General features: G+C 45.6%; 2 long non-coding RNA genes across 3 annotated transcripts; both read left to right on the top strand.

Annotated features, from left to right (window-relative positions):
• The first annotated feature begins 19,045 nt into the window (after positions 1-19,045).
• Positions 19,046-93,692, top strand: LOC144373886 (uncharacterized). 2 transcript variants are annotated; one of them, XR_013433454.1, is made up of 6 exons: positions 19,046-19,322; positions 62,890-62,984; positions 65,515-65,588; positions 66,119-66,321; positions 66,446-66,499; positions 93,309-93,692. It is a non-coding gene; the product is annotated as an uncharacterized LOC144373886 (long non-coding RNA). The 2 variants fall into 2 exon arrangements; XR_013433455.1 differs by lacking the exons at positions 65,515-65,588; positions 66,119-66,321; positions 66,446-66,499 and having other exon boundaries at positions 19,092-19,322.
• On the top strand, positions 52,045-56,751 carry LOC144373864 (uncharacterized). Its single transcript, XR_013433402.1, has 2 exons — positions 52,045-55,544; positions 56,091-56,751. It is a non-coding gene; the product is annotated as an uncharacterized LOC144373864 (long non-coding RNA).
• Positions 93,693-144,179: the final 50,487 nt, after the last annotated feature.

Here is a 144,179-nt window from a genome sequence, read left to right on the forward strand (position 1 = left end):
GACTTCCCCACCTGGTGAACTCCTACCATCCTTCAGTGCCCCATTCACCATCACCTCCTCTAGGAAGCTTCAGGTCTGCATGGGGGGGGGCTCACACAGGCTTTCCTCTGCTTCCAGAGGGTATTAGTTTACTAGGACTGTTGTAACTAGGTACCACAAACACGGTGGCCTACACGACAATTCAGGTGTTGGCCTCCCAAGTCTCTGGGGTTACGGGTGTGGGTCACCAAGCCCAGCCTGACTCTACCTGTCTTTAAAAGGAGTAGGTCATTTCTCTGTTTCTCTGGCTATAAGACCTACAATGTACTCTCTTCTTCTGTCTTTGTAACTGTCAGGTATGGGCGACAGTGAGGATGCCAGAGAGAGTGATATGCTTTGAGCTCAGATTGTCCCCATGAGGTGTGAAGGGGCCTGCGAGGCCCATAGGCCCCAGTGTCTCTCTCCGGGGCAGCTGGGAGAGCCCCCTCCCCTCCACCTCTTGTCCTCAGGAGAGCAGCCTGTTAAAAGAGCAGGTCCCTCTCTGTCACTGGCTCCCACCTCTTGTGTTTGACCCTGTTGTGTCCTGTTTTGTCTGGGGCAGTGCCAGGATTAACCAGGCCTCAGGCTGCAAGCGCCCCACTGAGCCACACCCCAGGCCTCCAGCTTCTTTCTGGAGCCCAAACAAGCCCTTTCCCACTGAGGCTCTGGGTCCCTTTTGTCCTTCAGGCTGGAATGTTCTCTGCACAGAGGGCACACCCCTCCCCAGCAGGATGGATGCATGAATTCTGTTTAGACCCGCCATGAGTCATGTGCCTATTGGAGTGCATCCATGTGCAAGAATTCTCACCTGCCTCCCCTGGAGCTCACAGTCTGTGGGACAGAGAATTTCTCAGCCCTGATGCTCAGAGGAGGTGTCATTCAGGGACACTGAGTTGCAGGGCAGGAAGTGGCTGAGTTGGGTTCCGAACCCAGGCTGCTTGCTTGGAAAACGTGAGAAGCCGCTAGAAACAAAATGCCCCAGGGATTCCACGTGTGCAGAACACGCATGCGCGTACACACACACACACACACACACACACACACACACACACACACACATGAAGGCACAGGATGGAGGAGCTGGCTGCTGCCCATCCTTTTCCCAAGAAGGGAGCTTTTAGCCACCCTTCCCCCAGCCCTGGGCCTGCAGATGCCCTCCCTCCAGACAGGCCACCTCCCAGGGACTAAGGACAGGCTCCTTCCTCCCCAGGCTGGGGTCCCAGCGCCCCTTGCCATTCTCATCTTCCTAGATCCTCGCCCAACCTTGTTCTCCCCTCCAAGCAGGACTTGAAACCCCAGCCTGGCCCTTCAGACTTCTCCTGACACATGTGGAAACACACAGGATGTAACTTGGGAACAGCTGGAAAAAGTAAGCAATCTGTAACAATCGTGTAAGCAGAAGGGCCTGCAGAGGCCTCTGAAAGGGTGCGGGAGCAGGGGGTTAGGACAGACTTTAAACTTCAAAAGAGTTTGGTCCACTGAAGAGCCCAACCAGAACTTGGAAAACCTCAGAAGAGAAAACTGAGAAACTACCAAAGACCATCAGAGAATGCCCTTGAGCACCCTGCCGGTGGGCGGAAAATTCCAATGTAATATTCAATGCCAGCTCTCCCAAAATTAATGTGTGATTTCAGCGTACTCTCAGCCAAAACCCCAAGATAATTTTGCATAGAATTTGACGAGCTGCTTCACATGAAAGGGAAAAAGCACAATCAAGACAATTCTGAAAAAAAAATTGAAACAACGAAGGAGCTATATTCCATATGCAAATATTTATAAAGCAATGGTAAATGAGAGCTGCTGTAGGTTAGGAACAGGTACCAAACTGGAATAGACCAGAAGCCAGAGACAACCCTGCACATATATAGGAATTAGTGTAAGATAGAGGAAGCACTTCGTGAGTGGAGAAATGAACCATTTAATAAATGGTGTTGGGAGATCCATTTGAGAAAAACTGAATTTAGATGGAATTCCTTCCTACTGTGTACATCAGGAAGTTCTCTATGCATTAGAAACCTAAACAGACTAAAATTATAAATGTATTAGATAAAATATAACAATCTGTTTATAACTTTGGATTAGCAAAGCCACCTATTTTTAGCATTTATTGTTACTGTAATTGGACACACAATACCTGTATTTCTTTTTCTTTTTTTAAATAAAATACCTTTATTTTTAATTTTTTTATTTTTATATGGTGCTGAGAATTGAACCCGGGCCTTGCACATGCTAGGCGAGTGCTCCACCCCTGAGCCACAACCCCAGTTCCCCTTTATTTCTTTCATGTGGTGCTGAGGATGGAACCCAGAGCCTCACATGAGCTAGGCAAGCGCTGTACCACTGAGTCACAACCTCATACCAGCAAAGCCACCTTTTAAAAACCACAAAAAGAAAAACATAAAGAAGATAAACACATTTGGCAATACCAAAATTTCGTTCTTTTATAAACCAAGGTACCATGGGGCACGGGATGCAGCTCAGCGGTAGAGCGCCTGCCTAGCATGCTGAAGGTGCTGGATTCAACCCCCAGAATCACCAATAAAGAAAGAAAAAGAGAAATCCAGAAATAAATGAGAAATAAAAAATTTTCCCCTATCCTCTGACCACCATTCACAAAGGAGGGCAGCTTAAAATGGGAATACTCCTCAAGAAATGGGCTGGGAGAGGGCCAATTACAGTCTCCAAAACACAGGTACAGACAGGGAGGTGGACCCGGGGTGTGGCTCAGTTCTAGAATGCTTGCCTAGCATTCTGGAAGAACGCAAGTTCAAAGCCAGCCTCAGCAATTTAGCACTAAACAACTCAGTAAGACCCTGTCTCTAATAAAATACAAAACAGGACTGGGGATGTGGCTCAGTGGTCGAGTGCCCCTGAGTTCAATCCCTAGTACCCAAAAGAAAAAAAAATTAAACTTAATAATAATTTAATTATTTACATGCTCATTTAAATGTGTTCCATATACATGTGTTCAATTTTTTATGATTCTAAACAGACTGATTTTTCAGAAATTCTTTTTAATTTTAAATTATCTTTACATCTGGAATCAAGTGAAACATATTTTAAATACTGGACTTAGTTTTCTTCCATCCTATGGGGCTTCATGAAGCAAGAAGTTAATCTAGTTAAAATAAGTAAATAGTAAAAAATAGTAAAAAGAGTAGTTTGCTGGTCTGGCACAGTGTCACAAGCCTATTATCCCAGCAATTTGGGAGGCTGAGGCAGGAGGATAGCAGGTTCAAGGCCAGCCTGGGCAAGTTAGTGAGACCCTGTCTCAAAATAAAAAATAAAAAGAGGGCTGGGGATGTGGCTCAAGCGGTAGCACGCTCCCCTGGCATGGGTGCGGCCCGGGTTCGATCCTCAACACCACATACAAACAAAGATGTTGTGTCCACCGAAAAACTAAAAAATAAATATTAAAAAAAAGACTCAGGTGGCACAAAGCCTGTGTCATTTATTTTAATAAATAAATTATAAATAAAAAGAGCTGGGTATGTGGCTCAGTGGTAAAGCACTGCTGGGATCCATCTACAGTACACATTTTTAAAAAATAGTATGTTTTTTAGTAATTTTTCTTTTTTAAGCAGGGAATGAACCCACGGTTTCATGCATGCCAGGCAAGCACTGTTCCACAAAACAACATCCACATCCCTCTTATTAAATTTTTGATTGCACAAAAAAGATAAGGATTAAAACTTGTCATGTGGGGCTAGAATTGTGTCTCAGAGCGCCCGTTTTGCACCCGGCAGGACCCGGGTTCGATTCTCAGCACCACATAAAATAAATAAATAAATAAATAAATAAAGGCATTGTGTTGTGTCCATCTTAAAAAAAAAAAAAAAAAAACTTGTCATGCCATTGAAATGGACTCTTTGGGAATTCAAGTTTTGTCTTCTTTCTATCCTGATTCCTACAAAGATACTATATCAGCTTAATTTTTGTTTGAGTATAGTATGGGTTACTACATTTTGATTTTCAGTCTAGTGTGTTAGGGCCTAGAGCATAAATTAGTCCAAAAGAGCCACCACTTAAAACTGTTATCTGACCCACTTTTATTTGTATGGAGGATTTAACTCAGAGGCCCTTTACCACTGAGCTTTATCCCCAGTCCTTTTTATTTTTTATTTTTAAACAAGGTCTTAACACATTGCTGTGGTCTTGCTAAATTCAAGTGTTGAGGCCGGCCTCCAACCTGCAATCCTCCTGCTTCACCCTCCCTAGTTTCTAGGATTACAGGCATGTACCACCATGCCTGACTGTTATCTAACATTCTTTAAAATGTCACTGTTCCTTAGACGATGCTTTTTTTAGGATAAAGGGCCCTGGTGCTGTCTGGGGCTCAGCGTTGCCTGGGAAATGCCCCTGTAGGAAGAACCCTGACACTGAAAGACTCTAGGTGATGGCAGCCATGATGATAGGGATCCATGCTTTGACCCCCATTTCTTGATCCCAAATCTCCTTTCACCCTCTGCGGCTTCAGACATGAAAAATCGGCCTTCCGAGGGCTGGTGGTCAAAGCTGCTCTCTGGCTTCAGGCCCCAGCTCATATTTGTTAACAATCTTCTTAAGCAAGTTTGCTGAGCAGATCCCCTGGAAATAACCTTTACCTTGTCTCCTCTCCACCCACACCAGGCCCTGCCTGTCAGGAGCACACTGAGAGTCCCTATCAGCGCAGCTGCATTCGCTCAGTGAGCATCTGCTGAGGCCCAGGCACCTGGATTTCGGCACCTGCCGTGTTCCCAGAGCTGGGGCCAGAGGTGGTTAAAACCGGCTCAGGAACTAGGACAGAAAAAAGAAAAGCCTAGGGTCAGGCAGGAGGCCCTAGTGGACCTAGGAAGTCATCTCAACCTGGTAAGTGACCCACCCTCTCCAGGCAAGGCTGCGGGAAGGAGAGGAGCCCCGGGCAAGAAAGGCCTGGCATATTCTGGAGCTACTTTTGTCCCTGGGTGGTGCATTGAGAGGTGACAGGTCTCTCTGCAAAGCCTCAGAGGCCATGGGAAAGGGCTCGGATTTGTTCCAAGAGTAACAGAAACACATAGAGGGATTGGAGGCTTCTCAGCAGGAAGTGTGGGATCCAGTTGTTAAGATCCACCTGGCGCCTGGTTTTGTTTAATGGATTTTTGTAGAACTGGGACCAAAGCCCAGGGCCTCGCAGGGCTGGGTGAGCACTCTTCATCTGTACCTCCTAGACACCGCCCCAGCCCCACCAGTTCTTTGAGGCCAAGATGGGACTTTGGCTTAGATTAGGACTTGGGATGTTCCAGGTGTCCAGGGCCGTAGGACACACCTGAGCTGGGCCGTGTAGATCTGGAACCGTTGCTCAGTGTTCCTGGCTCGGGAATTTGAGAGGCACATCAGGAACAACGTCTCTGCTCCCACGAGTAGGACCTCCCCTCAGGAGGTCTCTTTTTGGTATGAGGTGAACCCAGGGGTGCTTTATGACTGAGCTGCATCCCCAGTCCTTTTTTATTTATTTATTTTTTGAGACAGGGTTTTGCTAAGTTGCTAAGGCTGACCTCCAACCTGTGTTCCTCCTGCCTCAGCCTCCTGAGTGGCTGGTATGTACCTCAGCGCCCTCTGGTCCTCTTCTGTATGTGGCCTGATGCCCACCAGGGCCTCCTTCTCAGCCTGGTGATCTCAGGAGGGCTGAGCTTCCTACATGACAGTGGCTCTCAAGGGGCAGGAAGCCCAGCCTGCCAGGTGTGTTAGGCTCCTCACCATGGCCCAGGTTGACATCCTCCTGCGTATTCTATTCCTCGGAGCAGGGCTGTAGCTCAGTGGTAAAGTGCCCGGCTCAGTCCCTTATACCAGGCTCAACCTCTTATATCAGGCTCAAAATTAAAAGATAAAAGGAGGGATGAGTGTGGTGGCACACGCCTGTAATCCCAGTGACCCAGGAGGCCGACACAGGAGTATCTCAAGTTCAAGGACAGCCTCAGCAATTAGTCAGACCCAGTCTCCCAATAAAAGCAAAAGGGCTAGGGGTGTGGCTCAGTGGTAGAGACTCCCTGGGTTCAATCCCCAGTACCAAAAAAGAAAAAAAAATTAATATCCTGTGGATACTAGGGGACTGCTGAAAATCTTCCTGCCCGTCCCACCCAGAGCTCTTAGTCTGGGTCTCACTGGGCACATGGCTTCTCTTGTGAACACCAGTGTCTCTGAGCTAAGAATGACCAGTCGGTCCAGTCTGGCATGGAGATTTGAAAACTGTATGGAAAGTACTTGGCACGTGCTAGGAGCTCACTGGGTCACTGGGTCATCAGGAGCCTGACTCTCCATCCTCTCCAAGGCTGGGAACACCCCAGGACACATCTGTAGTCAATTTCTCTGAAGAAGCCCAGGGTTCAAAGCAATCTGGGTGACCCGAGTGCAGAGTCCAGGACTCTGCCCCCAGTCCAGGAGGACTTCTAACTCTGGGCCCAGGGACCCTGCTGCCTTGCCACCCAAGGCTAAGGGTGCTCTTACAGAATGCAAGCTCATTGCTGATCATTGGAGGCCAGTCCCTCCCTCCCCCACTCACTTCCAATGGTTTGAAATACTCAGACTCGACCTGCACCACCTTGTGGGCCAGCAGGGGGAGGTGCTGGAGATGGATCCCGCCCTCCTGCATGCTAGGCAGGTCTGGACCTGAGCTACACCTGCAGCCCAGAGCCCTCCTCTGCTATTTGCTGGTTCTATTCTAATTTGTCTGTGTCAATGTTGGTTTCCGTTTGAAGGGCTGGGGCTCAGATCCAAGGCCTCACGCCTGCTGGGTGGAAACTCTGCCCCTAGGCCACACCCTGGTCCTAGTTTCCATTTCCAGGCTGAACAATGCAAGCTCCTTGGTATTTGCTCTCTTCTGCTTTTATTTATTTTTAAACTGGGGGGGGGGGCTGGAATGACCCCAGGGTCTTGCTAGTGGAGCTACATCTGTCTGCTGTTTTTCCTGTTTTCCAGTAGTGAATATCTGCCCGTTCGTTCTGTTGGGACCTGCTTGGGACCGGACACACTGGGCAGTGCCTGGGGCTGGGCCGGGCCTGGGCTTGGCTGCTGGTTCTGTGAAAAATGAAGGATCGCAGGGCTGGTGTGAGGCAGTGGGAGCCGGGACGGCAGCGCCAATCCGTCCTTGGTTATACATAGCTGTCCAGCAGAAGGTTATGTCATTGACTAATCAGGAGTGAGATGGGACACAGATGGGCCTATCCACGGCAGAAAGCACATCTTCTCACTATTAGAAGTGCTCTAGTCTGATGTGGCACACGCCTGTAATCCCAGCCACTCAGGAGGCTGAGGCAGGAGGATCTCAAGTTCGAGGCTAGCCTCAGCAACTTGGTGAGTCCCTGTCTCAAAAATATAAAAGTAAAAAGGATTGGGGATGTGGCTTAATGGTAAAGCACCCCAGGATTTAGTCCTCAATACGTCTCCAAAAAGAAAAAAGAATTGAAATGTTCTAGGGAATCAGCACATGGGCTCTGGAGATGGAAGTCCTGGGTTCAGAAGTCCTGGGTTCAGGTCTTGCCTCTGCCCTCATTTACTGCATAACTGCTAATGGCTGTTCTGACTGGAATGGATTTGTTGGAGAGGGAAGCTTCAGAAAAAAATGCAGTTGAAGTGGTAAATCACAGTCCCTGTAACCTTCAAAATAAATTGTCGCCATTACGGGAGAGGTTTTCCCCTTTGGGTGAATAGGGTACACAGAATGGAGTAAACCTGAACTTAACACTCATATTAAGTGGTAATGGGAATGCACAAACTTGCAGATTTTTTCCAACAAATGTAAATTGTGAACCAAGTGATCGGCATCCTCAAAATCAGAATGCCACATTCTCTTGAGTGTCCTGCTGGAGGAACATGTGGTCCCAAATTGTAGTTTATATTAAGTTCAAATTCAGGATCCAGGGAGTGGCCACATTTTAATTCTAAAACACAAGGAGACGAACTGATTTTTATGAGTGTAGGCAAATGACTATTTGAGGCAGTCTACATGTTTGAGAGTGGATGGATGAGTGGTGGCTGGATGCAGGAGTCTAGCGGTCGGTCAAAACCAAAGCTTGCAGAGGGAGACTTGAAAGGGTTGAGTGAAGAGGAAGACCCTTGGGTTTCCTGGATCTCTGCAAAGCCTCTTGTGGAGGTCATGGGTTTCCTCTTTGGGGTGTTCCTCTGCTCAAAGCACCTGGAGAGTGCAGAGCCCCCTGGCCACTCTCCAGTCTGCATTAGGCAACATCAATCAAAACCCTAATGTCCACCTCAGCAAGACGCAGGGCTCTAGTGTCAGATGTCATATCAGCTGTGGTCAGCCTCTGAACAGAAGGAAAAGAAGCCACCAACAGCACACACCTGTCACCCAGGGCAGCTGATGGCCAGGGTGGCCCAGGCATGGTCACATCCCAGATGTGACGTCCACCCCAGGATGAGGCGTGGCTTTCTGCAAGAGTCACAGAAGCAGTCCTGCAGGAGGGCTTACCTCTGGGGCTTGCTGGGCTCAGAGAAGGTGCCTCCAAAACAGTGGGGTTTGGGGTGTGTCGGGCTCATTACCTAGGAGAAAGCTGGTGGCTTCTGCCCACCCAAGCACCGGGAGCCCCCGGAGTTCCCTGATCTATGCGAAGAGGAGGCTGCAAATGGGATTGGGGCCTCCTCCACACCCACCTTGAAATCCCCTTATCTATCTCAGGAAAGAAGGCTGGAGGTCGCTGCCCCTGTACAGATGTCCCTAACAAGATAGCGTTTGTCCCTGGGGCTCATTCAGATTGTAAAGAGGATGCAGCCCAGTGGTCAGACCTACTGGGTTCCATCCCCAGCACATGTACACACACACACACACACACACACAATTCTGGATCTATTCATTACCCAAATAATCATTTATATGACCTCAAAATTGCCAACATTCTACATTCTCTTCCTGCTATATAGAAAAAGTGACATATAAGTTTGGCAGGCACAGGGGTACATGCCAGTAATCCCAGAATCATGGGAGGCTGAGGCAGGAGGATCGTGAGTTCAAAGCCAATCTCAGCAAAAGCAAGGCACTAAGCCACTCAGTGAGACCCTGTCTCTAAATAAAATACAAAATAGGGCTGGGGATGGGGCCCGGCAGTTGAGTGCCCCTGAGTTTAATCCTCAGTACTAAAAAAAAAAAAGCTAGCAGTTTTTCAACAAGGCCTGATGGTACACGCCTGAAGAGGCTGAGGCAGAAGCATCACAAGTTCATGGCCAGTTTTAGTAATTTAGCAAGACTCTGCCTCAAAATAAATAAAAAAGGGCTGGAGATGTGGCTCAGTGGTAGATCACCCCTAGTTTCAATCCCTGGTACTGAAATATATATATATATAGATAGATAGATAGATAGATAGATAGATAGATATAGATAGATATAGATATAGATCTATATCTATATCTATATATTATAGATAGATAGATAGATAGATAGATAGAGCAGTTTTTTTTTGATCACCCAGTAAATGGGTCAGAGCAACACATCCAAATGAAGAATACAATATCTTTCAAGTGCAGAGGTGCCCAATGGCACCATGCTGCTTTCTTGGACATAGGGGTACCAGATGGAGCAACTGTAGAAGGGTATCTCAGCATACCCACACTGCTGGACCCCTAGATATTTTGCTGAGGTAGAAGGCTCTGAATTCCAGCTGGACTTCCTCCCCCTACCTTTCACATGCACATGGATCACCGAGTGTAGGACAGTCACCACTTCAGCGTGATGACGTCCATGTAATGGGCCAGGTGGTACCTCATGGAAGAGGAAGGTCATCGAGATCTCTGTGAACTAAGTTGGGACGTTGATCTAGAGAATTGATACACTCCTAAGGCAGGACAATGAAGGTGTCTTGCTGTCCTTTCCAGATCTAAGAAAGTCCCTTGTGATGGCCATGATGGACAGGGAAGGGGAAGGAAGGCAAGTTGCAGATCAGTAGCTGCGTGCCAGAATTGGGGATTGGAGTGTGTCATTTGATGGTGTGGGATGGAGGTGAGCATGTCACATGGTGGCTTACGATGGGTGTGAGTGTGTCACATGATGGTTTGGGACCGTGGGACCAGATCATGACACCGTATCTAGATGGTGGCTGCAATAGAGTCACTGAACTTATAATAACCCACACTCATCCCCCTGAGCCTTCTGCACAGACCAAACAGATGGGGGGGATGGGATGTGGTGGGAATCACCACTCCTGCATCTTTCAAGTCCTGATGGTGACAGTGACCTCTGAAATCCCTCTGGAAATGCAGTGTGCTTTTGGTTTATGAATTTTTAAGGTAGAGGTGTCCTAGTGGCTTGAGTAAGGCACTGGGTTCAATCCTCAGCACCACATAAAAATAAATAAAACAAAGGTATTGTGTCCATCTACAATTAAAAACTTTTTTAAAAGAAGATTTCATAGAGTACAGGTCTGGTAGTAATGAATTCTCTCAGCTTTTGTTAATCTGAAGAAGTCTTTGTTTGACCACATTTTTAGAAATTTATGTATGATAATATTGACTTTTTGTATGTACAGTTTAATGAGATTTGAGACATGTATAGAATCATGTAACCACAATCAGGATACAGAAAAATTGTGCTTTCATTTTAAAGAATCCTTATTTTAAAATAATTATAGTGTGCATGTATGAACATGTAACAGTGAATCCCACTATTATGTATGATTATAACGCACCAATAAACAAATTTAAAAAAAATAAAATAATTATAGACTCACAGGAAGTTGCAGAAACTTGCATAAAGATTCCTATGTACCCTTTACCTATCCTGCATAAATATAGCCAATGTCAAAACCGGATATAATCACCTCAAAAAACTGTACCAGTATAATACTGTTAAGCAGAATACAGACATTATTCAGATGTCAATAGTTTTTGTATGCATTCTTTTTTTTAATAGCCTTATAGTAAGGTTTTTGTTTTATTTATTTATTTGTTTTGTTAAGTACTAGGAATTGAACCCAGGAACACTTAACCACTGAGCAACATCCCCAGCCCTTTTTTCATTTTTTATTTTGAGACAGGGTCTTGCTAAGTGGCTTAGGGACCTGTTAAATTGCTGAGGCTGGCTTTGAACTTTTGATCCTCCTACCTCAGCCTCTCATGACACTGGGATTACATGCATGATCCACCATGCCCAGCAATGGATGCATTACGATTTTTGTTGTTGTTGTTGGTTGGTTTGTTTTTGTACCAGGGTTTGGATTGAACCAAGGGGCGTTTAACCACTGAGTCATATCCCCAACCTTTTTTATGTTTCATGTTGAGACAGGGTCTCGCTAAATTGCTTAAGGCCTCAATAAATTGCCAAGGCTGGCTTTGAACTTGCAATCCTCCTGCCTCAACTTCCCAAATTGCTGTGAACACAGGTGTTCGCCACAGTGCCTGGTCAGGCTCAAATGATCCTCCTGCCTCAATCCTCTGATTGGCTAGAACTACAGGAATGTGTCATTATGCCCCACCAGTTTAAATTTTCAGACTGTTTCTGCACCTGTAAGATGAAGCTAATAATGGCCATGTCATAGCTCATGTGAGGTAATGGTTATAAGGGCTTTTCTTTTGGCACAGTGGCTTGTGCCTGTAATCCCAGTAACTCAGGAGGCTGAGGCAGAAGGATCACTTGTTCAAAGCCAGCCTGGGCAACTTATAGAGACCCTGACTCAAAAAAAGAGGGGTGTTCTGGTGATGCAGGCCAGTGGTAGAGCACCCCTGGGTTCATTCCCCAGTTGTGCGCACGCGCGCGTGCACACACACAGACTCACACACACACACATAATTTAGAGTACTTTGTGGCATATCGAGCTTACTAAGTATCAGGTTTTTCCTTTGCTTCATTTTAATCCATTCATTCATTTAACAAATATTGAGAAGCTACATGTCTAGGAATTGTGCCTGGTACTAGGAGTGCCCCATTGAGTGAGATTGAGTGAGATGGGGTTCTTGTTAACTACAATAAAGGCAGTCATTGCATAAGTAACTGCAAGTCCAAAGAGCACTCTGGGAGTGGCATTGCAGGGGAATATAAAAGTGTGTTCTTGGGCTGGGGGTGCAGCTCAGGGTAGAGTACTTGCCTAGCAAAGGTCAGGCCGAGGTTCAAAACAATGCATCTCTGAGGCAGTCGTATTTCAGCTTCACAAACAGGAACTTAGCAATTTTCCAGGTACAGGGTAGGGAATTGGCTAGGTGTGGGGCTGTGTGTGTAAAGGCTGACTTAGGAAGTGGCTCGGACAGACACAAGCAATTGGAAGAAGATGAGGAGGCTGAAGATCAGAGAGAGACAGGGTGGAGGCAGGGAGAGAGAGAGGTGGGGACGACCATTGACTGTGTCCTGCAGGCCATAAGGAGGATGGACTTCATCCTAAGAAAATGGACTCTAGAGAGAGTGTAGGGGCTGAGGATATAGCTGGTTGGTAAAGCACTTGCCTTGCATGCACTAGGCCGTGAGTTCAATCCCCAGCACCACCATCACCAAAAAAAAAAATCCACTATGGGGAGTATAAGCAGGGAGTGGAGTGAATAGCGTGGTTCATTTTGGGTTATCTGGCTGGTTATGCAGAGAACAGACTGGAGGAGGCTGGAATGGAGTCAGGGAGGCCAGTCAGGAAGCTGAGAAAAAAGGAGAGTGTGGCACGTCCATCCAGGACAGCAAGGAGCCTACACTTGGACCTAAGCACCAGTTCTATTTCCTTCCAGAGAACTAGAGCAAACACCTGGTTCCAAAGAGGGCTTGGGCTTGTTCATTAGTGAGGTCTGATGCAGTTTAAGATATTACCACCAGGTGGCACAAGAACCCAAAGAGACGCTTAGAATCAGCAGAATCCTTGGGGGAACTGAGTCCTGGGAGGCAAAGACAGCCAGGAGGGGGTCCCCTTCCTTTGCCCAGTCAGATGGCTGACTCTCGAAAGCAGGAAGGAAACTGGAAGGAATCCTGAACTGTGTGTCCGAAAATGTGAGTTCAAGTCCTTCCTCCACAGCTTCCTGTCTTAGGCGAATTATTTTACCCCTGGAGCCCTCAACATCTGCAAGAAGGCAGCTAATTATCCTTGGCAGTGGATTTAGAGAGAGGTCCTGAGTTTAATTTCCCCCTTCGACTGCATACTGACTCTATAATTTGGGTCAAGCGGTGTCACCTCTCGGATAAACAGTTTGCATCTATGTTAAATGCATTTTTTTTGTGTGTGTGTGTGTGTGCCAGGGATTGGACCCAAGAGCACTTTTACTATTGAGCCACATCCCCAGCCTTTTTGTATTTTATTTAGAGAAAGAGTCTGCTAAGTTGCTTAGGGCCTTGCTAAGTTGCTAAGACTGGCTTTGAACTCCTGATCCCTTTGCCTCAGCCTCCTGAGCTGCTGGGATTATAGGCATGCACCACCACTCCTGGCTTCAATGGGAATTTTAACCTATCCCTTGCGTGGGTGCAAATTTTAAATGAGATGCTGTCTGCATGTAGTTAATGCAGGGCTGACAGATAATAATTGTTCAATACATGTGTATTATTATAGAAATTTAACTCATATTTATTAAGTATTTCATGAATTTCTAGGCCTGGGTCTATGCTACTATCCTCTGCCAATAATTCTGTTGGGGCAGAAGAGAGGAAGAATCTTTCTTTTCTGAGCCTCAGTTTCTCCAACAGAGACACAGGGAGTAAGATGGGATTGGATACTCAGTAGGAGCCTTTCCAGCCCTGATATTCCAGGCTTTTCTTCTCCCTCACTCACTCCTTCCTTTTCTTTTCTTCCATTTATCCATCATTTATTCATTCCTTCAACAAATATTTATTGACAATCTACTATATTCTGGGTGCAGGAACCAAAACAGACCCACATTAAAATGGTTGGGCATCAATGGGAGCCAGTCCATTGGAAAAATGCTGGTTCAAAAAGCTTTGTGCTTCCTTCCAGCCATCAATCCTTGCGAGTTATTTTGTGTTTGGAATAGGAAAAAATCATGCCAAGAGTTTATTTCCGTGCCTCTCTGTGTGATTATGTACACACACAGGAGCGCACAGATTCATTTATATAGAACATTTGCAGCCCATTGTCATGGGAACCATTCTTTTTATCAGTGTCTCTGGGCATGAGGGCTGCCTGTGAGTAGAGGAACTTTTATGGAACACCCCCTGCATGCACTTTTGTTTGGTGTGAGATCCTGCTGCGAGAGCTGCCTCCAGAGCCAGTGTGGGCCCTTTTGATCATTGCTGCCCGTTTCCCTTATTGATCTTGTCAGATATGAGTGAATTTGACTGAGGGAACCGAATGTCTAACTCAGTGACTAGTGGTCAAGATCCTCTGGGACATTTGCCAACTTGGTGGGACACAGAGGTCAGAGTTTGAGGGTTTTTTTTTTTTTTTTTTTTTTGTGTGTGTGTGTTTTGAAACCTCCAATTTGAGACTGTTGAAGGATTTGGGAAAGACTTGGATGAAAAGACAGAAAGCAGCCAGGGAATGTATTTTCAGAAACAACAGCTGCAGCAGCCACTTTTGAAATCAGTGGGCAGTGCCAGAGCCAGGAAGGGGCAGAGCGCCAGCCCAGAAGGTGGGGCAGGAAACCACTCTCCCCTGAGCCTCCACTCTGGGGGGGCCTGGCTCCTTTGTCAGGGCTTTGCATGTGGGATCCTCTGTAATCCTCAAATCAGCTCTGTGAGAGGGACATTGTCATTCCTAGTGGAAAACTGGGATCTGGAGGGTAAAGGAGCCAGTAAGTGGTGGAACAGATTCAGACCTACTTTGAGTCTGACCTCAAAGTCCACTGTCCTGGTCCATTTTCTATTGCTGCAACTGAGTGTCACCAACTGGGTAATTTATAAGAAAAATAAATGTATTTCTTATAGTCCAAGAGCCTGGCATCGGCATCTGGTGAGGGCCTCCTGCTGCAGGAGAACATGGCGGAGTGCCTTACACAGTAAGGCAGAGCAAGCAGGCTAACTCCGGTCTCTGTTCCTCTTTTAATAAAGCCACAACTGCCATCCTAGGGGCCCCAACCTTGTGACCTCATCTAATTCTAATCACTGCAAGACAAAGGATCTCCATCTATTGATCTCCACCTCTAATTACCATTATCAAGATTTCTGGAGATGAAATTTCCAGAACATTGGAGGCTTATTTAAACCATGGTACCCAGTACACTGAGCCACCTCTGCAGTCAGGTTTCTCCTCACCTCCAGGCCAGGAGTGGAGTGAGGGTCAGCCAGGAATGGTAATCCAGAGATTCTAGTCCTTGCAGACCTCAAGTCATGGTGGCAGGTCCTGTCACGGGGCAGCTATGAGGCTGACCAGACCAAGTATAGCAGGAGACTTCTTGAACACAAGAGCTGGCTTGCATTCTGGTTTCTTGAGAGCTTCCTATCTATCGGGAGCTCTGATTTATTTTGGTGCTGGGGATGGAACCCAGAGCCTCCTGCAGTCTAAGCACACACTCTACCACTGACCTTCACCCCCAACGGGTGCTTTCCACTTTTTCATTTATAAAGTCTTAGGAGATCAAGGCTGGTATCATCATGACTACACTACAGATAGAAGCTGAAGTTCAGATCACACGGCTAGTAAGCTGAGATGGGAACCCAAGTAACCTAGCTCCGAGGTCGGGACTCTTAACTGCTGTGCCCTTCTGGCCCATGATTTAGAGCTCTGTGCTGCTACCACAGAGCCGTGTGGCATTTCCCCTCCCCAAAGAGCTTCAGCTGTATGAGAGATAAGGAAGAGCTGAAGATGGAGGGGGATCCCCATTTATTGACAGTCTCCTGTGTGTCCAGAACTGTGCTGGATCTTTCCACCTTGCAACTTCCTGGGAACATTGGAACTATCATCATGTCCTATGCACAGAGGAGAGGAATTGAGGTCCAGAGGGTGAAGCAATTCAACTAAGGTCTCGATCAGTCTGGGAGCCCCATCCTGACTGCCCTGAGCAGAGGCCAGTTGGTCTGAAGCCGGTGCCCTCCCCTGCCAGCCTCTTCATGGACTCCTCCTTGTGTCTTCCTGACTATGTCCTCTCAGCCAAGCTAGTGCCAGTCCCTGGACAGTTCAGTGATTTCCCCAGGAGCCCTTGACTGTAGTTTCATTTAAGTTATGAAAACAAAGCAAAATTAAAATCTCTTCTCTGTCTCACTCTGTCTGCACGCCTTGGGATGCCCAGGTTGGCCAGGAGATGACTGACTTGGCACACATGTGGCATCGGTTAAAAAAAAATCAGCCAACCAAAAGGGAGGCCTTGAGGACCCACTGTGTGCTAGACAGTCCCGAGCACCTATTCCGTACAGGGTAACAGAGGCCGAGCAGAGTTAGAATGACACCAATATCAGCTGTCACCATGTACTGACCATTAAGCCTCTTTGCAAATTCTTGGGCTATTCCTTTTGAATCCTGGTGAGTGTTAAGGCTGGGAAAGCTATAAACTGGACCCCAACCAGAGCACAGGCTAGGTCACCTCAGAGGGTCCCACTCTGAGTGGTCTGACCTATCAGAACCCTTGGTCCTGGTGATTGACCAAAGAACTGACACATGTCTCAATGAGAGCCAATGAGTCTTGGATTGGGGAATGTGGTTGAAACTATTGGGAACAATGAATCCCTATTTCTGTTGGAGGTGCTGAGGCAGTAGGATGTGAGCCTGGTATTGCTGGCAGCCACCTTGTCATCATGAGGCAAGAACTGCCAAAAACAGGCCAGGAGAAAAGGAAACTGTTCTGAGAGATGGAGCGAAGGATATTGAATCCTAATGGCGTCGTCTGAGCTCCTCAAGGAGCCATGCCTAAAGCTAGCTTTCCCCTGTACTTTGTAGTTATATAGGCAAAAGAGTTCTTTGTTTTTGGTTGGCCAGATTAAATTGGCTTTTCTTCCAATTTGAGCCCTGATGCTCTCAATCGCTGTGACCAGAGGCTGGAGTAGCTCTCCATCTCTAGGAGTCTAACCAGGGAAACATGTTCTCCCAACCACAATCACCATGTGTCGGTCAGAGAGGGCATGAATGTTGAGCAGAAGCAGGAGGCCAGCAGATGATAATCCCTTCAGAATAGCTGTGCCTCCTGGAACAAATCACTTTTCCTCTCTGAATACTGATTTTCCCACCCGCAGTGTGGACGTGGGTGGCCATGGGATATTACGGGAATCATAACATCTGTAATATAGAATTGTCAGAATTACTAAGAAAATGCCGCAAAGCACCTACCAAATGAAAAATGTCTGGCACACATTAAATGCTCAACGCTTACTACAGCTGGTGTTCCCAGAGAGCTTGGGGGAGATGACCTGTGAGGACCCCAAGGAGACAGAGGTAAGCATTGGAGTTGGCAGCAAACTTCAAGTGCTTCCCCTTGAGCCGCGTAAGACCAGGGGCTGCGTCTCCCAGGGCAGCCTGGGGGATGGAAGAGACTTGGCTTGGTGTTGGGAGGCCCTGGTTCTGCTTCCAGCCCAGTGAGTGGCTTGGGTGGCCCTCTGCTCTTCACCTTGCTCCCTACCTGTGGCACTCTACACGCCTCCTGGCCGTCCTCCCTGTGTCCTTCCCTCTACAGTGAAGAATTCTGAGCACTGTCAAACAAAGGGGGCCAGTGCTGCAGAGAGTTATTTGCTCAGAGCCCCTCCCCGCCCTGCGGGTCCTCATACCAGCTGCCCAGGACTCTGCACCTAGCTCTTCTCTCCCTGGTATTCCCAGGGTCACTCTGAGCTAGTTCCTGGACAAGGGTCCAGCCAACTGCTTCTACTGTTCCCTCCCAGTGGTAGGTTCTCTTTTCTCCTCAGTCCACTGTCATCCTTAGCCAGTTCAACCCTTCGTCCCCTGTGGGGAGTAGGCAAGACTTCCCAGGTCTTTCCTTGGGAGCTCACAAACTCTTAGTCATGCTTCAAAACCCAAGTCCCAATTCCTCCAGGCTGCCTTTGCTTTCTTTAACAGGTACTCATCATGCCAGCTCCACATTAGGTCCTTAACACAAACATTTGAGCCCTGATGCTCTCTGACTGAGCAATCGCTGTGACCAGAGGCTGGAGTAGCTCTCCATCTCTAGGAGAGGATGGTGAAACAGACACAATAAATGCTCAATGCTTTCACGGCACACACAGTGTTTTTCTCCCTTTGTCTCACAAATTGGGCCACACACAAAGTTGTAGCAAATCCTAACCACATCCCTCTCCTGTGCGCACATACACACATGCACAAGAGACACCAAAAAAAAAAAAAAAACCCACAGGGATTTGCTCTCTTCTTGATTATAAAAGAGACACAAAGTCTCTTTCCACTACACCCTCGTGCATACACAACATAATGCAAATGTACAAATTACACATCATAAAAACATACAGAGCGGCATATTTTCTGTTTTATTTTTCCTGCTTCACCCGCACCTCCACAATATACATGTAGAGACAGTTTCTCTGCTGAATCTACCAATGCACCCACCTGGAGATCCCGCGCTCCTCTCTGCTTCCCTCCCACACCCACTCGTCCCTCTCTCTCTCTCCCTCTCTCTCTCTCTCTCCCTCTCTCTCTCTCTCTCCCTCTCTCTCTCTCTCTCTCTCTCTCTCTCCCCCCTCTCTCTCTCTCTCTCTCTCTCTCACACACACACACACACACACACACACACACACACACGTGCAGTAACAATCCCCAAATATAGCCATCTTTCCTTCACACATAAACACACAGGCATGCAGAATCCATCCCTTCCCCCTTCTCTCTCTCTCTCTCTCTCTCTCTCTCTCTCTCTCTCTCTCACACACACACACACACACACACACACACACACACACACACACGCACACGCACACACACACGCAGCTGCAGAGCCCTGGGTCATACTCCAGTGCAGGCGCCAGGCAGGAGACAAAGGTCGCCAAGACTCCCGTGCCCCGGGCGGGACACCACACAGCCTCTCCCCGACTCCTCCTGCCCTCAAAGCCAGTCTCGGCGGGTCTGGACTCTGAACCCGAAGCCCGAGGCTGGAGCCCGCGCTGGCCCCTCAGAGGTCCCCAGGCAGCCCTGGCCTGGAGCTCCCAGCGCGCCAAGGGTTAAGGGGTTCGCGGGTGGGGGGGCGGGAGGGGCAGTCCGCCTCCGCGTGTGATTGGCTGCGCCGCTCGGGCCCCGGGCTCCTGCGCCCCGCCATTGGCTCGCGGCGGGCCCCGCCTTCCCGGGAGTGTGCGCCAGAGCTGCGCGCTTGCCAGCGGGGAGCCAGGCGCTCGGCCTGGCCAGCCAGCCGCGCCCTCTGAGCTGCGCAGCGCGCTGGGAGCCAGAGCCCGAGTCGGAGCCCGAGCCGCCAGCCCGAGCCGCCAGCCGGAGCAGCCAGCCGGAAGCCGCGAGCCGGGAGCCGGAGCCGGAGCCGGGCCGAAGCCGAGCACGCGCGCTGTGGTGAGTGAGGCCTGCGCTCTGTTCGGGTCCAGCCTCAACGATCTCCGCCGGCCACCGCGGATGGCACCCGGACCCGCCCGACTCGCGGGGCCTGGGCGCCCGCTGCAGTGCAGCCCCCACTTGGCCCTCGGTAGCGTGGAGCCAAGGGGCGCCCGGGCAGGGCTAGGCTCGCCCCGGTCCCCACGCCCCGCGCTGGCTTCATGGCCTGAGGCCGGTGGCGCGGAGCTTGGTTCTGGGCAGCTGGCCCGGGCTGGGTGGGGAGGACTCGCGGTGGCCGGTTCAGCTTGGGGACCGTTGGTGCGGTCTGATTTGGGGCATCCGGAAGTCCTTTCACCCTGCTTGGCGTGCAGACCCTTGGCAGCGCGCTGGGTAGGGTTTGAGGGTGGTGGTGATTCCGAGGCTCTGAATCCACCTGGACCTGAGTGTCCGGAAAGCTGGGGGGTTCTGGGGCTCCATTGGGAAGTGGTGTGTGGCTGCACCGTGAGCATTCGCAGGGCTAGACTGGGACACTCCGAGACTGCTGATCCCACTGTGGCATAAGGGTTGGTGATTGTGGAGGTTTTTGGATCCTCTAAGTATAGAATCATGTTGTTGGCAAATAATGATAGTTTGAGTTCTTCTTTTCCCATTTGCATCCCTTTAATTTCCAATTAGATAGGCAAAAGAAATTCAAGGGATCTATTTACTTCTTTTCAACTCAGTTTTGTTTGAAGTCAAGTCGGGAAATTCTTCACTGAGAGTCTGTGACTGTGGAGGGGCCTGAGAATTTAGAGACAGAAGAGATCGGCTCTGCTCTCAGAATGCTGAATAAGGAGTAGGGAATACCAGAAACCACTCTGATTTAGTATGTGACAAGAAGAGGGCGCACATGGGCTGGGGAAGAGAGAGGAGAGTGCCTGCTCTGAGGGCTGTGAAGTGTGAAAGAGGGCAGAAGGGAAGGGAACCAAGAAGACCTCTAGGAGGCGGAAAGCCAAGATGCAATCAGGAGTGATTCTGGCAGACCTGGGGGGCCCGGAGCACATGTGAAAAGCCAGAAGTTTGAGACACCTTGGTACATTTTCAGAGCTGCCAGGTAATCCCATGTGGATCAAGGGTGGGGTTGGAGAAGGGAGCCTGGCAGGGAGAGGAGGAGAAACAGCTCTGAGTGCCAGGGGAGGTAAGCTCCAGGCAGGTCTAGAAGGGCTGCTTGGGCCAGAGGGACTTGACATGAAGGTGACAGGGGTTTGTCTATGAGTTTACAAAATTCCTTCCACCTGAGGGATTGGAAATTGGAAGAAAACCCAGATGCACAGAGAGTCTTCAACCTCAGTTGGTCAAAATTGTTTAGTTAGAGGAACCAAGGTCCCCTGTTTCCATAAGAAACATAGATACACTTGGCTGGATTCAAGAGGACATTAATGATGGACTGGGACTCCAAGCCACACTTGCTGAGTATGCGTGGTCAGAAGGTAGCTATTTCTCCACTCCTTCTTTAGGGTGGATTCTTGGAAGGGTTAACAAAATGGAAAAAGAAGCAGAGCTTTGGCTGTGTGGTATGTGAAAAGATCTTGTGAAAGAAAGCAGCCAGAAACTTGCAGGTAGAGAGCAGAGGGAGAAAAAATATGCAGAGTAACAATGGATTATAGCAAAAATGAGAACCCAAGTTAGAGAGGATGTGTATGACTCACTCTTGAACCAGGAACGAAGCAGAGGGGAGCTTGGTGGCTGCCTACTGGCAAGAAAGGTGCAGGGTAATGTCAAAAATCTGCATTTCATTCATTTCTGTATCCTTACTCTTTCTTCTGGAATAACTATCCTGAAGAAAGCTATAGCCATACCATTTGGACCCGCCAAAACTTGTTGTGTGCAAACACAGTATCGTGGAAAAGCAGGTGGAGAGTTTTACAGATTCATTCTTCAGCAGCAATTGTCTAATTAATATTGTCACCACATGGCCCAGTTCCCCTGTCAGGGGCAGGCAAGTGTTAGCAGTGCATGCTTGGGTGCGTGTGTGTGTGTAAAGGTTGTTGATAAATCAGCATCTTTTCCACATGAACAAGCCTGCCTCTCCAGCTGGCATCTTAATTCTAGGGCTCAGGAAATTCAGTTCGAGAACAATAGAACTTACTGCCTGTAAGTCGAAGACTGAGAAACTCCTGGGCTCCATGTGGCAGGAATGGCCATGCTGACATCTCTGGTGATGGATCTGCATTAGGAATTTTATGATTGCTGCCCTGCATAGGAAGCGATGGTGAAGGCACGTTCTCTTCCAGTAATGGATTTTACTGGACAGTTCTCATTCAGGGCAAACTGGACAGAGGTGGTTTGAAGGTGACTCTCTGGTCCCCCAATAATACGTGTTCCTTTATTGTGCAAATGACACGATGATTTAGAAAGGAAATTTCTTCAGTGCTTTCCAAAGTGTTTTCTCATGTCAGTTAATCCTAGAGTCCTGAGAGGTCTCTATTGTCCTCTTCATGTAGAGATGAGGCAACTGGGGCTCAGGGACAGTCTTACCCCAAAGCTAAATGTCTTGCCCAAAAGCTAGAGAAGCATTAATGGATATAGGCAGGATGACTAGAACCCACTTTATATGCTCTTCTGCATGTTCATCTGCTTTCTTGTTCATTCACGCTGGCATTTATTCATTCAACATTTATTGAACACTTACTATTTTCCTAGCATTGAGTTAGGTTGCAGGGATACAAAGATTAAAAAGAAAATACTTTGAGTTCTTTGAATAGAGGACTATTAACAGAGGAAGGTGGTCAATTATTAGCTCATCTTTTGAAATCCTGATTGGTATTATTTACATTTAAATCCAAATAAGCCATATTAGGAGCCCGTGAGTCTTCCAGACAATTCTCCAATCCCTAAAGAGATTGTATTCTCATGTATTCATCTACACACTTTTGGGTGTTCAATTATCTGCCATGAGTCAATATTTGCTTCAGTTCAATAGTAATTACTTCCTGGATGAATGCATTTTCTCTCTCTTGGTTCCTGAAAAGAAACTCCTAAAATGTTTTTTATGCATTGATATAGATAATTTTTCAGCCCAAGCCATCTTCACCAAGGTTATTTCTCACTCCTTGTGTCCTAATCTTCTTGGAAAAAGATGATTTAATTCCCAAAGTCCATAAACTCAACTCGATTGAAGAAAATAATCAGTTCTTTTGGTCCCCTCTGCAATTAGTTTGTCTTTCATATCATACAGGGCCTTGGATTGCAGGTATGTCTACGTGTCCTATCACTTGGTGAGCTCTGTGTGATGAATCATGGGGTCTTCATCACCACACCCTAGCACATTTCATGATGTGATAAAGGTGCTCAATAAGTACTGATCAGTTGGGGTCCCAGATTGCCAGAGTTCATCTCTTCAAATGACTCTTTCGCAGGCACACTGTGACTCATCCCTGCGCCTCTACTGCAAGAAGTTCTCTCTTCAAAGTGAGTCTGCCCACCATCTCCCGACCTGAAGGGTCTTTTCTGCAACCCACACTCTGTTACAAAGCATTAACTTAACTCTCCTATTTCACTTAACCATTCTTGGGTTGTTCAGACCTCTTGGTGAATCAAAGATTCCTAGCACTAGTGAAGTTGGAGTGTCTGTGACCAGCACATCACAATAACTCACCAGCTGCATCTGAGAGTTCTGTGTCTCCCAGAGGCTGTTTTTGTGACCATTGGGTATTTCATCAAGACAACAGTCAGAAACAGGAAAGAACCCTGATTCCCTGAAGACAGTCAGAGAGCAAGCAGGATGTGGACTATTGTGTTCATGTCAGGCGTGGTTGGGGTTAGGAATCCAGGGCAGGTGCTACCTGGGAATGGAGGATGGAGAGGGATTTGATTTGGTTTTTCTAGATCAGGAATTTATGGGGATGCTCTGAAGGCAAAATTATAGTTATTTTGAACTCTCAATGGGTTTTACTTTGATATATGGACATGCCAACTCAGCCTCTTGCCCTCTATGAATATACAAATCTAGACACTGGGCGCTTATTTGGGGAAATTGTCATTTGTTCTGTAAGGACTTCTCTTTGGAAAAGGCTGCCACTGAAGTTCAGGGAGCTTACTAGGATAGAATGCCCTTTTCCCTAAATTTACTAGAATCAATATGTAACTTAGGCTAAGGAGAAGCTGGTTTAAGAAATCCAAGTTTGTTACAACCTTTGGAAGGTGTATGCCTGTTCTTATTGCCTGGTCACTCAGAGCAGGGCTGCAGTGCTTAGGTAATGGTTACCTGGACATGGTCTTCTCTTTTCCAAGGACTTTTGTTATGTTAGAATAATTCACTTCAGCCATCACCCTTCTGTTTCCTCATCTGTAAAGAGGAAGCAATGGTTTCTGAATAGTTATATACCTTCAGGGACTGGGTAGCTAACATTACTGGGATAAGCTGATAATTGAGTGTTAATAAGGTGTAAGCTGACAATGAGGAGGATTGGAGGACCCAGGACCTACAAAAAAGCTTCTAAATGCAACACTTTTGAAGCCATTAATTTGCAACCTCTGTTCTAAAGCATTTGATCTTCTCCTTGGAAGAAAGGTAACATGCAAATCTAAATTATTATTATTTCCCATCAGTGACCCAGTTAATATCATCATCATTATTTTAAATGTTTCTTATGGATAGAGTTCCATACTATTTGATGAAGAATAAAAACAAAAAAAATTTTAATATGATTCCAATTTTTGAAGATTTAGATACTTGGCCTAATTGCATAGACAGATGTCCATTCATCCATCCTTCCATCCATCCATCAAAAAAATATTTACCGAATACTCACTGTGTGCCTAATCTAGGACTATAAACCCCCACAGAGTTTACAGCAGTGAGCAAAACCATAGGGTTCCTGCTGTTGCAAAGTGGCATTTATTAAATATAAGCCAAGCCCCGTGAAAGTACCCAGGGAATACAGTGAAGGCTATGACCTGCCCGTTGGGTGTTTGTGGCAGTTGTAATGGAAGCCTATGGCAGGAAACAATAGATTATTCACCTAGGAAAGTTCAAGGTTGGCTTTCTAGATGAGGCAATGTTATTGTGGATCTCTGGATTTTGACAGGCAGGGTGGCTTGGACTGAGTAGTAGAGGTGGGCTTAGGGAAGAAGAGCTACGAGTCAACCAGAGGTGGAAAAGGTGGGGAAAGGCTGAGGGTAACTAAGGACACGAGGGCTGAGATCCACCATTCATGGACCGTCATACTGCCATTTTAAGGAGCTGGGGTTGTCATCAAGGCGCCATGGAAGAGTTGGGGCAGGAGAATGACATGATCGGACTCCTGAAGCAGCTTTCCCCCACCTGAAGGCTCTCTCTATCCCCACCCTCACTTTTCCTTTTTGCCTTAATGGACAAGAGTCCTGACATCTTAACTTCTTGCCCACATATTGTGAGTTCAGCTGCTTTATGGGAACTGTTGACCTTCCAATTTAGGATGCTTCTATTAGATTTTTTCATCAAATTTTCTCTCTTACTTGAATTTCCTGAATTTTCCTCCTTGGATAAACCTCTTACCTATGAACAAATTTAGTTTCCTCTCTTAAATTTTATTTTTTTTAAATTTTTTTTAAAGAGAGAGTGAGAGAGGAGAGAGAGAGAGAGAGAAATTTTTTTTAATATTTATTTTTTAGTTCTCGGCGGACACAACATCTTTGTTGGTATGTGGTGCTGAGAATCGAACCTGGGCCGCACGCATGCCAGGCGAGCGCGCTACCGCTTGAGCCACATCCCCAGCCCCCTGTCTCTTAAATTTTAAATGGAAAAGTTTCTCCTAGCTAAATACATAGTAAGTACTGAAGTGAACAATCCTAATTATGACCATTGGTGTTCTTTTGAGCTATTGTCTTACGTTGTTCTTTCTTATTCACTTCACAGCCATCTTCTACTCTCTCCCCATCACTGATTCTAAAGCCTTTGAAAATCTGCATCGGCCTTTCTTGGCTGTTGTCGTTTATCCTAGCTGGGTACCTAATGCTGAGTTCACAAAATCTGACTATTCCAATAACGCAAGAGAATGGTGAAGCAGGCAACCAAACACACAGAAGTACCTTTTCAAAATCCGGGAATGGCTCTGACCTTAGGGGTCCATGGAAAGAGAGAGAGAGCAAGCCACTGGAATTCTTTATTTTTATGTAGGGTACACACAAGGGGAGGGTCCATGGAATATTCTATACCAAAAAGGGCAAAGGGGTAGGATTACAAAAGAACAGGTGAGTGTAACTCAACCCCATCGGGTGACGCCTACTCCTGGAGCCACACCTCATTATCCGAAGGGAGGGAGGTAAAGCCCAAGTTATTGTGGGGCACAGTAATTGTTCAGTATCTCTTGCTCAGGACTTATGGGCATGTATTTCCAGAGCAGCTCCCAACACCTGGTTAGCAGGATCTACTCTCTTCTGATTGCCATGGGCTATGGTCTGTTCTCAGCAATCCTTTCTTAGGCTTCTCTGATCTCTTTTTATTTTTTTTGTGCATTATAATTGTACATAATAGTGGGATTCATTATGCTATATTCACATATACACAAAATTTGATCCATCTCATTCCCCAGTACTTTTCCTTTCCCTTCCCGTCTTCTGATCTGCTTGCTCTCATTATCTGTCTTATAATTTATAACAATCATAATTATCATTGTTATTATTATATTGTCTAATCTTTTGAGTGCTTGATTTGGGAGATTTTCTTAGTCTCCAGGTTCGGCTAAACTAGGTGTGTCCTAGGGTGCCCCTGGGCACCTTAATCTAGTTTTTCCTAATGTGTTTGGTTGGAATGTGCCACAGGTTTCCCCTACTCCTCAAATCCCAGGTCTGCTCCTCACTCATGTTAGAGTCTCAGTTTTCCTAGAATGGCCAATACCTGGGGCTACCCACAATTGTAGTCATTAGCCAAAAAAGGCTGTTGGGCATTTGGGATGTGACTTTTCTGAACTGAGATGCACCATAAGTGTAAAGTATATATGAATTTCAAGGATTTAGTATAAAAATGTAAAACTTCTCATTAATAATTTTATATTAATTGCATGTTAAAAAATGCTTGGGTTTTGGATATACTGGGTTAACTAAAACATACTATCAAAATTAGCTTATTTGTATCTTTTTACCTTTATGAGGGGACCTTTAGAACATTTTAATGTTACATGTGTGGCTTCCATTATATTTCTCTGGGAGGTGCTGGTTGACCACTTTGCTGGTAAGAATAGGCTTGAAACCTCAGTTATTGAAGTGAGTTGAGTTGTTGATGCCCTTTTTTATGAGCCTCCATTCCTAATTTTGGTGACAAACCTGCTCTTGGTTCTCTTCCTGCCTCTTGACCTCTTTTTGTCTGGCCTTGTCTTCTCCCTCCTGCCGAATGTTGATCACTGGGATTGTGCCTCTACTCAGCCCCTAGGTATGCAGCACAGTGAGGCTGAGGCTGAATAAACTCACAAAGCCACATGGATTTTTTTTTCAAAAAAGCAAATGAATGAAATTAAAACAGCAAAAAGAAGGGGAAGGAAGAGGCACCTAGCCTGTGGCCAGTGTTAGGTGGCGAGGTGACCTTTCCAAGAAGGCTTTTGGAGGCGAGACACATGGTACAGCAGGCACAGTCCTCCTCCGTCCCCTTCCAGAAAGGCTCCTGTGAAATGGAGAGCAGTATTTTAAGTGCATTGAAGGTTGTGGATTTAAAACTAAGAGACCTTGAAATCCAGAAGTGTTTGCTTTCGTAACCACCAGCACTGCCTCTCCGGATGGGGAATGACTGTGCAGGAGAGCTGGCAGGGAGGCCCAGGCCAGCAGGGCAGGCTCTGGAAGGAGCCCGTGTCAGGCTGCTGCTGCTTCAGCCCTGTCCCTAAGAAGCTGCTGCCAGGAGTCCTTTTAGCTCAGGGCTGGACCAAGCCTTCTCAGCCTGAAGTGTAGTTCAGTGTCCTGGCTTGACATGGTCACATTCAGGAAACCTGAATTCTCTTACCCTCCCTCAGCTGGTCCTGGGGCCTTGAGTAGGTCCCTGTTCTCTTTGTGCTGTGGCTTAGAAACCTTTCCTACTGGCTTCTCAGAGCTTGTGAGCATGGTACTGATGACATGAAAAAGAATCTTTCTCTAGAAAAATGCAGAGGCCCGGGGGAGGGGTATTATCAGGAAGCTGGAAAATATTCAATCAAAATATTCAATCAACTCTCCCTGCCCCATTCAATGGTGGGCGTTGTTGGCAAATAATGACAGTAATGACTATTGTGTATGGGACATACCTATTTCGGTTAACTTGCTGTTTAGATATACCTGTGAGCTAGACTTTGATGTCAGCACCATACTAATAAGAAAGCTGATGCACAAATGGCCCTACAGGTAAGGAGAATCGATGGGATTTGAACCCTTGTGCATCTCTGGCTCTTTTCACTGTTATACACAATACTCTGAAAGCCCAGAGGCCCCCCGGCTACCCATTCAGTTTTCATTCACCAGTTTACCTTTTCCAGCCTGATTTGTTTGGCTAGGAACTATCATGATTTGGTAGACAGATGGTAAATGGTCATCCTTAACACCTGATTATTAATTGATCTCATCACTTTCTGGAAAAGTGAACGGCATGGGGCAGTTCAGCCCATTTCAGCACAGTTAAAGGACGTGCTCAAGGTCACCCAAGAAGTGACTGGTCAGACGGAGCATCTGGATTCTGAGCCATGACTGATGACAGGAGCTGTCCCTTCCTTCTGAGCTGTGACATTGAAGGAGTTGTGCCTTCCCTCTGAGGAGATTTGGAATTCAGTCACCACCAGACACAGACAAGGTCCAGAACAGAGGATCTGGCTCTTCCTGGGCTGCCCTTGAGGCTGGGGGCAGGGCTCGTCTGCTGGCAGGCCTCCCTCTCTAGTGAGTGCCATCTGGGCCTGCCAGTGTCTTGGTGTGGCGGCGGCTTCCTGTTCTCCTATGCTGGCATCCCTTGGCACAGCTCTCTCCAAGGACTGATGACCCATCCCTCAGGATTGTGGTGACCCAGAAGACACATGAAGTCCTTCTGAGGGACAGCAACAGCCTCTCATATACCTTGAAGATCACTTGGAAGCAGGTGACTCATCATGCCCTCTGCCTCCAGGTGAGACCACACTTTGGGGTCCCAGAGAGTGTGTGGGGGGAGGGGTAGTGTGTTACTGTTCCTGGTGGTCTGTGTGAAGATAGCTTCACCTAGGACTCACGGGGAGGGTGGCAGTCCTTCTTGACATCAACCCAACACGAAGGAGGAGACTGAAAGAGAAAATAGGAATTCCCCACTCAGGCATCTCTCAGAAACTTGTGGGTCGTGCCTTCCTCCTGTGGCTGGTCAGGCAGGTATCATGTACTGATCAAGTACCAGGGGCTGTGGCAGTGGCCAGAAGGGGGATGAGTTGGGGGCAACATGTCACCTGGGCTGAGGACATGTACAGGAACATGTACAGGCTGGTCAAGATCAAGGCTGGGTGGGAAACCATCTGTAGAAGATCTTTCATTTTGCAGATGGAGAGCCTGGAGATTCCAGGTGGTGAACCACCTGGGTGACCTTCCACAGGCCAGCAAGTAAAATCAATGAAAGGCACAAATATTGAATGACCATCTGCTGTGGGCAGATCAAGGTCCTCCAGTTCCAAGACACAGTTCCTCCCTTCAAGGAACTTACTGTTAATTTGAGAAGGAGATTTGGAGCCTATGTGAGAAAGCACATGAACTATTCCCCAGTTAAGTTACCAGTGGTGTCAATCTGTTTATCCTCGGCAAGACAAGCTAACTCACCCTGTTTATAGGCAGTGCACCTGAAATCAGATAAGGCAGGCTCCCACACACAGCAGCAACGACTCCTGTATCCAGATCTTTACCTTTGTTCCTTCCTTCTAGAATGTTCTCCTGCCCAGTCTTGGTGTGATTGACTCTGTCATGGAGGTCTCAGTTTAAATGTCACTTCCTCAGAGGGACATCCTAATGGTTCCTCTTCTCCCCTCTCACTCTCTAACACATCACACTGGTTGATTCTCTTATCTTTGACTAGAATCTTAGTTCTTTGTGCAATTGTTTATTTTCTGTCTTTTCCCCTGGAATAGGAATCCCATAAGAAAAAGGATCCCATCTGTTTATTCTCTAGTGTGTCCTGGCATCCAGAACAGTACCTGGCACATATTAGGTGCTTCATAAATGTCTGTTGAGTGAATAGTGAAGGAAGGGAGTTTGGGGGGATGGTGGCCTATAAGCTGGAACTTCAAGCATGGCTAAGACACCAAAGGAAAGAGAAAACAGGAGCAAATTGGTCCATGTGAAATAGACAGGATGCATGTGTGAACATGCTTGGGGAGGAGCGGGCCTGAGGAAGACACAGTTAGGAAGCTGGTTATGAAGCTGCGAACATCAGGCTGTGTGATCTCTCCCCCGTGGACAATGGGGTCCATGGGAGGCAGGTGAGGAGGAAAGGTGCGTGGTCATTTAGCAGCAGCATGCAGGCGATCAAGGATGGAAGAGAAATCAGGGATCCCTGCAGCATGGGATGTCCTAAGAAAAGGAAGTCTTTGTGTCTGTGTGCTCCCAAGTGCCAGGTGGCCTGGACGCCTAGCCAGAGCCCTCTGCTTGGAAGCTGTGTCTCCCTGCTATGGTGTCAGTTGTCATGCCCTAGCAGAGGGAGGCCTTGTGGATGGGCTGGCACAACACCCTCTGTGCTGTCAGAGAGTGACTCAGATCCCCTCCTGGCACTAGCCTGCTCAGGTAGTGCAAGCTGTTCCTTTGGCTCCTGGAGATTGAGCTGATTCTTTCTTTTCCCCAGGACTGAGACCAGGGAGGAAGGGTGCTGGTGTCTGTTTCCACCCCCTCCCCTTCTCCCAGCACATGGGTGGGAGAGGAGGAAGTGGAGCTGCAGTGCTGAGCTCTGGATTCAGTCTCTGCAATCCCTCCAGGCTGTACCCGGCTCTGCTCAGCATACACGCAGCAGGACAGCAGGCCGGCTGGACAAATGACCAGGTGATGTGGTACTTGAATGGAAGGCTTTCCTGAAAAGTTACCGTCAAAAACTGGGTCAGGTGGACAAGTGCTGAGGGAATATTGGCAATGACCACCTGTGAGTAACGAATGTCATGACCCAAGATTGCTCCACACAGAGGGGACTTGAGACAGAATGTTTAGACACAATCCTGTTGCTCAAAACATTTGCATACCCTTAGTGTCAACCATTCCTTACAATGTCCTAGGAACAAAGTGGCATTATTTTTTTTAATTTTTTTTATTTTGAAGCTTAAAGAGGTTAAGTCAATTGCTGAAGGACATGAACATATTGAATGGCAGAGTTGAAACCTAACTTGAGTCTTTGAGTTATAGGAGTTCTAATAAACCATACACTTGTGCCAGTGTTTCTGGGCTCTTAGACTTGGCATGTTTGAAGCCTTCTTTGGAGTGGTGCAGGCTCACAAGGAGAATCATGGAGCCCCAGCCACTGTCAACACCTTCAAAGGAGTAACATACAGGTGACTGAACATCGGGGAGCCCCCAAGGCTCACCAACTGATCAGAGTATTTCCCATTTATTCTGTCCCTCAGCTTTTTTGGACTGTACTTAACCTAGCATATTATTTTAAGATGAGTCATATGAAATCATCATTTTTGTTGATCAAAATTGTCTCATGTTGACAATATTTTACAACTCACCCTAATATATCAAAACTACTAAATAAATATGAGTTATCTGACTTGAGAGGATGGAGAAGGTTTGGGGGTTCGTATTTTCACAACAGACTTAAGTTCCTCAGTCTACATTGGGACTATCATGCCATAGTGTCATTGGGGGATTAGTTAGGTATCCTGTGTGAAAGAGCTTAGTTAGTTCCGTCCCTGAGGTTGTCCTTGGACACACACCCTGCTTTCCCACAAGAGGCCTACAGCCCCGCGGACAGCACAGACATACCAGTCTTGGCCCTGGAGTCTAAGGGCTGGACAAGCCCAATAACTAAGAGCATGGCCACATAATCAAAGGGCCCTGGCTGGGACCTCAGTTCTGACATTTACCTGTTCTGTGACCTTGGACAAGTAGGACAGGAATCATAACATACCTACCTAATGGAATTATGAAAATTAAGTAAGATAATGAAGGCAGAGGAATTAAAATGGTAGAAGGTGTTCAATTTTAGTTGAAACTATTACTGTTATGATTATCATCAATATTCTACGTCTCAGATGAGAGGGAGCCCATGAGGACTCAGCACAAAATGGTGGCTTCTGCTGCTTACCACCTCAGGGTCAGGTCACAGCTTCTACAATGACATCATCTGTGATCATCAAGCTTAGGGACAATTGAAGACAGGCCCCAAGACAAGGCCTCAAATCCTCCACAATCACAAGGAAGATTCGGAAGCTTCTAGGGAAGCTATGCTCTGTGGCTAGGTCTCTCCTCTTGGGGAGGAACCCTTGTAAGAATCTGGAGGTTGACAGAAAGCCAGAAGAATGATCCTCAACCACCCAAGTACCTACTGTCCAACTCCTCTGGGTTAAGTGAGGCTTCCTAGGAGATTGCTCAGGAAAGGGAAAGTTCAGTGGACACAGCTTCATCATCTCTAATGAGATGAAAAGCTCTGTAACAATTTGAGGGAATTCAGTTTATACACTTCCACCCTCACTTCTGATGCCAAAATCAAGTTCAGGGGTCCCCAAGACCTCCATTAGTTTCAATCATTTGCTAAAATAATTCACAAGACAGCAGTTCTACTCCTGACTAGAGTTTGTTGCAGGGAAAGGAAACAGATTGAAATCAGCCAGGGGCAGAGGAATATAGTGTGGAGTTCACGAAGAGTCCCGAATGTGGAGCTTCTGAGTGTTTTTTTTCCCCTGGGGTTAGGTCAACGTTTCTTTCCTAACATCAGTGTGTGGCAGTAGTACCCATGGAATACTGGCAGAGAGGGAAACTTACTCCAACCTTGGTGTCCAGAATTTTTATTGGAGCTCCATTATTTCAGCACAGGTGACTTTCATGTCACTCATCTAAGTCTCTAGCCCCCCAGAGTGTGAGTTGATACCATGTGACTCCAAAGCCTTTACTTGACCTCACATTGATGAATGGCATTGTTACTCTCTGCCTGGCCCAGGGGCCCCAGGCAAATTCCCAGGGCTTATAAATTTCCAAGGACCTACAGGTAAAATCAGACCTCTTTGGGGAAAGATTAAATTCTACGCTATACAGGCTCTGTGTTGGCTCTGGGGAAACTGAGATAATGAGATACTGCCCATCCTGGGAAGCCCAGTCTACGGGGACAGACAATCATGTAACCAGTACAAGTCTTTTGGTGTGCTATGTGAGTGTAGTGTTGCCCACAACCACCAGAGGGAGCTACAGTGAGGTTCTTCCCTCAAGATCAGGCTTGGTCTGTGAGCTCTGCAGTCATCACCTGGAGTCATGGGAACCAGGCTGACCTGATTAGTAAAGTTTGTATGTGGGGGTGAGACCCTCAAAACATTTCTAGAAGGGAAATTCTTGACTGTTATTGACATGCTTATCAGTTCCATTGGCCCAGGAGATCTCTGCATACAGCCTACCTCACTCACTGACTTGGAGGGTTGAGTGAGTGGATGGGTGGGTAGGACATCTGAGCCTTGTGGAAAAATCAGGAAGCTCAAATATCAGTAATGATTGAGACTCTAGTAAGGCTGAGTAAAAGTAAATGTGTGTGGACAGGAAACGAAGTGTGTGGACATGATTCTGTAAACCATCAGAGACCAGGCTTTGCCCACCTGCCATTGCTGGCCCTCCCTGTCCTAATGATTATAGCTGCAGCACGGGATTCCCCTGCCATCAGCAAGAGGACACCAAAGTTCTTCCTTTGCTTCCAGTTTTTCAGTTTCTTCCCTGGCTCCATCTGGTGTGGGGATGGAGAAATGTCCCTGGATGCTCTTTGGCCCCGATTCCCACCTCCTCCAGCCACACCTTATCACTTCAGTTACTGCTCAATTAATCTCTATTAGGGGATTAAATCACTGATTGGGTTAAGACTCTGATAACCCAGTCATTTCTCCTTTGAACCTTCTTGTACTGTCTTACACATGAGTTTTGTGGGGGACACCACATCTAAACCATAACAGGGTGCTGGGAATTTAAAGTAACAAAGACAAGATCATGGTGTTTGATGAACTTACAATCCAGTGGTGGAGAGAAGCATGTAAATAAGTCACCAAACAGGGAAGGGACTGAAGCTATCTAGGGGGAATGAACACTTGTATCTTCTACAAAGAGTGATGATTAGGGAAGGGTTCCCAGGGAAAGAGATGTTTCAAGCTGGCCTAAAAGCACACTGGAGTCCTGCAGATAGAGAAGAGAAGGAAGTTGTTCTATGCAATGGCAGCCACACAGACAAAGACAAAGAGGTGTGAGAATGCAAAGTATGTTCATTGAGGACACAGATGAGCCGAGGCCACCTCCCACTGCTGCACCAGCTGTGCACTGCCCAACTGCAGGGGAGGACAGTAAGGCAGGACTGGGATATGAATGATGCAGCCCAGAGTCAGGCAACATGGTGGCCTGAGAGAAGGGTGGGATAGGAGTGTAGTGACAAATCATCAGAAATTCCACATCCATTTCATTTGTTGCCATAATCATCAATGTGCAATTGCTCAGCAAACACTGACTAAACGACCGTTGGGAATTTGGGGGTTTACCTTACTTCTGCCATTTTTAACTTCTTCACACACAAGGAAGAAGGACCTATTGAGGACCGTCTAGCAGAAGGTCAGCACTCTTCAAACCTGAGAGACACCACTCACCCACATTTCAGTGCCAGGTGGATTAGTCAGTGGAACTGAGCCAGCCCCCTGGCTCATCTTCATGCATGGCCAGTTCAACACTCTTATCCTATAAATTAGGAACTGAGAGTCCAAATAAGACTCCCTCAAAATCAACAGCTGGTTAGTTCTAGAGCCTGAACTAGGACCTACGTCTCTCAACTTAGATCTCAGTACTCTTTGCACTAAAAGGATAAAGAGTAGTAATTGAGGACTATGTATTTATTCTTCCAAGAAGGGAGGGTTGTGCCTATACCAGCCATCTAAGTAACTCCAGTTGCTATGGATAGGTAACTTTGAAATTGTGGAGTCAAGAAAAATTCAGGTCTGACCCTCATCACAACCCAATGTGAGGCTGTGGAGCATGGGGGTATAGCAGTTACACAGGGGAGTGGGGGCTCTGTCTTGTGATAGGAAGGATGGAGAACAGACACCCACACTTAGGTGCTTCACCTGGGAGGACTCACATCATTGCTGCTCCCGTCCCAGTGGCGACAACAACCATAGAGTGCACTTAGAAGCCAGGGGGCTGAGAAAAGCTGTTTAGCTTCATACCAGGAAGTTGAGACGGGCTCAGTGAGCATCCAACCAACCCATGCCACAGTTAACGTAGGGCAAGTCCACGTCGTGGCTGTTATTCCAATGAGAGCACCCTAACAGCAGTCAACTGAATGCCTACCTGGTGTCTACCCCAGAGCCATCACTTCCTTCCCCTGGGCCTTCCCCATGGGCCATTGCACAGGTAGGAACTGAGACCCAGAGACCTGTCCAGGGTCTTAGCCAACCATGCAGCTCCAGAACCTAGGAGGTCTAGACTCCAAGAAGCACCTGCGGGTAGCGGAAGGTGTTGACAGCAGCACACCTTGGCACTAGTTATTGGCAGTGGCAGATGATGGCAGACAGGCCTCTGGGGAGGAGAAGGGACAGGAGAGGGGGAGAGTCCCAGCTGTCTTTTCTCTGTTGCTCCCCTGCCTGCCAGTCACGCTTTCCTCTGACTCTGTCATGGAATTGTTTATTTTTATTGGCATAAGCACCACCACTCAGAATATTTGCTTGCAAGGAGAGAGCAGCAGGGACGGATTCTGGAGCCCGGGGGTGAGTGGGCCTGTGTGTGTGCTGCCTCAGGTATGCATCTGCTCTTTGGTTTAAGCTTAGCTTTCTCCAAGGTGGAGAACACAAACCAGTGCTTCTTTCCACCTCCAGGCGCTGTGGATCTCCAGCTGGAGAAGGTACGATGGGAAAGAGATTCGAACATTCAGCTTCTCCCCCAGGTCCAGGCTCCTAAGGCCCCTGAAACAACCTGATGCCTTCACGCCCTTCCCTGGTGTCAGGTTGGGCTCTCCTGGGGTTGCTCTATCCCCACAGCAAATCTCCCAAAGTTCTTTCATGTCACCACCATATCCTCCAAACATTCCTATAGTATGTCTGCCTCTTCATCAATCTACCTTTAGTGTTTCTAAAGGTGGAGGGGGAGGGAACCGCTGAGCCACATCCCCAGCCCTATTTTGAATTTTATTCAGAAACGGTCTCTGAGTTGCTTAGTGCCTTGCTTTTGTTGAGGCTGGCTTTAAACTGGTGATCCTCCTGCCTCAGCCTCCCAAGCCACTGGGATTAATGGGCATGTGCCACCACGCTCAGCTACATTTAGTGTTTCTGTAGGTGACATGAACTCCTAGCTATGGAGGTTTTGATTCAAATCAGAAAACTATAGCTACACGGCTGGGATTGACTCAATCAATCAACCCACTGTTTATAAAGTTAATGCCTCTTTAGAAATCACATTAGTTCCTGGGATTCCCCAACCCCTTAACTTTAAGCATTTTTAAACTAGTATCCTTGATTTAGGTTGTTGAACTACAGATAGGCAGGCAGGCAGGGAGGAAGGCAGATAGATTGACGGATGATTTTTTGAGAAAAAAATAATAAATTTCATGAGCTCCTTGGTGAGAGCTAAATGGCACAGTGTGGGGGAGCGTCGTGCTAATTGCTTTCATTTATCTTATTATCTCATTTAATCTTCATAGTATGATGTGGTCACTTACTATAAGAAAGGCATCTCATTAGACACTGCAAGGGTCAAAGTGATTTAAAAATGTTTCTGTCCCTCCTGGAGCTCAGACTGGTGGCCATCATGGTTTACCACCATTAAAGTCACTACCATTAGTAGCAACATTGCAGGATGGTCCTCATGATTGGCTGAGTTCACGTTTATGCCAGTACACAAAGTACTTGGCAGACATCGTCTCATTTATTTCTCTACCACATCTAAGGGACAGGCATTATTACTGTTAAACCCATTTTATGGTCAAATAACTCAAGTCTCAGAGAGATTAAGTCACCTGCTGAGGCACCACACTTGTAAGGAATGAGCTCAGGAGTAATAATAACTGGCACAAAGAATGCAAACAGAGGCCAGAACCCTGGAAAGGGCTACACCAGAGTCACGAATGAAGTTCCCAGGAAGGCAAAGTGTCATTCTTGTGGAAGAGCCTGGGAGAGTTATCTGGATGAGTCTGAAGTTGAGCTGGTCCCTAAAACTATATCAAGGCCCCCACAGGTAGAATCAGGAGGGAGGAACTCTGGAGAATGTGACTTCATGAAGGTGAAGACTCTGCTTGAGATGGAACCGTAAGCAGCCCACCTGGGCTGTGGGAGGAACACATTCATGTTTCCCCTCACTGATCTTGTCGGCTCTTTTAGGTAGGGTTTCCTCAAAGATATTCATGTTATTATAAAGAGCAGAGTTATTTCTTCCCATTTTGCTGATGGGAATTATTAAGCCCTGCTCAGAATTGGTAAGGTCTAGAGAAAACTCCCAGGCATGGAGCCCAGGGCCCACAGAACTTATCCACATGTCCTCAGAGGGCTCTGCCTGCAACAAACTGGAGAACCCTGGAGCAGCCTGGGTCTGCTCACTCCCTGGAGGGAGGGGAGAAGGGGGCATGTCCAGGAAAAGATTCCAGAGCTTTCTCCTGCCAGCTTACTTTCCATCCACCCTCCATTTCTCCTTGAGCGGTTGGCTCCTCCATATGACACAGAATCTTCATATTGTAATCTCAAGTGCACTTGAACCACTGTTCTAGATTCCCAAGTGTCTTCTCTGAAAGCAGGTATAGGACCAGATGTGGAGATGCAAGGTCCTGGCGTCCTGTCCCTCACCTTTTCTACAAACCGACTTTGATTCTCTGACGGCTCTGTGCCTGGTTGTGTGCCTAGGACCAGCCTCCTGCCATCCTACAGCAAAGCGGCTCAGGGATCCTCTCTGAATATAACCAGAAGTGAGCCATGAAACAGCCAGTGACTCACTGTCATTAAGCAGATGAAGTGTTATTGAAGTAGTGAGGCACTGAGGATGAAGCAAGCATAATTTAGCAGAAATTATTTGTAGGTAAGATGGAGGGCAGGCCACAGGGAGGCCTACCTGGCTGGTGGGAATATGAGGCTGTTGGAACAGGCTGACAGGGCGGTAGAGGTATCTTCTCCAGTGACCATTTATGACCAGGACAGACAGACTTGTCAGGTTATAGGAAGTGAGGGTGGTAAATCCAGAAGGCATATTCTTCATGGTCAGGTGTCTTGGGGACAGTATTCTGGGCTTCTAGGGACATACCCTCAGGTCTCACTGGGCACCCAGTCACTGGGGATCTTGTTCAAATGCAGACTGTAGTTCAGATACTCTGTGAGGCCTAAGGTTGCAGAATTGTGTCTAACCAACCCTCAGGAATGGTGGTGGCTACTTCTGGGCTGAAGGCTATACATGGGGAATGAGGTGACAGGGAGGCCTCCACAGGGTTCCCTCAGAAGCAGGAAGGTTTACTTCTCAGGTGTCACTTTTCAAATTTGTATTTCACACAAATATCCTGAGATGTCTCTCTGGGAGTGGAAGAGGTGAGGACCAGGCCTGGAAGTGTAGATTCTGCCTGTGTGAGGGGATTCCAGGGCTGCCTAAGGGCTTGGTTCAACAGATGAGCCCTGGTTACCAGCCATTCCCCAGCAGGAAGCCTCTGACTGCTGATCAGTCATGGCTGTCCATCAGGAGTCAGGTTGACCTCAACTCCAGAGGACCCAAGGCATGACCTCATGGAGTGGGGCCAGGGGCAAATAGTTCTTGTTTTACTTCCTGGGGACATGAATTTCCTGCTTCACTTACAAAGGTCAATGGGGTCTGGGAAGAGCTGGTATTCAGAACTCATGAGAAATTAGATTACAGAGCTTGTCAATAACTCTCCTTTGGAGACATCCAAGAGGTATGTTCCTGATAGCCCCCAAGACATCTGTTCTCATAGATATCATTCATCTGCAGCCAGCAGACAAGTGAGCCAAGGAAGTACATGTGTCAAGTGCTTGGCGGCAGGGTGAAGATCACTCCTGGGGCCATCTTGTTTATTTCTAACACTCATCACAAAGCTAGCCCCCTTCAGCTGAGGAAAAGAGTAAATTTCACCCCAGCTGGGTCTGTTTGTCAACCAGTGCCAAATCATGAGGGCCCAAACAACAAAACACCCAGAAAATGGAAAGGGCCTACACCATTGATTTCCAACCCATTTCTCAGTGTGGGGGGCTGGAAAGTTATTCTGGGAAGATGGCACTCAGGATGAAGGGCTGGGAATTGGTCACTGACCTGGCTCCTTGAAATCCTCTTACAGTCCATATGCTTCTCTGGGCCAAACCATGTGCCCTGCAATAGTGATCTAGCAACCTCCACGGACCCTTGACAGCCTCTGCTTATGGACTCCCATGCTCTGTGGTGTTCCCCCATGCCCTGGACTGGTGGTTCTCAACCTGGTGGATTTCTCAAGGTCTACAGACATCTTTGACTGTCACAGCTGGGGCAGGCGTGGTTGGCATCTAGTGGGCTTTGGCCAGAGATCCTGACCAATATCCTACACTGCACAGGACAGCCCCTACAAGAAAGGAAGATCCAGCAAATGCTGGAGAAAGCCTGCTCTAGGCAAATACTCAGGGGTCTGGAGCTGTCCTGGGAGAGCCAGATAGGCAGGAAGCCAGGATGAGATTTATTGGAGTCCTTGCCTTAGGGCGAGACACGCTGGCTTCATTCTTCCCCTTAAATCCAAGATGCTCCACACCAGGCTCTCTCAGCCACCTGTCTCTGTTATTTGCCTTTCAAGTTATCATCAGGTCTTTCTTCCCACATCTACATGTTTTTCTTTTTGACGGGTACCAGTGATTGAAATCAGGGGCACTTGACCACTGAACCACACCCCCAGCCCTATTTTGAATTTTATTTAGAGACAGGGTCTCACTGAGTTACTTAGTGTCTTGCTTTTGCTGAGGCTGGCTTTGAATGTGCCATCCTCCTGCCTTAGCCTCCTGAGCTGCTGGGATTACTGGCATGCACCACCACACCAGGCTCAAGATGGTTTTAAAATGTGGATATGATACAGCAGGAGAAGCAGGGGAAAGCCAGGGTCTTCCTTGTGATACTTTCCATACTCACTGAAGATAGCAATAATCACAAGTAGAGAGAGAGTCAGGATTGAAACTAAACAGAACCAGTTAGATCTTGACTGCATGTAGGTAAATCATCTGCTCATCTATCTACATGCTGGGTCTTGGATTAAGGTCTGAGTCAGAGAATGTTGAGTGAGGATGAGGGTGGCAGTGCGGGTGGGTGGGCTCACAGTGAGTGTGCCTCACTGGATATTATGGGCACCATGGTGGATGCACGTGTTCATGGCTGGGTGTGCAAGACCAATCAGTCAAATGAATTTGATTCCCAGAGCCTACACAAGTGCTTTGAAGATTAGTCTTATTTTGTTTTTCATTCATCTTAGTCTGCATTAGAAATAAACATGCTGGCATTACATAAACACTATGCTTTTATTCATTTATTTTTCTTATCTGAGACAGGCAAAAATAAGGTTTTACATGATGTAGATAAAGGTATAGGTCTAAGTAAGAGTAAATATATCTATTTATCATGACTGAAAGTTGTGCTGTTGCTGTAGGCCAATCTATTCACTATGATTGATCATCTTGTTAGTCACTGAGCTTCTTACCAGCCAAGATAAAACAGGAAAGAGGATAAAAGTTACATAACAAAAATGTTCATAGCTGTCTTTGAATAACAAAGTGGACAATTTTCTCAACCATAATTTTACAGCACATGCAGAACTAACTTTGTCACACAACAAATCTCTATTAAAGCTGAAGTCTAGCATTAAGACACAGTTTAGGGTGACAGTTCTGTGAAGCTCCTGAAGGGCCCTTGGTTTTAACATTCACTTGGAGAGGGCATCATAACATCCAGAGGAGTACATATGTCCCTGTTCCTTATGTTCTCTTCCCTAAGTACAATTTCTTTGGCTAGGTTTTTCAGCAGGAGTTCTTTAACAAATCATCTAAGATAATACTTCCATACAAGGGCCCAGATGCTGGTCTTCGATATCATAAGCAGATGGATAGCTTGAGAGAAGTGCTCATTCATGCTTTGTGTCTATATGTACATTTCTTTATTTACTCATTTATTTTTCCCATTTGTTCTTTTTCCATCCACCCATTTGTAAAAACCTCTCCTAATTTGGGGAAGCAGAATGAGAGGACGTAGTCGTTGACAAATTACTTATTTAGAAGAGTTTAGATGTCTGCCAGTTAGAGTCTTCCATCCTCCATCCCCATAAATGTCTGTGTCCAAACCTGGAGGTGAGTGCACGGGCCTCATTATTCAGCAGGAAAGCTGTCAGTGACACAGGGGCAGGTGAGGTGTGGGAAAGAAATCAGAAAGGCCACCTAGGGTGTGCCCAGGTAGCTAAATGGGTTTACAAACTGAGAGCCATGCTGCAAAAAAAAAAAAAAGGTGTATGGAGCCCCTTTCATAAAGGACCACAACCCACCCCTTGTTTATCCTCAGTTACCCATTCGTATTCGTGACCATGCCTGTTTGCACAATCAGTTCTATGGGCACAAGTCAATTTATTTTTGTTTTTGGCACCATGCTTTTCAGTTGCCAAGAAACACGTCAGTTGCTTAATGGCTCATCTAATCCACCCTGTTGATACTTTGCCATATGATCTATTTCTTTGTCCTTGGTTAAATCAGTCACATGATTAGATTAGGTCTGCAATTCTGCTCTTACTGTCTTTTGCACAGTTTCACACACATCCACACACACACACACACACACACACACACATTCACTCACATGGATATAGCTTTGGGGGCCCCAAAACTTTAGAAGGACAGAAAACTGATCTACAGAAATAAAAAAGATCCTATTTATCCTGTGGTGTTATTATGAGAGTTAGGGATAGTGTAGGTGAAGATCTTGAAGTTGAGTGTGTCCTGCTTGAGGTGGTTTTTGTCATTCATAATTCCAGAATATCAGAATAAGTTATAGTCATAAAATATGTGAGAAACAAAATCAAGTCAAATTTGGACTGTCCTCAAGACAATTTGTTTGAAAAACTGCATGTCCAAACGATGTTCTCTTTGACATTTAAACTGGTGAATAGTGGAAAAATATCCCAAGTTTCCCCAGGGAGGCTTCTCATGTAAGTGGTCCATGCAGGTGTGTGGGGAAGGGGTTCTACCTGTTGTTCCTGGCTCTGCTGGACCAGGGAAGGTTGTTAAGAGCAGAAAGACTGGATCCTGTGGCTTCAGCCACACAGGAGAGGGACAGAGGAGGAAGATTCTGACTCCCTACCCCAGATCTGACTATCTGGTCCCCAAGCCTTGTGGGAGGATCCATTCTGCCTTCAGTGTGTTGGGGGTAGATTACATCTGGCAGAATTTCCTGTTGTTGAGTAGAGAAAAACTTGGAGAAGCAAACAAACAAAATTGTTCCTTGAGCATTGTAAGCCCCTACAGTTTTTTAAGGCAGAGGACATTTTGATGAATTGTCAGATAACCACGGACATATAGATGGCAATGCTTGGCTGAGATTGTGATTCAATGGTAAAGTGCTTGCCTTGCATGTGTGAGGCACTGGATTTGATCCTCAGCACCACATATAAATGAATTAAATAAAGGTATTATGTCCACCTACAATTAAAAATATTTTTTTTAAAAAAAAGATGCATAGACCTAAACTCAAGAAAGAAGGTGTTGGCAGCAGAGTTGCAAGAAAACCACCTTCTCAATCCCAGGAATTTGAAAACTCAAGGGGGCAAATCCAGATGAGGGCAGGTGACAAAACTGCACCAGGAGGGAGAGTGGCTCCTAGAATCACAGCCCCACTACAGTCCTAAGACAGAACTGCCATCCATCCGCTCCATGTTTGCCAAGTCACAGCGTGCAACCAAAACCTCAGAGTGATAGAAAAGAACTGAGGTGCTCAAATTCCTCCCATTCCTGCTCTTATTCAGAACATCACAAAACAGAAGACAGAGAACCAAGATATCTAGCACCCAGTCCCCTGGGCCCATTCTGCTTTTAAGTCTGGGTTTTCAATGATTAATGACTCACAAATTAGAAATGACAAACAATAAAGGATAGGAAAATGTTACACTGTCTTCCAGTTCTTCTAGAATGCTAAAAGGCAGTCCCCTTAGTAGGCTCTAATTAAGTATAATTAACTGCTTACTGTGTGTCAGGTGGTCTGATGGGCACGTCCAAATCATAGAGAAGCACCATGTCCCCAGCTCCTCTAGGGGACTCAGTCCAGTGGGGAAGTCAGAGGGTATGGAGAAATCTTCTGCAGTGCCAGGCCGTGATTGTCAGTGTGAGACGATGGACCAACCAGCCAGACTCAGCAGGCCCCTGCACCTGGAATAAAGGAGTTGGGAATCTGTCTTCTCCTGTTTCATTGCAATGATTTCAGTAGGAGAAATCTCAACTGGATGTGCAATGCTTCCAGACATTAATGGCTTTTTAGGCATCAAGAGAGATGCAAGTGGGGAGGGGACATTCTTTCCCTCTTGAATCTTTGATCCAAGGGACCTGTATGTATCAGGGAGGAAGGGCTGTGATGCTTTTTGCTCCAGGGACTTCATGTTCATGACACTAGATAGCTCTGTGAATGGGGCATATGCACCTTACACTCATGCACATGGAGTAAAAGCTGGGGTGCTGCCCACACCTGCCTCCTATGGGACCCCTGCCCTACTCTGTCCCCTAGCCAGTGGTATCTCTAACGTGAAAGGGCCTTCCTGGGCATTGCCCATGCTTGTTATGATGAGAATCTTTTCCTGATGACCTGTGGATGTGCTTAGCCTTGACATGGCCTCTGCTTTTCTTGTGATAATTGTACACAGCTCAGCCTCCTCTCTAGGGATAAGCCACTGTTCCAAGATTGCTTTGTAGCTCATCATTCCTTCCTCTCTCTGTGACCCTCCTATACCTTTCCACACCTCATGTGGAAAAATAAAAATCTTCTTCCTTAAATCTCCCTGAGTGTGGAAGCATTGTTATTTAAAGGAATGAGTTCCAACTATGGGGACAGATAAGCATCTGTTTAAGGTAAGGCTTGATCACTTGCCAGTTGTGTCATTCTGGGTAGATAACTTGACCTCTCTGAGTTTTTATCTTTTCTTCAGTAAAATGGGATTGATGTGAACATTACAGGGTGACATGGCCAAAGCACCATGGCATATCGTAGGGGGCTGTAACCTTTAATACACTCCCACCTTCAGTTTTTGGTACACATGTAGCTTGAACTAACATAAAGTAAATCTTGTTCATCAGTTGCCATTTTATGCATGTGTCTTGTGAGCCAGCACTTGGCTGATCACTGAATCCTCCTGTTTTTGTGAGGTAGCTATTATTTTCATCATTTTCTAGATCAAATAACTGAGGTTGGGGATGAGGAATGTGGACAGGGTTCTCTGAGGAGTCTTCCAGCCCTCCATCATCTCTCACATCTGCTCTGGGATTATTTGCTTATCTCACGACATCTGGTCTATCATATATATGTCCTCAGCACCAGCAGGCAGTGTGGGTTGGGGGTTGGGGCTCAGCACATGGCCCCCTCCTCCAGGGGCTTGCAGTCTAGTTGGTGGAAAGGGAAAGGGAGAGAGAAAGAACTGCATGCACTTGGTTGAGGGCAGGGACTGTGCTTTTCTATTTCTGCAGGAGCCTCCTGTCCTCAGCATCCAGCCCAGGGCTGTGCCTGGCAAGCTACTCATGCCAGTCACCTCTACGGACAGTAGAAGGCAGCAAAGACTTGCAGAGAAGGAAATTATTCCAGGGCAGCACTGGGTCCTTGCTCCTTGAGGTGGGATGTGTAGCTCTAGCTGGGGCCCTTCCAGAATGCTCATTGCATGGCTGGTCTACCTGTCAATGAGGGCTATTTCTCTAGGTACAGATCTTTAAGTTATGACAAATGCAGAAAAGTGAAAAGTCACAACCCTGGCTCTCAGGAGCCCAGAGTCCAGGAAAACCACAAATGTCAGGAAGAAACTTTATAAAGCTTTACAAAGCTCCAGGAATTAAAGGAAATGGGCCAAAAGTCCAGGGAGAACCTAAAGGAGCCTTTTCAAAATTAGGGGCATGATGGATAGAAGGGAGAACGAAGAGGGGCTGGCCTGAGGGCAAAGCTGATACCTGACTATATTTGCAAGGGCCTGGTAGGTCTGTTAAGTGACCTAGAGGAATCTAGTACAGAAGGAAGTGAGGGTTGGAAGGGCTGTCACATGGGCTCTGGGCCTGAATTTGAGTCCTGACAGTTAGTAATGGCTGCCCAGCCATGGATACAGCTCAGCTACTGTCTCCTGTCCTTGGCAGTGAGATACCTATCATGAGGGTCGTAGTGAGAAAGGGAGTCTGCTTCAGGACAACACCTGCCATTGCTGGAGCTGGGGATCTGGTCAGGTTTGTTTTTTCTCTCCCGTGGCCTGACCCCGTTCTATGAAGAAGTATGTAGATTTCTTCTGGAGAAAAAAAAAACACAATAAGCTAACTTTATATTCCTTTCCTTTATTGAAAAAATCAAAACAATTCTTTTCAAGTGGGCACCTCACATTTCTCATGGTAAACTGAGGCTCAGAGAAGCCCATCAACTTGCTCCCATCCCACGTCCACCAGAAGTTGAGCCTCTGGAGGCTGAAATGCAGCGGGAGACCCGGGGTTTGCCCCTGAATATGCCTGAGAAGCACCTGCACTCCGTGAGGGCAGCGTCTCTGGACCCGCCCAGAGGAAGTCAGGTGGAACAGGGCCTGGATGGGGGCTGGCACTTCAAGGTGCTGGAATTCTCCAGGTCTTCTGACACAGGTGGCCCGAGTCCATGCTGAGATCCTTGGCCCTAAACCCCACAGGCTCCTTTCCCTCTCATGACACAGAGCATCCTTCACAATGCTGTCTTTATCTGCCCTGTTTAAGCCTCTGACCCAGATGCAGCCTAGGGACACTCTGCTCTGGCCACTACACTGTGCTAGACTGTCCACTAGACAGTCATTGCCGTGGGCAGCCCATAGAGGCCTGAGCACATGAACATCCTGCAGAGCGAGAGATGACCACTTGGAGGGCTGGAAACGATCCAGGTGTCCTGGGCCTTGCCCTTCTCTTCTCTCCCTCCCCTGGGGCGGGGTGCATGAGGCCATGCTGAGCCCGTGTCCCCTGCTGCCCTGGAACTTCTCTGCTGAGTCTGACTTTCTCTGTGCTTTCAGCTCTGGGGCCCTAATCTCCCTTCCTCTCCTTTGGGTTTCCCAGTCTCTTCCCCCCGGAGCTCTCTCACTCTCCCAACATCCTGTCTGATCTCACCCCACTGAGCTCCCCAGCATCCCGCCTGCCAGAATGGAGCTGGGAGGCAGTGACTAATGAGCTTGGAGGTGAGTCATCCGCTAAATATAAAATCCCACTCACGTCCCTGGATGCAAAAGATTCCAAGCTCTGCATCCTTCCCCCAACTCCATCCTTCCTCAGGGGGCTGAGAGTTTACTCGCGAACAGAAAATAGATAAATACCACGGAGCAGCGACAGCAGCAGCATCCTTGCCCTTCAGCTCTCCCCCTTGCTGGTCTCCCGAGGCAGCAAATTCCCCAGTCCCTCGTTTCTCCAGCTGTCCTGGGAGAAAGCAGCTAATGGAGGAAGACAGTGACCCCTAAGCCCTGCAGAGTAAGTAAGGAGGCGAGATTCATCTTCAGGATCTCCCCTTCTCCCCTTCTTGATCAGGTGACCCCCAAACTGCCCATTCTCCTGTGGAGGGAACCAACCCTTTAAACATGCTTATATAAGCAGGCACCAGGCAGCACTTGAACATGGATGGTGGAATGATGGGTTTCAGGTGCGTACCCTACTCGTGGACAGGTGTCTCTTTTAGTATCACTGATTCCTCCCACATAGCTGGCGTCTTTATGGGGGCCGACTGCTGGGGTCTTTTGTTTCACTTGGAGTTTGGATCCTTTATATGCATGTGTAGATACATTCCCTACACCTACCCCTATGTTCACACCTACCTGGACATCCCATGTCTATGCCCACACGCACATCTACACCAGCCTGTGTGTATTTAATAGTTGGCATTTACCGTGTCACAATGTCATGGTGTCCTGAACTGGATTCACACCTTACATGGATTGTGTCTGTCCACTTCCTGCATCTTGTTAGATAGACTCTATCACTATCCTCAATTTATAGAAAGCCAAATTTCAGAAAGGTAAAATCAATTGTCCAAAAGTTTACTGAGAACCAGGATTTGAACCAGGGCTATATACTTTACCTCCAGGCTAAACTAGTAGCCTTCAAATGTTTTGTGATGCAGATCCATTGACGCAGAGGGCACACACCTGTGTACATGTGAGTGAATATACACGTGTGTCCATGTGCCCACATGGGCATACATGTGAAACACATGCTTTGGGAAATAACACTTATCCTGCCTTCTAATTTCATCTACCTCATTCTATTCTATTCTATTCTATTCTACTCTGTCTTTTCCATTCTGTTTTCATTTTATTTTAAAGATTTTGGTGCCCACCAGTGGAAAACACGGGAAAAATCATACCTAAACTGTACTAATCACTCCATTGGACAGTACATGGAGAGCAGATTTCTATCCTAGGATTTGGAACTAACTTCCTCTGATGGCTTTAGGCAAGTATCTTCACTTCTCTGGGCTTTGTCTTCCTAAAATCTGTTTATAATGGAGTTTTACTATGTGACCCTGGAGGCTGGGCTTATACCTTCCTGCAACAGTTATAAGTCCTTTGCTTCCATGAGTGATACTCTGAAGGTCTCTCTCTGGGGAAGACATAGGTCAATTGACTTCCCCCAGCCTCGTGCTTCATGAGTATATATCTGCACACACATGTGATGCAGGAGACAAACAGTGGCGGAGGGTCTGGACCGTCTTCACTCTTCCTTCCACAGCGCCCTCAATCATTTCATGCAGAACAGAAAGGCAATACATTTTCCATCTTTTAGGGATTTGCTCTGATGTGGAATGGCACATTTTATCATATAAAATGTTAATTTGATTCCTCTCCCCATCTTTTTATTTGTCTGCTTCTTTATGTCCTTCCATTCTCATGCTTTTTGGAAGGAAGAGGAAAGACCACTTCAGTGGAGGTCAGGAGGTAGAGGTGGCAGTAAAGGGAGACAGAAAAGGAAAGATGGGAATTGACAGGTCAGAAGAGTGTGTCTGAGGAGAGCAGGATTATGCTCCCGTCTCTTCTCCGCCTCGGAGTCCTGTGTGAACTTGAGCCTGGCCCCTGCCCTGTCTGGGTGTGCATGGGATATGAGGGAATTAAACAAGGCCTCCTCCCACCTGAACATTCTAGGGTGAGGAGGGTTATGCACCTGAGGCAGGGAGGAGAGAGAACAAGACCTTGGGTGAGCTCACACAATGGCCACTCTAAGAAATCCCTGAGGATGAGACTCACTTAAGTTTTCATGACTCAAGGAACCTGCCATTCTCTCCTTGGATACATTCAAAGTGTGCTTGTCAAGTGTTGATGAGTTTCAGACTTCCAAAGTAGCCTATCATAGTTGGGGTCATTTTGTGGACAACTTACATACCAGTGCTAAATGTCATAGAATCACTTGAGCAGGTCACCCATGGGCATTTCCTATTGCTATAGATGAGGCTCCTTAGGAGAAATGGTTTGCTTAGGTCTGGAGATTGGTTGGACCTCTTTCTCTCTGACTTTGGGGTGAAGAAGTGTAGAGCTTGTATGCTTCATCAAAACTCCATGCATCCCAGGTACACTCTGGGCCAGGCAAATAAGTTTCACCTCTAGAACTTGGTTGTATTGGTCAGCTTTTCATTGCCAGAATAAAATACCTGAGGAAGGATTATTTTATAAAGAAGAGAGGTTTACTAAGTCCACAGTTTTAGAGTTGAAAGTCCAAGCAGCACAAAGCAGACTCTGGTGAAGTCCCCTTGGCAGGCCATGGGAGCATATGTGGGGTGGGAGCAGGGGAGGATCACATCTCAAAACGAGCCAGACAGAGGTAGGATGGGGGTCATGCTCAGCTTTTATAACAATCCTCTCACAAGTACTAATCAGACAGTGAGTACATCCATAAGAAATTAATTAAAAACAAACTATGGGTAAATGGCAGAAAGATCAATATAGGGAAGGGAGCCAGGGGTGGAGAGAGGGAAGGAAAAGAAGAGGTACTGGGGTTGGAATTAGAACAAGATATATCCCATGCTTTTGTAATCATGTCAAAATGGATTCTATTGTCATGTATAATTAAAAAGAATCAATGGGGGAAAACAAAGTAATCAGAATTCCATGGGAGATCCCTTAATCACTTTTGATCCTGGACCTCCCACCAGACCCCTCCCAATACTGTCACCTGGGGTCTGAGTTTTCAACACAGGAGCCCTTGGAGGAACAACATCCACCTCTCAGCCCTGGCTCTCCACAGCACAGCCCCAGGGCCGCCTGCTGAGGCAGCTGATGCCCAGCACCAGGGGCGCCATCCACAGAGCCCCTGGGAAGATGCCCAGGTTCTGCTGTGAGCTCCCTTCCCCTGTCTGGAACCCCTCTCATGGTATCAGGCCTGGTGCTCTTTGCCCTCCATGACCTCTGGGGTAGACAGAGTTCTGGTGGCAGTGGTCTGGAGCTTCGGGTCACAAAGTGTTTTAGTCAGGTTTTTTTTTTTCCTGCTGTGACTAAAAGATCCTGACCAGAACAATTGTAGAGGAGGAAAAGTTTACTTGGAGGCTCACTGTTATAGAGGTCTCAGTCCATAGATACCAGGTTCCATTCCATTTGGGGCTCCAGGCGAGGCTGACCACCAAGGCACAAGAGAGGGCAGAGGAAGGCAGCTCCCATGATGACCAGGAAGCAGAGAGAGCAAGGTCTCCACTCTCCAGATACAAATATATACCAAAGCCACGCCCTCCAATTTCCACCTCCTCTAGACACCCCTGCCTTCCTCTAGTTCCCACTCGGTAAATCCCACCAGGGGATTAACACACTGACTGGGTTAAGGCTCTCACAACCCCGTAATTTCCCTCTGAACCCTCTCACACTGCCTCGCCTGGGAGCCTTTGGGGGACCCCTCACACCCAAGCCATAACACACAGGAAGCAGAGTACCTATCATCTGTGTCCAGCCCCATCAGAAGCCACCTGAAGCTTAGTTTTCTAATTGGCTACTGATTTCATATGCTGAAGGGCTTTCAAGGGGTCACCCTGATGGCTCTACCCTGTTCCCATCTGCATTCTTTTCCCCTCTTCCCCACATCAGGGGCTGGCACTGCTTCTGTCAGGGTCAGAGAATCCTCTGGCAAGAGAAGGAGGATCACAGATCATCACACTTGGGAGCAACAACAGCCTGCACCTGTGGAGGTTCCTGAGCGCTGCTGTGTCGGGGGCACCCACTACGTGTCAGCAACTTTTGGGAGACACCTCCCATCCGAGCCATTACACAAAGGAAAATTTTATGTTAAAGTTTAAAATGAAAACCCATCCTTAAAATGCAGTAACCTCTGTCTCAGGAGCAAGACCTGGATCCGAGAAGTGGGATACCTGTGTGCTCCTGAACATCTGATCCGTGATGACCTGATCTTCCCTTTTCCAGTTAATTAGGGAGAATAGGGCTGGGAGCTGCTGACCTCTGTGATCAGGAGGACACTTGAAGACCTCTGAGAGCCTTAGAGAAGGAGAATCAGCTGAAGAAAGCTTTCCTGCAGGTGCAGTAGGAGAAGCAGTGGTGCTGGCTTGAGCAGGCAGGGGTCCAAGCACATGCTTCAGATAAAGAAATCCATGTTTTCTTATCCAGGAGAGATGCCTGTCGGTTAATGGGGCAGGAGGACACGGTCCCTTGCCACCTGTCCCTTCCCCGTGTGAGCCCACAGGAAGGGAACTGGCACAGGGAGATGGAGCCCCATCACCACCTCGTCACTTGGAAACATAAACCTGGCCCTAAGAAAGTGAGGACTCTGTGGCTCCAGGTGCCCTGTCACTTTCTCCGACCAGGAGCTCATGGTGGACATGGGAGACTTTTCCTCAGACAGCCTCGTCCCAATATTGAGGTCACTCATACCTACCAAGTGGAAAGAACGTGTCCCAGCATGACCCTCACTCTCACCTAACCTGTGTGCTGCTGCTCTTCCCATCCGGGGGCCCAACTACCCATGCCCCTGGCCTCACCCCTGCCTAGCATGGGGCCAGCGCTCGGCTGATTCTGTTTTTTTCCTGGAATCAAAATGAGTAGGGGTTGAGGAGGAAAGAAGAAAAAAGGAAAATACTTAGCATTTGTTCTATGAAAACTCATGTTCACCGGGTGCAGTGCTGCACTCCTGTAATCCCAGAGGCTCAGGAGGCTGAGGATCATGAGTTCAAAGCCAGACTCAGCAAAAGTGAGGTGCTAAGCAACTCAGTGAGACCTTGTCTCTAAATAAAATACAAAATAGGGGGGCTGGGGTTGTGGCTCAGTGATAGAGCACTCACCTAGAATGTGTGAGGCCCTGGGTTCAGTCCTCAGCACCACATAAAAATAAATAAATAAAGATATTATGCCCAACTACAACTAAAAAATAAATATTAAAAAAAATTTAAAAAATTTAAAAAAATACAAAATAGGGCTGGGGATGTGGTTTAGTGGTCAAGTGCCCCTGAGTTCAATCCCTAGTACCCTGCGCCTCCCCACTGCAAAAAACAAAACAAAACAAAACAAAAAAAACCCACCACCAAAAAGCCCTCATGTTCTATCAAAATCCTTGAAAAAAAACCTCAGAATTTACACCCTTCTTTTTTTAGGCCCACAGTTTGGTTTTCTTTATGTCTCTAACCTTTTCATTCGAGGCCTGAGTGGAGCAGGCTAATTGGCATCTTGAAGACCGGGTGAAGGGTAGTGGAAGTGACTGCCTTCCACCGTACACAGGAGGAACCAGAGTAAGAAACAGAGAAGTCCTGAGCATGTCTAGTGCCCCTGGGACTCAGAAGATGGACAGCATGTGTTCTCCTCCATTGCTTGACCCCCAGTAAAAAAAAAGTCACTAGATTTTATTGCTTGTGAGTGGTCAGCCCTGGGCAGTGCACTTTACCTGACCACTCCTGTTTCCTTGACTTTCCTTATTTCCTTGATTAAGTTGCCCACCTCTGCTGACTGTCTATGAGAATTACATGAGATTTGAGGGATGTTTAGCAGTGAACCAGGATCTCCCCTGGGGGTTCCACTACCTTCCCCCAGACCACCAGAGATTGCTCATTTCCAAAGCCTTGGTCTCCTCTTGATTGGCAGTCCTACGTGGAGCAGGGCAGAAACTGTGAAACCAGCCTACCCTGTGCTGGAGGCCTGGCTTGGTCCCATGTCAGCTGTGAGACTCTGGACTAGTTTCCTAACCAGTCTGACCCTCAGTTTCCTGATGTGAAAATTTGGACTAATGATTCTCACCTCCCAGAGGTGCCTGGAGGATCAGCTGAGATGGGACAAGGATTCACATACCAGCTCAGCTTGGTCCTGGCCCCGCCTATCCTGACCCCTACCCACTCATGGGCCCCCAAAGGGGTCCTTTTCCTTCTGTTCCACTGCTCAGGCCTGTTGCTACTCCTTGGCAATTTTCTAGTAAGGAATCCTTGCCTCTTTCACTTTGGGGAGTGAAATGGAGGAAGCAGATACCAAGCCTATCTTCCCCAAAGGTGACATGACTTGGGATCCCCACTGCAGGGGCAGCAGAGAAAGGGAGCCCACTCTAGTTTCACCCTTTGCACTCAGCATGAGCATACAGGACTTTCATTTTATGCCCTTTCTGCACCTCGTACCTCTATGGTGACCTGTGAGGTAGACAGATCCTGACAGAGCCATTTAGTATTCTGTTCTGCCCAGACACCCAAGGTGACTTTGTAGGCGGCGCCAAACCAACTGGTGTTGTCTGAACACATGACACATCTGCCCCCTAGTGACCATAGAGGGAAAGGCATTGGCTGCTCCCAGCTAAGCTTGCTGAACGCCCAGTACAAATCCAAGGTAAGACAATAAATAGAGTCATCACCTGGATTCATTCAATCAGCAAGCTTTACTGGAGTGTCTACCAAGTATGTGTGGTTCTAGGTAGTGGGATCATGTGGATGATCATGCCAGGCAACAAGGAATGGTCTCAGCAAGATGGTGATGATGCCTTTGAAGCACTCTTTCCATCACTGAAACATGAATTTGAACAACCATCCAGACACAGAAATTCCTTCACAAGAGCTAAGAATCCAGGTGAGGGATTACAAGGCCTGGATAGGAAGAGACACATTAAAGAGGAAGGGAAGGTGGATTCACATTATCCCTGTAACCTCTCCATAGTTTGTGCCATTCACTATGAAGAGAGGTGCCCTGCGTGGGGGTTAAGGAGAGCCCCAGTCAGTCTCAGTGCTGGACAGTTCCTGCTGATCTAGCCTCAGAAGTTTTACAGAAGGGCTGAGTGGATATTTAAAAAACAGGATCCAACAGTATGATTCCTACAAGAGACTCACTTCAGTCTTGAGGATACACAACTGGCTGAAAGGGAAGAAATGGAAAAGGATATTCCACGAAATAGTAACCAAAAGAGAACAGAAGTGAGTGCACTTACATCAGAGAAAACAGATTTTAAGACAAAAACTGTTGCAAGAGAAAAAAAAGTCATTATAGAATGATAAAGTCATAAATATATGTGCCCAACATTGGAGTCACTAAATATATAAAGAATATATTAGCAGAATAGAAGAAAGAGATAGATAGCAATGCAATAATAATAGGAGACTTCAACTCTCCAGTTTCAATAATGGATAGAATATCCAGACAGAAAATCAATAAAGAAAGCATGGAGTTAACATTATAGATCAAATGGACCTAGCAGACTCAGAGCGTTCTATTCAACCACAGCAGAACACATATTCTTTTCTAGTGCACACAGAACATTCTCCAGGATAGATCATATATGAGACCACAAAACAATTCTTAACCCATTTAGGAAGATTGAAATCCTATCAAGTATTTTTTCCAACCACATTGGAATGAAACTAGAAGTCAATAATGGCAGAAAAGTTAAAGTCCACAAACGTGGAAATCAAAAGATGTCCTTCTGGACTACCAGTGGGGCAAAGAAGAAATCAAAAGGAGGTCTGGGGGTGTGGATCAGGGGTGGTGCTTGCCTAGTGAGGACCAGGTTTGATTCTAAGCGCTGCACATCCAAAAAAAAAAAATAGGTAAATAATTTAAAAAGGGAAATCAAAAGGGGAATAAAAATGACATTTTAAGACAAATAAAATAAAAACAGAACACACCAAAACTTATGAGATGCAACAAAAGCATCACTAACAAGCAACTTAATCATACACCTACAGAAACAAGGAAAAAGAGAAAAACCCAGCCCTCAGTTAGCCGAGGGAAGGAAATAATAAATATCAGAAAAGAGATCATTGAAAAAAGTAGAAAACAATGAGAAAGAACAATGAAGCTACGATTTGGTTGTTTGAAAAGATAAAGGAAGTAGACGAACCTTTACCTAGCCCAAGAATAAAAGGGAGAAGACCTGAGTAAATAAAATACTTAGGAATAAATTTAACCAAGGAAGTGAAGGATCTGTATACTGAAAATTATTATAAAACACAAATGGGAAAGTGTCCTTTGTCATTGGAAGTAATAATACTGTGAAAAATGTCTCCATCACCCAAAGTGATCTACAGACCCAATGGGATTGCATCAAACTAAAAAAAATTCTGCACAGAAAAAAATAAATAAATAAACAATAAAACAAAATTTAAAAAAAAACAACCAACAGAGTGAAAGAGACAACCTGAAAAATAAAGGAAAATATTTCTAAAGCGGACGTTTAATAATGGATTAGTATCTAAAATATAAAACGAATTGAACAACTCAATAGTAAGAAAACATAATCTGATTAAAAATTGAGCACAGAACCTTATTATATATTTCTCAAAAGAAGACCTACAGTAGCCAAGAGATCAATGAACAACAACAACAAAACAGTCAACATCACTAATCATCAGAGATCTGCAAATCAAAACCACATGAGTTATCACCTCCCATCTACGAGAATGACCATCATCAAAGACAGAAACTAACAGAAATTGGAGTGGACACAGAGAGAAGGGAACCCTTGGGTTCTGTTGGTGGGAATGCAAATTGGTACAACTATCATGGAGAACACTATGGAGTCTCTTCAAAAGATTAAAGCCAGAACTATCATATGATCCAACAATCCAATTTTGGGTAATAGCCAAAGGAAATGATGACAAAGAGAGATGTCCACTCCTATGTCCTTTGCAGCTTTATTCATATTAGTGAAGATATGGAATCAACCGAATATCCATCAATAGATGAAAGGATTAAGAAAGTGTTGTGTACATGGTGTGTGTGTGTGTGTGTGTGTGTGTGTGTGTGTGTGTGTACATACAATGGAATATTTTTCAGTCTTAAGGGACATACTGACACTCTATACAACATGGATGGACTTTGAGGACATTTGCTAAGTGAAATAAGCCAGGTATTAAAGGGTAAGCACCATGTGGTTCCAGCTAGGTGAAGTACCTGGAGTCATCAAGCTCATAGAGCAGAAAGCAGAATGGTGGGAGGCTGGGGGAGGAGGACACAGAGGATTGCGTTTTAATGGGTACTTTTAGGGAGGGAGAGAAAGTTCTGGTGCTAAGCAGCCCTGGCTTGACCATTGGAAGAAGATGGCCATACAGCTCAGAAGGACCCTGTGATGCTACTCGCCCTATAGCCCTGGCAGAGGTCCTCTGTGAATCTGGGTTTTCTGGGTTGTCCTAGGCAACCTGACTAAGCCCCTAGGATCCCTGGGCCACATGCACCCATGTGCCCACCCAGCTTGCCCTCCTCAGACATGTGTAGATAGTGTTATCCACCAAAGCAACTGGGACCTCGGTGAAGATGAGATCCTCACACCTCTTCTGTACGTACCCAACAGATCTCAGCAGTAAGCCTGCTGTTGCCTCTACATACAGGTGACACACGAGAAGACAGCTACTCAGTGCTCCGAAACTTTGTCCTCTTGGTTGGTAGGTGTGGAGTCAACAAATGCTTCCCTGATGCAAGACAGCCTGGAGCCTAGAGCAGGTCACCTGTTCTAGACGCTTCCTTTCATCGGTAGAGAACGGAGGCCCTGAACAGGATCTCCCCAGGACTGCTGGGTATGTGAGTGACAAACCTGGGGCCAAGTCCTTCTGACCCACGCTCCCTTCACACCATGGGCCTGCTCCTGTCCCACCAGCCAGGGTTGTAGGGACCCAAGTCCACAGACGACCCCAAACTTTGTTCTTGATGCTGAGCTCCTTTCTTCCCCAGATTGGTCTTTAGAAATACTCAAAATTGATAAAGTGACTTTATTGGTAGTTTTCCTTCTGTTCCCAATTCAGTTCAATAAACAGCCAAATAAAATAAGAATAAATAAAATAAATAGGCAGAAGAAAATCATAATAATCAGAACATTTCTCAACGGTAAAGTTTCAGTGATGGAAGAAGTGAGTCATGTTCTAGAGAATTCTGCCAGCGAGTATTTTCCCTCACTCTTCAGATGGAGCAACGGAGCCAGAGAGGCACTCGAGGGGTGGCTGTGAGGAACGAGAACCAATCACTTAGCACATTTATCTAAAACCACACACACCAGTCCACATTATCCTATTCACCAGAGCCACCAATGTATGCTTCATCCCTCTGTAAATGTCTGTTCCCTGCAGCACAGACCAACAGTTCCTGGAATTACATCCAACGTGCCTTGAGGATAATCATAGTTGTGGTTTCAGAGATGCTCCAATAGCATTTATATAATACTGTGAAATTTACAGGTAAGCATGGAATCTATGCTTAAGAAAATATTCATTTTGGACAAGTGATTTATCAGACAGTGACAGGATTTGGAGATGTGGGAGTGAGTTCAAATAATAAAGAAACATCTCATTGGGCATTTTCTTGGCCCAGCCCTTGGGGGAAACTTGCCAGTCTGTGTGGCAATGCACTGAGAGCCCCAGGACCTTCTCTCATGAGTGATTGAGGACAGGCCTGGGGAGAAGGGCCATTCAGGATTCTGAGCTAATCTGATTATCCAACGCATGGGAGGAGTGTTAGAGAGAATGAGTGCTTTCTCTCTCCTTCCAACTTGCAATAAGTACTAGTTTTGTGAGCTGACTGGCTCCCAGATCCTCTGGAAGGTACCCCGAGACTTGAGCTTCATTGGGGTCTGTTGAGTCCTGTTTCGGGGACAATGCTGCGAGCCTGTGCCCAGGAACAGAGAGCTCTCCCTGCTCTGCTAAGTGCAGCCCTCACTGTGCCCTGTGCCTTGGGTTCAGAGAAGACATTTTTAATTCATAAACCATAAAGATCATCTTTTATAGTATGTAATTCAGTGGCTTTTTGTATATTCGGATTGATGTGACCATCATCACTAACCAATACTAGAACGTCTTCATCACTTCAAAAACAAACCTCATGCCCACTAGCAGTCACACCCAATTTCCTCCCTTCTTCTTCCCTCCAGTTCCTGGCAACCACTAATCTACTTTCTGTCTCTTTAGATCTGTTCATTCTGGACACTTTGTATAAATGGAATCATATAATATGTGATTTTTGTGGTTGACTTCTTTCATTTAGCAGAGTATTTTCTAAGTTCATCCACATGGTAGCATGTATCAGCTCTTCATTCCTTTTTAATGACTGAGTAGTCTTCCAGTGTACGGATATACTGCATTTTATTTATCCATTATATGTTGATGTAATCAAGGAGAATTTGGGCACTGTTCTGTGCTGCACTTGAAGCCTACAGACAATTAACATGTTTTTCCATTCCCTCATCAAATCAGTGTTTTAGGAAGATGGCTAAGGCAGGCCTGTGAAAGCCACAGGGGCAGATATGAAGGATGATGGGTTTTGGTTGTTGGTTATTCTTCTAGACAGGAAAGAAATATCAAGGTCCCCTGGGAATGTTTGTGCCAGAAGCAAGACTAATCTCCTCTCTCTCCCTCTCTCTCTCTCTGTATCTCTCAGCATCTCTCAGCTTTCCTCTCTGTCACTCTTCCTCTCTCAGCTCAAAGCCATAAAGCCACAGGCTTCGAAGAGCAGCTCATTTTGGGGTGAGAGCCCCACGATGGTTTCAGCCATGTCTCATATTTCCCCTGGCAGCTCTGTTGAAAATCAGACGACCACACTCCTTCCTGGAATGTGCGTGACTGATAATTGCCTCTTGCACAATTATCTGCCAAACTCTGCTGTGGCATTGTGAGGCTTGCCGGGATGCTGGGGGAGGCACTTATCCGCAGTCCTTACAGTCACTCTCTCATCTTGGCTAACTGGGTGGGGGGGAAGGGTGCCCGCAGCTTGGTCCCTGCACCTTCCCCACGCTGCATCAAGAGCTGGGAGCATCTAGGGGCAGAACAGGAACAGACCCGAGATGAGCTTTCTGCTCGCAGATTGTGACCCACTAAAGTCTGAGGCTGCTTCCTCCCCGCACATGGTGAAGGAGGTCTGTGATGATGTGCAATCTGCCAGGTTTACTGCCGTCCAGGGAGAAAGCGGCTGACTGGCAGACAAGGGCTGCATCCGGGCAGAGAGGAGAACAGGCTTGCTTCTTGCATCCTGAACCAGCCCTCCCGGGACCCCACAGCGGGTGGCTCCCACCCTGGCACCCAAGGAGCACCCTTTCCTTTTCCCACAACGCCAGACCTCCACTCCCCTGCCTCCCAGCAGGACCATCCAGGACCCTCAGGTTTCCTGCTGGCCCAGTCTAGCTCTATTGCCCATTCTCACTGATTTCTAAGGAAAGAGATCACCATCAAGAAATGGACAGAGGAGGGTATGGCTGGGGAATTGGAACTGATCAAGGTACATAGAGAGAAATAAGCATAGTTATTTGAAGAAAATTTTGTTGCAAACATAAATGCACACACACACGCGCACGTGTGCACACACATACACACACACACACAGTTCTCCTCCTCTGGTCTTCTGGAAGATTCTACTCAGGGGTAACTTCCTCAGGCTGGGAAATAGCTGTCCAGAGTTGTGATTGGAAAATGTGCTTAAGGGACTTTTATGAAATGAGCAGAACCGTTCAGTGGACTATTCACAAGAGAGCTGGGTACTGGGGGCTGTTGGAGGAGCTGGGTCTGTACATAACCTGACCTCGCCCCTCTTACTGGTTTGGCTCTGGATAAGCCACTTGATCCACAGCAAAATTTAGTAGGTGCTCAAAATATGCTTGTAGAGCTACATGTTTATTTATTTTGACAGCTACCCGCATGTCACTTTCTAAATATTTTGACGCAGCTTACAACAATAATAATGAAACAAAGAAAGAACTAAATTATGTGAGAGGAACACATTGAGTGAAGAATATAGTGAAGTTAAAGATGAGATCAATACCTGAAAATTATGAGACCAGAGAGGCTGCAACTTTAACCCTGAGAGGCACAGCCCTTCCTGATTTTGATAGACACTTCCCTGGGTTCTGATCAAGAGGATCTGTGGGGGCAGAGGGTGGTGCCCTGGTGGCACTCCTGGGTGGAGAAAGAGAAGGGCCTGGTGAGGACTGCTTTCCTCCTTGTTGGCACTTATCAATGCGAGCCAGATACCGCCCAGCTCATTTTCATTATCAAGAGTGGCTGTTTTCAACATTGTTTACAAAGTAGCGATGCTCTTCTAAAATCCAATGGAGGGTAGGGACTTTGTTTAAAGTTCCTATGGGGCTGGGTACTGGCCAATTTTTTAGACCTCTCATTCCCTACATAGGAACTGCTTGATCCCAAGGGTCTGAAAACCCCTCTCTGTTCTAGGTGAATGGATGGACGTCAGGAAAGAAAGAGGGAGAGAAGGTGGAGCTGGGGGGGGGGTGGGCAGAAGGAAGGAAGGATTTTATTGCTACTTTATAACATTGTAGTAAGAACCAGTAAGAATATTTTTACTTTGATCTGCTAAATTGGGACTTCCTTTTCATGTGCATCAAACTGCCCTTTGATTCTTTAAATCCAAATAAAACAAATTATGATGTCAAGAGATTGAAGAGATAGTTCAGTGGGTACTATCCTTGTTAAGCATATGGGCTCTGGAACCAGACTGCCTCAGTTTGAACCCTGGCCCTTACTTATTAGCTGCGTGATACTGAACAAGCTACTTACCCTTTCTGTGCCTCGGTTTCTTTATCAGTAGAAGGGAGTGTCAATAGTACCTACCTTGCAGGGTTGTTGTGAGCATAAAATACACTAGTGTGTATGTGGGTTTAGAATCATGTATGACACAGGGTGATGATGTAATCAACACTGGCTGTTGTTATGGGTGTGGAAGTGTGTGTTTCCTTGCAGTACCAGTTTTTGCACACATAATTCCTGGCCCTCCGGTAGGTATCCTATTTAACTTCAGGACCCCACAGGGGGCTTGTTCACTCAGCAGATGGCCAGGGATTTGTGCTGCAGTGAGTTCTGTGAATGTGGTTGGTTGGGCAAGGACGGGGTGGGGTGGCTTCTGTGCCTTTTGCTGTTTTGCTGGGGAAGATGAACTCTGGAGGCATCCAGATCCAATCTTATTTTATGGTTGTGGGATGTTTATAGCAAACTCCTTCCTAGTCTATATGATCTGTAAGTCCAGAGGGCGTCTGCTGGGGGGGAAAATGGTCAGCGAATGCTTTCTTCCTAACAGTTTCCCAGGCTGGGCTGGAGCAGAGAACCTTGGACTGCTGTGGGTTTCACCTAAAGTTCCCGGTCCTGTTCTCTGACCTGCTTCCTAGGGACAAGGTGGCATTGCAGGGACTTTCCAGGGTCTCCCATAAGAATCCTAAGGGGGCCCATGCATGTCAAGGTTGTTGTTAGTGGTCCCTGAGATCAGGCAGGGGCCACAGCCAGAACCTGGAGCTGGACAGTTCACACCTCCCCAACCTCTCTCTAGTCATGCTAGAAGGTTCCTGTGGTTCCACCTGTCTTTCCAGGTGGCAAGCTATCATTCCTGTAAGGACTTGCAATTTGCTTTGCAAGACCAAACTCTCAGGCTGAAGTTGGTGGTAACAGACAGTGCACACCACGGAGGGCGAAGAGGAAAGGAGGAGAGGGAGACTTGGGGTCAGAAGTGGGACTTCCTTTTGAGCAGGAAGTGAAGGAAGAAGCTGGGAATCTCAGGGATGCAGGAATGGGTATATGAGGGTGTGCCGGGCCGGGAGAGAGGAGACCAGGCTGATGGGAGTGGTAAATGGCGTGTGGATCTTGGATGAGGAGGGTCTGCCTGGAGCATGGATAACTCTGAAGCCCCATTGGAATAGATTTGGCTTGATTCTCTAGGAAACAGGACAGACATATTGGGAGAGGGGTTCACAAGGAAGGCCTTGTCTTCTGCCTGATGATCCTGGCTGGGAATCTTCCCTGACAGTGTCAAGGGCAGTTGGAGTGAGGTCTGTCTCAGCACGTGTATAGGCACACACATATAGCTTGCAGGTGTGACCAGGTGTGCTTGCACACAACCATTATCTCTGCTGAGTTTTCCAGTCTCTTAATCCTTCTGGCTATGAGCTTGTGAGCTGGGGCTTACATACAAATGACTTTATAAGTCTTAGCAGGACCACAGGGTGCCATCATGTCAGAAGGGGAAACCAAGGGGCTGGGGTTGTAGCTCAGTGGTACAGTGCTTGCCTAACATGTGTGAGGCTCTGGGGTCCATCCTCAGCACCACATAAAAAATAAATAACTAAAATAAAGGTATTGGGTCCATCTACTAAAAATAAATAAACGAAACAAAGGTATCGTGTCCATCTACAACTGAAAACAATTTTTTAAAAAGAAGGTGAAAACAAGGCACTGTATTCTAAAGAAGCTGGTTCTAGGAGCTGCCCTTGAATTATTGTGGAGTCCGATTTCAGGTGGGGGCTGCTGGGACTCCTTTATTCAGCAGTCTGGCTTCTAAAATGGTTTCTTTCCCTCATCTCTTATAAAGCCAGGGAAGGGTGTTACCTGAGAGAGGCTATTTGGACAAATAATCATTTTAATCATTTCTCAGTGGTGCAGTTTGGTGGAGGGGGCTGGGAGGGAGAGGTTGCTCCTGGGGTTTCCAGTCACCCCAGTACTCCTTTAGAGTACGGTGGGGAGGGGGCTTGTAGAGGACTCAGAAGGCTCAGAAAGGTGCATAACACTTCACCATATGGAAAAGAGTGGCAGAAAAAGGAGGAAGACTTAAACTTGAGGTGATAGGGGGTGGCTGAACCTGGGGATGCAGGTGACGTCCCAGTGCATAGTGCTCCTCGGATAGAAGTGTCTTTGGTAAGAGGGAGGAGTGTGAGGCCATGTGTCCTGAGGTCACCTCCCCATAGTACTGACCACCTGAGTACCTCCTGTCCCCTCTCGAGAGCTGCTGCCATCATCCCTTGCCCTAGGAGGGGCTACCTCCCACTCCTGGGTGCCTTTTATTCTCTTTCTCCCTTGGGCTGTGAGAAGGGCAGAGTGCCCAGCCAGGGAATGGACATGGATGTGTGTGGTTGTGTGTGTGTGTGTGTGTGTGTGTGTGTGTGTGTGTGTGTGGTGTGTGGTTTGTGTGTAGGGGCTGGGGCTGACAGCAGGTCAGAGCACAGGAGTAGAGAGCTTCTGGCAGGTGAGGCTGCCCTTAGGTCAGCTCTGTACCCTGGAGCCCAGAGGACTCTTCACTCAGACGGCAACAGCCTGCAAGACCCCAAGAGGCCCGAGCAGCTTCAGTCACTGACCAGAGGAGACCCCGAGGAGCCTGGGAGGAGCCGCAGGAATAAGTTAGGCTCTGAAGGGCTGGGTGTGGCTGGGCTCAGTGAGAGGTGGGAGAAGCCAGGGATGCTCAGAAACATCTGGACCCACAGAGCAAGAGAGAAGAGGAAAAGGGAAACTAGGAGACCTTCGTGCCCTCGGTCTGTGGCTTGATGCACAGTCTCTTAATCTCTGTCCCTTGGGCCCTGCAATTCAGAGGCCACAGCCAGGGGCCGGAAATTCCAAGTAAAGGAGGGAAGGGTGTGGGGTGTGAGGTGTGATACCAGTGTGGCCCATGCGGTCTCCCCAGTGGTGGATGGTGGGTGGTCATAGTCAACATTTGAAGGCAAGAATGGAGGGGTGACCCTGAGGCTGGTGGTCAGGCTGGGGAGACTGAGGAACCAGGTTCTACAGGCCCTCAGTGGGTAATAGTAAGTAGAAGGGGTAGTGGTTTTGGACAAGACCCAGATTTTGCTTCTACTTACAGGTGTTCATGATGACAGTACCCTGGAAAGCTCTGGAATAAAAATACCTGGGCTTTAGGTCGTGGAGGTAGGAGATGGTATCGTGTAATGAAAGGTTTCATTTTTTTCACCTGCCACAGCCTTAATGTCAGATGCTTGGGAAACAAGAGGTGGGGATGAATGGGCCTTTGAGCTGGCTGATGGGAGGGCTCGGGGCAGGTGGGTGGCCACTCTGCCTGTGACCTCTCCCCTTTGCGTCTCGAGATTCACAAACAAATTCCTGGTTTCTGGTGCCCTTGCCGCTCCCTGTCACCCTCTTTGTTGTTCTCCTTCAGGTGATGGTGGGCTCCTGCTCCACATCCTGATGGGACTCTCTGGAGCTGACAGAACCCTTTACTGCCTACAACTTGGGCCTGGTGCTTCTTTCAAGGTCTGTGTTCTATGAGGCAAGGCTGCTCAGCGCTTTCTGCAGAGTTCCAGCATCTGTTACTCCTTGGGGAGCCCAAAGGATAAATAAAGCCATGAGCTTCTGACACAAAAAGTTCCAAAGCCTAGGCGGGGACATAGGCAGGGGCTGGGATTCTGTTGGTCTTTCACTTCTCCATCCCTGTTAGCAACTTCTGTCCTCCATTTTCTTAAATAGAGGAGCAGAGGTCCTCACCGGCCTCCCTCCACATACAGGGGTGTGGTCAGGCCCCGAGAGCTGGGCTCCATAACTTAGCGGAAAGCAAGAGTGGAATTCCTAAAAGACCCCTCTCCCCTCCCCTTTCTATCTGGGCTGCTAGCCTTGGCCCAGCTTTATGAGCCCCGACACCCGGTGTTCCACCCAGTTGCCTGGTCACTCAGCAAGTGACATTGAGCATATACTTTGTGCCAGACCCTCTAGGACCTACAGAGAAGGTCTGCCTGCTCTTGAGGAGCTCACAGATTAGGTAGAAGGCCAGGGACACATGTGGAACTGGGCCGTGGGCATTCAGTGTTAGCAGACAACAGAGAGCAACGGAACAGTCTCTGGGCCTGGAAGTGGGGGTCCAGGAAAGTTTTGGAGCGGGTGGTGGTAATCAGGGCTTACTATGGGCAAGAGGCTGCTCTGAGCACTTTGTGAGGATCCTTTCCTCACACTGCTGGAGGCACAGAACTTAGTGACTTAGCTGGTGGCAAGTGGTAGAGACAGAATTCAAAAGCACTGTCCTTCCTGCAGAGCTTGCATCTTCCACCCAGGAGCTCCCTGTCCTGGTGAGCCAGGGGGAAGCAGGGCCTGGAGAAGGTGGTCCCAAGCTAAGCTCCTCCCCCTTCTCTCCCTCGCTGCCTTCATTAGCTCATCTTCAGTCCGACCGCCACATTACCCACAGAAAACACCAAAGCATCCAAAGGATCTTACATTGCATTCTGGGGATCCTGATGGCTTCCCATGTAGCAAGAAAGCACTGAACTTCTGGGATGGGCTCATGAAGCCTCAGGTCCTTTCTGGCCTCCGCCTTCCTCTCCAGTCCGGCCTTCCTCTGCCCCCTGTCAGCAGCCCTCATCCAACACCCTCCCACCGGCCTCCTTCCACATACAGGGGCGTAGTCAGGCCCCCAGAGCTGGGCTCATCGCTGTCTTTCTACTAGTCTTTCAACCCTGGCTGCCCTTCTCCCGTGGCCCCCTGACAAATGCCCACACAGCCTTTAGACTCAGGTCAGTGGTCTCCTCTCTGCAAGCCTTTCCCCTCTCTCCCAGGCCTGGCTATTAGCTTCCTGCTGGGTTTCCACACTCTCGCTACAGGCCTCTATGCTCAGCAGCAGGGTGCTGGAGCCCACTCCACCAGCTGCGGAGCGCTGGTTGGTGGGTCTCTTCCCAAGTCCATGTTCAGGGATGTCTTGCTAAATAGCTTGAAGTCATCCCCAGCAGTATTTACACCACACAAATTCACAACACCACAGATCAGAGCTTCTTCTCCCACCCTGAGAGCCTGGCTGGCATGTTTGTCTCCTCCCCAATGGCAAGTCCATCAAAGGAAGGGCTGGGTCCTACTCCTGTTTGTAAAGGCAGGCCCAGCTGAATGTCTGTTATTAAGTGAGAAATAACTTGCCAGACAGGAGACTTGTCCTGGGGAACTTGTCAATTGTGATGACAGTATATTCTGCTGCCCCCCACCCCCATACTTCAAACACTGCCACACCCTTATCAACTTCCTTCTTAAAGCGCTTAGGAGCTGCCTTTGCCTGTAAGACCAGAATTCAAAGCCTGGAGGCTGGGGATCTTTTATCTGCCTTGTTTTGTCCCTGTGAATGGTGTGGAGAAGTGATTAGTACAACACTGCCAAATGAGTTAATAAGTAATCAAATCTAAGCTCCTTAACACAACTCTCAGGCCCTTCACTAGACCACACAACTCTCCCTCAGTCGCTGTAGTTGCTTCCTCTGGGTAGAAATCCTCCAACTGATCCTCTCACCAGCACACAGGGTTAGGACCCAAGGCCAAGCACCACCATAATACCATCTCTCCTTCCCCTCCATTTGCCAAAGGCCTCTTCACTCTTGCATCTCTGCTGACTTCCAGAACTCCCTCTGTCCTTCTGTAGTAACAACCTTAAAGATTAGGATCATTTCCTCCATTCTTTGTGGGGCTCTGAGCTCCTTGGAGGCAGGGCACATGTGTGGATGGCCTTGGGTTCACCCTGGCCCTTCATTGCCTAACTTAGTATCTCACATGTGGGGATCCATATCTGTGGTCTATGGTTTACTCACATAAAAAAAATAGAGACTAATGAGATGTGTGCAAATCCTGTCTCTAATCTATCCACTTCAGGGAATAGTATGGGTTAGCAAAATCAAACCTAGTATCACTAGGGGTTGGAGGGGGACAGTGCTGTGGGGAACATGACCAAATCCAGAATCAGCCTCACGGGCCCTGGTGTCTGATCTCCTGGTGGAGTGGCCTTGTGCCTTGATAATTTCCTTTTTCCCCTTTTCTTCCAGTTCATGGCCACCTTGCTCCTGGCTGACTGTAACTACTTCTGCCAGCCAGTGGACTACAACTGAGCAAGCTCAGGGTGAGGGTACAGCAGGAAGTGGGACAATTAAGGCTGAAGAGGGAGGGTTGGTGAAAAGACCCTCATACAACAACCAGAACTGGATCAAGACAAAGTCACCAAGCTTTCTGACGGGAGGCTGGGGACTGGCTGGTTAGGCACAGGCTTTGGAATCAGAGGAGCTCAGACCTCAGTTTGGACATCAGATCTGCCAGTTACTGGCCATGTGACATACCTTTTTTGGATCTCAATTTTCTTATCTATGTAATGGGGATAGGAACACTTACTTTATAAAAGGAAACTTTGGGGAAAGATTGAATTAGACAATGTCTGAGTGTTTAGCTCTGAGACAGGTGCATATTACTGGTATCTAAGTGGTAGTTATTTCATTATTGCTAGCTGTTCTCAGTTTCAACTGGAAGTAGAACAAAAGGCTTCCCAGCAGCAAGAAAGCTAAGCTTTGACAGGTCACCGAGTAGTGATAGGGATGTTGAGTCACTGGGGTTCCAACAAGGAGCTAAAAGTCTTGCGACTCAAAATATGGTCCACAGACCAGCAGCATCAGCATCGCTGGGAGCTTGTTCAACAAGCAAAATCTGTGCCCCACCTCACGCAGCAAGCACAGGGATTAAGAATCTGCTTTTCAATAAACAAGATCTGCATGTGCTTAGGATTGAGCTGAGCACATTTGGAAAGTCCTCCTTTGACCACTCGAAAGCTGTGCCACCTTATTCCTGGGCTAACAAGCAGACAGGTAGGTAGGCACTTTGGGAACACAAAGTGTGCAGGAACAGGGAGGGCTGAATCCTGCCCTGCTGGGCAAGCCGTGCCACCAGCAGGACCAGAGTCTGATGGAACTTCCCCTTCGTGCCCAGCAGATGGCGAGCGTGTGCTGGTGGTGCTACTCAAAGGCTGCTGAGTCTCTAGGCAAGGTGAGATTCCCCAAGCACTGGCTCCTTTACAGTTCTGTCAGCCAGGTCTCAGGCAGTGTTTCACCTGCCCAGTGTGAATACTTTCCTCCAGCATCCCTGTTGGATGTAAAGCCTTGGTTCTAGGATCTGACTGAGGAAGGATGCTCAGGGACTGATGTAGCATCTCACTGCTACAGGCTTCCACCGAGTCTCCATTGTTCATCTATTAACCTGCATAAAAGTAGTCATTTTCCCCCAATAGCAAATCCAGAGGGTTTGCAGGACCTAGTGGGTCAAGATCATGATGTGGGGTGGTGGTGATGAGAAGGTGCTGAATCCTCCCTCCGTCCACTGCCCTGGGTGGCAGGATAGGATGTCGGAAAGAGACAAGTCTCAGAAACCCACTGCTCCAATCCTTTTTGGTCACCTATTAGTTGTGTGCCATTAGGCACATTACTTAACCTTTGATGCCTCAGTTTCCCCACCTATAAAATGGATAAATGGGAGTATAAATTGCATATTATTATGTAGAATTTAAATTGTTTCTTGATACATATAATGTACCTGGCACATAGTAGATGCTAAAAAGGTGTTTGACTACTTTTTCCCTTTCATTTTAGTCCCTTCTTCTAAAGCAGGCAGAATTATTACCTGTCCTCTCTCTTTCTCTCTTTCTTTTTTTTTTTTTTTTTTTTTTTGGTGAGGGACTATATTAGGGATTGAACCCAGGACCTCACAGATGTTAAACAAACACTATATCCCAAGCACACCCTGAAGGAATACCTGAGGCCCCAGGAGAAAATTCCAGAGAAAGCCTGAAGCATTGATACCATATTTTCTTCCTCTTCAGATTTTCTTTACATTGCAAAAGAAGCCAGATTAGCTTAGCTTCTACTGGTGGGTTGGAGTCCAGTATGTGCCAGGTGGTTCAGGTTAGTGATGCAACGCAAGGCAGGCCCTTGTGGGGCAGGTCTCTGTTTGGCTCAGTGATGGCTTGGGAGAGGAGCTTCCCTGTACTATGACGTATTGTCTCTAAGGTGTCCCTTTTCTGAAGCCATGAAGCCAGTACTCTGCTCCCTTTCTATCTCTGTGGTTCCTCAGAGCCACCTAGCTCCTCCTCCCTGGGGTGGGGCAGGCAGCTGGGAGATGCTCATGGCTATCAGCCCAGAGAGGGCCCAGGGAGGTATGAAAACACTCACTTAACCATTTGACCCAGCTATCCCACTCCTCAGTCTATACCCAAAGGACTTAAAATCAGCATACTACAGTAACACAGCCACATCAATGTTTATAACAGCACAATTCACAATAGCTAAACTGTGGGACCCAACTAGATGCCCTTCAATAGATGAATGGATGAAGAAATTGCAGTATATATATACATGATGGAATATTACTCAGCATTAAAAGAAAATAAAATTATGGCATTTTCAGGTAAATTGTTGGAGTTGGAGAATATTATGCTAAGTGAAGTTAGCCAATCCCCAAAAACCAAAGGCTGAATGTTCTCTCTGATAAGTGGATGCCAGTCCATAATGGGAGGGGGATGGGAGAAATGGAGGAACTTTGATTGGGCAAAGGGGAGTGTGGAGTGGGGAGGGGATAGTCAAAATGCACTCCACTGTCATATATACCTAATTTTAAACTTAATTAATTAATGAAAAACTTAAAAACACTAATTTGGCATCCAGTTTCCCCAGGCCTCCATCGTGACTTCAGATGGCTCAAGCCTGCCTCCTCCATGAGACCTTCCCAAGGATTTTCTCTGTAGGGTTTGTCGGAGTGCTCTCAGAAGACTGGAGGGTTGAAACCTAGAAGAGAAAACCCTAATCACAGCTGGGCCTAGCTCCACTTATTTTCCTCCACCTCCTCACAGGTGGTGTGTGGAATGGAGTGCAGTGAGCGTCTGACCCATACTGAGAAGAAGAAAGAGCGAAGCTGTGGCTCCTAATTGCATAGATAGATTTTTGTTTACGTGCCAATTTGTCTGTGATGGAGAAGCTGCAGGTGTGCTAAGCCCCTCCCCCATGGGGCTCTGAAAGCACCTGGAGATCTCTCCTGTGTCTGTGTGGACGTCTCAGATAAATAGAACGTTGTTCTACAGAGCCCTTTGTTACTCTGTTCCAGTCTTCTCCCTCTGGTCATCATCCTCATTCCCCATTCGGTTCCTGACCACTTCCCTGTCCTTCTCAAAGGTGGAGGGAGAGGAGACCCTGAGGTTGGAAGAAGCCAGCTTCTTCTACATATGAGAGTCTCATTTGCCTCCTCCTGGCTGGAGAGCAACTCCTGCAGCTTTCCTTGGGGGTCTCAGTGCAGCCCAGAATGCTCTGCATGCCCTCAGTGCACTGCTGTGACCCCTTCAGCTTCTCTTGAAGGACCCAGACCAGGGCAGGGAAGCATGGCTGCCCTCCTGTTTCTGGATTCAGAGCTTGCCTGCCTTTGGAGTTGCCTTTCTCTGAGCACCAGAGCATTGCCAAGGGCAGTACTGAAGGTCACAGACCGATGGGATGTGAGAGCTGAAAGGGGCAGTAAATGCCTCTTTTCATGAAGGAGGAAACTGAGGCAGAGAAGTGAACTGATTAACTCAAGACCCCACAGGCATGTGGGCAGAGCTGTCAGGAACACTCATTTACTGACTCTGATCCCAGCATCCTTTTTCCCCAGAAGATGGAAATCTAAGGATTACTTGAATATTTTCTTTTTAATGAATGACTTTATTTCCTATCCAACCAAACTCCTTAGCAGAACTTCCCATAGGAAATGGAATTAAAATGTTTGCAATTTTATCTTTCCCTCCCCAGACTTTCCAGGTTACCGAAGCATCAGGCTTAGCTAGAGGAACCCCTGTCAGAAAAGCAGGGGGTCACTTGAGGCTTTTGTTTTGGATTCAGGAAGGAAGAAGGAATGCAAAAGTTTAGCATCTTACCCAAGAGTGCTGATTTCAGATGCTCTGGGAATTAGAAACCAGCTTGTCCACTCTTCCCTGCACTTGCTTGCCCTGGTAGAGAAGGAAAAGTTGCTGCTGGGTTATAGATGTCTTTTATAAATCACAGGACTAGGGCAAGAATGAACAAAGTTTCCAGAAGCCATGGTAGTGGAGCCATAAATCAGACAAGCACTCCCCAGCTGCCTTAAGGCAATTTGGCATTGCTGGAAAAAGAAGAAAGGTCTGGAATGATGGGGAAAATAGTTTGTGTTCCCTGCAGTAACTGCTTTCTGTGCTTCACAGCAGGGACCATATTCACCCAGGAGAGCACACACATGTGCACCTGTAGGAGACCAACACATGCACCTGGAAGTGTGTGTGTGTGTGTGTGTGTGTGTGTGTGTGTGTGTTGTTATTTATTCATTTATTTTCTGCATATGGAACCTTCTTGTACATGACTTTAATGACTATAGAAGGAGCACAAGCAGAGTGCCTACCCTAAAACTGTAGGTTACTCCTTTCAATAGGTCCTAAGTCGTCAATTGGGTGTGACAATAATGATGTGATATTAGGAAGTATTGGGAGATTTCACTCACAGTTCTGTATTTTTTTATTGAAAAACAAAAGGTCTGGGCCTGATCTGCTTTCCAACAATCATCAGCAGGAGCTGGGTTATAGTTGTTCCCTTCAGAGTGAGTTGAGTCTCTTTTTGCTTCCAATAATCCTCATTCCTGATTTCCAATCCTTGACGATTTCCTTTACCAAGTCAGTAAATTTAACAGAAAAAGCAGGTCTCTGAAAGGTAAAAGGACCCTTAATCCATGAGACCAGAAGCCTGGGGTCCTGCTGCCAAGGCCAGAGGCTGTCCGTGAGCCTTCTGAATGCGGAGACTGGGGCTGTTGGTCAGCTTTCATTATGCCCATGGCCTTATTTTCCTCATGGGTGGAAAATATTTCTCTATATGTCCATTTCTGCCAAAGGTTATGAAGCGAAAGAGCAAAGGGTGCCATGTTTAGGGAAACTGTACTGACCTCTGTCCTCCTGTAACCCTGTAGACTTTGGTGACTGTGGCCTCTCTGCAGAGCTTTCCTCTGTGATCTGACTTAACTGTGTCTCTGGTTCAGAGGTAGCAGGTTAGATGAGGTGGGAGTGCATGTGGCTGATAGAAAAGACAATGAGCATGGAAGTGGAAGCTTGTATCTGGGAGAAGATGATCCCTGTGACCTAGGAGAGACAGGATCATGAGGCTGAATGAAGACAGTACCACACAGTAACAAGAATGTGCTGTGTCCTCTGTCCAGTTAAGCAGGCAGAGAAATATGTGATGCAATTAAGGATTTCCAACTAAAGTGATTAACATGGCTTGTCAGGCCATGTTAGTCAGTTTTCCATTACTATAACAAATACCCCAGATAAATAAGCTTAAAAAGACAAAAAGGTTATTTTGAGTAACAGTTTTGGAAGTTCCAGTCCATGACTGGACAGACACATTACTTTTAGGTCTCTAGTGGAAGAATAGCAAGCACATCATGGTAGGGGCTGGGATATGGAAGAGAGAGAGACAGAGGAAGAAGAAGGGACCAGGGTTCTACTATCCCCTCTAAGGTCATATCCCCTGATGACTGAACGCCTTCCTTCTAGGCCCCACCTCTTAAAGTTTTCACCATCTCCCAATAGCACCAAGCTGAAGACTGAGTCTTTTGGGGAGACATTTAAGATTCAAACTGCACGGCAGGGCAAAATTCAGTATTTGGATATTTTTGATTTGAGGACTACCTCCTACTTCCAGGGTGTCAGATAATGAGACACCACTCTATTCCTGCTCGCCAGCACCAAGAGGGCGTGAGACAGGGACTCGTCACTTTCCTGGATAATGACTGGCTGTTAGCTCAGGTTCTGCACTTGTCCTGTTGGTGGAATGACGTCATCATGCTTCCCAGATCCTTTGTGTTCCCAGATCTTGGGTGGTTCTCAGTATTTTGGCTTTGAGGTGGACTCTCCTGCCTTGGAAGTTTATTGGTCGCAGATTAAATGGTCATAGATCTGAACCAACTGCTGTTGGAAGGAGTTCAGAAAGACCTTCCTCAGCTTCTAGTTTTACCTGTAATTTCATTAAAATATTTCAGGGCCAGAATTCAAGAGGTCAGTTGCCAAAGCAATTAGAACTAGAGTTAGCTCCAAATCCTTGGGATTCCAAGAGATCAGTGACTTCATGTGGGTCTTCTCTCCTTGGGGATATCTTTTATACCTGAAAACCAGAATTTAAAAGGATCCTGCTGAATGCACACCTGTAATCCCAGGGGCTCAAGAGGTTGAGGCAGGAGGACGGTGAGTTCAAAGCCATTTTCAGCAATTTAGTGAGGCCTTAAGCAAGTCAGTGTGATCCTGTTTCTAAATAAGATATAAAAATGGCTAGGGATGTGGCTTGGTGGTTAAGTGTCCCTGGGTTCAATCCTCAGTATATAACAAATAAAAAAAAAAGTAAAAGGATCCTCTAGTTTCATTTCCCCCAAATATATGCCCTAACTTAACTTTGTCAAAGTTGGCTCTGGTTCAGATGTAGCAGGTTAGATGAGACAAGAGTGCAAAAAAAGTTAAATCAGGCTGCAATTAAAAGAAATCTATCCTGAGCCTCCATTTCAATGTCTGTCTGCTTCAGTTTTTCCAGTATACACCTTCCAGAAAAGGTGTGTATAGTAGTATCATTTTGCTATCAGAGGTGCTTTTTCATATAAGTGGGCCCAGAGAAAGCAATGAGATGACTTGTCCATTCTGAATCTCTGGCATCATTTGAGAACTTCCATCATGCTTGGGGATTGACTGAGAGGTTGCATAACCAATTGTGGACAGTGTGCTCAGATCAGAAGTCCCTGGACAATCCCTCTCCAGGGTTGGCCCTGGGGAGAAGAGCTCTCAAGAGCTTCTCAAGGACACAGGTGGAATTGCCTCCTTTACGCCTTTGATGATGTGTGAGGTTAACATGCTTCTTTGGAATTGTTTCAGTGGAAAATATGACTCCATTTACAAATAATATATTTGCTTTATACACAGCATTTCAGGAATGTGTTTCATTTGCAAGTAAGCCATCTGCACTCACTTAATGGTACATAAATAGAGAACAAAGCAAAGTGACAGAGAATAATGGAGCAAGAAGAGACTTAGGTAAAACTTATGGAATCCATCGTTCTGCATTTCTACGTTATTACAGACCTGTTCTGAATATTCCCCAGAGAAGGAGCATCCCAGCACAGATGCCTTTGAACTCTTTGTGTTTGAGCTTCATGATCTTTTTTGTTGAGTTGTTTTCCTCCTGCCTTAGATATACATCACCTGTCGCACTTTCAACTTCCTTTCTCCTATTTTGTCCTCTATTGAGATGGATGCTTTAACTGGCCCTGCTACCTACAATAACTCATGCCAGAGTTCCCCAGATGTGATTTGCAGAACTCTGGTCCTACATGGGATTCTCATGAAAAGCCATCCCCAGGCACTGAGCTTCAGAATGTTGCCTCTGGGAGACACACAGCACATGTGCGCCTCAAATTAAAGGCTCTGAGAAGTCTTGCAGCAAGTAAGCCTAGGTCAATTCTTTAACCCAGTAAATATTGTGACTTTTTATGTAACATAAATTAATAGATTGAGAGTTATTATGATGGGTTGTAAAAATTATTATCATAATTATTTTGCCTGTCTCTCTCTCAATGGAAAGTTTAATCCAAGAAATACATTTTGAGAAAGTCAAAGAGATTTGAAACTCCTTCCAAGGGATTTGAGTCCATGGAGTTTCTGCCATCAGAGATTTTTCATATGGACCATGTTGTGGCTTCAATCCTCTTAGCGTTCTCCACACCCCTCTTCAGTTGGGCAGGAAGTGTTTGTTTATTCTTGGTTTTTGGTTGCCCTGGGGACTGAACCAAGGGCCTTGTACATGCTGGGCACATGCTGTACCACAGAGCCACGTCTCAGCCCCTAATAGGAAACCCATTGTGAGCCTCCTATTCTTCCATTTCCACTGCCATTCTTGTTTACAACCCATCACAATAACTCTCAATCTATTAATTGATGTTACATAAAAAGTCACAATATTTACAATTATTGATAAGGCTCTGGATAATGTGAAAGGAGATACCCTCTCCCTATGGCCCTTTATAGCCTTCTTCAATAGAAAGTCTTCTAAGAAGGTAGATGTGGGAGCTGGTCTTTGTAGATTCCGTTTCTGATCTACTTTGTTAGCAGTTGTCTACAATTTGGATGCTCTTCCGGGTGGATGAGGATGCCTGCATCACTTCACTGTGGTGTGGTCTTAACTAATCTATGCATGTTCTTAACGAAATAAGATTTTATAAACTGGGTTCTGTGGTACATTCCTGCAATCCCAGTGGCTCGGGAGGCTGAAGCAGGAGGATCATGAGTTCAAAACTAGCCTCAGCAAAATTGAGGTGCTAAGCAACTCAGTGAGACCCAATCTCTAAATAAAATGGGGCTGCAGAAGTGGCCCAGTGATGGAGTGAGTGCCCTGAGTTCAATCCCCAGTACCTCACCCACAAAAAAAGATTTTTGTAAATATGACAATGAGTAATATGATCATTAGTAAGGTTATGTTCTCATTAGTAGGTTTAGTTCATTAGAATAGTGCTCATGAAAACGAACATGTGACAATATTTGATTTTCATTATCGACAAAACACAAAAACATGGCTCTTCGGTGTGATCCAGATAGTTCACCCTGCTTTCCCTTTTATCTTAAAGTTCCCAGGCTCTCTGGCTGGGGAATTTGTTATTTTTTAATTGGACCATCACTTTGGTGGAGCTGAAATGGGGTTGGATTTGGCTATCTGGAAGGACCCCTTCCTCAAAACAATCATCTGAATATGCTGTCTGAAGAGAATGTGTCCCCTTGCTGTGCCTTCAGGAACCATCACTAGGTGTGATTATTCATCCAGTGGGTAAGGAGATATTTGGCAAACTCCTTTCTGGAATAAACATGTCTACACTGCTTTTATTGCTTGCTAAATTCAGTTGTCCATTGGAATCTGAAGAAGACTGGTTCCAGAATTCCCCACAGATACCCAAATCTGCAGATGCTCAAGTCTCTTATGTAACACCATATAGTATTTGCATAGAACCTAGACATCCTCCTGTATGCTTTAAATCATCTCTAGATGCTTTGTGTGCCTAGTAAAATGTAAGAGCTATATTTAAATATTTGTTAAACTACATTGTTTAGGGAGTAATGAACAAGAAAAATAGTGTACATATACAGTACAGGTGCAATCTTTATCTGAATGGTTTTGATCCAAGGTTGGTTGAATCCCTGGGTATGAAACTCATGGATATAAAGGATCAGCTATACAGAGACTTCCAGGCCTCCCTAAAAGTCAGTAGATTTGGGAGAAGTCGGAGACTCCATTTTTAAATACATGAGCTCCAAGTGATTATTTCAGGATATTTAGACTTCCTATGACCCGTAAGCAGGTCTCAACTTTACAGAGCATTGGAATTACCCAAGAAGATTTAAAAAAGTCTTCCTGCCTGTCTTCTGTCCCCTGCTCTAATTTGAATAATTGATCCAGGGTGAAATCCAGATACAGCATTAAAAAAAATTCTTAAGAGGTCTTATGTGGAGCCAGTAAGATACCACTAGCCCAAGAAATTCTATTACACCTTTATATTTAATAATTTTATACTTTATATGTAATTTTATATTTAATAAATTTATATTTATATTCAATATTTTATATTTAACATGATTTTATAGTTAAGACTTTTATAATTTTATAATATTTTATAAGTCTCTTTTACTATGGACTACCATAACAATCTGCAAAGGTCAGTGTTATGATTGCCCTTGTCCCAGAGAGGTTGACTGTGTTGTGTAAGGTCATATAGCATCTCTGTGTGTCAGCAGCTGCCATTCTCTGCCCAGCCCACAGCCAGTCCTGCCAAGCCCTTTGGGAAGAGCAGCCTCCATGCCCCGAGAGTCTCCCAGGATGAAACAGTCCTTCAGGTGCCTCTCAGTGCTGACTCGGGAGCCCTTTCTTTCCCTCCTCACCAACCTCTGTGACTGAACCCTTCCTCCTTCCCTGTGCACCGTGCAGTGATGCCATCCTCCCATGCGCCATCCCACTTACCAGTGAGAGAATGACACTGAGGGACAGAAAGCCTGGGAGCTGGCCAGTCCACATCACCTACAGTGGTCTGAAGACACAGACATGCTGTCCCTTAGCCTCAGATCCAGGCCCTTCTCTGCTGTCGCTCTGCAGAAAGCACAGTGCCTTGCCGGCACCAAGAGGCTCATCCACACCCAGGCTGTCCCACAGCTGTGTCCCCTTCTCCCCTAATGCCACCCCAGTCAAGCATTCTCACAGCCATCACTGGGGCTTCCCTGGCCCTGTACCCAATACCCTCTCCCTCCCCACTTCCCAATAACCCCAAAGCCCACCTGAGTCCTTCCTGAGAGGCCACTTCCTGCTGCGGCTGAGTCCCCTCTCTGGGCTGACAGAGCTTTGCAAGGTGGGTCAGGGGACAGAAGAGCCATAACCAGGAACTGCATGCGTCCCTTCCACAACCCCCACCCAGCAACCAGCTCTCAGCTGGAAATCTGTCCCTGACTCAAACCGAGGACTTTTGTTTCTCTTTCCTCTTCTTCTCCTTGTCCAAACCTTTTTCCTCGCACAGGCTGCATCCTGGAGAAGCTCCCAGCAACTGCAGGCTTTCTGTGTCAGCATCCTGCAGTCTCCATAGGGATGCTGGGGGCAGGATGGAGGAGGCGGGGTTTGGCCTTACAGGCGATGCAGGCAGCAGAACTGCACGTAGACAGGAGTACCAAATGCTGATCTAACATCGCCTACTGATGTTGCAGTCCTGTCATTGAGGCCAAGCCACCACCAGCTTTTTTGTGCAGCGACATCTTTCTTTTCCTCTCGCAGGGCTTGCACACTGCAAGTTGGCCTGGAGGGTCTGTGGCTTTTCATCTCCCCACACTGACTTTCAGAGAAGGCTCTCTCTCTCTCTGCCAGCAAGGCCAGCCTGCTAGGTTCCTCTCCTGTTATACAAAGATCCTTATGCTGCTGTGAACTTTCTGGTGGAGGATATTTGGAAGGAACAGAGGGAAGGAGGGTAGTGGCCAGCTCTTCTCTCCCAAAGCAAAGAAAAGATTTTGACTCTCAGAGTGGTCCCTGGAGTTACATGTGACCCAGAACATCTGGATCTTACCTTTCTGGTTGGATATGGTCTGACATCTGTCAGATGGCCCAAGAGTCCTACCCAGTAACCTCCATTACTTCCCAATATCCACAGCTGATGAGCCACATTGGTATTGTCAGACCCATTTCCCCACAGTGGATTGAAACAGGTTTGAACTTGAGCCAGTCTCAGTCTCCTTCCTAGAGAGCTTAGTTGGGACAAAAGGTTCTGGTTCAGCTTGTACTCTATGGGAGAAATAGCAAACCTTCCAGTCAGGGGAGCTGGAAGGGGTCTGAACCATCTTCTGACTTCACTTCCCATTTGTAAATGAAATAAATAGTTGAAGACCTAAGAGATCATTTGATTGACCCAAATCCACATGGCCACTATAGCTACTTTATAACAGAGCTGGATCTTGGTGTTCAAAGTGTTAATACAAATATTCTCTTGGCTAAGAGGTAATGAATTGGCAAATAATATCTTATGGAAGCTTATATTCAGCTCAAATTTTGAAGAAATGATATTAATTAGGCACTACATGGTGTTTAGTTGAAACTGCACAGGTCCCAGCATCTGACTGAGCTGGACTTGAACTCTGGCTGTTCTTACTAGCATTTGGACCTTGGGCACATTTTTCACATTTAGGTATTGATTCCTCAACTATGGAATGGGGATCATAGGGCTGGGGATGTAACTCAGCAGTAGAGTGCTTGCCTAGCATTTGTGAGGCCCTGGGTTCCATCCAGCAATGCAAAACAATACAAAACAAAAAATTCAACAAGAAACAAAAAACAACAACAAAAAAATGGGGAGGGGTTTTGTTGTTACAGGGTGTTCTAATGAGGATTAAAGACGCTTTGCAATTAATCTTTGCTTCATAAAAGAAAATAGGTCTTTCTATTTAAATCAATAATATTCTGTATTCCTAGTATTCTATTCTGCAGCTGGTGTGGTTTTGAAATTATTTAGGGCCCTTCTCTCTCTCTCTCTCTCTCTTTTTTCAATTCTTTAGCAGCACTCTTTTAGGGAGCTGTTGGCTGCATCTGACAGTGGCATTTAGAAACAAAGGATCTAGTCAAACCAGGCTCTGTAATGGGGAAGTAGACCCCGTCTCCTGATGGGAGGAGCTTCCAAGTCACTTTGCCAAGGGTGCATGGGGAACTATTTTGGCAATGGGTTTGCCACAGCCAATGATGTTGGTTTGAGGGATTCTGTTCTTGGGACTTGCTGGACTTCCCCCTTGTGCTCACAGATGGCAGCAGCAGTTCCAGGCCTCCTGTGCTCCCACAGCTGTGATTGAATTCAGGAAGGGACAAGAGTCCTCCTAGGGATCAAAACTTGCGTTTCCCACTAGGACGTGGTTAGGACACTCCCTAACCAGGATCACTGGGAGGGTAGGATAACCATGATGTGTTTATGTATGTATTTGTTTGTTTGTTTATTTATTTATTTATTTATTTATTTATTTATTTATTTATTTATTTTCAACTTTTGAGACAAGGTCTCCTTATGTTGCCCAGGTTGTGCTTGAACTCTCAGTCAAGCGATCCTCCCACCTCAGCCTCCTGAGTAGCTGGGGCTTCAAGCACATACCACCTGCTCACCACTGTGACTCTCAGTGGGAGTCACCTGGCAGGGCTGGGGAGGGACCAGAAATCTGAACAAAACAGGAGATTAGAGATCAAAGAAAACAGAAGCAGGAGTTGGCAGCAGGGCTGGGAATCATTAGGGTGTAGAGGACACTCTACATGGAGGCTGTCTCCCTTTAGTAGACATTGGTCTGCAGCTTAAATGTGCCAGGCCCCATGAAATGGAAAGTAAGCAGGACTTCAGTCTTTGTAGCGAGACTACGTCCTGAGGGCAGAGACAGTGAGCAACTGGCTGTGGTAAGTTACAGTGGTGAGAAGTAGAAATTGGGGGCAGCTTTGGGACTTACACCAGGGCCCAGATCCCACCCAGCTGTTCACCCCTTCAGCACTGATCTCTCACTAAGAGTGATAGAAAAACGAACAATGCAGGAGTCGGGATACAACTAGTTAGTATCTAGTTGAATTATCTAGTTAATATGTAATTAAAGCTGCTTCCAGTTGCCTGCAATTCTGTGCTCTTGGGTAAAAGACTGAATTGAGACATGTGGCTGGGATACAGACCAAAGGGAGGGTCTCTTTTTCTTATGTACCTTAGAACTAAAATCTGTGACCATCTCATTTAGAGGTGACTGCTGGGAGAAAGAGAGAAAGCAAGACCACAAAGTTGCTCTAGGTCCACTTGCCCTGATGGTTTTATAGAGTATGAATCATATGGACAGAAGAAAATATGCTTGGCCCAAGGGACCAAGAACTGAGAAGCAAGCTGGTTATGAAGACAGGTTGAAGGCACAGTAACTCAGTTAACTACTAAGACTTGGTTTGCCAAAAAAAAAAATCCCCCCCCTTTTTTTTGGCTTGACCTTTAGATTAGGAATTACTCTGCGTTAGAGAACATATAGGGGAAACTAGGAAATACAAGCAGAGCAGGTAGAATCTGCAATGAAACAGAGTCACATAGTAGGTGCTCTGGATTCTTCCTGAGGGCTGGAGGGAATCAGGGAAGGTTCCTCAGAGAAATGACCTCATCAGCAGGGCCTTGGAAGAGGACCTGGAAATTTCAAGGTTGAAAAGAAAATTCTTAATAAAAGAAATGGCTTCAACATATGCATGCTCAGAGCTGGAGAATGAGATAGTGTGTTCAAGGAACTGGGAGCTTGGGGTACAGGAAATGGGAGACAGGGTGCAGGACAGGCTGGAGAATGGGGTTGGATTTTGATGGTGAAGAGCCATGAAGCTACCAGAAGTTGATTCCTTCTCTTAGCCATGGGAGCAAGCAAGAATTTTAAATCAGGGGCAGGACATGCTCGGTACGTATATTTGAATAAAGTCTCCCGCTGAAGGAAAGACAGGAATGGGAAAGATTAGCTGTCCCCTAGGAGCCAAGACTCGCCTAGCCAGTTTCTGGGAGAGGTGTTAGGGTGGTCCACCTGGCCAGGAGGAATATTTTATCACTGACATTATTTATATTTGACATGAAAATAAAAAGTGGTCTGACTTTTGGCCAGTTTTATTATGGTTTTTAAATTCTCTGTGGACAATGTACCCCTATACTCCCTGAGCAGGGGCAGACCCTCAATGCACCCTGCTTGGTTCATAGCAGATGAGGTGGGGTGAGGGACTCTTGCAGGAATCCAGGGAGGAGGGCAACACTCACATGCTAAACATCTGATAGGAATTTGTGGTTGGATGGGCCCAGTGAAGGCTTGGCAGCTCAGAGGTGGATTTCAAAAGAACATATGTATTGGGGTGCTGCTGCACCAGGCTGCAGAGAACGTTCTCCAAGAGTTCTGAGGTTAGAAAATTCCCAGAGCTCAGGATGAGGTTGGGATGGCACCAGGGGTGGTTATCGTCATTTGACTGACCTCAGGGACAATATTCTAGATATGAATATATTATCTAACATGTTGTTTACAAGATGAGCCATAGATTGTTGATAAAATCATATTTATCAGTACTTTGATTTAGGAATTATGCTTTTGGTATAAAATCTAACACTGTTCATCAAACCATAGGTCTTCAAAGTTTTCTCCCATTTGCTATAAAATCTATCTTCCTGCATTAAATTATTTTAGTTGTCCATACTTATAAGAGGGTATGTTGATGGGCTCTATTCTGTTCTATTGATGCATGCATCCAGTCAGCTACCAGACTTAATTACTACAGCTAAAAAATTGATGCAAAATGTGGTCAATTGATTCTTCCCCATTTACTTTTTTTTTTTGAAAAATTGCCTTAGCTCTTTCTGTTCCTTTGCCTTTCCATATAAAATTTAAGATATAATTAATTATACATGGAAAAAAGTCTTGCTAAGATTTTGATAGAAATTGTGTTAAATCTATAAATCGATTTGAGCATTGATATCATTATCATCTAGAGTATTTTAATCCAAGAACATGCTACATCTCTCCATTTAATTAGATATACTTTCATTTCTTTCATTATTACCTTGAACTTTTCATCATACAAGCCCTGTTACATGTTCTGTTAGATGTATGCTTACCTGTATCTTGAAAAAGCAGTTGTCAATATTATTGCATTTATAATCACAATTCTCATGTGCCCATTTCCGATGTATAGAAATACAACCAAGTTTTGCACATTAGTCTTGTATCCTGTGATATCACACTTGCTTATTAGGTCAAGGAGTTAAATTTATTAGCTTCTCTGTTGTACCTCATTTTCTTGAGAGGGATTTGGGTCACTGTGAAAAGTAAGAAAATAAATTCTACGTAGAGACCAGGTCATGGGTAAATGTGTCTGAATCATTTTATTTATATGCTTGTGTTTTTGTAAGATGATTTATTGTACATCTGATGACTCCTGTGTGTCAGGTTTGCATTAATGCAAAGTTCATGTCCACCATACATGGTTTTAGGTAGTAAAAAGTAGGAGGTTTGCAGTTATTGTCAACTCTAAGTAATGTTTCTGGGATTCATAGTAGTGATTGGCATCTGACATTTTAGTTCACTCGATGAGCTAAAATCTCAGTTGTTGATTCTTGCTTGGAAATTAGAGAAAATGCTAGCACCAGGCAATTTCCTTCCCCACCCTAAACTGAGGCTCTGTGTACTTTTTACATGGTTGGCTTAAACTCAGAGCTATTTAGGGGAAGTTAGGCTTTCTGGTAGTTCCTTTGCCTCAACTGGTAGTGAACCAAAGCCCAGTAAAATAATTCTCTGTGGTGTGAGACCATAACTGAGGGTTCTAAGTCTAAATGAAGATCAATCCTGGTGCAGTAGAAGAACATAGACTTTGGTATTTTGCTGTCTTGGTTTCGTCTAGCCAGCAGTGTGATTTGGGGTGAATTATTTAAGTTTGTGGAGCCACAGGATTCTCATCTGTGAAACAGAGAAGATAATGTCTATCTCAAAGGATGGATAGATTTATTCATGATTAATTTATTTAAAATATCTTAAACATAGTAACTTATGAATAAAACATAATTATCATTATAATTAGGCTATATTGCTTAGGTTTCATTGGTTCTGTAATTAATTTAGTGCAGTTCTTTATTTTGGTTATAAATGACTAAAAATCTAGTTCAAATAATCATAAAAGGGACTTTGATTAACTCATGTAACTTCATCTAAACTTGGGATAAGGGTACAGTATGTGATCTATGGGGTTTTTGTTTTTTCATTTCTTTTAATGCAGTTTGCTCTTCATGTTGGGTTCCAAAGATGACAAGATAGCTAATAAATCCAGGCATACATCCTCCCAGGTTCTTGTTCAATAAAAATAGTGTTTGACCTGACAACGCCTGTGATCTGATTTTCATTGGTTAGAAATTCACCTTCTGCTTTTATGTGGATAAATTATTAGGCCAAGGGAATGGTATGCTCCAATTTGACATATCTGGGTTACATGCACACCTTGGATCCAAGGTTGGAGCAGCTTTTACCTCAAGGACTTAGACTGATCATGGAATATGGAGACAATTTCTCTAGGGATTTTGTAATCCATCACGAAACGAAGGGTTAAAATGTTGGGTAGCCAAGAAAGTAATACCCTTTCTTCAAACAAACAAATAATTATAAACAAGTATCTACTGCATCCAGGTTCTTCAATGGCTCTTTCAGCACGAGAAAGATGTCATAGCTTATTCATACCAACACCAAAATAGGAAAAGGAACTTATTCAGACTTTGTGTAACGAATCTCTGTATTCATACATGGACTTGCTACTTCAGATTAAAGGATTACAGAACTACCAAAGAATTTTTTGAATGATTTTTATCTAAAAGTCACTAGTACTTTTTTCAAAATGATAATAGTTTTATTCTGATTATTGAGATATAATATGCATATAAGTATAGAGAGCAAAGTAAAAGTTACCAGTAATCTCACAATCCTGTCAACATCTTAGCATAATGATTCCAGATTTGTTTATGTGTGTATATGTCTTGTGCATCTAAAATATTTAGTTGACATAAAATCAAACTTAAATTTACTTTATTATCTTTTTTTAACTTCCTATATTCTGGATGTCCTTTTGTGTTAATAAATATAGATCATAAAATTATGACTTTAAAGACTACATACATTTGAATAGAAATACCATAACTATTTAACCATCTTCTATTAATTCACTTTTTCAAGATTATAAAGCAATACACTGATAAATATCCTTACCTATACACATTTATCTCTTATCTTGTGAATAAATGTCTGGAAGTAGAATTGCTATGCTGAAGATTGTATATGCCTTAAAGACTTTGACATGTATTACCAAATTGTACTGCAGAGGTTGTATCTATACTGGGTAGGGTTGACAGATAAAATATAAGCTGTCCAGAAATTGATATAAGCAATGAATAGCTTTTAGTATAAGAATGTCCCAAATATTGTAAAATCATCTGAAATTCAAGTGTAACTGGGGATCCTGCATTTTTATTTGCTATATCTGGTGAATTTAAGACTGAGTATCAATCTCTGATTCACAAACCCAATAGTGTTTCTGTATTCTCTAGACCGGGAGTCCCAGGCCTCCAACCTCCAAGTCTGGTCACACATCTAGAGGTGTGTTGGTCCCTTCACTTTCCCTACTGCTGATCTCTAACTTTTCTTATGTCCAAAATATTGGGGAATCCTCACTGCTTCTCATATTAAATTTGTCTGCTCAGACTGCTATACTCGAATATTATAGGCTGGGTGACTTCAACAACACAAATTTATTTTTTCACAGTTCTGGAGCCTGGCAGTCTGTGTTAGCCAGCTTTCTGTCACTGTAACAAATACCAGAGACAATCAATTTATAAAGAGAAAAGGTTTATTTTGGCTCCCAGATTTGGAGGTTCCAGTCCATGATTGGTTGGCCCTGTTGCTTTGGACCTGAGGTGAGGCCACACATCATGGCAGAAGTATGTGGTTGAGCAAAACTGCTCACCTTATCACCAGGAGGTGAAAGAGAGCAAGATGGGGACCAGAACTCCTTTCAAGGGCACACCCCTAATGACCTAGAGACCTCCCACTAGGCCCCACCTCCTGAAGGCTCTACCACCTCCCAGTATTCTCACCTTGGGTACCAGGCCTTTAACACATGGGCCTTTGGGCAACATTGGGCATCCACATGATAGCAAAGTGCAGGATCAAGGTGTCATCAAAGTAGCTCCTGATGAGGGCTCTCTTCCTGGCTTCTCATTGTGCCTTCACATGGCCTTTCTTTCCTCTGTGCATACAAGAGAGAATGAGCTCTTTTTCTCTTCCTTTTTCATGAGAACACCAGTCCCATCAGATCAGGGACCCACCCCTATGACCTCACCTAACCTTAATTAGAGGTCCCATTTACACGGGTTAGATCTTCAGCATTAAATTATTTGGGGGAGTGGAGGGACACAAATATTCAGTCGATAACATATAACTTTAGAAATGTTCTCTCACTGTTTGCTTTCAAAGACTCTCAAGGAATTCATGCTTTTGCTAAAAAAAAAAAAAAAGAAAAGAAAAGAAATGCAAAACAAGCAAACTCTGCTTATGAATAGAAGAATAAAATTTATGGGTTAAACTCAGGAAATTAAGGAGGAACTTGACTTAAAGATTTGTAACTTGACTTAAAGATTTGTAACTTTAATAAACTTAATATTTATTTATGTATTTATTTATTTAAAACAATGTATCTCCTAAATAACCTTTCAGAATGCAGAAGTTACCTCGTGGAAACATAAAATCCACACATTGATATGTACATATATATAGACTAGAAAGTATATCAATAACATTAGTAGCCATAAATTATAAACAGTTACAGAACACTGTGGCTTATAACAACAACTGTCCCAAATCCTCACACTGTGGGGTGACTTCAGTTATTATGTCCACTTATTAGATGAGGCCACCAAGTAAGCAAGTGGTTTAAGGCCAAGTTTGTATGACTTCCAAAGCAAGATGTTTTCATTTAGGACATGAATGATTTATTTTTTAGTGTAAAAAAATTTTTAAGTTTTTTGTTTTTTAGATGGCAGAAGTGTGTGAATTATTTATAATGAGTGTATTTTGTGGAGGGTATCAGGAAAAAAATTCTCATCTTAAAAAAACTATAATGGATGAGTATAGAAATTGAGACTAACAGATGGAAGAAATCACCAGCTCTATCTGAGAGTCACGATTCTCACTCCTGAATGTTCTAGCTGAAGGTTTGCGGGGAAGGCGTTAATCTGATGGGTATAGAATCGTTTCTTATTGAATTTATTTCTCATAGATGATTGTGACTGATATGCCCTTAAACATAAGGGTGAGCTGAAGCTTTGAGAGTGTCCTGACAATTTTCCTATGGGTGCTGAAATAAACTGTAGACCTAATTTTTCGCATGTCACAGCTCCACCTCTCTGGGCAGGCAGAGGGCTTGGATGATATATTGGAAGGGAGTAGGAAGTAACACGCCACTCGCAGAAATGGCAGGATGGTGGGGAGCAGTGGTTGGGCCTCACTTCTGAAACAGTGACAGGAAGAGTGAGTGCTGATGGGGCGATGGAGTTGGTCAGTGGTTCACACAGCGTCCAGTAAAGGAGATCCCTCAGATTCTGGTCCTTGACTATCCCTGATGGCATGGCATAGTCCAAGCTCTGGGGAGTGAAGTCCACTACAGATGTGATTCCCACCTGGGCGTGGTGGCACATGCCTGTAATCCCAGTGACTAGGGAGGCTGAGGCAGGAGGATTGTGAGTTCAAAGCCAGCCTCAGCAAAAGCAAAGTGCTAAGCAACTCTGTGAGACCCTGTGTCTAAATAAAATACAAAATAGGGCTGGGGATGTGGTTCTGTGGTTGAGTGCCCTTGAAATCAATCCCTGGTACCCGTAACCCCCCCCCCCAAAAAAAAGATGTGATCCCTACTAGGTAATGCCAGAGACTGATTTGGGGGAAAAGATGGATATTTTAAAAATATATGTATATATATTGTAATATATATAATGTAATATAGTGTAGTGGTCCAGTTGCATTATATTGTAGAATTTTAAAAATTGGGAGTCCCCATGACTAATTACCACTTGCATCTGAAGGAGAGTTATTTTAAAGGAAGATTACCTGGTAGTCTTACTCTTTAAAAGGAATTTTAAAAAATATTGGTTTCTCATATAGTTCTGGATAAAGAGGAAGAAAGAAAAAAGATGAACTTAAACTTATTTTACTCAGCAAAGGGTTAAATTAACATTGGTTTATCAGGTAGTGCCAAATTGCACAGGTAGTGTAAATAAGTGGTGTTCAACATTAAATGTTGAAATTTAGAGCCCCCTAGTGCCCCATCTGATGCTGAGCTTAGAATTGTATGCATTACCTGATGAATGGTCATTCTCATGGTGCCCTTTCTGCCAGTCAGCAACACCAGCTTTATATAACAGTGTATGTGCTGCTGTGCACTGGTGGTTCATGCCGGTAATCCCAGTGACTAGGGAGGCTGAGTCAGGAGGATCGTGATTTCAAAGCCAGCCTTAGCAAAAGCAAGGTGCTAAGCAACTTGTGACACCCTGTCTCTAAATAAAATACAAAATAGGGCTGGAGATGTGGCTCAGTGGGCGAGTGCCCTTGAGTTCAATCCCTAGTACAAACAATGAAACAAACAAACAAAACAAAATAAAAAATTTAAAAAGTATGCGCAATAGTTTGGCTAGTTTCTTGTATATTTACTCCAATTTTATAAAAACAAGGGAAGATACACACATTCACATCCACAACACAAAATCCTTGTGCTAATAGTGTTGAGACAAGATGAAAATCATTAGATTTGCTACAGTGACGAATCTTTAGCTTCAATCAGATGGTCACTGGGGTTCAGCCAGTTGAAGGTATGGTGGATTGTGGAGGAAGGAATTAATTCAAGGTCATATGTGGAATGCTCGAAATATATCATTGATGACTGTGTCTAAAAGGCAAACCTCCTGGGTTTGGTGACACCTCTCCAGGCAAGCAACTACATGCAACACAATCTCCTGCACACTGCATGTCAGCGTACATTTCCAGAATCACGTCTGAGGTTGGCACTGGTGGTATAGAGAGCAGAGGGTGACTGGGCTTTCACAGAAAAGCATGCAGTCTCCATGTTGTAGAATTTTAGGGTAGGGATAAGACAGATGAATGGAAGTTTAAAGCCATGTCATCTCTATTGCTTGTTGAAGTTTTAAAACATAGCTGGAATATAATGAAACAAATGACTTCTTCCATGAAGCTTAGAACTTGGCCTCTCTCTGGAGTGTTTGTGTGTGTGTGTGTATGTGTGTGTGTGCACACATGTGCACGTGTGTATGTGTGTTGGGGATGGGGGGTGGAAACAGATATTAACCCAATAAGTCTGAGTGTAAAACTGCAATTGTGCCAAGTGTTATAAAGGACCAATACCCACAAAAGTGCTATGAGAGCCTAAAATAGGGGAATATAGTTTAATGACATTTTAGCTGACATTTGAATGATGAATAGGAGCTAAGTAGTCAAAGGAGATGGAGTTCGCATTCCAGGCAGAGGGAACAGCATGCCATCCCCTGGGGTGGGGAAACATGGTACAGCAATTGCAGGCATAGAGGTTAAGAGTTTTATCTATGGGATGCCATGGACAGGTTTTAAGCAGATGTGTGTGTGTGTGTGTGTGTGTGTGTGTGTGTGTGTGTGTGTTGGGGGGGTGATAGGATCAGATTTGTGTTGAAAATATCAGTCTGGCCACAGTGTAATAGGTTGGAGGTACAGGATGAATTTGGGTGGTCCATTTATCGAGTTTTGCTAGCGTGCAGGTGAAAGATGGTCTTAGGGCAATAGTGATGCAGATGGACAGAGGTGAGTGAGTTTGAGACTGATGAGGAGGTGAGAGCTACTTCAAGACTCAGGATGGATTGGGGTGGTAGATGAGAGGAAAAGGGGTGGATGAGAAGAGGAGCATGACTTGTAGGCCTTAATTACATAAAGCTGCAGGTACCTTGATCTGTTTGTGTTGCTATAATAAAATACCTGAGGCTGGGTAAAGAGGTGTTTTTGACTCACAATTTGAGAAGCTGAATGATCCAAACAGCATGTCAGCAGCATGCAGGCGAGGGCCCTCCTGGTTGCACCACAACATGGTGGAGAAGTGGAAAGGAAAAATGGCAGTGTGCAGAAGGGCATGGATGATCTCACTCCACAACAACCTTCTCTCCCGGATGTCACTGATCCATTTATGAGGGTGGAGCCCCTGTGACCTAATTACCTTCTACCATGCCCCATTTCATAAGGGTTCCATGCTCACCATCACCCGCCGGGGGACCATGCTTCCAGCCAGTGAGCCTTTGGGAGACATACTCAAACCACATCTGAACATGGGAGTAGGTGACCAGTTGCCATTTCATTTGGAAATTGGTGAAGTACGATTTGGGTGTGTATGGGCTAAAAACTGATCATATTTTTAAAAATTACTTTAATGTTCATTAAGGTAATATTTGAAAATGCTTTGGTGAACCAAACAAGAATATAAGTCTTCTCAGGAAAACCAGCACACCCTCTCTCTCTCTCTTGTCCTTAGCAAGTGCTCAGAGGAGTGTTTCAATTATCTTAACAGTTTTTTTTTTATTTACCTTTGTCTTTTAGTAAATATATATGCTGCTATTTCTTGATTTATTTTTTTCATTTAATGAATACTTTTAAAGCTCCTACTGGGTGCCAGTCACTCTGTTCTATGCAGGGATATCTCGGTGGACAAGTTGTGGATTTAAATTTTTTAAATGTTTAAATAAACCATTACTCTAACCACCTCTTTCTATAGAAGTAGTAACCTATTTACAGAAGTTTATGGATGATAAATAAACAGTGGTGAGGGTGACATAGGGAATATCAGGGATAAAATGCAACCTTAATAAGGAAGTGGGAGAGTGGGGGATGCTACTGAGAAAAAAAAAACTCTGAGAAAAGACCTAAAATACAGGAGGAGGGAGCCCCATGGATACATAGGGAAGAGCACTCTAAGCAAAGGGAACAGCATGTGAAAAGGCCCTGAGGTGGGAAGATGTGATATAATTGAGGAAGAGAACATCCTATGGTCCTCACCTCAGGATCAAAGTAAGTCATGGGAGAGCACTAAGGGTTAAGGTTAGAGTGGTAAGGTGGACTGATAGATCTTTTAGGGCTACTCTTAACACCTTGACTCTGAGAGGTAGAACATTACCTCTTGTGTTTGTCCATGAAGCCATATGTCTTCTACTGCTTTCTCTGCCTCCCACATAATATTTTGTTTAAGTCAGTGTTCAGTGTTTATGTCATTATCATTATCAAGTATTATTTTCTGCATTGTCAAGCAGTGCATTATGATAATGTTCATTTAATCTCTTGTAAACATTTTGTTAATAATAGCCTCATTTTCTTCACCTGATTGATTTTCTGTGTTCCTATTTATAATTTGTCCTGAACTCTTCGACTGAGTTCAAAAATCCCTCTAGACACCATTTTTTTGTGACATATCACACTGAATGTATAGAATGCATCACACTGTGGGTTCTTTTATTTCCCCCTAAAATCTTTCATTCTGAAACATTCCATTCTCCCTGTCCATCTTGCCTGCTTTCTGTCTGCCCCAGCACAGCCAGTATCGTGGGAATTTGTTTTCCTTCGCCTCTATGTTTCATTTCTGTTTTCCTGGACTATGTTTCCTTCTTTCTTGATTTATTTCCTTTTAGGGAAGGGAAATCCTCCAGTCAGCTTCTAAGAAAAGGTAAGTAGAAATTAGGGTTTTTAACCTTTTCCTCACAATGCCTCTGTTCAATTCTGAAATTTCATTGATGGTTGGATGGATATAATATTCCAGGATGGATATCATTTTGCCTTGGAATTCTGGAGGCCTCCCTCCTCTCCTTCCTAACTTCCGGTCTTGTCGTGAGATGTCAATGCTTTTCTGATTTCTTTTTAGGTGACCCCCTCCCCCTCAAGTGTTAATGTGTTCTTTTTCTTGGTACTTTGCAATCATGGCTCTGTGCTTTCATGTGGATGTGTTGGGTATAGGCTTCCTGGACAAGATAGAAGATGCCTATTAAATTTGAATTTCAGATAAACTGTAAATAAAGTTTGTAATATTTGGGACATACTTACACTAAACACTTTTCTCTGCTTATCCAAAATGCAAATTTAACTGAGTGTTCTTACTTGTGCTAAAATATGGCAACTTTAGAAGCTTGGCTTTTCATTCTGGAAACTTGTATCTTTTGGTTTGGGGAATTTTTTATGTGTTATTCCTCTAAATTGAAATATTAGTCTAAGATTAAAAGATAACATATTCAATAAGGCAACTAGCCAACTGTGAACCTGCCCTCTTGTGTTCCCAAATAGAATCTCCTTCAGCTCTGTAGCTGTTTCATCTAGACTTGTGACTGTGCTTCCTAATAATACACTTCCATTGCTTTTTAATTTTTATTTTTTGAGTCTTAAAAAATCAACTTCCTACTAGGAAAGCTTTTAGCTTTTTTAACACCACCAACCATTACTCTCTATGATATACACAAACACCCCACTATGTAGACCTTCTCAACCCACTATAGTATAAATGTCATGATATTTATTAGCTCACTATTCAGTTCACTTTATTATGACTGTGTAAATATTATTCCTCATTGAGCCACCTAGTGTTCTGTGCTATAATTATTTTTCATTGCTCACATGACTTTATTTTCCTATGGAATCGCTAAATATCTTCTTTTTATTGCTTAATTTTTTTATATACTTGTTATTGTTTGATGCCCAAAAAGAGGGTGGGGGTTCAGTAAATGTCTCCTGAGCAATGTAAATCTCCTCCTAGTTCATGTGGATGTACCAGGCTAACTTTCACCTTAAACTTGACTTTATCCAATGCTTTCCTTCACCTCTGGACTAGGAAACCACTTGCTTCGATGAGAATAGCATTTTAGGTTGACAATCACCTCCATTATCTTCTAACTCCTTGTGATGCTTTTGGTAAAATCTGATGCCATCCTAATTTCTAGATTTCATGGTCCTGGACTTTGTAGGACTAGTTTTATCCCCTTTAACGGTTGTTCAGTGAGCACTCTTGGTCTAAAATGCATGTTTTTCAACTGTTGAACATTTTTCTTTAATTATTTCATTATTTTTCCCCCATTCTTTTTGCCCATTTTCTTTTTTCTAGAACTCTATTAATCAGACTTCAGATCTCCTGGACTGGTTCTCAAGTTTCTTTATCTTTTCTCTTTTCCATGATAGTTTTGTCTTGATTTCTGGAAGTCTTCCTCCACATTGTCTTCTAGATCTTCAATTGGCATTTAAATTTTGGTTAACGTATTTTTTATGATTTTTAAGAATATCTTTTCTTCTTGGGTGGTTCATGTTTTCAAGACAGTCTATTCTTGTTTCATATGTAAAATGTTCTCTCATTTATCAGGGGATTTAGAATATTTTCCAAGTATTTTTCTGCTTCTGGGATTTTCTGTTTCCCCTGCTTTTCTCTTCTGTTTTGAACTGTTGGAAGCTTTCCTTGGATTTTTGTCCTACGAGGATACCTGTTTATTTTCAAGAGTGGAGTGCTAATAAGCTGGTTGGTGGCTCTGAGTCTGGGCTTGTTGAGTGGTGAGCTCACTGCAAGGTGATGAAGCTGGATCAGGACGTCTTACTGGGGACTTCTGGGAACCAATGGCTGTAGGTCCTTCTCTTTTGGAACTCTTTGTTTCCTCCAGGAAAGATACTGTCTGCCTGATACTGTTCTGGGAGCAGAGCAAGGAAGGTGGCAGACTGTCTCACCACTGAGCACGTGGTCTCTCACATCACAACCTTAAGCCCCCTATTTTCAGTGCACCACCCCAGCCTGTCTTACACAGTGACAGCTGTTCCCAACTCCAGCACTTCTGATCCAGTTTCTCTGCAATAAACGTCTCATCTTTTGGTAGGTTAGTGAATGCGTAGCAGCGTGGCTTTCTGAGATAGAGGAGGAGAGCTGTCTCACTGTGATCATTTTTTGACCCTGCTTCTGTTGTACTGGGTTATCTCCAACTCTGAGCATCTGTGGGTTCCCTGGAGTTAATTAACTTCTATTTCAATGGCATGGCCTAAATCTTGGCCTTCCAAATTCAATGCTGTTCCTTCCATCATCTACTCTCCTGATTTTTATTTTCTTTATTACTTCACCTCTACCTTCCTCTTTGAAAATTATTTTGTTACTGTTATTTTTTGTGGGGCTTTAGGAAGGACCCCTCCTCCATCCATCTTTTTTTTTCTTTGTTTTCTGTTTTATTGATACTGGAGATTGGACTCACTCAACCACTGAGCCACATCCTCAGCCCTATTTTGTATTTTATTTAGAGACAGGGTCTCACTGAGTTGCTTAGTGCCTCGCTGTTGCTGAGGCAGCCTCAGCCTCCCAAGCCTCCAGAGCCTCTAGGATTACAGGCTTTTACCACTGTGCCTGGCTCCTGTTTGTTTGTAACCCCTGTGTAGGAGCTGCTGCCTAGTGGTGAGGCCAGTTGAAAGCACTGGGTGACATCCTTGTCCTTTCATGGCTAGAAGGTCAGCGACTCTTAGTCCTCACAGGCTGTCTGCTCTTGCCTTCAATTCATGCTTCAGTGAGGTCCCTCCAGATGTGGGACCCTTGGGCAGGCTCCCAATTAATTGAAATTACAAGTATTAGATATCTTCATCCTGCAGGAGTCCATGGCATAGGCATGATAATAACATCACCTGAAGTTCTTGTGATTCTTCACTTTTCCCAAAGCAGTTTCACAAACACCTGGATCTTGGGCTAGCTCTGCACACTTGAAACACATGTCATTGTCATGCCCGTTTTCACACATGCAGAAACAGAGCTGCAGGTGATGTTGGTTGGTTTGTGTTTAGATAACCACGGGCCTGCTCTTGAAGTGCTCTATGCTAGTGACAGAGACACACACATCTCCTCAGGATTGACAAATGAGGAGTTCCGTACCCAGGGCCTGGTAGAGGCAGGCACCCGACACTTTGAGTTGAATATTTCACTCACTTTCCAATAGAAACCAACCACACTGTGTCATGAGAATGAACACACAGTAGAGTGGCAGGAAATCAGAGAAGAGGGGAGAGATCACTCATCCTGGGGATGGTGGGAGAGGCTCATGTGGGTGGTGGGGTTTCACTGGGTCTGGAGGGGAGGACTGAGGAAGGTAGGCGTGGGAAACAGGAGCACTCTGGGCAGTGGGATAAGGGAGGAGTCAGGCCGTTGCAAGGACTCTTCCAGGGAAGGAGGGTTATTCCTTACTTGAATGCCTGTTGAGGATCAGAGATGTCCCCCTGAGGTATAAGTAGATGACCAGAAGTGTTAGAGGGAGACCAGCTGGGTGGATTATTGAAGGCAGCACTTTGGCAGTCTGGAAGGCAAGCAGATTGCTTGGACTTGATTCTCGGGAGATTAAGGGACTATTCAAGGTAGAGAATTAAGGACAGCAGTGTAGAAAGACAAGTCATGCAGAAATGGCTTCAGGCCACATGTCCAGTAGCTGCTGGTGAGTTGTTGGGTCCAAGTGGGTGGTGGGAGGATGGTCTGAGCAAACTGGGGAGCCCAGGATTAAGGTTCTGATGGGGGAACGGGGGGACACAGTGCCACTACTGACGAGCCAGGAAAGAAGCTGAATCCTCATGTTTCTTGGTGGCGTCCTCATATGTCCCTCCATCATGTCACTAACTGCACTTCCTTTTGTTCTCCTTCCTTCCTGGCAGAGAAAATGTGGGCATGGTGGTCCTGGAAAGGAGACTGATGCATACATTTGTGGTAGTGGCTGGTCAGAGTAGACCTGAACCCTCAACTTCCCTGGAAGACGAGACCCTTCCTTGGATGACCCTGCCTGAGGGCCCTCTGGAGGCCTTGCACAAGCAGCAACCAGGACAGAAAACCTTGAGATCGGACCCCCTGGAGTCAAAGATGTGGCCCAGAATGTTGGGGTGAGGCTGTGAGGAGGAGGGTGAAAGCTGGTGGTGTGGTCCAAAGAGACAAGGTATGGGGAGGACTGGAGGTTCCAGAAAGTGCATGACAGAGCTGCAGACCCACCCAGGAGCAGGTGGCTGTGGAAAAGTAACAAATAAATAAATGGCAGAGTCTCCGAAGCTGTGTGTTATGCTGCGTGAAAACATCGACTTTCGAGTCCAGCTGACACGTCAAGGGGTTTCAACAAAAGCTGGCAGATAGCCAAGATGCCAGCTGTCCTCAGTACATGTGAGCATGTGCTGGGCACCTGCAGAGAAAGGGCTTGATCCCCCTCTGCAGGTCACTATAGAGAGGGGACATTTTTCAAGAAGGCAAGATAGATCAGCCATGTCAGGAGTTATCTGCCCCTTACCTCTACAGGGTTAGACAAATATCAAGGTTAGAGTTGTCTCTCACGTGCCCTCTCAGAACTGGGGGGACACTGTGTGCAGGGTTTCCTGTGTTCAGAGAGGGCAGCCTTTCTAATCACCCACGTTGCTCCCTCTCGTTGTTGACAGTTGCTCACCCTTGATTGTCCTCACTGGAAGGAGTGCAGTCTTAATTCTAGGAAGGCCCTTGACAACCAGTCCTACACTCTTCCGGGATCTCTAACTGGGGACATTCCCATTTGTAGCCACTCATCCAAATGTCTTTTCCTGTTGGTGGCAAAACACATTAGGATGAATTTCTTGCACTGGGTTTAGTTTTCAATTAGATGTTGCTGAGTTCCGTTTGAGTCAAGGCTGAGGCCCTCTCAGTTCTGTTCCAAGTACTGGGCCCTCATTTTCATACCGCAGGGACTGTGCTCTTCATCACATGTTTACCACATGTCTAGCAGAGCACCTGATACCAAACTTCCCTCATAAGTGTCTGGTGAATTCCTGAGCAAGAGAACAAATGAAAAATTGACTCTGGTTAATAGATAAGTTTAAAACATGTATACAAATAATCAAGTGCTCACAAATTGTTGAATCCAAGTGAAGGTGGTTGTCAAACATCCCTGAAACACACATACCCATGCACACACACACACTTTCTCTCTCTCTCTCTCTCTCTCTCTCTCTCTCTCTCTCTCTCTCTCTCTCTCTCTCTCTCACACACACACACACACACACACACACACACACACACACACACCATTTTACCAGGCTTCCCTTCCTACTCTGTGAAGGCCTACTTCTCAAAATGTGTCTGACATTTGTTTGTTGGTTCATTCAATAAGTGTTAGAGTACTGACTATGTGCTGGGCATTTTTCTGGGTACCAGAGATTCACTAAATATATACCAGGAACAAGAAGGCTAGGTTCTGGTGGGGAGAGACAGGCAATTAATGCAGTAAGTAGCTAAATTTTATTGTGTGCTATGTGAGTTGATCTGCAATAGAGGAAAATCAGGAAATGTGTGGGGAGTGTGGAGAGGAGGTTAAAATAGGGGATTTAGAGAAATCCTCACCTAGAAGGAAGTATTTGAGTAAACAACTGAAGGAGGTCATAGGGTGAGCTGTAGATCCCGGTGGGAACATTCCACCGAGTGAGTAGCCTGTGCTCGGCCCTGAGGTCTGAGCATTGCTGGAATGTTCTAGAAGCAGTGAGGGAGATCATATGGCTGGAGGACAGTGAGCAGCCAGAGGATCAGCAGGAGATGAGGCTAGAGAGAGCTGGGGATGGAGAGGGAGGCAGGCCACCAGGGCCTTATGGGATATTGCTTGTGTACCGAGCTTGGGCAGAAAAGTGATATGATTGGACTTAAATGTTAATGGAATTACTGGGTAGGAGACTAGTCAAATAACCTAGCAGGGGTCTGATGGTGGTTTGAACCAGGATGTTACAGGGGAGATGGTGAGATGTGGACCGATTCTGAAGCTTTTGGTGGGCGTGTCATCAGGAAGAACTGCTGTGGGGTGTGAGAGAAAGAATGAAAGCAAGGATTACTCTAAGGTCATAGATTTGAGTGATGCATGGAAGAAAGGAAAGGCAGCTAAGTCAGCGATGGGGCTGGAGGCTGGATGCCCTCCCCAGTGCTGCTGGAGTCCGCTGAGCCCCTCCCAGAGGCTGGGCTGCTCCAGGACCCTGCGGCAGAGCAGGCTCTGCACCCTGCAGACTCCTCCAGGTACATGGAAGTTTGACTGTCTCCCAGCCCCACCTCTTTTTCTCCAGGAAGAGCCGCTAGTGGGAGGGGGCAGCTGTTGTCGCCCCTGCCCCATCTGTCTTCCTGACCCCCTTGTCTAGGACAGGATGCTTCTGAGTGTCCGTGATTCATTCTGGTCTCTCACTCTCCTCCTCCACGCGCCCACCCCTGGATCATATTCACTACCCTCCTCACGTTCCTCTCCCTCTCTACTCAGAGGAGAGCAGAGCAAGTCTGCTTCCCAGCCAAGTGACAGAACACCCATAAACAAAGTGGCCAGCGAACCTTAGGGTACCCTGGGACCAGGGAACTGCCACTCAAGTCTAGGCCCACTGGAGTAACAAAGAGAAACCATCTAGGAGGCTCTATTTCCACCAGGACCACTCCTGGAAACGTCAGGGACTTGACTATGGCTGGGAAGTGACAGAGTGGCAGAGTATTGTCACATCTGGAGGAAGCCATACCAAAATGGAAAGTGGGAGGTCAAAATGTCCAAAGCAGAGATGATGCGTGAGGAAAAGGTGGGGTTCATGGTGGGCACAAGCAAAAGAACTGAAAGTCACTTTGGAGAAAAGAAGAGAATTCTGATGAAAGCTTCTGGTGCAGACCAGGGAGGTCTTGTCTAGAGCAGATGGGTGGATGGATAAAGGAGGAAGGTTGCTCCTCATGAGGTGGACGGGAGTGCTGTTACAGGCTGCCCCAGACTGTCCCAGCTCTCTGGGTCTATTATTTCAGGAGTAATTACTATCTTTGTTTATAGGGCAAGGTGGCAGACAACTGATTTACCAGACAGAAGTTTAGATGCCTTTGGTCAACATTAGCAGGATTCTGCTTATTGAGTTCATGTGGGCTGGCTAATAACCAGGGAGTGCCTGCAGCCCTCAAGGGGGAGACTCCAGTACTGTCCGTCAGCTCAGGTGCTGGACAGTCACAGCATGGTAGAGGGGGAAGAACTCTGGGCCAAGAATCTGTAGCCCTGGGAGCCAGATCTGGTTCTGCTACTAACTCACTGCAAGATATACCTCAAGACTCTTCCTGTCTATCTGGGGAGTGGGGAGTTGGACCAGGTGGTCTCCTGTGTTGCTTCCTGCTTTGTGGGAACTCCGCTTTGTAGTTCTGAGATTTAAAACTGCACCTGAACAACCTAAGGCAATCCAATTTCCAGGTCCATGACAGATAATGAAAGCCCTTTCCTCTGTCCTAGGGAGTTCCATGTTGTTTCAATTCTTTGATGTTTGGATACTCTGTGGTAGGAAGTTATAATATCTGGGTGACTTTGGTTTCTGTTACAAGGATACTGGTATCCGGGCAAGAATGGTGGGCTTATGGATTACCTATGACATAGAGTTAATATAAGTAGAGTGCTGACTGGCTGGCAGTAAGCCAGTGTAAGCATTAACCATCATTATTATTATCATTACTATTATGGGCTGGGTCACATAGACTTTTTCCTCCTGCCCAGGAAGGGTGGGTTCCTCTGCTTCATTTTCACAGGGCTTCCAGGCCAAGCTAAGAACCCCATTGAACACTGGGTTGGAGCCTTGGTCTCTGTGGACCACACAAGAGGATCTTTCTCTCTTTAGCTTCATCTCAGAATACAAAACCTACCTGGGAGCTGGGGCAGAGTGGGAGGGCTCAGGATAAGGTGTGTCAGACGGCGGCTGTGAGAGCAAAGTTCTGTAATGTTCGTGAAGGTGCTCGCTGACAGACTCCAGGCAAACGTAGGAGGTTGTGAACAATGCTTCAGCTTCCTCTTAGATGAGCAATAGTCGGAGCTCATTTTAGAGTCATGGCTATGGAGTCATGGTGTTTACAGCATTTCAGAGCTGGGGGTCAGCTGGTTGACCTGTACACCACACTCCCTAACTAATGGAGGGAAGAAATCCACAGAGAAGTGCAGGTGGTTTGTTACCAGTGTGACAGTGGCTGGAGGAGGCTGCCTGGGCAGAGGATCAGCACTGCTGGTGCTCCGGCGGCTGACCTGCTATTGTCATGGGCCCATAGTCAGAGAGCAGGAGTGACTCTGTAGCCAGGCCTTCTGTGCTCGATGTGATGGAGAAAGCCAAACAGCTTCCTTTACAAACTGAACATGTTACTTGAGGTGACTGTGTGACAATCTTTGCGACACACTCCTCAGTTCTATAATGTCCAGCAGATCCCTTTGCACCTTCTTCACTGGACAGAGCCACTTTCAATTTCCCACAACGTGCCACTAGAGGGAGCCAACATCAACCAGTTTCCCCAAAGCCCCTCAGAGCCTGCCTACCCTGGGGTTTATCATGGCCCTCTGTTGGAAGGACCAACCAAAGGTGTTGTGGAAATCTGTTCTGGGCTGACAGTCTGTACTGCCCTTCCTCTAGGCCTATTGGTTGCTCTCCCTGGCAGAGAGGAGCAGCCAGCCATGCTGTGGTGGATGTCTAGAGATAATGTGGACAATGGGCTGCCCCTGGAAGGGTTATTCCTGTGCAGATGTTACAGCCTCTCTGATCCCTGGCTTGTGAAAGCAGGTGGGAAATCTCAAGAGCCTTTGTGGGGTAGACCCTGTGGGGTGTCTCCAATCTCCTGGAAGGGGCAATAGAGCAGCCGGAAACTGAAGGACACTGCCTTGGAAACTCCACACGGAGAATAGACGTCCTGGGGACTTTGGCCCAGTTCGCTCTCTGTGGAAGGATATTTTCTATAGGGACCAGGAGATGACACAGCAAAGAGATCAGGTGTCTTTTAGAAAAATGATTTTTCCAGTTCAAATACCAGTTGGTCACAGAGATTTTCTGGACTCCCATCAGGCTAAGAATCAGTTGGAATGATTTAGAACTGTTACCTGGTAACTGGACCTGGAATCAGTTGAAAGTACCTGGAGACAGACTGAAAGGTGACCCTGTGCACAACTTTGTCCCCACCAGTGCACATCTACTCTGGGACTCAGTTTCCCCCTTGTGAAGCAGGGAGTTGATTCAAAACCCTTTCTGTGACAGTAGTATGTTCAGTTTGTTCTTCTGTATTGAGGCCCTTGGGTCACTAGTTTTCTGGAAATTGGAATCTATTAAACGTGCCCTGCTCCCTACATAAATATCTTTTAAAAATAAAATTACCCTCTTGGAACCAGTCAACCGATCCTGAGCCTTGCCTTGCTTAACAGTGTTGAAAGCAATCAATGCATTTCATAGCAATAAACTGGAAAAGTCTGAAAACAGAGCCAAAGTTTAGGCTTTCTGATTCAACCTGCCTGCTCTCTAGTTTCTTTGGGGGCCTCTGGTTTCTTCAGTGGGCTGGTGCCAAGTGATGGGGATTCTTTGAAGTGACCTCCCAGGCTAGGTTCTCACTTTTAATTTCCAAGCTTTTCCTTCCAAAGATGCCTGAATAACCCAGACTCCATTTAATGACATGAGGGATACAGAGACAAACCTGGAAGGTCTTTTGGGCTCCTGGAAGGTCTTTAATGCATTATTGCTTATTACTGATTGGAATAAGGAAGCAGTGTCTTTGACAGTCTTTTTGTGCAGCTCTTTAATAATAAAATGAGGTTTCTGGAGATTAATAGGAACAAAATACCATGGATGCTTGGTCTAGACCAGTTCTTCCCATTCTTCATTGTGGATCAGAATCCTCTAGAGAACTATTAAGACACAGATTCCTGGGCTCCAACCCCAAGAGGTAACAGTTGAGTAGGGATGAGAAGGGGACCAAGAATGAAAATTCTATCAACCTCCCAGGCAGGGCTGGCACTATAGGTCAGGGGAACACACAGGTTGTCATCTACCGCACTGTATAGGGCAGTGGCCTCTAAAATAATAACCTGGAATTTTTTTTCATTTTGAGCTTATAGGCAACAGTCAATGCAATAGATGAGAGTATAGTTAAGTCTCCAAAGAAACAGAGGAGAGTGTGGCTGCAACTGAACTAGTGGCTAACTACCACGACAATGGGAAACATCCCAGATCAGCGCCATGAGCTTCTGGCCGCTAGGGGGAGCCAGGACCATTTCTTTCCAGGCAGAAGGGTACGAGAAGAGGACAAGTACTGGGGCGCCTGTGAGCAAAGCCTCAAGAAAATACTGCAATGCTGCGTGCCGGGCCCCAGCTCACCGCCCAATCTGGTGCGGAGACACCATCCAGAGCCACAGGCTTGGCGGGGAGAAGTTTGTTTGTTTCCCAAGTCATCTGGTTTCAAAGTGCTGCACATTAGTCTCATTATGCAATACAGGACGGGTGGCATGAGAAGAGAGACCATCGCTATGCCCACCTTGCGGATGGATGGAGTAAGTGAAGGAGGGGGAGAAAGGAGGTGGCACAGGAAGACAGTGGGGAGGGCCGGGCGGCTGGACCAGAATGTTTCCTGCCCAGGTGTGTTGTGGAAGGGTAAAGCCCCAGGGTCTCCTGTCAACCCCGCGGGTCATGCTGCTGATCATCATGTTCTCCCCTGGGGGTGGCGGTGGGGGGGAAGGTCCAGGAATTCTTTTGGAAGCAGAGGACCCACCGAGTAAGGCTGACTCCGAGGCTAAGAAGACAAAATACCAAGAGGGCATTTTACCTGCTCCGAACTTGATAAGATGGGCAGTCTATGGGCCATCTCATTTCCTCACTGTACACCCTGTGAGCTGATCACTTCAGGGGACAGGCATGCTCTGAGCACCATGGTGGATGGAGAAGCTGATGCAGTGCCCGCTGACCAGGAGCTCGCCTCCTAATGTTCTATGACAGCCCTCTTGCTCACACATGAGGCTCTGTCTTCCCCAGAGTAAGCATGGGCTTTGGAAATAACTTCAACCTTTCCCAGATTATTTGAAAGGGATTTGCAATTCATTCATTGAGAATCCCTTTCCCCCTTTCTTGGCATGTGTCTAGTGGTTTTATAGAGAAGATATGAATGAGTCCAGGAAACACATATGGGATCCTTGGTGAGCCTGATGTGTATTTAGAATGCTAATTCACTTGAAAAAAACATTTCCACAACATGTGTGTGTGTGTGTGTGTGTATGTGTGTGTGTGTGTGTGTATGTGTGGTGCTCGCCTCTGTGTGCATGGGGTGAACAACCTCTGTGGCAAATAATGGCAGCAAAACACCAGCTGTGAAAATTTAGTTTGGAGACTTGGTGCACACAGAACACTCATGCCTCTCCCAGGGAGCTGCCCTTTGACCCCTAGTGCATTCTCTACTTGAGTATTAGCATTCTCTTGGCCCTGTGACCAATACAAGCAAAGCTCTTGCTCAGAGCCCCTTGACACCTCAAAAAGGGACAGAGTTTTCTGCTCCAGCTGCAGCCTGTGTTTCTCCCATTCACTGTTACTTTCACCTGAGCAAGTGAGCAGCCTGCTTAATTTATGATTGTAAATGAAAAGTGTGTATGGGTGTGTATCTGTGCATGTATATAAGCATGTAGTATGTGTAGGTGTGCAGTATGTATGTGAGCAAGTGTGTGAGTATGTATGTATGTGCATCTGTATCTGAGTGTGCGTGTGCATGTGTGTGTATAAATGTATTTTCATCTGTATGCATTGCATGTGTATATGTGTCTGTGCTTGGGATCTCTCAGGTGCCATCCCAAACATTCCTAGAGCTTTTTTAATAAACAAAACCAGGTCTTCATGCTGTTCTTATCTCCCAGACAGCCCACCTCACTGTTGGCCTCGGAAAGGATCTTATACAAAAGACCATGGGGTGCCCCTTCCCTGTATTCTCCCCTTCCCTGCACTCCAGCCCTGGCTGTAAATTCAGACTAGCCTAGAGTCCAGTTCTCAGATGCTTCTTTGCCCTGCTGAGTGCAGAAGCAGCAGCTCTTTGGTGCACACTGTCTCCCTTGCCCCTTGGCAGTCCACTGCTGTTTGGATGGCAGGTACTTCCAGCATCAGATCTGGGCTGTCCTAAAGCTCCCCCTGCATGCACATGTTTAGGGACCCTGCAGGAGGCCCACCCTTCCCTGGCAGCCCTGCACCCCACCGCCACCCCGAGGGCCCCTCCATCCTCTCCATCACAGACCCACGCACATGCTGCTCTCTGCTGTTGTTACATGCTGCCTGGCTGCATCATGGACCTGGAAGGATCCAATGACCAAAATCCACGGAATAGAGAGAAGTACTTGCTACAGATTGCAATTGTGATCCCTCCCTTGTCCAGCACTTCCAAATCAGGCGGATGCTCTGCCTATCAAGTTAAAAGGAATGTGCTCCGCATTCATCTCCAACATACATGTGTATGTAAATTACACATGTGTAGATTGTAACATGTATACAAAAATGGATGGTGACATGTTACAGGAGAAATAAGCAGTATTTTAAATGTGTTGCTAAGCACCGTGACTTCATTCTTTCATTAGCTAAGATCACATAGTCCAAATACCCTTGAGGTGAAGTTTCTCATTAATGATTCAGGATGTGAATCTGAATTTCTAACGACCTTCCGGTAATTCTGGGTTTTGTGGGGGAGGATGCTCCTTGTCAGGTCTGATTAGATCCCTGGTATCTGTGCTGCTGTTGATGAGAGGAGGTGTGAGCTGATTCCTCTCGTACTCTTCGCTGTGCTGTATACAGATCAACTTCAGCATCCAGCATCCAGAGTGTCTTTTTGCAAGAATTTTCCTTTCTTTTTTTTTTTTTTTTGGTACCACGGAATGAACCCAAATGTGCTTAACAACTGAGCAACATCCCCAGTACTTTTGTATATTTTATTTAGAGACAGGGTTCTCTAAGTGATTTAGGTCCTCACTAAGTTGCTGAGGCTGGCTTTGAACTCGAAATCCTCCTGCCTCAGCCTCTGAAACTGCTGGGATCACCAGTGTGTGCCACCACACCTGGATTTCAGGAATTTTCTTAATTCACTTGTCCATTTTGTAAAAGTTAGTTGAAATTCATTCATAATGTAACATTTGAGCATAATTCTCGTACTTGGGATACATTGAAGATAGAACCAGAGAATTCAATCACTCTATCCCTCAGACATGGTCCCATGTGAGTTTCAAGACACTGAGAGTAAGTGTTGGGACACAGAGCCTGAGGGTAGTGACCCCAGATCTTCCTCAGGAGCCCTTAGGACTATGGGGCCAGCTGAGGGACAGTTTGCCTGTGGACAATTTTTACAGTGCACATAGTAAACAGTGATAAAACAATTTGTTTTGTTCCTTTGGATTAAAGAAAATGTGAACAGAACAGATTTTCATGTTAATATCAATTTCCCATCTAAATCATAGCCTTATTAAGCAGAAGGAATTGTCTTAGCCATTGCTTGCCTCCTGGTGATCCCAATACAGTTTCATTGTTGTGCATGGTAGAAATTAAAACATTTCATTCCAAAACCTGCAGGCACGTGTGTTTTAGCACAATCAACAGGAGTGCGATATTTGTGTTTTAAGAAGCTTCGCCCAGCATTGCCTCTGAGTGCAGATCAGGATGTGCAGGATGCAGACACTTATTTCTCCTCTAATATGTCACCATGTACTAGAAGTCATGGCTTCTGTGCTGTCAGGATCTCTGTCTCTGATTCCTCCTCTCACTGGATGGGCAACAGAGGAAGACCCAGGTCTGGCAGGTTCCAGTGCTCTGCAGCCGTGGAGCATATGGGCGCCCATATGTCCCAGGATCTGGGCTGGACTCCTCGCGTCTGGGGGAAGGAAAGCCCAGCAGGCCGCCTTCTTTCCCACCCTGGAGCTGGCAAGAGACTTTGTGGCAGTGTTTGTACAACATCTGCTTGCGTGACAGGTGTGGAAACCAGGTGAGATTTACTAGCTTCTGAGCCGCCTCACACCAGGAGAGCCCTTCTTGTCATATGGGAAGAGACAGATAGGAGATGCAGCCCGGGGCTTTCCCTCCCAGACCCTGCTCTGCACATCTGTGCTGGAGTCGGCCTTGCCCAACAATTGATGCTTCTGTGCTTCTGTTGTATGGTGGCTATCAGGAATGTTCCATGTAAATGTGTGAGCCAGATTCAAATCAGCGGTCTAGCAACTGGGTTTTATGGGATGAAATACATACTAACTACATAGAAACAAGAGCCCTCTATTAAGCTTATTACATCAAAATTACTTTGCTTGAAACTTAAGCATCTAAGCAAACCCCATTGACTTCAACTGTGTAGGAACACACAGAACTCTGAAAATGCTTGGCACATCAGTGACAATTAGCTTAGACTTTGATTCTTTGGCAGTTATGTAACTTAATAGCATGATTACTATGTAACTTAATAGTATAATTACTTCTTACTTTCCATCTGGTGAAAATGGGTGAATAGGGCAGTGTCAGCCTTGGAGAAGAAAATTCTTAGTCTTTGTAGCCATGTTTTGCAAGCTCTCTACTCTCTCTAGGCAGTATGTTTACTTAATTTTTTGTTGTGCACATCAGACTAGTCTACAGTCATGAATATAGAAATGATGTGGGCTGAAGGAGGTAATGTGGAGGGCTGCAGGTGGAGCTGTACCCAGAGACTGCTCATAGACTCGTCAGATTCAGAGCTGGACCCACCTGAGGGATCCCCAGACCTAGCACTCTCAAATGGGACCCCCAAGGGGCAAAATCCAAGACTTTTCTAAAGATCCAGAAGGATTCAGATACCAAAAGCAAAACATGTGCCAGGTAAGTGTCTTATCAGCTTTCTTCATGGCTGCAACTAAAAGACCCAACCAGCACAATTGTGGAAGAGTAAAAGTTTCTTTGGGGGTTCACAGTTTCAGAGGTCTCAGTCCATAGAGAGCAGATTCTATTCCTCAGGGCTCAAGATGAGGCAGGACATCATGGCAGCAGAGTGGGACTGAGTAAAGCAGCTCAGATAATAATCAGTAAAAAGAGACACTCCATTCAAGAGACAAAAAGTAAATCACACCTCTAGGGACCCGCCTCCTCCAGCCACACCTGCCTTCAGCTACCACTCAGTCAATCCCTATCTGGAGATTAATCCACTGATTGTATTAAGGTTCTTATAATCCAATCGTTTCTCCTCTATGACTTGCATTGTCTCACAAATATGCTTTTGGGGGACACCACATCTAAACCATAACAGTAAGGACCCACAGAGTTCTTTCATGCTAAAAGCAAACCCCCACCCACTTCTGAGTAGGTATCCTAATGCAAGGTCTCCTACATTCACAGATGCATTGTGTGCATAGCCAAGAGCAGGGAGAAGCCCGGTATCCATTGATAGATGGGGGTAAACAAAGGAAATCCTGCCACAGGCTGCAGCATGGGTGAGCCACAAGGATGATGAGTCCCTGCTACTGAATTCATGATGACTTTTAGTGGATGGTACCTCTGGGCCCCAACAAGAGCTGCTAAGGAATTGGAAGATTGTGTTTCTTTTTGCAGGGGTCCAAATGTGGGGGTGGATAGAAAGGAACCAGACCAGCTGTGGCAAGGCAGAGCCAGGTGCTGGGTGGAGGGACCCCCTTTGGGAAAGGAGAAAGGCAGGTCCTACGAGCTCTGTGGGACCCTTCTTCTCCTGGAAGAGGGAGGAAACCAGCCCTACAGAGCTGGGCTGTGCCCACTTCCTGGGTGAAAGGCACTGAAAACCCAGGTCCCAGGGAGCAGAAGGGCCCTGCCTCCTTGGAGTCCCTGAGCTCGTCCACATCCCTGAGGGAATGGAACAAGAAAAGGAAACTGTTTGCCAGGGGCATGACCTTGAAACAACCCAGACAGCCCTTCGCTTTCTTCTGTTGGTCTTTCTAACTTCTTTTTTAAATCAGAGACCTTGATTATAACCCTGAATTAAGCAAATTAGGTGCACAGTCCCTAAAAGTCAGCCTGCTCTTGTCCTCCTGAAATGTGCATTTCACACTTTTTGTCTGGGAGCATCTTGAGCTTAGGGGAGGAGCCCTGGGCTCCCCAGGGTCCTGGGACAAGCCTGGAGGCAGTTGGGGATGGGGTGCTCAAGTAAATCACTGGGCTGTGGCACCTGTTTTCATGGCTGTAGCCAATTTATGCATGTGTCTGCTCCTCTTTTAGGGCTTTTATGATAAAATTGAGAATCTGAAAGTTATGAAAAGAATTAAAAGCACAGCATGAATCAATAACAGCCTCATTCTTGTGTGTTTTTTGTTAATGAGGGTGAACCTCACTAGATGTTGAAGGAGATAAGAAAAAAGAAGTTAGCCTGCAAGAAACCCCCAGAGCCTGGCTAGTCCTCACTGAGATTGGCTGATCCTGTGCGGCTTTGGTGGGAGGGTAGGTCCTGGGTAGGTGTTCAAAAATTATTTCAGTCATGTAGGATTAGAGGTGCTGTGCTTTAAATGTTTTTAATTTAAGGTTTTTGCCAGAGATGAGTGTGAAACAATTGTAGGGCAGCAAGAAACCACTGAACCAGCCTCACAGTTGTGCTATATGTTTTCTTTCTCTTCTGCACCCAAACAATGCGTCATTTGTGTTTTGACTTTTGCTTCCATAACCATCCAAATAAACACCTGGCAAATGCAGGGGATGACAAACAGCCCCATGATGCACAGCAAGATGGACCAGCCTGTTCTCAAAAGCCTGGGGAGCTCTGCCAACTCAGGGCTGTCTGTGGGAACTGCTGAGGGCGGAGATAAGGGCCATAATGAAATGTATAGCCAAGGCAGACGGAGGGTGTTTAATGAGAGGGGATCTGGAATTCACACTTTTATTCTCTTGCTTTCTGGCCTGCAACCTGGGCTGGAGCCTCTCCTTGGAGAGTGCTATGTATTAATTAGTGACTAGAGCCTGCTGTCTTTTTCTTTACTAAAAATGCTCGGGACCTCTTTTGTTTGATCTCCTGCCTGGTCTTCTTACTGCTTGTTTCTCCACCTCTCTGCCATGCCTTCGCCAGGTGCTCACTCACAGTAAACAGAGTCCTGGTCTCTACTTACTGACCAGAGCAGCTGGCATTATTTGCAAAGTTATGTAGGCTGCATTTTGCTTATGAGGCATGGGGTGAATGAAGTGCAAGACCCCCATAAAACTCCTGATAAAAGACCTGAGGTGAGCAGTCCCACCACCGGCCAGTGACCTTGCATGAATCAAACTATATTTATAGGATGGAAAAAGAAATATGCAGAGAGAGAGAGTTGAACCAGTTTCTCTGATTATTATCAATCTTCTATTTTTTTTTAAATCTGTTAGACTATTGATACCATATCTGTCCCCCTCTGTCAGCATAAGTCTGTCACAAATGCTGTTTTAGAGGAACTAAGTATTTGGCTTTTCATCTTTAATAACTTACTCTCTTGGAGGAGAACATGATGGGAAGAGGGAAGAGAGAGCAAATAATCAAGGCATGTCTGTCTGGATTTCCTTGGCTTTGACATTTCATTTCACCAGGGAACAAGGCTCTGAAAGATGGCTGTCCCTTCTAATGGCTGGGAATTTGTGGCCGCAATGGCCAGAAGCATAAAGACGTGTAAAGAGGATTTCTTGGTACATGGAGCACTGAGTGCCTGGTTCAGTGGCTCCTGTGATTGATACCCATTTCTGTGTGCTCCTTCCTAACTTCACTCCCTAAAGCATGCTGGGGAATAGTAATTTCAGGAAAAAATTGGCATGTGCCATCAGTCACTGGGTGGTGGGTTTGGGGAGGGCATTGCTGATGGTGGCTGCAGTGTCATCCTCCCCAGGATGGTCTTAAAGGATTCATGGAGAAGGAGCTGAGGACCAACCCCAGTGGTTTTCATTAGGGTGGCATTCCCATGGCATCTGGGTCCAGGTGAGGTATGGCAGACAATGGCCAGCCACCATGCAGCTGTCAACAGTTTAGAGTTGCTTTGGGGAGAAGGGCTGGATAATATTATTTTTTCTTGCTGCCTACGGGTATCTAGATCTCGGAGACAGTTTGCTTTGCTCCTTGCAAACCACAGTTTGAGCCTGTTTCCCTCTGATTCTCCAATGACAGCACTCAATTTCTGTTTCTTCCCCTCATGTCCTCTTTGCCTCTAAACTGTTAAGTGGTCAGTAGACGCCAGTGACAGCCCATGTGTCCTGACACTGGCCATGCGATTAGGAACAGGGAGCAGGTTGATAGAAGGCGGTCCCTAGGCAAGAGGACTGGCGATGAGGGAAAGTTGTCCTGGGCTGATGCCAGCTTCCTCTGCAGGAGAAATCAGCGAGGGTGTGTATCTCTGCTAAATCTAGGCCTGAGGAACCATCAAGGTGTCCTGTTAGGCCCAGTTTGGGATCAGCAAATTAATTGTTACATGTTACAAGCCGACATATGCAGAAGGTGATAAATAGTTGGTGCTGAAAGTCCACCATGTGTTCCGCCGTGAGGCGGAGGGTGAAGGAGGCTGCTGGCTTCTACCCACTGAGAGCAACCTGCCCAACCTGGTTTTCCTGTTGCCTTCCTTAACTCACTGCCTCCCACCATTTCATTTAATCGTAGCATCCTTCTGCTGCTTTGGAGGGGTGCTATTTACCTAGAAGTCACGCAGCAGCTATTTTAGAAGGCCATTTGCTAAGTCCTCAGGAGCTGCTTGTTAAAGCTAGCATGTGGGGGTCTCTCCAGGCCAACATGCACTGAGTTGGGAACCAGGACTGATCCAGCCTCTGCTCTATGTCCCTGTGGGTGGATTGGAGCAGGTGTGGCCAGGCATTCGAGTGGCCCTGTACATGGGTGAGTGTCAGTAGTGGATAGGCCGGAGAGTTACTCCCACTGCCATCCTGAGCCTTGGACTTCAGCCAGCATTTCTGTTACCACAGGAGGTTGCCACAGGGTGGGGTACAGCAGCACACTTCCATGGGACGTCTGATGACAGTTCTTCAGCCTCTGCAGTGTCTTAGGTGTGGCCCTCCTTTCCCTCTCTTCTAAAGTAGGAACTGGGCTACTATCTCTTAGCGAGAGGGAAATGCCAAGTATCAATGAGATGTTGGAAGCAGAGATGTAGGGATGGTCGACTGGTCATTAGTTGGTTCCCCTCCTGCTTCCTGGGTGCCCTGGGTTCTACTTTTGGATGTGTTGGAGGAGATCTGTCCACTTGTCTTGGGTACATTTTATAGTAAAGCATGCATGTCTAAACTTCTATCAGGTCTCCTCTGATTTTCTGTGACATCAGACAACTTTCCTAAGGTCTGGATTTCTGTGGAGCTCTGATGGTTCTGAGCCCCATGTGTACCTCCTCTGAGGAAAGAACCTGCGTCTTCATTTAAGAGGCTCTTGGCAAATCTGCTCTCGCTGCCAGTCTAAATTAATGTTTTCCATCACAAATAGGGAGGGAAAACACACAGGCAGACTGGTGGGATTTTCCCCGGATGATGAGTGGTCCCTGATACCCTTCCTTAGGCCTCTGTGGATGATGAAGGAAAAGGCTCCAGATCGACCCCTGTGGGAGACTGTCCACCTCCTCGAGCAGCTGTAGGTACCGTGGCCATGCTGAGTCCTGGTTCTGCCCAGCCTTCACTGCGCCTTTCAATGTGCAGAGGAGTGTAACCCTGTCCTCTGCCCTGTCCTTAAGCTTGGAAGCATGTACCCATGGTGGGATTTCTTTCATGTTTAAAGATTTTGAATATTCAAAGGGTTGAGTCCCACATTCACTCATGTTTAACCAACGCCCTCAGTTGCTCCTGATCAGCCACATGACATTTCCTCTCTGTCCCCTGTCTTTTTACACATGCTCAGAGGGATCTCCTTTCAACTCCAGCTTTCCAGGCAGTGCATCTGTAGAGAGCCCAGGTGCATCTTGCACTCATTACTGCCCTGCAGCAGCACATTGCTGGCTACACTCCAACATGCATGCCCAAGACATCTTGCTTGGATTGTTCTAAATCAAATTCCATTTGCCTCTCCTCCGTACCCCCTTCTCATTTGCCCCACTGTCCCCTCAACATGAACCTACATGTTCATGAGCATGCACACACACACACACACACACACACACACACACACACACCACTGTGTTTGTGCACCTGCAGGCCTGTGTGTAGTGGATTCTTGTGCCTGTGATAAAAAGTCTAGATGTTTGTAGCCAATATCATAGTCTGGTGACTCAAGTAAGCCTCACAGCAGGTGCTCTGTGGTTCCATTAGTGGGAATCCCCATTCCTGAGCTGATTGCTCATCTTCAGTTCCTTTTTGGTCTGTATGCACTCTGGGCTCCTGTGGAGTGGGAGCCACTGGGGCCTCAGTGGGCCTCAGCCATCATGTGTCTCCAGCCCTGGCATGGGACCATTTCACAATGGGTAAAATGCACAAGCCTTCCCCTTCCCACCTCCTGACCAAAACTCCTCCTGACTTCCTCCTCATCACACAGCACTTGGCGCACCCACTAGGGTGACATGCCCCTTCCTGGCTTCCCTGAAGCACTGAGTATCCTTTAAGCCTGGGTGTGCTGATGGATGTGTTTTAACCTACCTCCCCACCACATAGTTCCCACCACAGAGTCCTCGCCAGCTCTGGCGTAGGTCAGGGGAAGCCATGAGATGGGTGGACAAGGGCTGTGCTCTGCAGCAGGCCACCTGTACTCAGGGGTCATGTGTGTCACCCTGGGAGGGGCTGGATCTGGGACACTGGCTGTCCAACCTGGGCATTTTCCCCAGGACAGGGCCCAGGCTTCCGTGGAAGCCATCAGCTGCCCATACCCAGCCATGCCAGGCTCAGTCTGCAGAGTAAGCCCACCCACTGCCACCATTGTCCTCAGAAGTCTGTGTGCATTTGTCCTCCCTGGAGATGCCTCTCTGGCCTCACTCTCTATATGCTGCCTGGCCACTGGCCTGTCCTCCAGGTTGGTCCCTCTCTCCCTTCCTCTCTGAGCTTTCCCGTGCTCCCTACTATCCAATTAGGTGTCCAGACCCAGTGACAAAGGCAGCCTGACTCCACACAGAGCCCTCATCCCACTAAGAATCTCTCACAGTCCCTTTGGTTTTGTCTGGTGTTGTGACCATGGACCTGAGTCCCAGGAGGACCTTGGTGCAGTGGGCTAAGTGTAGGGAGAGAGCAAGGGCCTGCTCATGTCTGCTATGGCTGCTGGGTGGTGTTTGCCAAATAAAATCTACCTGGAGAGTCTGCAATGCTCTGAGACTTGTCATGTCTTCCCATAGGACTTTCCATGATCGAGGCTGGCCAAGGCCTCTCTGTGAATGGCACCTGGCCAGCAGCAGGCTCTGAAACACATTTGCTCACTCCACCCAGGGCCTAAGGACTGGATTTCTCTAGAAAAGGCTGGGAAGGAGGGCAACTGAAAAGCACTTCCTTGTTTTTCTCACTGCCCGGCCCTGGGTACTGGCTTTTCCCTTATTTGTTTCTAAAGGTGAAGTGGTAGAGGCCGCCCAGGACTGTCCCTTCCTGTGGGCACTGGACGCTCCAAGCAGAGCCAGATTCTCAACCTTGGGCCACACCAGCATCACCAGGGGCTGGCTCAAAGCAGGTCACTGGCCCCCAAGATTCCAAAGGAGGTGTCTGCGTGTGGCTTCAGAATATGAAGTTTGGTTTTCTGGGTGAATTAGTGCTGATGCCTAAGTCCTGGGGCTCTACTTTGACCTACTGCCCTAATGAATAAGAGAGAAAAGCTGACGAATTTGGGGCAGCAGACCTTACTGTTCCCTTTGAGACATCGCCTGGGACATGGTACACACAGGTGACTCTCAGCTTCTTTAACACAGCCCTGTCACCGCCTTGTGAAGTATGGGCATGTTCTTTGTTGTGTGACATCTTTCTTAGCCATTTATGTCAAGCACTCTGATGAAGAGTTCTGGCCAGGGGTCACAGACACAAATCTTCCAAGGGTCGCCTCTGGGGAATTCACAGCCCATCCTAGCTTAGAACCCAGCCAAGGGGTGTGTCTGCCTGAGAGATGGCCACAAACCCTGTTTAACCCACACCTGCCAAACCCACCTGATCATGAAGCAGCCCAGAGAAAAGTTTATGAGCCCACCTTGGCAAAAGGACCCTCATCAAACCTCTCCAGTGGGGCTTATTTACCTCTTTCCTGCGTCCCTCATGTGCTGGGTTGGAGTCTTGTGCATAGGCCGGAGCTGCACCTTGCCAACTGGGTGCTGGGATTAGGCTCCTGTTTGTCTTCCATGGCAGGCGATTCCTAGGGCTCTTTGTAGGATGCTTGTGCGTATTCTGAATAGCAAACATAGAAACATTTATGAAGTATGCCCTTGTGCTGTAGAACCTCGCCATCTTGTATTAATTAAAGTGAATGGTAGTTTGATCTGCTTTCTAAAATCCAAATTATAAAATATTTATAAGGAAATGTGGTGTTACTTTCAGATCACACCGTGGCTCAGAGTTGTCTAGCAGAGGGGCCCAGTAAATTCCTCTTACAGGATATATGATTCAATGTACAAATAGAATTATTTGTAATAAGCACATCAATTATTTGTGTGTAAGCTTTCATTACAGAATATTGTTGGGTTTTCCCAACCTTGTTTTCTTGGAGGATTTTAATATTCTTCCATCTTGTTTGTGTTGTCTATGGCCCTTAACCAATGAGCACAAACTTCAAATTGGTGAAATTCAGCTAAATAAGGCTTGAGTCTGTTGGAGAAATGATTCCCCTATGAGAAGCACATGTGATCCCCTGTACTCCCAATGTGTCTGGTCACAGGTTCTAAGTACCTGTGATGGTGGTCACTGTCGACTGTTGTCCCAAACCCCATTCCTGTGACAGACCTGCAGCATAGGAACTGACCTGCAGAGCCACAGTGTCATCACTCACTGCTTGTGGTTACATAGGAAATGGAAGCTCCTTTAACCTGTTCCTTCAAACCAGGTTGCCATCCACTGGCGGTCCATGATGTCAGGTTAGTGAGTAGAGATCAGCACTTTCAAAACAGGAAACAGGATCAAGTAGAAGCTCATAGAGTGCATGCTGCACTACAGGAAACATCACACAGCAAGGCCTTACTCTGCCCCCCGCCACAGGCTCCCTGGCGTCCCTGCACCCAGGCTGCTGGGTAGAGAAGCAGTTGGCCCATGCCCCAGGAAGCTGGCTACGCCAAAGCAGCGGTGTTTTATGAAACCTAACAATCTCGTTGTACTAGTCCATCATGAATTATTGAATCACCATTGCATATTTATAGCAACGTCTTAATAGTTTAATAATTTATTTATCCCTTGTGGGTCCTTCTGTCTATTTCTTTTAATTGATAAATGAAAGAGTCTTTTGGAGCTAAGTTCACTGGGCTACTCCCTTGAAATGATGCTCCTAGAATTCTAAAATAGAATCCTGCACATTTGTCCCTGAGTTGAAGTCACCCAGTGTACAGTAAATAAACCTACTAGCAGGAATCAGAGGGCCCCTGCCCTCCCCTGGGCGGCCACAGCTCTGTAGAAGACAGTCAGTCTCAGGTCTCAGCCTGAGAATTAATAGCCACCTGTATTCTGTGAATTACAGCAGCTTAGAGACCTGGGAAACCCCTACTGTGTCCATCACATGTGCCCTCTACTTGGGGAGCATCTTTCATAAGTGGCCTTCAGCTCCAGAGTCATTCCCACAGGCTCTGAGTGCCTTGCTCCTGTTAGCTGTGCTCATGGAGAAAAGGAAGTCAAGGGAAATAGCCTGTTTCCTAGTAGTTACATGTGATGACCTGGCTGGCCCTGGATAAGGAGAACTTTTCAAAACTAAGGTGTGCACCCTTCAGGCTGAAGAAGCCGAGGTGGTCCTGCCTAGGGTTGAGTCTTGTGGCAGGAGGTCTTAGTCCTGTGAGAATGCCCGGGGGGCTGTGGTCCCTTTTGCATTGAGTTGGATTGTTTGTCATGAGTGACATCACACACTGAGAACACATGAGCTCTTTAGAGGATGAGCTGCCTTTAAGTCTGCCCCTGTATCTTCTGAACCATTCCAGATGTTTAGGAAATATGGCAAGAGTACTGCCGAGGAATGTTGTGCTGTCACCACTGCCTGGAGCTGCTACATGGAAAGTGGTTGGAGTTTTTCCCCCATTAAATGTACTCATTCAGTCTCTTGGAAGGGGTCTTTGATAAGGTTCACACCCTCTTTCCCTACCTGCCCCCAGCTAAGCGATCTTATTGGTTAAGACTGAATTTGGTACCATCATAATTCTCAAGTTTAACTTGAGACTGTTTGAAGAAGTACATCTTAGCCTGGGCTCCCTCTTAAGAGGGAGAAAAACTATTGGAAATCTTCAAGGTCCAGCAAAAGCTTCAGGAAGAGCCCTTTTGCTTGGGAAATCCAAGGTAGTGCCCCATCACCAGTGGATCCAGCTCTACCAGATTGTTAGTCATCAGAAATAAACCCACATACATCTGATGACTCTCTTGCAGCCCTTTCAGGCTCACTGTGCACAAGGATTTTCATTTCTAAGAAGGGAGCTACAAAAGGCTCCGGTTAGCCATCCTGGTGAATTCACCCCCTGGCTGCTGTTAAAAATTTATACCAAGCTAAGGCTCACTGTCCAGCCATGCTCATGGTGCTAACAGTATTTGTTGGGCATCTGTCAGGTAGGATGCTAGGCATACAGCAAACTCCACCCTGTCCTTGACCTTGAAGCAGAGCCAGGCAAGCAGGAGTGGGAAGTTCCTGCAGCCACACAGCTGGGATAGGTCTGCCCTGGGAGGGTCAGGGGAGACTCTGGAAAGTTAAGAAGTAAGCCAGCCTTTGGAGCTGGTGCCCCAGCTGCCTCAAACATTAAGATTGTGCCAGGCAGAGGGAATGCCAACATTTCTCCCACCAGAAGTGAAACTCTTGAGAGCCCGGGTAAAGTTGAGGATCATTGTGGAATTGTCTCAACCTGGAGTGACTGCAACAGCATATGTAGTCTGGAATACCTTTGAGAGAGAAAGAAGGCACTATCAGTAATTATACCAGGACAGAGGACAGATACCTGAACCCAGCTACTCTGGGAATTGGGATCCTATGACCAACCTGCAGAACACTTGAGGCCTATATCTGTCTCCTTGAGTGAAGTGTCTCCCTCTACTGGTCAGAGGAGAAACAGCAGGTCATTTGTTGCCGGTTTTTTTCTTTTTCTTTTTCTTTTTTTTTTTAAGAAAAGGGTGGAAGACAAATACAAATGCCATCTGCCATTGCAATGGAAGAAAATGTTTGTACTTGTGTCCCTGATAACAATTTTAGGACTGTCGTTAAGCCCTGTTATTGAACCATAAAGATGCTGATGTTTTCTTTATATTCAAATTGGTACCTTTTGAAGCAAATGCTCAGGAAAAGCAACAAATTGAATCTTGAACTTGAAAAGAACTGCTGGTTTGACTTGCGCTCTTCATGCATGACAGAATTCGCTGTCTTTACACAGTGTTCAAGCTAGCCTTGTTTTCCCTCCTCACCTTCCCTGCAGAACAAGCAGCAGAGATATAAACAGCTTCTCTGTGGGCTTTTCCCAGGTAGCTCATTTTAGACACAATGCCCTTTATTTTCTTGGAAAAAGAAGTCTTCATCAAAAACAGACACTTCAGGTGTTGGCCATGCACCCAGGTGCCCCAGCCAGACTCCCTGATTTTCCTCCTGGGGTTGCCTCTCCCTGGATCCTTCCCTGGATGCTCAGAACAGTGCAGCACAGGCACAGCCTACTTCTCCAGAGCTTGGGCCACACAGCAGGTTTTCTGGGACAGTGCTAGTCTCTGCGTTATTCTCCTGTTGTCTACACAAGGACTGGTAGCTGGCAGGCAGTGTGTTCTGGTCCTGGATGGCAGAATGCAAGACAGTGGCATTACCTGAAAAGTAGCATGTGATCCACAGACATGGGGGCCTCGGTGAGTAGGCAGAGAAGTTCAGGGATGCCCTGAATCCACACCATTGTGGAGCCCAGCACCCTGCTCTAGTTAGGCTCCAGGAGGGCAGGCCCATATGTGTTGGCAGCCACTGAGCCTGCAGCACCTATCTCTATGGCAGGCCCAGGGGCTGCTTGGTGATGGTATCTGATGGGCAGGAACAGCATAGGTGATGGTGGGCACAGATTCCTCTCATGCTGATTGTAGTGTCCTGGGCTCCACAGCTCCAGGCAGGGCATGTCACTGAAAATGCCCTTCCCCAACACAACCCCCTGCCTCCTTCCAGCTCCTCTATTGGCCTCAAACTTAGTTTACATTCTAGGTCAGTCATCTTTGTGGACTTGGCTGCTGATGGCCAGTGGTTGTTCCCAAACTTCTCTGAAAAGCAGCCTTACTGTTCTTGAACTCCCCCCTGCTCACAATAGCCAGGCTGGGAGTGGGACAGTGGGTCTTCTGTCCCATGCCTGAGGACCAGGAGAGTTTCCAGTATTGGGGTCTCAACATGCACACAATCTCAAAGTGAGATTTATAAATATAAGTTCTCCCCCAACTTCTTAACTGTGAGTGTATACTTAGCCCTGTCGTTCCCTGGAAGCAAGTCGTGTCCAGCCTCCATGTCCCCGCTTTGTGCTGTGGCAGGGTGCATCTCAGCTCCTTGAGTGTCCTGCAGGGCACTTCTCATCTCATCCTGCCTGCACAGTGATGGGAAGTTTCACCCTGTGATCCCAGAGCCTGAGAGCAAACTGAGAGCATCCTCAACACCTAAGGACAGTGCCTGTCTACTCTGATGTTTGTAGCCTTCATCCTGTCCTGCTGTCCCCACACTCTCATCCCACCTCTACAACTGCTTCCACTGATATGTCACTTACTAACAGGTCTCTTCCTGAGTCACACTGAATGTGCTACAAATATAATGTTTGGGAGCCCATTTGACCTTCCCCAAACTCCTTCCTGCAAGCTCCTGAGGAGATGCTTGGCTCCTTGATTCAGGAAGGAAGCTGAAGTTCCAGGAGTTCCAGTCTGGCTCTGGGTTAGAACATTCATCTTTTGTCTCCTAGCCCTGGTCTCATGTCCCCCTGTGGGACTGCCCCTCCAGCTCTCATCTGCCTCCTCACTTTGTAGATAACAAGGCAGGTTGACTGTCCCATGGGAAGCATGGAGAGGCCCCAGGGTAGCCCCTCAGGGAGCGTGGGGAAGCAGGAAGGTTGAGGCCCTGGGCCCCAGCATGCAAGTTGGGCATGGCTTGACGCCTGCTCTGCCCATAACCTGCTCCTTCACTCCTCCCCCAAAACCCTCATTTGAGAAGTTTAAAGAGATGCTGTGGTTCCCTGGATGTCCCAGGGAACTAGAGGGAATTAACTCTCAACAGAGGCTCAGACTTGTGGAAGTTCTTCCCACCCATAAGGACAGTTTCCTCTTGGTTGTGACAGATGCTGTCCACACTGACACAGGGACAACGCTGTTCCCAGAAAATCCTGATGACCTGTTTCCCATGCCAGCTTCTGGCAAACCTCACAGCTGTCCCACTGGCCTCTCAAAGGGCCTTTCAAGACCAATCCATGTCCTCACCCCAGCCCCGAGCCCAGAACCCTGTATGGTGTGTGATCACCAAATGTGTTTTAGTACAGAGTGCAGAAGTACTAACTGACCCGTGCTGACTCAGCATCAGAGCATCAGGGGGTAGAGACTTTATTCAGTGCTCTGAGTGCGCTCAGACCCCACAGCTGAAGTGGCCTGATGCTAGTCTGCCTGCTTTCCATGCTGCTATGCTCCATGCTCCACCATCACTGCATGCTCTGAACATCCAGGGCACATGGGCTTCTGGATTAAACAGAAGTCCTCCCCACCAGCTGCTGTTGAAAGGAAGCAGAATTGGTGGGGTTTTATTTCCTTCATATTTGACTCTGCTCCCCTTCTGCTAATTCCAGAAAAGGCTTGAGCACTGGGTATGGTCTGAGGTGGTCCCCAGAACTGGCCTTTCCAATCAGACAGCTGTTGGATTTGCACATCCTGAGACCACTGCGGTCAGCAGCTCATCTGCCATCTGGGCAGAGCCGCTCTCCCAGGTCACCAAGCCCCTACCACAGGCACATAGAAGGGGGATTAAGGTACAGTTCCCATGGACCCAGCAACAGGAAAGCCAGAAAGCTCTCTCCATTTCTCAGTGTTCTGGGCTTTGGCCCAGTTGAGCTTCACCCTCCCTGGCTGAGCTCCACCCTTGCTAGATGCACACTCCTGCCACCAGGAGAGCAGCTGAAGATACACGAGAGCAGGGAAATCACTTTTCTCTTCTTTTATTTCTGAGTTCTGTGCAAAAACCTAGTGACAGCAGTCGCATTTAAAGCCAGCCACCTGTACTTCTGGGGATGGGATGAGATGCAGAGAATGAGATTCTCAGAGTCTATATTTGATTATCATGTCCCTTCCAATAGGAATTTTATTAGCAGTTGTCTTGTGAAATTTTTCTACTTACGTAATCCTTCTCCTTTTTAAGCCATAATAGCTGTCTTGTATCAACCACACACTTTGCATTCTGAACTGGGGATACCCTCCTCCCCAAAACCATTGTAAAACTTGACCCTTGAACCTGAAGCTCCCATTTCAAGATGAAACAATTAATGCTCTGATTTTCACCATCTGTCTAATAAGCACGGCTTATTCACTGGCACTTCCTCATAATTGAAATTCAAAGGAAGGAGCCTAAACCATCAATGTGTTCAGAATAAAAGATGGAATCACTTTAAGTGTGGTACTTACTGAAATCGAGTAATTTGTAAAGTTTTAATACATGTAACATGGTCATACACACTGTCCAACGACCACACAACTTGTTCCTCACTATGTGATGAGCAGGCACTTCCCAGCCAGGCCTGGGAGCCTTCCCCACCATACTAGACATGTGCAGGCTGGGGCTGTCGGCCACTGGAAGGGGTTTTCCAGCAGCTTAGCAGTGGAGCAGAGTAGCAGGGGGCGCCCCACCCCACCCCCAGCATCTACCTTCTTCATTCTGCGCTGACACTTTGTAAAACACATGCACTGTTGAGAGCCACAGCCAAAGGGGCCCCAGCAAACTTCCAGCTGCCAGCAAGCTTCAGACTGCCCCAGCAACATCTAGCTGATTGGCTCCTCTGCGGTGATGTTCATTGGGCTGTTTCCCTGCCCTTCAGACTGCCAGCTGATGATTGGCTCACAGCTGCCCCAGCAACATCTAGCTGATTGGCTCCTCCACGGAGCTGCTCATTGGGTGACTTCTTTGGCTCTGCCCACGCAACCCAGCCAATCGGCCTCAAGAGGAGGAGGATTGTGGGAGGAAAAGGCTGGTGTTGGGGAGAGAGGCGTGTGGAAGCCGGTGGTGGCAGTTGGGCTCTGAGGGTTTTTCCCTGGAGCTGTTTTGTTTGGCGTTTGTAGTTCTAAAAATAAAGTTAGTTTCTTTTTGACAAGTGGCTCCTGATTTGTGCCAAGCCAGACTTCGGCATTTGGTGGCTCGCACGGGGAGCAACTGAGGGTAAGTAAACTGCTCGCCCCTGAGGGCAGGGCGAGAGGATGGGGAGCCATTCTAAGATTCCTCTTTTGTTTTGCTTCGTTTTTGTTTTAACTTGCCTGTCCCTGGAGATGAGTGAGAGGGAAGAAAAACCACTCACATCTGAGGAAAAACTATTTGCGTTTGAGGAACAGATAGGGAGAAAGGACGGATGGACATGTCAGGAGGATAGAAAGGCTGTTATAATGATTTTGTGTGGTTCCCTTTTTATTGGATTCTGTCTCGGTTTTGTTTGGCGTCATCTTGTTGGGTTGTATTATAGTAGAAATACGGGATCAGCAATTAGTAAAAAACAAACCGAAAGAGTGTTAAGTAAATTGTTAGAGGAAGGAAGCTTCCCAGTAAAACCAAGAGCAGTCAGGGCATACGTTGATGTAATACAAGAATATAGCCCATGGCTTTTTAAGGAGGAGTTGTTAGATATATCACAATGGAACCATCATGGTGAAGATTTAAAAAGAATAGAAAAGAACTACCCAGGGACTCTGCCAGTTGGCACATTGTCATTGTGGACGTTGGTATCTAGTTTGCTTAGTCCAAAGCCTTCAGTTCAGACAGAGGTAGAGGAAGAAGAAGACATATTGATTCAAGTAGAAGAGGAAGTCTCTCAAGTTAGTCAGACAGAGGAAAAGATTCAAGTAAAAGCTCGAGCTAGTCAGAAAGAGGAAAAGATTCAAGTAAAAGAGAAGGTCTTTCGAGATAGTGAGACAGAGGAAGGAAGTTTAGAGCAGAAAAATCTATCAGGGGAAAAGTTAAAACAGGTGACTGCTAATAAGACCCTTTTATTAGAGAGCGTAAGTGTCCAACCAACAGCACCGCCTCTACAGGAGACTGCTACTAACAGCATTCTATCACCAGAGGGCGTAAGTGTTCAACCAACAGCGCCACCTCTACAGGAGACTGCTACTAACAGCACTCTATCACCAGAGGGCATAAGTGTCCAATCAACAGCACCACCTCCATATGCTAAGAGACTCCCAACCCCCGCAGTTGATAGTTTGGATCCTGAGACAGGATCTCAAGTATGCCCTGTATTTGAGGTAGGAGGGCAGCGAACTTACCAGGGTTTAAATTTCAAATCAGTGAAGGAGCTAAAAGAGGCTGTAACAACCTATGGTCCTCAAGCACCCTTCACTGTAAGCTTGGTCGAATCCATTACCAACTTAAGCATGACGCCAGCAGATTGGGCTAGTTTGTGTAAAGCTGTGCTAAATGGAGGACAATACCTGTTATGGAAGGTTGCCAATGAGGAATTTTGCAAGGAGACGGCTAGTCGAAATGCAGCAGCTGGTTATCCTCAGAGAAATCTAGATATGTTGTTAGGAAAGGGACCTTATGAGGATCGGCAGCAACAACTTGCATATGATCCTGGTGTATATTTACAAATTGCTGTAGATGCAGTTAGGGCATGGAAGACTTTACAAGAACCTGGAGGTTTACAAGGTCAATTATCTAAGATAATACAAGGAGCTAATGAACCTTACGCTGAATTTGTAGATAGGCTTATTCAAACAGCTACCAGAGTTTTTGGGAATACAGAACAAGCAATGCCATTTATAAAACAACTGGCTTATGACCAAGCGAATCGTTGGTGTAGAGATATCATTAGACCATGGAAACATGAAGATTTAAACACATATATTAAATTATGTAGAGACATTAATGAACAAGGGCAAATTGTGGCAGCTGCAGTAAAACAAGCTTTAGATGCCAGAGACATTAATGAACAAGGGCAAATTGTGGCAGCTGCAGTAAAACAGGCTTTAGATGCCAGAGACATTAATGAACAAGGGCAAATTGTGGCAGCTGCAGTAAAACAGGTTTTAGATGCCAGAGACATTAATGAACAAGGGCAAATTGTGGCAGCTGCAGTAAAACAGGCTTTAGATGCCAGGCCAAGAACATGCTACAATTGTCAACAAACAGGACATTTTAAAAGGAATTGCCCCATAGGAGGAGGGTTTAACAAAACTAGGTATCAAACAAGTAGAATACCGGGTATTTGCCCACGATGCCGTAGAGGGAGACATTGGGCTAATGAATGCCGTTCTCAAACCACCATAGAGGGTACTCCATTATATTGGGCTAATGAATACCGTCCTCAAACCACCATAGAGGGTACTCCATTATCAAAAAACGAACAAGGACAAGGTGTTTATCCACAATATCGTGGACAAAGGCATCGGGCTCCGTTGCCAAAAAATGGACAGGGGGCCCCAATGCTCCGGGGCCCCAAACCACAAATATACGGAGCACTGGAGGAACCCAGCAACCCCAGCAACCCCATCAGGGTAGTGCCCAGCACATCAGATCCCTCATCAGACAAACCAGAGGGAGCGCAGGGTTGGACATCTGCGCCTCCACCAAATCAGTACTAACTCCAGAGATGGGAGTTCAAATCATTCCCACAGGGGTAAAAGGACCTCTTCCCAAAGGAACAGTAGGCTTATTATTGGGACGCAGCTCTTCTACTCTAAAAGGACTTTTGATAAGTCCTGGGGTAATTGATTCCAATTATGAAGGTGAAATCAAAATTATAGCCAGTTCTCCAAAGGGTATATCAGTAATTTCACCAGGAGATAGAATAGCACAGTTACTAATAATACCAAGCCTACATGATAAATTTTCCAGTCATGTTGTAGAAAGAGGTTCCAAGGGATTAGGCTCCACAGGTGTAGATTGGGCTATGCTTTCTTTAAATTTAGATTCTCGCCCCATGCTAAAACTAAATATTCAAGGACATGAATTTAATGGGCTACTGGATACAGGTGCAGATCTTAGCATCATCTCTCGTCAAGAATGGCCAAAACATTGGCCATTACAACAAGCCACTCAATCGCTTCGAGGCCTAGGAGTGGCGACTAATCCCGATAGAAGTGCAATGCTATTAGATTGGAAGGATCCTGAAGGATGTGAAGGAACTATACAGCCATATGTATTGGATCATCTTCCCGTAAATTTATGGGGACGAGATGTCTTAGATCAATTAGGTTTGACATTAACAAATAATATCAATCAAAATGCACCCACTATTATGGCTAGACAAGGTTTTAGGAAAGGAAAAAGATTAGAAAGACAAGAACAATGTATAGCAGCACCAATACAAATAGATCAAGGAACAGACAGACATGGGTTGGATTTTCACAAAGGGCCACTGAGACAATAAAAATTACATGGAAATCAGAAAGACCAGTATGGGTTCCTCAGTGGCCCTTGACTAAAGAAAAGACACAAGTAGCCCATGATCTGGTCAAACAACAATTAGCGGAAGGACATATACAACCTTCTGTATCTCCCCATAATACTCCCATTTTTGTCATCAAAAAGAAATCTGGTAAATGGAGATTACTGCAAAATTTAAGAGCCATTAACAATGAAATGGTCATTATGGGACCTGCTCAATCGGGGATTCCTCAATTGTCTGCTTTGCCAAAAACCTGGTATGTTTTAGTTATAGATATTAAAGATTGTTTTTTTTCAATTCCAATTCATCCTGAGGATAGTCCACGTTTTGCATTTACTATCCCTGCACTAAATCATGAAGGTCCTGATCAGAGATATGAATGGAAAGTACTCCCTCAAGGGATGGCTAACAGCCCAACTATGTGTCAAATTTATGTTAACAAAGTAATCCAGCCACTTAGAAATCAAAATCCTGAACTACAAATATTTCACTATATGGATGATGTGTTATTGGCACACAAAGCTAAAAACACATTGCTAGAATGTTATGCCACACTTACAAACTTATTAAAAAATTATAATCTAGAGATAGCAATAGATAAAGTACAATTAAATTTTCCAATTAATTATTTAGGAGTTCTATTATCCTCAACCATGGTCCGTCCACCAAAAATTCAAATACGAGTAGATCAACTCAAATCACTTAATGACTTTCAAAAGTTATTAGGAGACATAAATTGGATAAGGCCTTATCTAGGTATTCCAACAGGAGAATTGGGACCTTTATTTGATATCCTAAAAGGTCCATCAGATCCAAATTCACCCCGAATGTTAACGCCTGAAGCAAGAAAGGCATTAAAAATCATTGAAACATATATGGAAAATATGCATTTGGATAGAATTGATATAAGTTTGCCTTTATTATTTATTGTACTACCAACAAAAAATATTCCTACAGGAGTATTTTGGCAAGAAGGTCCATTATTATGGATACATTTATCTTATTCTCCTAACACTATTCTTACTAGGTATCCTGAGGCTGTAGGACAATTAATACTCAAAGGAATAAAAACAGCAAAGGCAGTGTTTGGAATTTCTCCCCATAAAATTATTACTCCATATACTATGAATCAAATTGATGAATTAGCTAATGAGTTAAATACTTGGGCAATAATAATGTGCAAATCTAATGTTTCATTTGATAACCACTTACCATCTAATCCTTTATTGTCTTTTTGGTCATTGCATCCTGTAATTTTTCCAAAAATGACAAGAAAAACACCTATCATGAATGCTCCAAATATATTCACTGATGGGTCAAATAATGGTACAGCAGCAATAGTTACACCTGATCAAACTTTTACATTTTTAGTACCCAAACAATCAGCTCAAAAGGTAGAGCTTAATGCAGTATTACAAACTTTTGTGATGTTTAAAGATTCTGTATTTAATTTATTTTCTGATAGCCAGTATATAGTTAATGCTATAGTATCCCTTGAAGATGCTGGTAGAATTTCCCCTTCTTCTACTGTTTTCTCTTTGTTTTCCACTATACAAAGTTTAATCTGGGACAGAAAAGATCCATTCTTTATAGGACATATCAGGGCACATACAGGATTGCCTGGAGCCCTTAGTTTGGGCAATGATTTAGCAGATAAAACTACACGTGACATACATATTTTCTCTACACTAGAAGAAGCTATAAATTTTCATGAAAGATTCCATGTCAATGCTAATACTTTACAAAAGCGTTTTAAAATAACTAAGGAACAAGCTAGACAAATAATAAAACAATGTCAAAATTGTGTGACCTTTTTACCACAAGTTAATCTTGGAGTCAATCCTAGAGGATTGATGCCTAACCATATTTGGCAGATGGACGTCACACACTTGCCAGAATTTGGAAAATTAAAATATTTGCATGTTACAATTGATACTTCTTCTGGATTTTTGATGGGCTCCCTTCATGCCGGCGAAAAAACTAAAGATGTTATAGCTCATTGCTTACAAAATTTTGCCACTGTGGGCATTCCAAAACAGTTAAAAACAGATAATGCCCCTGGTTATACGTCTACTTCTTTTAAACAATTTTGCTCATCATTTGGCATTACTCATATAACAGGAATCCCATACAATCCACAGGGTCAAGGCATAGTTGAAAGAGCTCATCAAACTATTAAAATGTACTTATTAAAGCAAAAAGATGGAATTGGGAAGGGGTATATATTCCCCAAAGATAAACTTAAAATAACGCTTTTTACTCTAAACTTTTTAAATTTGGATTCATCAGGACTTAGTGCTGCAGAAAGGCATATGTGTCCAAAAAATGTACATAAGCCCAAGGTACTTTGGAAAGATATTCTAACAGGACAATGGAAAGGTCCTGACCCAGTAATTGTCTGGAATCGGGGGTCTGTTTGTGTGTTTCCACAGGAAGAACAGCAGCCGATTTGGATTCCAGAGAGATTAACCAAGGTTCTGACCCAGAACAGCAGCCGATTTGGATTTCAGAGAGATTAACCAAGGTTCTGACCCAGTGATTGTCTGGAGTCGGGGGTCTGTTTTTGTGTTTCCACAGAGAGAACAGCAGCCGATTTGGATTCCAGAGAGATTAACTAAAGCGATTTCTACAGACCAAAAAGAAGATGATTTAGCTCAAATCCATAATAGCTGATATCCAAAACTCCAATTTGGCTATCCTTACATCTGCGACAGAACCAGGATGCTTTTTTCAATATCTATTTTATTATTGCCCTTTCCCATATCATGAAGTTCTATTTTATTTTTTTGAGCTCATACAGACCTAGGTTAATGTTTTGCTGATCAGTTCTATTTTTTTTTTTTTTTGACTATAGAGTTTTTAAACATTGCAATAGAGATTTTACCTGTAAAAAGTTATAAGGCCTTTACTATTATGTTATGTGTTGTATGTATTATATTATGTGTGTACACTTGTGTTTTGTGTTATATGTTTGAATGTACGTATGTCCAATGTACGTATTTCCATATATCATATATGATGAGCGCTCATGAAAAGATGGATCCAAATATTTTTTTTTATTCACGTGATTTAAATGATTTAATTTAAATTGGGTAAATAACTGTTAAGAATTGTTTTAATATGTAAACAAAAAAGGAGGTTAACAGATCTGTTTATTTACTCTCACCTTTCGTTTTCATTATATTTAATAATTCTCTTCACTATGATGTAAATTGTTAAGAAAATTGTTTTCTTTTAGTGCCTTCTGGAATGTTACCTAATTTTTTCTTTAGCCATTATTGCCAGAATTTCTATCTTCAGATGAAGATAATATAAATTGTTAAGAAAATTGTTTTCTTTTAGTGTCTTCTGGAATGTTACCTAATTTTTTCTTTAGTCATTATTGCCAGAATTCCTATCTTCATCCCTGTGCCGGTGAAGACAAAGATAAAACTAATCTACAGTTTCTGCAATAGCCATCACTGAACTGCTTACAGAACTTGCACTGAACTGCTTACAGAACTATGTGTCACTTGTATGCATTGTGAACTATCTGTTGGTGCAGCGACTTGTGGTAGTGTTGGGGTATTTTTGCTGATGATATCATCGGTGGTACAATTTTCCCAAAAGAAGCCGTCAATTGACTTGGTATATCTTCCTCCCTTCTGCTTGTCATGATCATTCAGCTAAAATTTGGGGGTCAACAGAGGTGAGGCAAAGAACCTCACCCCCCCTAACCTAACCCCGCTGAGACCTCTCCACAGGTGTGGCTGTATACTGGACCGGTAGTCAATGACGGGTAAGATCCAATTACAATGGTACCAACCTAAGACAGGAGGCTGACGCCCTGAGGTCAGCTCATCCAAAGACGGGTAAGGACCATATGTATTGGACAACCTAAGGCAGGCACGGTCCATAAGCCACATGCTTGTTGTTTAAACAGAGAGGGGGAGATGTTGAGAGCCACAGCCAAAGGGGCCCCAGCAAACTTCCAGCTGCCAGCAAGCTTCAGACTGCCCCAGCAACATCTAGCTGATTGGCTCCTCTGCGGTGATGTTCATTGGGCTGTTTCCCTGCCCTTCAGACTGCCAGCTGATGATTGGCTCACAGCTGCCCCAGCAACATCTAGCTGATTGGCTCCTCCACGGAGCTGCTCATTGGGTGACTTCTTTGGCTCTGCCCACGCAACCCAGCCAATCGGCCTCAAGAGGAGGAGGATTGTGGGAGGAAAAGGCTGGTGTTGGGGAGAGAGGCGTGTGGAAGCCGGTGGTGGCAGTTGGGCTCTGAGGGTTTTTCCCTGGAGCTGTTTTGTTTGGCGTTTGTAGTTCTAAAAATAAAGTTAGTTTCTTTTTGACAAGTGGCTCCTGATTTGTGCCAAGCCAGACTTCGGCAATGCACAAAATGGCTTCATTTTTAAACAGGTGCCTTGCCTTTAATCTTATCCTCCCTAATAGCTCCCTAAAAATGATCCTCTCTGGCACATTTACTGAGGCTGTTGCCATATGCTAGTGGGGATATATTGTTTGGGATACACAGAATAGGGGTGGAGACAGAGGAATCTAGATTCTGTGGCACTGGAGGATCTTTTCTGACTGTAACACCTCCAGTCCCACCCTGTGGTACCCATGGTGCTTAGAACAAAAGAGAGAAAACTCAATGTGAGAAACCTAGTGTTCCTCAGAGATGCTCTAAGAAACCCCCAAATTCTTTAGCCACCCCAGGAAGAAAGGGAGGGAGAAAAGGAAGTAAGAAGGAAGAAAAGAAAAGAAAGGAGAAAAATCATTCTCAAATTATAATTTAGAAGAAAAACTAGCAACTTCAAGACTTTTTTTTCCAATATTGGAAATTGAACCAAGAGGCTCTAAACCACTGAATTCCCTCACCAGCCCTTTTGATTTATTTTATTTTATTTTATTTTATTTTTTGAGAGAGGATCTTGCTAAGTTTCCAGGGCTGGCCTTAGAAAACTTGGAATCCCTCTGCCTCAGCCCCCGAATGGCTAGGATTCCAGGCATGTACCACCATGCCCTGCTCTAGACTGACTTTATACACTCAGTTAATTCAGTTATTGCCACTAAATATGAGCTTGTCAATAGAGGTACATTCTAACAAATTTTAAAATGTTATTTCATTAAAACTCCCAAATATTCTATGAAATGGGTGTTGTTTCCATTTTACAGATGGACACTGAGCACAGACGAGCTTCTTGTGTGGACCCAGGGCTCTCTGTCTCCAAAGTCCAGGCTCTCAAACACACCACTGCATGGGGCTTTCCTCTGTGCTTCAGATGCTCTACGCTCTGCAGGGGCAGCAGCAGAACTGCTGGGCACAAGCCCTTACACCCTCACCTGTCACGATGTCCTCTTCTCCGTGTAGGGATGGAGGTAGAGGCCCACAGTGGCCCTGGATCATCACTGTGTATTAAATCTGTGAGATGCAAGATAAGTAACCAGAACACCTACTGCGATCATTTGTCTTCTTTGCATCCAGGGAAGGAGGGACTAGGTGACAGCAGAGGCAAGAAGGAGTGGGAAAAGCCCAAGTCAAATTCTCTGGTTATCAAGAGAGAAAGCAGCTCTGGAACTATGTCCATGGGTACAGTGAAGATCCCAGCACCTGTTAAAACAGCTAGCAACCTCCTCCTCACCCTGGGGAGGAAATTGAACCAAGAGGCTCTATACCACTTAATTGCCTCACCAGCCCTTTTGATTTATTTTATTTTATTTTATTGCACTTCTCTACATTGCAAGCTGTGAACACTCCATACTCGGGAGTGGGGGTTCAAGCCTTCTCTAGCTGCAGAAGGGGGCTGGTGAGGTTTCGAGGTATCCATCAACAGCTAGCCAAGCACCTGGGAGGAGTGTTTTAGAACCCAGGCAAGAATTGTCCTCCCAGTGGCAACTAGCCCCTGCTCACCTGGAGACACTCTGGGAACAAGCAGGGTTAGACTTTGTGTATTTGCGGCTCTGATGAGGGAGGAAGCGTCTCCCCGCTCTGTAGGAAGGAGTGGATCACTAAGAAAGCAGAATTGATTTGCTGAGTCATGGGCCCTTCACTGGAGGATTTGAAGACTGGGATTTTGGTGTCATGAAGCACCATCTTCTCATTGGAAATCCAATGTCTTTGAACCAGACTGAACAGGAGCTCACAAGCTCCACCCCAGGCAAGTTCTTTTGCTAGGGCTCTTTTGAACAAAACTATAAATTCCACATACCAAATCTGGAAGGAATTGGGTTCCAGAGTCTTTTCTCCTGGGCTTAGAATTGTACTTAAAGCATTTATGCTGAGGTCTTGTTTTCACTTTTTTCCTTAAGTCAGACTCACTTGACAATTAAGGGACTTCTTAGAGAGAAAGGACATGCTTGCCAGCAGGGGACACCTGGTTCCTGTCATCCTGGAGGTAACATCGAGCCTTGAGGTCCCTGAGAGGACCAGTAGTGCCATCTTGTGGGGGTGATGATCTCATTACCTAAAGCCAGGCCACAGGAACGAAGCCCTTGACTGCCAGGCTTTGAAGAATGACAGAGCAGAGGGACATAAGTGGAGCAAAGCTTTCCCTCTGCTCACCAGCCACACTTGTTGTTATTTTGGTGTCCAGAAAATTAAAAAGCCCAGTAAAGTAAGACCAGATCAAGAAGATATTTCAAGGACTAAAAATAGCAGGAAACCATTTGTTTTCTGGCTGTTTACTAGAAAGTGTTTGTGAAAGCCCCTCAGATGGGAATAGACTTTTCCATAAATTTCATGAAAACACAAAGCCACATGTTCAGGGCAAAGTCAAAGAAGAGTTTCAGAATTTGTTTCTGGGTTGCCTTAAGAACCCACACTTCCATTAGGAGGGTGAGTAGAAGGAAGGCTTTCCATAAAATGGCCACAAGAGCAGGCCCTACCATACCCACTCACCCAACTGGGTGCCACACAAGCCCCTCCACCCCACCCCCTGACCTCGTTCATTTAGCACTGGTGAATACTAATTAAAATATGCCTTTCTTCCTGAAAATGAGCTGTGTTCTCTTACACAGATATGCACACTCATGTGCGCACATGCAGAGCTCAGTGGCCATATCTGGGTCTGCATGGACTCCCACAGCAGGTGGTGCCCCTTACCCTAGGCACTCAGCACCTCTACTGTGGAGAGGCACTTGGAGTCCTTGGTGGACTTTAATTGTCCCCATCTGTTCTGCCTGGTGCAGAGGAGGACACAGTGCTGTCAACTGAAGCATGGGAGTGATTTTGAAGCCCCCACAGAGATGATCACATTCTTTCCAGCCGGTGCTCACCCACCTGACCCACCAGCAGGTAGGAACACACTGGGAGTGTCCATTAGTAGGACTGGATCTGGTATGACTGCAGCCTCTTCCCCCCTCTGTTGATATGGCACAGATACCCTCATGGGCTTCCCCATCTTGGAGCAGCCTGACGCTCCTCCCAAGCATGCTGCTGGTAAACTAGGGCTTTGATGTGGGTTTGGCCTCAGATAAGCACCTTTCCATGAAACTGAGTGGCTTGGCTTTAGAAAGTGAAATCGAAACTCTGCACATTGCTTCATACCCTGCCCCTGGCTCACTGGGCAACTTGGACTTGCAGGGAGATTTTAGGGGAATATCCTTTCTAAATAATGACTATTTTTGTACCAGGAAGAGAGGGAAGTGGCACATGATGGGCCCCTTCCCAGCTCCTGATGGTACTATGCACCACTGACCACTGTCAACAGTGGTGGTGTTCCTTCCGTCCCTGTTTCATGGGCTGCAACAAAAGTGGAAGTAGAGGAGGAGCTGGTGGCTCATCTCTGATGGCCCCTCACCCTCTCCTCCAGCCCTCTTCCCCAGGGCCCGCTGGCAGCTCTCAGGGTGCTGGGTGGGCCACCATGTCACTTGCATTTGTTTCTTCTTGTCTTCAGTGGGCTCAGAAGCTAAATTGCTGCCTAAACCATGTCAAACTCTCGAGCCAAACAGAAGAAGGGCCTGGAGAGATTTTCCTCAAGTCCAGTCCAGCTATTGTGAGGCCCTTTCTTTGCTTACTTTGGAAGCCCTTCTGTTCCAGGGAAGCAGTAACCACACCTGGCCATAGGATCCACAGTGAAGCAAAGCTGGACCCATCATGAATGAGTGGAAGTGCATGGCACTGTGTATGGGACTGGTGGGGATGTGTTGTCATTGACATTGTCATTGTCACCATCCACGTCTAACATTGATGGAGTGCTTTCTCTGTACTAAGCAGTGTGTGTGTGTGTGTGTGTGTGTGTGTGTGTGTGTGTGTGTACTCATAAGCATATAGTCACCTGGTGTGGTAGGGTCTGCTGCTAGCCTATTCCACAGAGGAGGAAACTTGGCCTCAGAAAGGCCAAGCACCCGCCCACCAGCTGGTCCCTGGCAGACTCAGATTTGAACATAGATGTCTGACAGCAGAGCCCACCTGGAAGTTGTGGGTTTGCCACCTTTCCTCCTGTTCTTCCATGTGAACCTGACCACTGCATCTTGACTGGTCAGTTAGGAACACATTGTATTCCTGAAGCCTGGGAACGGAGACCTATGAGGTGGGTAGAGTGTGGCCTGAGGTCCTCCAAGCTCTGCCCCTGGGACCTTGAACACATTTACAATGCCCTCTGACCCTCTGTTTCCTCCTTCAAATAGAAATCACACCTGCTGAGGAGACTCAGGTGAGCAGAAGTATTCTGCATTCCAATTAAGTGTTGCAGACATAAATGATAGTTTTTAAGAAAAAACTTCATTTCACATTAGAAAATGAAAGTTTAGATAGACTTAATGTACGAGCTGGTTGAACAAGAGACTCTTATATTGCATTTAGATGAATATCTTCAATATAATTCATAGACAGAAGACAGACCTATAATTTGAGGTCCCTTAAAATGAGGGGGTGGGGCTCCTGGCCACACTCATGTACCCTGGATGGCCTTTGTCCCAAGTCTGGCTCCCAGCACTTAGCTATTGTATAGCTTTCAGGAAAATTATTTACCATCTCTGATTTATCATCCTTATCTGGAAAATGGAGAGGTGAACCCTCCCTGCTATGCAAAATCCTGTTTGGGGTCTTTGCATTTTTCCAAGGGTGGTGCAGCACACCCCAGAGTGAAAGAGGACCTCACACTACTGGATTGAGAAGCTTAGATGCAATAATTCTAAATAATGCACTTCACTCTAAGCCTGGGCCATAGTAAATGATCAATAAGTAGTAGCTATTATCTCCTAAGATCTCCCTATCCTTGAGAAAAGACTATAGAACTGTGCATTAAGGATCCGTGTTGGACTGGGGATGTAGCTCAGTGGTAAAGTGCATGCCTAACATGCTCTAGGCTCCCTGCACACACACAAAAAAAAAAACATGAAAGAAAAGGGTGTAACAATGTCTGTTGTGTCTTCTATAGAAACACCTCCACTGGCTCTTTTAGAAGGTTTCCATGTGAATAGGAAAAAGCATTTGCAGAAAATAAACCCTTGTCAAAAGTACTAACCTGAAAATGATTCTGCCTGTGCCGCCATCTCGGCCTTCCCTAGGACCTGTGCTGAGCCTGGGTTTCCAGGCTTACTGATGTGCATGCGTGCATGGTATGCAACTTCCCCTCCCTAAATCCTCTCACGCGGTAGCACCCCAACCCCAGTCCTTATCATCAAGCTTGGGAAGGCAGGCTGACTAGTCGGAAGGGCAGTGAACACTCCCTGCTATGCAGAATCCTGTTTGCGGTGGTGAGGGCTTTGCATTTTTCCAAGGGCAGTGCAGCACACTCCAGGGTGAAGGAGGACCTCACATCACTGGCTGAGGGGAAGAGGGAACTGGGTAGGTTGCCCCGAGCACAGCTGCCTAGCAGAAAACATGCTGTGTGACAATTATCAGCCATGGGTCCTTACATAATCATTTGCCCAGGGAGAGCAGTGTCAAAGTTGGTGCCCAGCTTCCTCACAGTGAAAATTTAATGACTGACAGGAAAACAAGCTAAAAGAAGTTCTTTGGGGCCGTGTCTTCTGCCACCTGTTTTCCTCTCTCACTCATTGCTTGGACTCACTTCAGAGCAAAGCTTCCTAGTGTCCTTTCCAGACTTAGAGCCCCACCGCCTAGTACTTGTGGACACCAACACCGAGGGAGAGGTCTGCTCCCATACTCCTTGGGCCTCTTCAGTCCCGAAGCCTGAAGCCTACATTGTTCCAGCTTCCGTGGCTGCCTGTTAAACCCGCCTTTCCCTCCTTGCTTTCCAGCCCACCTAAGCCAACTGTGTTCATCTCCGGAGTCATCCCCTGGGTAAGCTCCTACACCCGCCCGCCCTGCGGCACCTGCAGTGCCTGCATCAGATGGGAGCATCGCGCTTCCTCCCAATGCTGGTTTTTGGGAAACCCTCCTAGACTAACCTGCAGTGCTGTGCACCCCTGCCCCCCCCACACCTGGGGCCTGTGACTTTCTTTTTTGTCCTGTTTCCTTCACAGAGCCCGTGTCTGCCGCAGAGGAGACCTGGCTGCCCCGTGGTCAGGAACACCTGCCTCTGCCCCTGCCCTCTGCAGACAGCCAGGGCTTCACAAACCACACCCTGGGGCAGGCGCTCTTCAGTGACCTCAGCTAAAAGTATTCTCACATTTTTAAATGATTTAAAACATCAACATAAGAATCATATCATGACACAAGAGAATTTAAGAAATACAACTTAGTGTCCATGAATAGCTTTAGTAGCATGTAGCTATGCCCGTCCTCTATGTCCTAGAGATGGCTCTTTCTTCTGCCCTCTGCCGAGTTAAACCCATGGTTTAGTTGCACCCTAACCCTTTGAATCCCTCTAATCTTGGAGACTACACTCTGCCTGTCTGCAGGCTCTCTCCATAATGCCACCTGGGCTCTGCTGCTCTCCGCACATCCAGGTCCTGATCACGCCATGCTGAAGAAAGGGCCACTAGTGAGGTCAGCTCTGTGATGGAGCTGTAGCCACAGCCATCCAGACACCCTGGGGCAGACAAACATGTCTGCCACACCAGCACAATTGTGAGGCCACCCCGGGGCCAGGCTCCACCAAGCACATCAGGGCTTTTGCCCACCCCAGCCCTGTCACAGCCTGCTGTTGGTGCAAGAAGCCAACTGACACCCCCACCCCCTGGAAAACAGAAAGGCCCCTTCTCCTGTGCCTTTTCTTCCCCACCAGCACCCAGGCCGGGCCCACAGTCATGATGGCAAATCTGAGGCTCAGGTTTGGGTCCTTTTGCCTCTAATGTGGATATGATCACAAAGATCTAGCAGGGGAAGCTGCCAGCACCCAGCTCAGGGCAGAGCAAGTCCTGCTGTTCATCTGTCTTGTGGCCTGTGGCAGAGCCAGCAAACACAGTCCATGTGCTGCCCTCCTCCTCCCCGGCCCCTGGTCCTGAGGCCCTCTGAGAGCCTTGGCCCCCAGCCACATGAGAGGGGCTCCAAGCTGCCGAGAAGTCACTGCCCCATTGCCCCTCAGTCCCTGATTTCCCTACATAGAACCAGTGGACACTGGGTGTGGGCCCTGGCACATAGCCCACTCTTTCACAGTGGCTCATTTGTGTCTCCTGACAGAGTGACAAGGACTTCCCCCCAGCGGCTGCACAGGTGGCTCACCAGAAGCCTCATGCCTCCATAGATAAGCCCCCTTACCCCAGGACCCACCACATCCAGCAGCCTCACAAGTGAAGGAGCACCTGCACCCCGACACCCCAGCAGTCCTGGCTTCGCTTCCCTGTGACATCCCCCATGGACACCCAGCACCTTCTCCAAGAGCTGCTCAATCTGAGAAATCTAAGACAAAGCCAAACACCCCTTCCTTTGTCTTAAATTTCCATATTTAAAATTAGAAACATTCAAACCCCAAATGTGTCCTAGGAATCTTGGCAAGATGCCATTGAAAGATCCTTGCACCCTCCCTCAGAAGTGCCATTAGCAGAATTTACTGAGACCCAAGTAAAATGAAGTCCTTCACCCTTTAGCCTAATTCTGTCTCCACAATGTTCTGAAGTTCTGCCTGTGGTCCTGAGAACAAGAGGGCACAGTGTGGCAAGATTCAATAAGGTTAAGGAAAAGCTCAACTATTTCATGCTTTTTAGTAAAAACATAACAGTCTGCACAGCCATGGGAGGGTATGACATAGGGCTGGGCTGGTAGGTCTCAGGGAGGGTCTTTGAGCAGTCACTTGACACTGAATCCCTTCCCTGGGCAACAGGGGGTCTCAGTACCAGGTACCCAAGCATCAAAGGATGCAAAGGAAAGTGGTAGGCTCTGAAAAGTCTCTTTCTTTCCAGAGGCCCTTGTGCTGAGGACGTGGGCAGGGGGATCCCAGGAGCACTTGCTGAGTGAGATCAGCATCGTCTCAGTCCAGGCTCTGGGAAGAAGGAGACAGACCTCAAGGTTCAGCAGTCACCTCTAGGGCTGCTCTGGCCTTCTGGAGGTGACCACTGCCCAGGGTGGAGGAAGACACAGCTAGCTCTGGGGTGCTTCACACAAGAGTTGAAAGCATGAGAGACATCGTCAAGGCCTGCCCTTTGCCTCCCCAGGGATCACCATGTCCCCCCGAGCATGGTTTGTCTCCCTGTGACCAGAATCCCTCATACCCAGGCACACATCTGTCTGCACCCACCCTCACTTGGGCACATCAGATTGTGCAGTTTCTACATATGTCTCCTGCCCTGAGATGCCCTAGATTAGTCCTTGTCTTGAGGCTATGGTGTGCTCTGCTTTTCCAACAAAGCATTCATGAGAAGTTCCTGGAGCACTGCTCAGGAGAGGGTGTGCCTGACCGTCCCACCCACCAGCAGTGGAGTCTGCTGGAGGTCCAGGTGGCACTGTGGGCATCGCTGACCAGCTTTTCTGGTACCTTCTCCAGGCTTGTGTACCAGGTGGAAAAAACCAAGGCAAGCTGGTCAGGATCAGCTTGTCCTCTTCCCTGATGGAGAAGCCCAGCACCACATTGATGGGCAGCATTGGTTTCCTGGGATGCCAGGGCATAACCCTCAAGGCTCATGTTTCATATTTCTTAATCACTGAAACGTAGGTATGAACAGAGGGTGTCTCTGGAGACCCAGACTAGGCTGGCAGTACTGCCATGGAACACGCCACAGGAGCAGCCTGCCCCTGTCTTGTTGAAAGGACCTCCTGCTGCCAGAGGCATGCCAGTTTTTCCAGAGGCACATTCCGTAAACTCCAAGCTAGATTGCACATGCAACTGTGGACTCTAGATCCATGAAAGCAAGTGTTTTTCTGAATGAGTTTATCAATAGCTGATTTCAAGAATAATAGAGATTCTAATAAAGCTCCCGCATAAATTCTCATGGCTTGTTTCTCTCAGAGATTCCCTTTTACATATTCCTGGGGTTGCCAGGTGGTTTCAGTAGAAATACAAATGTACATATGTGATGAATCTTTTCAAAAAATCATTTCCCAGTCACAGATCTTAACTGTTGAACACCTGGCAACTGGAGCATAATCATATACTGAGACTGGCAAAAAATGGAAAAGCTTAATGTAGTTGGTTGAAATGTATTACTTGGGCCCAGCAGCTGTGCTGGCCCTGTGCTGAGCAGGCCCATTGGGAACAGATTTTAAAGAGAAGTACTCGTAGTAAGCCTAGGGGTGGTAGTCCCGTAGGTGGTTCTTTGTTATATGCCAAACATCTGCCTTCATGAGAAGGTGTCCCAGAGGAAACCAGGAGGCAGACAACTCAGAGGTGCAGGACCAAATCCATGTTTGATCTGGGAGGGACCCCTGCAATTTTCTCCCTGGAAGCTGCAAGGTCAGGATGGACCAAGCTTGGGCCTGGCCGTTATGCACACAATGCAACTCCCTACAGCCCTCTCTGTCACATTCTGCTGCCTCTGGAAGCTGCTGTTTGTATGTGTGTGTCCTGTCTCCTGGGGACAGGGCTGAGGGTCTTACTCATTTTGTGTCAGGGGGCAGTTGATATTCTCCATCAATCCACAGTGGTGGATGGAAGCACCACACACACATCAGACATGGACGGGACTGACCCCAGGTGCTTCCCTGTCACTAAGTAATACCATTGTCCCCTGCATTGGTTCCCTGCTGCTGCCATAATAGAGCCACAAACTGAGTGGCTCCAAACAACAGAACCGCATCCTCTGCCCATTCTGGAGTCTGAATGTTGAAAGTCAAGGTGCTGGCAGGACATCTGTCCTCCCTCTGAAGGCACAAGAGGGGCTTCTTCCCACCACCAAGCTTCAGGCAGTCGCCACCTTTGCCATTTTTTTTTTTGCTCAGAGCAACATAAATCTCATCTCAGACTCTGCAGGCACATGGCCATCCCTTTCTGTGTGAGTCTATGTCCAAATGTCCCAAAGGACACCAGTCATTAGATTTGTGTCTCCTCTGATCCAATGTGACATCATCTTCACCAATTAAAAATGCAAAAACCCTACTTCCAAATGAGGTCACATCTGCAGACAGTGGGAGTCAGTGCTTGAATATTTTTTGGGGGGACACTAGTCAACCCAGGACACCAACCTCTTGATAAACTCCTGGCAACAACAGTCCATTAATTGTTCCTTTAGTAAATCACCTTTCCATCACTGCATCCACCATGCTCAGTTCACGGCAGTGCCACTGGTCACCAAGCAGAGCCATCTCCAGGGGTGGGGAGAGAAGACTAGAAGGGGGCGCAAAGAGGCAGATGCCCCCCTTTGCAGAGAGCTGTCTGTCCCTGGTTCCCATAGCTCATAAGCCTACCCTTGAGCGGAAAATGAGGGGGAGATAAGCAGATGTGGACACAGGGAAATGGTGTTGAGGTCAGGAAGAGGACAGCTAATGGCACACATTGCAGAAGCACAAACTCAGCCTCTCTGCAAAGCCTCTCATTCTGCACAAGAGGCAAGGAGAAATGAAAGCGTGCACCACACAGGGCCAGCTGAAGGTGGTTCAAAACCATCTGAGCCTTGAAAGACTGAACTGAGAGTAGAATGGACCGCAAGTGGAGTTGTTCCAGCCAATCTTAGGACTTCTTCCAACATTGACCAGAGACAGACCTTGGAGGAAAAAAAAATCCACTTTACTTAGGCATGGTTACCAACAGGGTGGGCTGGTGCAAGGTCATGAACCAGAGGATCAAGTCTTGTGTCAGAAACTCGAATATTGATTGGAAGGGCACAAACACTCCCACACAACTATACAACCAGTCCTGGCTCTTCCCTAAGCCCAGGTTCAGGTGTCAGGTAAGCACCCATGTGCACACGGCCACAAAGCTACAGGGTGAGATATGCCCATCATTTGCAAAAGGCCTGGCAATGGAGACATGGGAGTGACCTCCAGCCAAGGGGAGGGCACAGCCTGGGCGGGAGAAGCCTTGAGCTCAGACAGCCAGAGAACGAGCAGGGACTGTGGGGAAAGGCAGATATTGTCGACCTTGCAGGTTTGTAATGAATTAATTATTTTTAAAATATCTTTTTAAATTTTTTTTATTATTAGTTGTTCAAAACATTACAAAGCTCTTGACATATCATATTTCATACATTTGATTCAAGCAGATTATGAACTCCCATTTTTACCCCGTATACATATTGCAGATTCACATTGGTTCCACATCAACTTTTTTACATACTGCCATACTAGTGTCTGTTGTATTCTGTTGCCCTTCCTATACTCTACTATCCCCCTCCCCTCCCCTCCCCTCTCCTCCCATCTTCTCTCTCTACCCCATCTACTGTAATTCATTTCTCTCTCTTGTTTTTTCCCCTTTCCCCTCACTTCCTCTTATATGTAATTTTGTATAACAATGAGGGTCTCATTCCTTTACCATGCAATTTCCCTTCTCTCTCTCTTTCCCTCCCGCCTCTCGACCCTGTTTAAAGGTGATCGTCTTCTCATGCTCTTCCTCCCTATTCTGTTCTTAGTTGCTCTCCTTATATCAAAGATGACATTTGGCATTTGTTTTTTAGGGATTAGCTAGCTTCACTTAGCCTAATCTGCTCTAGTGCCATCCATTTCCCTGCAAATTCCATGATTTTGTCATTTTTTAGTACAGAGTAATACTCCATTGTTTATAAATGCCACATTTTTTTAATCCATTCATCTATTGAAGGGCATCTAGGTTGGTTCCACAGTCTAGCTATTGTGAATTGTGCTGCTATGAACATCGATGTAGCAGTATCCCTATAGTATGCACTTTCGAAATAATAAAGACATTTTTAAACTAATATTTTGGTTGACATCATATTGCCCCTCTAAAATACTCCCCTGCTATTTTAAATTTCAAAATCTATTCTGAATACCTTTCATATCAGACTCTTGCTCTGCAAACTCTTGGGTGTCCCATCCAATTCAAATTTTTCATTATCAGCCAGTTCATTTACCTCCTTTTTCTATGCTGTCTTTGGTATCCTTGGTCTCTCAACTGCTCTGCTAGAACATATTAAGTTCCCATCCCTTATGACATGATGCTTCCAAACCTATTCCAGATGCAGTTTACTATTTGGGATGCTAAAAAAATGGAAAAAAATTAATTTCTTCATAATTACATTCATTACATAACCACATTCTTTGATAAATACACATTTTGAGTTAGTTGTTTTTTGAAACTTTAAAAGCCTGAAAAATTGTATTTTATAATCTGTAAAATGAAATTTGTTTTGACATAGTATTTCACTCCTGATTGTAAGCTTATTCTAAAACTTTATATCCCTTGATATAAATTACATCATTTTCAGTGTTGATGTGTACATTAATATTCAAGGTCTTTGATTTCACATAATTAGAGGAACTTTTCTTTGTTTGCTATCATATTTTTCCTGTAATGAAACTAGCTTATTTCATAGATCTCTTTCAAGTCTAGCATTACTCAATTTCATGTAATTCATATAAGTCACAATTATGAAAATTAAAATTTAAATATCTAGCATAAATAATGTGGTATTCAAAATAAGAATTAAATTATTTAATTATAAAGAATTTAAGGTTAAGGTACTTCATAATGTTCTATTTTGTGTTTAGTTATGAGCATGCAAGTATATTGTTATTTATTAAACTATTTTGTATATGCCTTTTAATAATCCATATCTCTAAATACATTTATCTAGAAACACCACCTAAACTTTGTACAAATGTTTTACGGTTTATGAACAAAAATATTTCAAAATGCATAAGATACAATTTGACCATAAGAATGGAAAAATAATGCACAACTCAAAATTATAGTCATTCTTGTATGAATAGGATTATGACAAATTAATAGTATTAAGATTATCAAGCTATAAAGTCTTATATTGCAGTATTATTCAAATGTAGATAAATATAAAACATTAATTTGTATAAAATATGCAAGAATTTCTAACTAGAGCCAATAAATGTCTTGAACTAATTGTCTCATTTTAAATCATTATACAATCATATATGAATATATGCAAAATTTGAATTTTTTAATTACCTTTTAGTGGAAAGAGTAGCTATAGCATCTTCCTATTTATTATTTATTTATTTATTTATTGTGTTCTTCAATCTGTTTATGTCTAAAAGGAGAGCAGAATGCATTTGAAAAAAATTCTACCTCAGGGAAGGCAGTTTCAACTTTATAAGAACATCAGAAAGGGTTAATGTGGTACTGTGTGGTTAATTAAACAAAAACCCCCAATATTCTACTTCTTAATTAAAGGAATGTTCTAAATAGGACATTCATTTTAACTTCTCTTCAGCAATACCCAATGGGCTTGTTTTGTCAGCTTAATGGTTAGATAATGGATTTCTATAATCCTGCTCTCCGTGTGCCTTCATGGTCAAGGAAAATTTATTTTTCTTCTGAAACCAGTGTCCTTACTTTGAAATCAAATGTTTGTATATCCCCACTAACTCATATAGAAGTAGAACATATTTAGAGGGCAGTTGGACATTCATAAATGCATCTATTGAAAACTAGCTGGAAACTTCTTGAAGGCACAGTTGTGTGATTCATCTCTGGCACTTCATCACAATTTCCTTATCAATAGATGTAACTATTAAAATATTTATTTTAACTCAACCAATTGATGATAGAGCTAACTGGTTTACTCCAGCATACAAATACACACACACACACACACACACACACACACATCATTATCATCATCATCATCATCATCATCATCATCATCATCATCATCATCTTATTTTAGACTCTTAACTTTTATGTTGCATACAGGTGATGATGTGCCTTGGTTTATTCCTGCCGTGATGCTATTATAGTTTGGATCTGGAATATCCCCCAAAGGCTCATGTATCAAAATCTTGGTCCTCAGTGCAGAAATGTTCAGAGATGAGACATTTGGCAAGTGATTGGATAACAAGAGTCTAACTTCATCTCCATTGATGGAATCATAACCGAATGGATTGTTGGGAGGTGGTGGAAACTGTAGGAGATGGAAACAAGTTGAGAGACCAGATCTTTGGAATTGTGCCCTGCCAAAGGATCTCTTTAAAATAAACCTTTCATCCTTTATGTTGATTTTCCCAGGTATTTTGTCACAGTGATAAAAAGCTGACTAATAAATATGCCATAATTATTTTTAGAGATGGCCTTATTTAAAGAGTGTGATAAGAAGAATAATAAGCCCCAAAATGTCTAATTCTTAGACATATATTCCATGAAAACATTATGTTACATGGAAAAGGAATTTTGCAGATATGATTCAGAATATGGATCTTGAGATGTAAAGAGTATCCTAGATTAACTTGGACCGAGTCTAGTCACATGAGTCCATAAAAGCAGAGAATTGTTCCTATGAAGATCAGAGGGATATGACAAGATGGAAAGGGGAAAACATTTCAAGCACAGTATGGTCAACTCTTTGCTGGTTTGAAGATGGAGGACAAGCCCCTAGGTAAAAGAATGTATATAGCTGGGAACAACCTTTTGCTCACAGCCACAAAGGACTAAATCCTATCAGTAATGCAAATGAGCAAAGAAATGAATCCTCCCCTAGAACCTCCAAACAGGAAAACATACCCTGATAGCAAGTTGGATTTTAGCCTGGTGAAGTTTTACAAATTCACAAAACTGTGAATTAATAAATTCATTTCAGATGTCAAATTGGTGGTAATTTATTATAGCAGCAGGAGAAAACTAATAGAGATATTTTAATATGGTCACTCCAGTTGGAAAGCTACATCAGGGCCAGTGAACAGGGAACCTGCAGAGGGAAAGCCAAAATCATAAATTCCCTTCAATTTAAGAGTCAGAAAAGTGCAGAGTGTCCAGAAAGGCAGCCTCTCCATCCTCTTTAGCATGCATCTTATTTCCCTTAAGGTCTTGGAGAATGGGAGCATGTGTTATACACAGCAAGATATTAGGAGGGCTAGTTTATGTCATTAGAGACTGAAATTTTAATTTCATCTCTTCAGAAGAACTGGTTTAAAAATGCATACAGAAATGACAATGTTGGCAGTGTTTTAGAGTATCACAATACAGTTGAATGAATATGAGTTATTTGAAAGAAGAAAGCACTTAAGTGTTTAAGATAAAGCTGCGTTGGCTGCTTCAGATTTCCACTGATTGAGTGCAGACTTCTGCAATTGCCTCTGCAGCTGTTCAGGCTTCAGTGCTACTCTTTTAACTTGACATTCTGGAAATTAGTTACTTTAGTTTTAAACAGCTGACTTACTGTTAAGCAATAAAATACATCTCTTTAAGAATCATTTCTCTCCTCAGGAAAAGAAATTACATAAGTAACATAAATGTACAAGCTGCAAGCTGAGTGGCAAATTCTTTGCTGCTGAAAAGCCTCCAAGGTCCTGAAGAAGGCTCTTCCTTGCCTGAGAGATGGGCCACAAGGAAGAATCCATGTGGAGACAAGTTCAATTATGACTTTGATGGAGAAGAGGAATACTTTGAGGACAATGTAAAAATGGCCAGAAATCGAGAAAGTCATCTCCCAAACACCAGAGTTCTCTAGAGTGGTCCCCAGACCGCAGTATCTAGTAGAAACTCATTATAACAGAAAATACTTGAATCTCCCCCAGGCTTGAAAAAAAATTCTTGTGGTAGAACTCCAAACTCTACACTGTTACAAAAATCCTACAGGTGATCCAGATGTCTGCTAATGTTTGAGAAATAGTGACCTAACACAACCTCTCTGGTCACTTTGTAAATTTTCTTCTTAGCTTCTCTAAAGTTTTCTTTAATTCCTGAGATGCCTCCAGGAATTAAACAGAGGCTGTTCTTAGTAGGTTACTGCCCCTCAACCTAATTTATTTTAGGATACTGTGTATGAATGAGTTCTCACTATATCAAATAAGGTTCTTAATATGTCAAGTGCCCAATCAATGGAAAATAATTAAAATTGATAATACAGTAAGAACATGTATAGTGAGTGAAAGTTAAAAAGAGAAAAAAAGAATTCAATCTATTTGGTTTTAAATTTATTTTGTTTGCTGTCTACTTTTGAGCAAATTCATTTGCTTGCTAGCAGCAAAATATTGTCATGAAATATATTTTGAAAATATGGATTCTTAGGCCTTTTCCCTGCATTTTTTACATAGTTATATCCAATACTTACTTATTTTCCTAAGAGAGGTCCTTTCTTTTGTCTTTTGTCTAGAACTTCAATAGTTTACCAGGAAGCTAGGAGCATGCTTTTTAAATTAATCATCTAATCATCTAAATAGTTGAAGGCTAATAACAGAGTTAGGAAATTTACCAATTGAAACTAATTTTTAGAAAATATAGCTTGCTATCTTTTTTGAGATTAGTTTTGTCAGACAAATGTTAATAGGTAAAAAAATCACTCACTGTACATAATTAAAATATTTGGGGGAAAATGGCTGCAAATAGGACCTATAAAATGTTATATTTTAAATGCAACTTAATCCTATGGCTTTGCTTGTTTGTTGAATGTTCTTTAGATTGAGATATTATTTATACAATGCTGTTTTAAAGTATTAATTCACTGTGTGATATATTTGATTATCTTAATTTTTATGGCTAATCAATATTCCTTGTTATTCTAGAAAAAGTAGATGAAACTGAAAAGAATGACAATTATAAGCAAATAAAAATTATAAGAAACTTTTTTTGCACTGCAATCCACTTCAAAGCTCCTATACCTTGGAAAATGAAAGGAATGGGGGTTCTTAGTATATATTTGTGAAACTAGTTAATTTGGACTTCTCATACTCATGAGAAATTCTAAAATAAGAATTGAGGTAACACTTTGTACTACCTAAAATAATACTTAAGACAGTGATTGGAAACTACAACTTGTTGTTGACTTTCATTTTACTCATGTCTGAAAGTTTTCTATATATTTTGTCATTTTATAATAGCATTAGTCATTGAAGTACCTTAGTTATTTCTTTTTTTTCCCCTGTAGTTAATAGATTGGTCTAAAAAAGTACATAGATATGCATATGAAAAAATATCATTCACTGCTGGAAAGTAATCTATAAAGAATTTCTGCTGCTTCTCAATTAGTGAAGAGAAACCAGTTTGCTGTTTAATTCTCTAAGATGCTAGATATGCATTAACTGAGGAGAAGGAGTGATGTAGAGTGGAATTGCTAACTCGCTGGGTTACTGAAAGACAAATAAACATAATGTCTCTTTTGACTCAGTTTCCACATATGAAAAGCCATTTCAGTTTTCTGCATTACTACTAATGCTTCTCAGCAAAGCACCATGAAGCTGGGGAGCATGGCCATAGGAAGGGACGTAAACTGAGCTGAGTTTTCCAAGGGGCAGGCCCATGGTGGGTAGGGTGCACAGTGACCAGTGCTGAGGATGCTGTGGTAAGATGCCTGCTCCATTTCTGTCCTGGGCTTTCTCCCTGTGGAGAGTGGGTCAGGATCCTTCCCTGGCAAGGGAAGACCTCAGGACGGTGAAGACATGTTCCCCTCCACCCACACAGGAATGCCACATCACATGCAGATGGATTTCACTCAGGTTTGCCCCAGGAGGCCAGGGCAGGAAGCAGGCTAGGACAGCAGGAGCCAAGACCACACTGCTAAGAATGCCTCCAGGTGGCCTTCCCACCAGATGATGTGCAAGTAAGTGTCCACTGCCAGTGAGCCTGAGAACCTCCTCTGCAAAATTATCCCTGACTCTTCTTTTTTCTTTTTAGGAGTTAGCATAGCACTTGGAAAATCAAACTGTGTCATGAATAAGCAGTAAGGAATGTCTTGAACATTCTAGAATGTACACTCCAAAGTGTGATTCTGAGGGTTTGTGTCCTGGTATCATGGATCTGAGCTATGAAAGGGACCAA

Source organism: Ictidomys tridecemlineatus, unplaced genomic scaffold, assembly GCF_052094955.1.
Source record: "Ictidomys tridecemlineatus isolate mIctTri1 unplaced genomic scaffold, mIctTri1.hap1 Scaffold_52, whole genome shotgun sequence".
In the NCBI taxonomy this organism is placed as follows: domain Eukaryota; kingdom Metazoa; phylum Chordata; class Mammalia; order Rodentia; family Sciuridae; genus Ictidomys; species Ictidomys tridecemlineatus.